This window comes from Sardina pilchardus, chromosome 9 (genome assembly GCF_963854185.1).
Source record: "Sardina pilchardus chromosome 9, fSarPil1.1, whole genome shotgun sequence".
NCBI classification, from domain to species: Eukaryota; Metazoa; Chordata; class Actinopteri; order Clupeiformes; family Clupeidae; genus Sardina; species Sardina pilchardus.
Genome location: NC_085002.1, coordinates 32,232,165 through 32,375,615, shown reverse-complemented (window position 1 = coordinate 32,375,615; position 143,451 = coordinate 32,232,165). Strand labels below are relative to the sequence as shown.

Sequence of the window (143,451 nt, the reverse complement as noted above, 5' to 3'; positions counted from 1 at the left end):
GTCTGTAGATACTAGTACATGTGCACGTGTGTACAGTATGTCAGGTTGTGAGTGGTGCCTGCATCATTATGTGTGTGTGTGTGTGTGTGTGTGTGTGTGTGTGTGTGTGTGTGTGTGTGTGTGTGTGTGTGTGTGTGTGTGTGTGTGTGTGTGTGTGTGTGTGTGTGTGTGTGTGTGTGTGTGTGTGTGTGTGTGTGTGTGTGTGTGTGTGTGTGTGTGGGGTAATGGTGAGGGTAGCGGGGGCCTGTGCTACTCTGAGTTGTGTGGAGCTAATGAACTCCAGTGAGAGTCAGCAGATCCCCACACGTCTCCCCACAGAGCAGCTGCCTCTGCCGCCGGGTCCGGCCCCGGTCTGGCCCACGTGCGGCACACACTCTGCTGCCATCTGGCTCGGGAGGGCGGCCCGCCCTGACGAGGAGACGGCTGCTCGGCGCGCCACAGGGGTGCGTCCAGTGTCAGGAGCACCGTGGGGGTTGTTTTGATCTCGTACGGGGAAGCAGACAGACAGACGCAGATATTTACAGCACAGGAGAGTGGCAGGATGGGGATGGAGTGATGATGGATCACGACGATGGAAAGAGAGAGAGACAGAGAGAGAGAGGGAGAGAGAGAGAGCGACGCTAAAAATATGAGATACGGGTGGTGGTGGTGGTGGAGGTGATGGTGGGTGGGGGGAGAGTTGGCAGGTGGTGTGGATGGAACTGTGCGGTGAGCAAGAAATGGAGAGGGAAATCACTCAATAAACATGAGTGTCACCTGCAGCTGAGGACAGCAGAGGATAAATATAATAGGATTGCTGCTCTATATAAAGCCTCCTTAGACAGGAAGTGTTCCCCTTGGAGACGGCAGTCTCTTAGGCCACTGCATCGTAAACTCCCCTACCTTCAGTTCACCTTCACTTTACCCCTGACAACCCCCCACCACCACCACCACCACCACCACCACCACCACCACTCCTGTTCCGAGGAGGGACTTCTCTACTCCCGCGTGGACTCCCATTAAGTTGTTATGGAGCATTGCACATGAAGGCCCACTGATGTGAGTGGAGGAGGCCTATCTGTGTAATCAGCCTCCAAACACTCTTTGATGTGTTTCCAAAGAGAATGGCTGATGACCCGGCGCTCCCCTGCGACGGGTCAGAGGAGTGCGGTAGCCACCCAGATGAGGGGTGGGCAGTGGGCAGGACTGGCTCTCTGGCTCACCTCTGCAGTGGCTACACCGAGGGAGAGAGGGAGAGATGTAGAGAGAAAGAGATAGAAAGAGGGAGAGAGAGAGAGAGAGAGAGGCACTGGAGCAGAAGGAAGGGGGATGTAAACAAGCTAGCCCCAGGGCGGCATGCTGTAGGAAAAGTTCACTGTTTGTAGGGTACTGTTGACACGTCATCTTCCTCCTCCTCCTCCTCCTCCCTCTCCCTGCTCTCTGTGTCTCCTCCCCACCCCCTTATGTCAACAGTCCCCCTTCCCTCTGTGGCCAGTAGGAGTGTTGCTGTTCCACACCCAACAGCCCCGGATCAGATCGATGTATGGAAGCAGGAAGCTCAACAAAAGAGGGAAGGAACTTGAGCTCCAAGGAAGAGGATGTTGATGGGGAGACGGGCGGAGAGAGCGCGGGACAGGCGGCCAGGAGAGAGTACAAGAGGGGAAATAATTCATCAAGCTGACAGCCATAAAATAGGCTTGTCATACAGGATCACAGGCTCATCATCCAGGCTTCTTAAAAGGCCATTACAGACAAAAAAAAACGGTACGGAGATGAACACTAATGTTCTCTGACTGTTGCATTGTAGGTCCACCGTTTTCATGACATTTCCTATATTTAATTTTGATGTAGCACACATTTGGAGTCTTAGCCATGATCTCCTGCGATTGCAGAGGGCTGGCCTGTTTTAGCGCTAGCGATGTCCTCCCACTGTCCGCTGGTCTGTGCAGGGGAGCCGGTGGAGTGTGGGATGTTCTAGGGTTGACTTGCGTGGCGGGCCTGTCTGTGGTAATGCATGTGTCTGCCTGTCCCCATTATTATGGATGGGCCGGCGGCGAGCTGCTCCATCAATCTCCCACTCCCCTTCACGCGCCGGGCCTGACATTAATTACGCTATCATCCTGGGTGGCAGTGACAGAGCGCCATGCCCACGCACGCAGGTGTGCCCCTATCGCACTCACACATCTACACACACACACACACACACACACACACACCACACACACACACACACACACACACACACACACACACAGATGCCTTTTGTGCCCTGTGGATGTGGATGACACAGCCACCTCTCTCTCTCCCCCTCTGTGGCAGCCCTGGCACATGAGGCGGTGTGTTGGGGGCAGCTTTGTCCCTGTGCTGTCAGGACAGAGTCGTGGGACAGAGAGGAGAGGAGAGAGGAGAGAGATAAATAACTCGTCATCCAGACCTGGGGCTGTGTCCTCTGCAGGTGAAAAGGTTCCCTTCCTCATCATGGGGCCCAGAGAGGGGTACAATTGCACACAGGTACGTGTTTGTGTGTGTGTGTGTGTGTGTACAGGTATGTGTGTGTGTGTTTGTCAGGTTGTTTGAAGCTCCCTGCTTTCTCATTAACAAGGACAGCCAGGTTACAGAACTCTGTATCTCATGAGCTCAGCCTGTGTGTGTGTGTGTGTGTGTGTGTGTCTGTGTGGCTGTGTGGCTGTTTGTTTATTTGTTTACAGTACTGGCTCCAGCTCTAACATCTGTTAGCCACCGGGCTGTCTCCCAGGACCTCTGAGAGGAAACTTTCTCTTCGTCAGGGTGCACATCTGCAACATCTGTTCCCAACTTTATGGTCTGTCAGGGCCTCTCAGACAGTATTTCATCTAAAACAATGCTCTTTCAACTTTGGTATGTCCTAGATTTGTGTGTGTGTGTGTGTTTCGGTGTGCACACATCTGGGTCTGTGTGTATGTGGGTCTCTGTGTGCGTACAGTATATATATGTGTGTGTGTGTGTGTGAGAGAAAGTTTCTGTGTGCATGTATATATGTATATGTTGTAAAATGTGTGAAGGAGACGTCCAGTGTGTATACGTCAGGGCTCATAACTCTTGAAGGTTGCTGGGGTGGTCTGGGTGCTGGCTGTCTGATTGATGGCCTCATCAGGTAATAGCCCCTGGCGGCTCTGGACCACTGGCCAGTGGGTTGAGGGTCAGGCCTCTGCCACAGCCGCCCCGCAGGGCCTCCACATGAATCACGGCAGGGCTCAGAGGGTGCGGACGCCAAGGTGCCCGTGCCCTGCGGGCACTCAGGACCAAGGCCATGGCACTATCTGTGAGTGGGCACAAGTCTTTGCTTGCAAATGGCTGCTGTGTGTCAGTGCAGAGAGGAAATGGAATGAGTCATTGCTGTGGTGCCCTGCAGATCTGTATTGGGAGGTTAAATGGAATCGGCGAAGGGAAGATGTGTGTTGGGGGGGGGGGGGGGGGGGTCTGAGTGGGTGGGTTATATCTTGGGAAGATGAGGAGAGTCCTCGAGGGTCTAGAGACACAACATGCACAGACCCAGCTCCCCCCCAGCACACTGGGAAAAACAGACAGATTGCTGGATGCTGACAAACACTTCATGGAATAAGTACAGCACAGTTGCAGTGGAAGCTGCCTGAATGTGGTGTGGGGGTGTGCATGTGTAGGCCCGGGAGCCTTATCTGTGTGTGTGTGTGTGTGTGTGTGTGTGTGTGTGTGTGTGTGTGTGTGTGTGTGTGTGTGCTGGAGGAGAGAAAGAGGATTTGCTTTCCCATACATTTCTCACTCTGATTAAAAACGAATGCCTTCCCTGCATACATTCACCTCTAATTAAAATCGTGGAATTAATTCAGCATTACATTTACTCTGCTGGTATCTCTTTGTCCTAATGTGCTTCAACACACACGACGCGTCCAAGAACAATGGCCACTGATGACCACTGGTATCGATGGATGGACGACCGCATAGAGCTCGCTCCCAGGAGTCTTTACAGTTCACACAGGCCACTGTCTGGGCCATCACTCTGGACATGCTTGTTTTGCGTTGGCCAGCTGTCCTCCGTGTAGTAGAGATGGGTGTGGGATTACCAGAAGATCAAACGGGACCTTCATTACCAGTCGTGTATACGACCATGCAACACCAGGGACTTTGCAGTGTTGTACATACCATAAGCCTGGTCAAAGTGAGAGATTACACTGGGCTTATAGCACTCAAGCATGACCTGTGGTCATTAGTAGGGGACAAAAGTGTCTGCCTTCTACAGACGGCATAATTAAGCAAAAGACTAGTTTAGTCTGAAGAAGTGAGCCTGTCAGTGTGCGTGTTTCTGGAATGTGCCCTGTCTGCCCCTCTGTCTCTGCGCTTTGGACTATAAAGGGCTTGTTTTTCTGGTGGACGGGGTATGTGTCGGCGTAATCCTGCCCTGGCTGTCAGGTGAAACTCGATAACAGAGACAACGAGACGCGGAACATGAAAAACTAGAAGAGTCTCCGGCTGATCTGGTTTCCGTCGACAGCTAATTAACGCTCACTAATGTGTCCCTGTCCACTGCGGCAGACCTGTCCAGCTTCTAAAGACGCGGGCGCGTGTCACTCGATGCCTGGGGTTCCTGCCCCAGGGCCTACCACTGACGTGAGCCCCGTGGCCTTCTCCCCTGAAACAGGAGACAGGCCTCATCTCCCCCCCATTAGATTAGGTGACCTGCCGGGATGTTTGCGACGCTTGTTTTTCGCGAGGGTCACAAACAAGATGACCGCCACAGTGGGTCAGTCCTCGTGTGCGTCTATTCATCCGTCCAGATCGAGTATCCCACAGCACTAATTGCTGAGTCTTCCAAATGCAGATATGGCCCCAACTCCTCTCTCAAGATCAGATGACTGTCCTGAATGTCTGAATGATTTTTCAAGGGTCAATACAAGACCGAGTAAGTGGATAATACCGCCAAAAGAGCACCAGTCTTGTAAATAGAACTGCAGCAAATGTAGAACAATACAGGAACAATGTTTGCTGCTCTCTTTTGATGTTTTTCCATGATTATGACTGAAATCAAATGAGAGTCAAGTCTGATTGACGGGGCACACTCCTAATGTGGCTTGGCTTGTTTGCAAGCTACCTCATGAGCTGTCAGGCTCTCTACAAAATGTAACGTGGCCTTTGGAAGTCCTAGTAATTGAGCCAAACAGTGCCAAACTCAAACTGAGTTATCTGTGCAGGGCCTGTCGCCCGGTGTAACCATGACAACGCCTCACTCCACTCCAGGTGGCGATAATAAGAAATCAGCAGTCTACCAGCAAGTCTATCACTCTCTTCAACACTTCCGCTCACTCTGTTGTTTCCCTTTTCTCTCACTCCCCCTCTTCCATACTTCCTCTCTTTTTCATCTCTGATTAGCCTCCACAGCCCTCAGTTGTTCTGTCTAAAGCGCACTTGGCTCTAGTTTTCCCCACTACAAGACTTCCTGTCATGCTTCTCTCTCTCTTTTATAACCGCTAGAACAAAAGCGTTTTAACAAGTGCTGAGCTCACTCTTTAGAAAAAAAAAAAAAAACTTGGATGTTGAGGAGTGGGAAGCAGAAACAGAACTGCCTGGAGTTTCAGAGCTGCCATCGAGTGCTGATGACCCTCTCCCACGGAAAATTACCCATTCATCCGGTGCAGCACGCAGTACTCCGCGGGTCATTCTCTTTACACTCTGTGGGTAGATACAATTTACCAGGCCGCCGGTTAAATCAGGCGTACTGAACTGCAGTATCATTACGCTGGCCAAAAACAGTTCCCTTTTGCATTCGCGTGCTGCCTTCCCCCTCTGGCTGATATCTCCATATCTGCCTGTCTATCGTTTGTCTCTCATTTCCCTTCGAAAACGTTGTTGTATAGTGTGTCCACACCGGTCCACCACCTCATTGCTCCCGCTCTGCTGTGTGAGGCACACAGATACAATGTCTTTGCTGTCTCTCTGCCTCGTCTCATACAAAACCACACAACAACAACAGCAGCTCAACCCCTGCACCATTCCCAGCCTTATTTCTTTATTTGATTCAGGAGGAAGCAAGGGAGGGCCGTCCACCCCCCTGCACCACCGTCGGACACTCAATAATTCATGGCAGGCAGATCAGAGAGGACCAGTGGAACCTCGGCTTTGTGGCTAAATCAGAGTGCCTTCCGCCTACCAGACGGCCTGAAATAGAAAAGGGGAAAAAAGGCTCTGGCGGATCCGTCTGAGCCGGCCGGCTGCTCCTGAGACAGACCACACACAGAGATCCGTCTGAGACGAGCACAGATCCAGTTTCCCCACCGGGCCCCCGTGAGCGCGTCCGACGTCCTGAGCGTGCTTTTATTCACACGCCATCCGTGGACGGTGGCCAGAGCGTCCGAGCGCCCCTGCCCAGTAATTGGTCAGCGGGACTGGGCGGCCCGTGGGCTGCGTGCTGCTCTGCGTCTGGGGAAGGGCTATATTTAAGGGCTCTATCTGCAGCTGAGATCAGCGGCCGGACACACGGCCAAACAAAAGCACAGCGGGCAGACATCTCTGGCAGCGGCACATCTGAGAGAGAGCTGCTCTATTTCTGCTCCGTGTGTCTGCGGCGCCTGAGGTCGTCAGGTTCACATTGACAGACGTGAGGAGCCGCATCTCTAAGAAGTGACCTATTTTTCCCATAACAATTTTCAATGAAAATTTGAAAAGCTGCTTTTTAAATAATTACCAGCCCTAGCACAACACAGGGAAGGATGAGACACCCTCGGATGGTGGACTGCTTTTTGGCAATTACCGACCCGGAGGGCTTTATAATGAAAACAAACAAAAATGCTCTTTCAAGTATTTCCCCAAAGTCCTCCAAGGGTTGTCTACGCTTTAAAAAAAGACGAGACGGATTCAAGCAGCATTACAATCTGACATTTACCAGAGAACAGTTTAGAGGGATATAACCTTTAAAAACATGTCCTGCATCCCGACTGAGAGAGCCGGAATAGACGGCTGTAGTCCACCATTCACAACACATGGCAGTAGTTCTTCTCTTGGATAACATTGATGAAAGTGTCAGGGGGAGACAGGGGGGGCAGAAGCAGGGTAGGAATGGGAGCGGCGCGATGTCAGTGTGGTGCTGCTCGAGCGCTGCAGATTTAGGGCCGTGGAGGGCAGCCCTGGATGTGCAGATTGGCCGTGCTGTGTGGACGCAGGCTGCAGCCTCAGCAGCTGGGTATCTGCTCAACCAACAGATGGCCTGTGGTGCCTCTTAAGAGAGGAGATTGTAGCCTAGGTGTTGGCATGAAAGCTCCCCTTCCCCGCCCACACACACAAATAACACCTCTCCCCGCACACACACACACACACACACACACAAACAAGCGCTCACAAGCAAGATGTCTCCCTTAATTAAAGCGGTAGTGTAAAAGAGGGATTAAACTAATCCAGTCATAAAGCTAATGTGTCACATTAGCACACACACAGCATTTGATCAGCAGATATGACAGCACAGACTCACATTCAGCCACCACTACATGTAATACTGCTACTATCGTCTCCCTATGCATTGCCTATCAAATCCTATAGGATCTGTGCTCATGAGTACTGTATGTCAGAGGTACGTCCAGCAGAGCTTCAGTGCCTGCATGTGATCATGAAGGCAGACAGGACTGCGTCCAAATGGACCAAAAGCAGCTGGGCCACCTCAGTAGTGCAGCAGCACACCAAGCACCACATGCAGCCCCACAGCCCCCCACAGCCCCACAGCCCCCCACAGCCCCCTCCAGCCCCCCACAGCCCCCTCCAGCCCCACAGCCCTGATGGTAAACAAGCCGCAAGAGCGCGGAGAGAAACCACTGACACGAGCAGTAATTAATAGCAGTGCATTATGGTTCCCTAGGAACAGGACATACTAGTTATGTATGCATTGCGCGCACACATACACACACACACACATACACACACACACACCCACATACACACACACACACACACACACACACACACACACACACACACACACACACACACACACACACACACCTACACCCCCCCCCCACACACACACACACCTACACATGCACCCACCCACACACACACACACATATACATGTACATGCTTACACGGTGCAGGCTCATACCAGCAAGACAGCAGCGCTTAGTTACTTTGGTGCATATTTTGAGGGTTGCCTTGGTGATTTGAAATTCCTCGACTCGCTCTGGTTTTTGACAGGAAAGGGAAGAGATGGTAAAGAGAGGCTGACGGGCTGAGCTGAGGAAATGACATCAGTCCGTTCCAGTGGGAAGGAGTCGGGGGTGGAACAGAAGCGAGGGATGCAGACTCATCTCTCTCTCTCTCTCTCTCCCTCTCTCTCTCTCTCTCTCCCTCTCTCTCTCTCTCTCTCTCTCTCTCGCTTGCTCGCTTGGTCTGCCCAGAGTTGCACCATCAATGTCTGGAAATACTGAGCCATCCCCTGCTGGCACTGGAGTCAGTGGAGGGGGAGTGTGGCTGGGCTCTTCCCCGAGTCCGTCTGCTGACTCCACCTATTCTCTAAATCTGGGAAACCCAGAGAAAAAGAACCAGCCAGCCTGAAGGATTCGGTTGCTCAGCTCTGAGTCAAGCTGTGGCCTGGATTGAATAATTAATTCTGGAGGTGTAAGGGAAAACCGAGGTGGAGTTGGAGGAAAGCACACTGAAATGCATGAACGAACGCACACACACACACACACACACACACACACACACTAATGCTTTTCTGTCAACTCATAATAACTGACAGCCCTCTGCATGCCATTCCACAGCAAGGGTATGAAGACAAGAAGAGACAGATAGAAATAAAGATTGAGAGAGAGAGAGTGTGAGTGAGTGAGTGAGGGAGAGAGAGACAGATAGAGAAAGATAGAGAGAGAGAGAGAGAGTAAGGGAGGACATGGCTGTGGTGTGCCCTAATATAAAGGGCTGTGGCCTGGCTTGCCTCAGGGAGGGAGAGTGGCAGTCGTCCATAAGCCATACGTCACAATCAGCTGTGTAAAGTGGAGGTGACACTAAGTGTAATTTGCAAGTGGAACGAAATCATCAATTACACAACGATGTGTGTAATGTGCTTGTCAGCCCAAAATATGCTCCAGCTGTTTACAACACAGGAACCGACAGATAGAGAGAAAGAGAGAGAGAGAGGGAGAGAGAGAGAGAGCTGCACTCATATCGGTGGAGATAGAGAGGAGTGCATTTACAGGAAATGCTACAGATATATTACAGTAAACATTTTTTACTCTTGTATTTAATCTCGACCTTTTGATCAGTGTTACAGTCAGCGGGCCGGTTGTGCGTTCAGGGTTTGCGTCAGAAGCCGTGTCCGTAAACAGGGAGGAGGAGGAGGAGGGGGGTGAGAGGGGCTTCCCTGCACTCCAGCCTCCTCCTCTCCTGTCCTCTCCTCTCCTCTCCTCTCTTCTCCTCTCCTCTCCTCTCCTCTCCTCTCCTCTCCTCTCCTCTCCTCTCCTCTCCTCTCTTCTCCTCTCCTCTCCTCTCCTCTCTCTATACGCGCTGCCTGCGCTACTCAGCCGAGGGGATGCCAAACAGATGTCGGTGTGAGGATGACACACAGCATACTGCCCACATCCATCCAGCGCTGTGCAAACAGCCAGTCACTCAGGCATGCTGCTCTGCTCTGCTCCGCTCTGCTCTGCTCTGCACAGCTCCTCTCTGGCCGGCCGGGCCTGGGCCATACATGGTCAGCCTGACCTGTCTGTGGCAGAGGGCCCCCTTCCCACGCCTTTCCCACAACCCCACTCTCCAAGCACAGACACAGACTCCTTCTTTCCGTCGCTCTCTCTCTCTCTCTCTCTCTCTCTCTCTCTCTCTCTCTCTCTCTCTTTTCGTCTCTCCTGCTCTCTCCCCCTCTCATTCTCTCTCTCGACCAGTCAGCTGCAGCGGCAGCTTTTAATGAAGTGGATCAATCAGCGGCCCTCGTGGTGATTTTTAATTTGCGCTGCTTATCTGTGTGCCTAACCCCCCTCCTCTAAGCCCTCCTCCAGGCTTACCACTCAGCCCAGTCCTCTGAGAGAGGGGGGGAGCAACAACAGAGACTGAGACTAATGTGATGTTAGCATTATTCCTGGAGCGCTTCTCCTTGGCTTGGCTGATATCGCAGGGCTAAATTGGCGTGGCAATGCAAGTGTGCAAGTGAAGACACATGACAAAGAGGCAAGAGGACACAAAAGTCCAAAAAGTTTCAATCAAAACGTAACAGTAAAAGGGGGAGAAAAGTCCACTGCCAGCCCCCTGAAGGCTAGCGCTGATCTGTCCAGCCACACAGACTACCCAGCGGTCAGCTCTTATGCCATCATGTGGGACACCCCCCAGCTCTGTGCAGAGGAAAAACAGCGCCCCGAGCACATCTCCCAACCTGTCCCTTCGGCTCTGACAGGAGCACGCTCCGGCGTTTTATGGAGCGCTATGAACAACAGCCTTCACTTATCTTCTTAACAACCTCCTGTTTTCCTTGCTGTTGCTAAGCACCCCTGACAAACTGCCTGCGACCTCCCTGTATCTTGTGCTTTGATAGGACAGTTGTTTCTGTTCGCGTACTTTAGCCAGCGCTACATGAAGTGCAGAGCCAGTGTTTTCCTTCCATATAGGGAGAAGTCTATACTGCTCGTACCATACGTCTGGAGTGATATGGAGGGAATGAGGACTTTTAGTGCTGCCGATCCTACGCTCAGACCAAGATTAGTAAACAAATCCGGTGGTCTTAATCCACGTACTACATTCAACACTTCCACACTGGAGTCGTCCAGATGTAATCGCGATCCTTGTCTCTTGATTCCTCCCGCCCTGCCTGGGCTCTCTAGTCTCCCACAGACGCCGTGTGAATAAATGAGCGTGGTCAAAAGGGCTGAGTAAGTCTGCGCTCCCAGTCTACAGTAGACTCTATTCTGCTGGGTGCACTTATTCTACGGAACTGCTCTCTGTGTGTGTGTGTGTGTGTGTGTCTGTGTGTGTGTGTGTGTGTGTGTGTGTGCGTGCTCAGTTCATCAGGCGCTGGGTGAGCTCTCCTCCCTGTGATGAGGCGAGGCACTTGCTCACCTCCCCTGGCGAGCGCGCACACAATCCCAGTCTTGATTAAGGCCCCTCCTGCTGACTCCCAGGTATTTATAGGCCTCAGGCATCTCCCAACGTTGGGAGGGAGGCTTGGCCACCAGCGCATACAGTATATATTTACACACGCATATGAAGCAGTGCACTGTGGGCTTGACAGACATCATAAGCTCATTGTGTTGAAGTATCAGGTGAGCGCGAGGGCTTTGGTGACTGAGCGCTTCCTATGGAACCCTGACAAGGCTCATTAATCAACCGACGAGAAGCTCGATCCACCTAACCTTTGCTCAGGGCCCCTGGACACAGATAAGGTCTCCAATTGAATTGCAGTGTGATTTGTCACCAGTGCAGCCCCCTGACACACACACACACATACACACACACACACACACACACACACACACACACACACACACACACACACACACACACACACACACACACACACACACACACACACACACACACACACACACACACACACACACACACACACACACACACACACACTCACACTCCCCCAATCAGGCAATCCTCTGAGGCCTTTGTTGGCTGCACTGACCCAGTCTCAGGGTTACGCCTCAGAAGCCGCGCACAGGCTAATGCAATGAGGACGGGGCTAGAGTTTCCCCGCAGATCACTAACCCTTTCAATTTAGCTCGCGCAGCTCAATTTACCTGCAGCGTGACCCACTTTATGGAGACCATCTCCCTCCCTCAACACTCCTCAGAGCCCACCGAACACCACATTCCAAAGGCCGCAAGGAGCACAGCAATGGATTCTGGGTAGTTTATGATACCATCACACAAGAAAAATCCAATTGATTCACGATTCCCTCCCTCTTGTATGCATAGCAAGACAGATGTCTGCAAAGGAGGTAATATGCTATATCTATCCATGAGTCTGCAGTGGAGAATTCCCATTGCATGATTATCCAGACGGATTAAAAGAGAGGAAGAGGAGACAGGAACAGGAATATCCTGAGTGTGGGTGGGCGCAGCGCAGCGCTGGCATGCAGATATGCAGGGAGATGAGAGGCGAGCAGGAGAGAGACCGTGGGAGAGAAAGAGAGGGAAGAGCGATGGATGAACAAAGGACGGAGAGGAGGGATTATTGGAGCAGGTCTATGGTGAAGATACCTGCTGGACCCTGGGGCTTTCTGCTCTCTTGGTCAATCTCTTTTCCCTCACCCCCCCCCCCCCACACACACACACTCACCTCACTCTCTCACTCTCTTTCTTTCTCTCGTGAGAAAGTGTCCATATCGACAGAGTGATGCTGGCCCACTTAATGTCCTCCCACATGGTCTTACAGAAGCCCTTTAACTCAGAACCAGTCCCAGCCAGCCCACCTCCTCCACCCCCCCGCCCCCCCCCCCCCCCCCCCCCCCTCCTGTGGAGAGCAGATGAAGGCTTTCAATCCATCACACATCTGCCCCAGAAGAGCCTGGGGACTGCAGGGGACCTAGGGCTGGGAATGCATCAGATATGCAGCGAGCTGCCTCCGTCTCCGTCTCCATCTCTATCTCCGGCTGGAGCTGACTGACTGCCTCTCCAATGCAGCCCCACTTACTGCAGCAGACACCCAGGGCACCACTGAAGGACGACGAGGGGAAAAAAGAGAAGAAGAGCATCACAACATTTGCCTCCGGCGGCCTCCCGGGGCACCACGGCCGGCTGCTCTTTAAATGACTCGAGCGGCGACGGGCTCCCGCCGAACCAGAATAGACCGAGAAGAAAAGACATTTTATGAGGCGAGCTGCCTATAAACGCCATTGCCTCTATTTCATTTGAACCGAATTGAACATCTAGTTGACAAGTGCTGCTATGGGCGGAGATTATTGCTGTGTGAAAACTCCTGCAATGGGAGAGTCAGCAGTGAAGAAGAGCTAAGAGATCATTATCTTTCATTAGGCAGGCAGATGGTTGTGTCCAGTGTGGTTACTCTGCTGCCCGCACTGAGCTTTGGTCTGTCTCTCAACACATGTGGTCTCACTGCTGACCAGAGGTCTATACCCAGGAGATCTAACTGACTCTTGACCATGGTCATTATCTGCTAACATTATCTGCTTACACTGCATGTCTTGGCCCCTCGTGTACAGTAGTTTCAAAAAGCATGCACAATCCTCTAAATGAAGAGCTTTTGTGATATAGAGATTTTACTTCTATTTTGAAACTCAAATGTAGATGGAAATATTTTCCCTGAGCTTGGTTTTAAATAGAAACTGTACCAGATACAACAGTGCTTGCAGTGACCTAGAAAAGTCGCTGTCTCCCGTTTCTTTTGTCGCCCTTTCTTTCTCTCGCTCTCTCTCTCACTCACACACACACACACACACACACACACACACACACACACACAAACAATTTCTCCCTTGTTATTTCACACAGACATACATTTTTAAAGCCCTGCATTGTTCGATTATGGGATGCTTCCTATTGTCACCTTTTTGGTGAGTGTAAAAAAAACAACTCCATCTGTGCCAGAGCAAGCACTGGCCACCCTGCTGATAGGCTCCACTTGGCTGCCTGCGGACCACAGACCTCGGTCCAGCCCGGTCCAGTCAGAGCCCCTCCAGCACACACAGCCCAGGCCAGGCCACCATCTGCACTTCCCTAATCAAAGGTCGCAGAGCAGCAGGCCAAAGCAAGCGCTGCAGTAATCAAGGCGAGAGCGAGCACATTACACTAGCCGCTAATTGCTGGAGCAGACCTGCGATGGGCTCAGGCTCCTCTAGGGGGGGTGTTCTAATGGCCGCCACTAACACATTTGCCAGTCTCTTAGGACTGGGCCGGCGCTAATAAACTACAGCAGAGAGCACAAGTGAGATTAAAGGGGCAGCTCACCCATTATCTACTGCACCTCACACCACTGGAACTCTATTTGGGCTCATTTGTGGACAACACAAAGGCAGCTACGCACTCAATCAGCACTTTTTTCCCTTTTCTATGCGAGTGGAAGGAACCATTTCTTTCTGGTCACTGACATTCTGTTGGATAACACACTGTACTGCACTGCTCAGCAAACCATACAGTAACTATTGATATGCAGATTTGTGGTGAATGGCAGAATGATCATATTTGTTAGGAAAGCCTACTAATGGACTGGCATCATGTCTGAGACACTTTATGCCAGTTATGTAATGCATCAGCCATATATTGTTGTTATGCAATTCTGTGGATTGGATTGTTCAGGAGGGTCAGTATGTGCCAAGGAGGACGCTTTTACTTCTTTTTTTTGCCATGTCATCTATTCCATTATTTCAAATCGCGCGTGTCTGTGAAATAAAATCACTCTCCCGCTCCCTGCTCTAGCAGACACGCGTTCCACCACAGCGGCGATGCAATACGCCACAGCGTGCTTCACATGAAAGGGTTCTCCACGTCTGCGCTGTGGCTTCAGCTCTGCATAATATATACTGTCTCTGTGAGTTAATGTGCTTCTCACTCTCCGTCCATCTCTCTCTCTCTCTCCCTCCCTCTCTCTCCCTCTCCCTCTAGTCTTAGTGCTTTCCCTGCCACAGGGCACTGAGGAAACTCAGAGCACTCCTCTGTGGAACGTCTCCTGCTTCTGCGTCTCCATGGCCACGGTTCTGTCGCAGCAATCAACAATGCCCCAAACTGTCGGGCTGGCTGTCTTCAGGGAGCGGGCAGCCTCCCTCCTCCTGTTCTCCTCTCTAGTTCCCAATCTCCCAGCGCCTCGCTCCCTTTCTTGTGCTCTTTAAGGTGTCACGCTGAAGACAGAAGCGAGCGTTGCGTCCGCAACGGAGACCATGCAGCCTTTTATATGCTATTTAGTTCTCGACTGACGCCCTACCTCAGGGAAATCATGTGATTGTGCAGCGGCTCAACGCTCGCCGTGATCAAAAGACTTGGCTCCTGTCAGTGCAAATCAGTGAAAGCATAACCTGGATGCGTCTCTTCCAAGTGTGTGTGTGTGTGTGTGTGTGTGTGTGTGCGTGCTCACGCACGTGTGTGTCTGCGTGGGAGACAATTTTAGACACCCCAGGGGAGAGTGTGTCACAACAAACACACACACACACACACACACACACACAGCCCGATGAAGCCTCTCAGGTAGAGAACCTTTCCAGTCCCGCCAGGCTCGCTGCGCTTCTCGTCACTGTCTCTTCCTAATTAGGACGAGCAGCACCAGTGTAATGTTTACCATGGCTCCCCTGCACTGCACTGCCTCCCCAAATAGCCCTGTGCACAAACAACAGGAGTCCCCCCTCCACCCACCCCACCCTACCCACCGCCTCCCAAACAACACACAGCAGCCACATCCACTGTCTAGTTCACGTGCACCAGTGTCTAGCACATGGTCTAGCACATGGACAGCGCTGAGCGAGGCTTCAGGGGCCGAGCCTTCTGTTCCGGGCGCTCGTCTATTTAGCGGAGGTCTCCTGTGGGCCTGGCTGCTAGGCTGTTTGGCTGGGGCTGGGGTGGGTGGGTTGGTGAGTGCACTCAGCGTGAATAGATGGCTCCTCAGAGGAGCTGTTCTGGCCTGGTGGGTGGGTGGGCGGGTGGGAGGCAACAATTGATTCAGAAATCCAGTTCAGCTCCCTCTCCGACTGATCCCCCCTCTCCGACTCGGCATCGCCTTGGAAACATGTGCCGCCTATCTCTATGGCAACGGCAGCTCCCGTCTCAGGGCTGTGTAGGTGAATGGGAAGTCAGCGGATCAATGGGACCCACACTCGGGCTCACCCCAACCCCACCTGCAGGGGCTCAGACCTGGGCAGTGGGTCTAAACTGACCTCTGTAGGAACCCTTCCCATAAACCCACATGAAAGACAAACACACACACACACAGACACGCACACATGCACTGATAGTCAATATCAGCATGAGAAAGCCTCACGATCATCCCTTAATTCCTCTGGCGGCATGGCTTAGCGATAGTCTCTCAAAAGCCTCATTCTCTCAGCAGTTTTATTTAGCTTCACACTAATTAACGACCATCTCTTGTTGTTGTTGTGTGTGTGTTTTTCCCTTCCCTGCATGTTGGGATCCATGTGCCTGTCCTCCCAATATACTGTACACTGCACATTAAAACACAACAGCACCGTTTCCAGCCAGCCTGCCTGCTCTCTCCCTCATTTGTCACGGGTGGCTGTGTGGTCCTCTCCCTCCGCTGCGCGCACGCACACACACACACACACACACACACACGCACACACACCGGCGGCCTCATACATAGTAATATGAGCTGGTCTCCTGTGGCCTGCTCCTGTTGGACTGCACTGGGCTTCGCTGGTGAAATGGCCACTGTTGTTTGCCCAGTGCTGCTGCCTCTGTTTGTCTAGCAGCACAGCCTAAAGAAAACCTCCCCCCATCTGGATGGCAACAGGGCTGTTGTTTTTCTTTTTTTTTCTGTCACCTTCCCGCCCAGCAACCCAGCCCATCTGCCTCTGTGGGAGTCTGCTGGGACTCGACAGCACCTGCAATATTGAGTGCAACCCAAAGCAAAAAAAAAAAAGAAGTCAAAGTTAATCATCCACTTCGGCTGCGGTTTCCTGAGACTAGTTTTAAATAGCTGCCGCAGTATTACTGTAATTTCATGCAAGATTCTTCTGACTGACTGATGACTGATCGATGTGAAGAGGCCTCCTCGGAACAGGAGGAGGTGCGCTCCCTGCTGCGTCTCCACCTGCTTGTGACTGCGCCTCCTGGCTGGCTCCTCTCTCTCCCCACAGCCTCGGCTGTCAATCAGGAGCAGACAGCCACGCCAGAGTACACATCTCACTTGCCCACTCACGCTCGCTTGTTTGGCGTTGAGGTTCCTCTGTTATGAACCGCCCTCACAGAATGAGAGGAATGTTAGCACTGCGTGCTCTCACTGCCAAACGCAAGGGGTGACAAAAGAGCATTCTTCAATGTCAAATGAATCCTTTAATCATTTTCTTGAAATAATAAAATAAAGATGAAAAGGGGCTGATTAGCACAAGCCGGAGTGCTCTGAATGCACGAGAGGCGCTAGGATAGCTCTCGGTCATCTTGGATCGTTTTGGACTTTCGGCCGCTCGTAGGCCCGCTGGGACACCCAAGCTTTCACGCGGCACGCCACTTGGCTTTGGCACCGCTCTGATTAAGCGATTCCACTCGCTGGTCATTGCTTTAGTTAATGCTTGAGTTACGACGGCGGCATGCAGGTAGACGACTCGGGGCGACATTAGCTCAAGTGATCTTTTATTCATCAAAGGCGTTGTTGACTGCTCGTGTGGAGAGCTCGCCGGCGCTGTTCCGCTGTATCCTCTTCCAGGTAATTACCTCTGGCAGCCTGGCAGCGCCGTGGCAGCGGCCATAAACCCTGGGCCAGGCCAGCGCTGCCACCGCGCTGTGTGTGTGTGTGTGTGTGTGTGTGTGTGTGTGTGAATTCAGGCCCTCAGAATGGAGTTAATGGAGCGGGGGAGCGGAGGCGATAGAGACGTCGCCAGCGTCGCCCGTCTCATGTGACCGCGCGCTCGCTCGGCCTCCGCTGCAAACCGCACACGCCGCGTGACCTTCAGCGGCCGAGGTGTCGGACTGAGAGTGGAGCGATGGAGCCCGCAGCGCCACCGTGGCGTCCGTTAACCCCCGACTGACCACTACTGCTGCCCACCACCACTGAGTGTGTGAGAGCGGCCTCGGATGGGGAGGGGGGCTTTCTTCATATCGCTGGCGTGTTGGCTTGACCGCTTGTCCTTGAGAGTTGGGTGGAAACTCTCTCTCAGAAGGATTAACCTCGGGACTGCAATCTCAGCAGACGGAGCTGTCCGATGGCCGACTGGTGGGCCTTTCAAAAGCCTCATCTGAGCTCCCTCACAAGAGGGGCTCTGTGACTCCATTGCCCTCCATAGGGCTCATTCTCAAGAGCACAAAGTGGCCATTGAGAATATTCTATGCTGCAGCGCTGGACAAAAGGAATGCACAGCGATGGAGTCTAGAGTCTGTCGTCAGTGGTGTGGGATGACCGCCATGAGAGGACAGGACAGAGCGGAGCGGACCGCTGGGTGTCCACTGTGGCCATGAATAATCCATGATGGCGGCTGTTGGTTTTGTTCCAGTGACACAGGGACAGATGACAAGTGGGTAACATTCCATGTGCTTTATGGAAACAAATCACTGAGAGCCTTGTTATGATGAGGGAGGCCGTTATAAACAAATCATTTCCATTCATATGCAGACAAACTCCTGTGGCCCTTCTGAACGATGTACATACGGTAGGTTGCCACTATCAGGCATATTTTTGAGACAGAACGATGACCACTGATGGAGGTCAATAGAGAGGCTGAGATGACCAGCGAGACATGGTGACTTTAGCCGCCCGTGGACATGATTTCAGGACTTCATGCGACTGGTCCAACATTAACTGGTGCTGAGATGAGGCCACTGCTCCACTCTTTCCAAACCCCACCGCTGCTGCTTTAAGGGCAGTTCAACACACAATGAGCCCATGCGTTCATCAATCTTCTCTGGCCCATTTTCAGGCGTGTTTTTCGGAGCCAGGTGAGCCGCCCCAGACAGCTTGTCAGAGAGTGAAGACGGAGTCCTAAGTGCCCTACTGGGTCCTGTCCCACTCTCCTGCCCTGCCCTGCCCTGGCCTGCAGCTGCGCTCGCTCGCTCGCTGGTGCGCTCCCATTGGCCGCTGGTGAGTGATGACTGCAGCTCCAGGTGTCAGCAGCGCGCTGGATAACGAGCAGGCGCCCTCCGAGTTCTCATGTTGCCCTCGCCATGAGTGACCTCCCACCCCTTAAACCAGCAACTTAAGGGACACACACACACACACACACTCTCTCACACACATACACACACACACGCAAACACCTGGGCCAGTGGTGGTGATTACTGCAATCTGCTGATTAGCGATGTTAGAGTAGAGTGAGTTCCACCTCCAACTTCTGTCAGGGTGCTCAACATGGAGTTGCCAGCCCAGCACACCCCGAACACAGACTGTAAATCCCAGACAGTGCTTGGGATGTCTGTCACATCGCTAGCAAGCGCCGAGTTTCAAACACCCTTTGCTCTGCAGGAAGCATGTGTCACTGACTCACTGACAGCATCTATCTGAGGTGTGCGCGCTTGCGCGAGCAAGATACAGCGAGAAAGTCAGCGAGAAAGAGAGAGAAGGAGAGAGAACGAGACAGGGAGAGAGAGAAAGATGGAGAGACAGGGAAACTTGAACAGCGAGGACGTATACGTGTGTGTGTGTGTGTGCATGTGTGAGTGTGTTGTGGAGGCGCTCGTGTGTGTGTGTGTGTGTGTGTGTGTGTGTGTGTGCCTAAGTCACGGAGGGCTGTTCAGGTGACAGGCTCATGCCCCGGTGGCTCGTGGGCTCCTGTAATTCAGCTCTATTTGCCTGAGCACTCCTCCCTTAAAAGTAATGAGCTTATGGAGATCACCTGTCTCCCTAGCAACACGCAGCACATGGAACAGGCTCGGCTGCCAGGGCCGCCCACTTCTGCATGAAATGGAACAGGTCAAGCAGCCCCAGGCAAACCGCTGGCTGTACACTGCGCCTGGCAACTCCACTCACTGTCCCTGCGGTCAAATTAGATTAACTTTGAAGCCAAACCAAGGTATTGATCATCATTACCTGTTTATACAGCATTTCCCACACACATTCTGGCTTTCTTGCACACATTAATAAAGGGAGATTTGTACTTAATCAAAAACCCTTAAAGATAGAAACATGAGGTGAAGGGTAAATAAATAACCGTTGTGGATCACAAATTCAACAACTATACAGCCAGGTCATGACTTGAGTTTTTAAATACCGTGACAGTAGGCAATAATAGCTGATATAACTAATAACTAATAACACTCAGTACAGGTAGACTAATTACTGTCAGTACAGGTAGAAAGGTCATTTGCTTATGACACTGGTGAGAATACCAATATTTACTTATTAATAAGTACAGTACATCTGATCCAGAAGAGGAAAAGGGCTAATGCTTTGAAGACTTGCTCAAGGACTGCATTGGGAATAGTTAGGTCTGTAACACAGCACCAGCATCAATGAGGGAAGTCATTTATAGAGCGCATGAAGTGAGTGGCCATTGGCCTTCTCTGTTCCTCTAGTCTGAAATATCACTCCACAGCTTTCCAGCATACTCTAGCATCTTCTAGCATACTCTAAGATAGAAAAAAAAATACAATGAATGTATGGAAATGTATTTTTTTCCACACGCAACTAAATGTCTTTCTTGGGAGAAATGCACATCAATTCTTCTCTTGGACAAAATGTGTCAAGGGACAGTGTGCTAAAAGTCTGTGAAAGCTTCTGATATATCTTTTCCCACTCTGGATTAAAGGGCCTTTGAAGCGTGGAAAGAAATCATTCAGGCTTAGCAAATGTGACACAAGGAGCAAATTCTGGCAGCATCACAAACAACTTAATCCTTATTTCAGTGCCCTACCGAGAGAGGAAGATTGGAAGTATCGACTAGTTGTTGATCTAACGGCAGTTTTTAGCAACTCCGGCCTACATACACCTATGCTTAGAAATACAATCAGTGTACCGATGCAATCAATAATATTAAAGACACCAGGCATGAATCATGACTTGACATTTTATATGTCTAAAATCAGATGTTCTGTGGTTTTACTCTTAGACAAATGAAACAAATAAATAAATTACTTTAATTACTTTGCTGATTAAAAGCTTTAGAATGACAATATAAAGAGAGTTTATTTTCAATGTGGCAGGTTTATATTTCCCCAGAGAGGATTGGGAAAGCTACATACTGTATTTACGTAGAGTTCACATAGGAAGCACACTGAATACCATTTGATCGAATAAATTATCTTTTCATTTCATTGTATGTTGCAATTCCAGATTAAAAAGTAATTTGGTTATGATGAATCAGCATGGGAAAGGACTAGATAGAGAGAATGTGTTCATGCAGGGTATAAAGGTGAGAGACTGACAGAAAGAAAGAGAGAGAGATAGAGTGAAAGAGAGAGAGAGAGAGAGAGAGAGAGAGAGAGAGAGAGAGAGAGAGGCACATCCTTCCCCTCCCTCCATCCATCTGCCAAATGAAGCGCTCCTCTCTGTGATATATGTGCATCGAATCAGTCTGGCAGAGGAAGCCGCAGTGTGCAGTAGATTTATTGCTATTGGAAAGGCACTTCAGCTACACAGCACACAGCTACATGCACATACAGCATGCACTGCGCACACACACACACACACACACACACACACACACACACACACACACACACACACACACACACACACACACACAGCGGTTTTCTCAGGGACTTGGGAGGCCAAAGGACACTTAGCTATAGTCTGACTCCCTGGTCAGTGGCTGTGTGGGACTCATATGGGGAGTTGTGGCCGCTGAGTGGACTGTGGGTCCAGCAGCAGGGGACGTGCCAGCGGGCCCAAGAGCAGCTGTGCTCATGCTCTCACATAACAGGCCCTCGTCCTTGCTCCACCCCACTGGCCCTACAGCTCACAGCGCTATTGCCATTGAGCTCTCCACCCCACTGGCCCTGCAGCTCACCACACTACTGCCATTGAGCTCTCCACCCCACTGGCCCTGCAGCTCACAGCGCTATTGCCATTGAGCTCTCCACCCCACTGGCCCTGCAGCTCACCACACTACTGCCATTGAGCTCTCCACTGGCAGCTCTAAATGACTGGGAAGTCACAGGGCGGTGGACAGAAATGATGTTCTCACTACAGATTTGCGGAAAGGTCTGATCACTTCCTCAACAGCTCGGCTTTGTTTTGAGTGTGGTGACAGCATGACTATGCACAGTTCCTAGGGTGCGTGCCACTGCTGACAGTTTTTTGGACATGGGTGGCTGATTGGTATTGATCTGATTGGCCGGGTGATCGGCTTAAGCCCGCGATTGGCAGCTGAGTGACAAGTGTTAGCACACTGCGGATAGGCTGAGAGGGTTAAGCATCGCTCCCGTCGCCTTGGTGACCATGTCTGAGCCAGCCATGCAGTGGTTTTAGATTCCAGCAGTTGACTTTGAGAGGACAGAGGCAGACTCAACTTATTTCTATTGTGGATTTGTTGCACCGAGAGTCTAAGATGTCTGTGAAATGTTAGCCCTGTCCTCCTGCTTGCGTATGTTTAGAAAGTCGGCAGGAGGTACTAGTGGTAGGTATGCGTGTGTCTGTTTGTGTATGTGTGTGTTTGTGTGCGTGAGAAAGTCTGTGTGTGCGTGTGTGTGTGTGTGTGTGTGTGAGTTTGTGTGTCTGTTTGTGTGTGTGTGTGTGTCTGTGTGTGTGTGTGTGTGTGTGAGAGAGAGAGAGATTATTATGCTGCTACGACGGATGAGTATGACACAGTATCCAAGAAGTGCTTGATCCCCTTTGTGGCGATGGACAATGTAAAATCAATGGCACTGACAGCCCTCTATAGTGTCACCTGAGTGTGCGCGTACTCACCAAAGTTTGTTTGTGTGCTGATGGCAGCACATTAGAGGACTACATGGCTGAGTGGGGTTTGTATTAGTCTAATGTAATGGCCCTGTGATCCCCGCCAATTGGAAGCAGCAGGTCTCCAAAGAAAAGAGCTGACGTCTCCATTCCTTGAGAGACGACCCAGTCTAGAGGCAGGGCTGCTGAGGGCGCTTTGCTCAGCCTGCTGGGATTTTGTTAAAAAAAAACAGTGTTTTTTGTCGAGATCTAACCGTAACATATGTCATGTAAAATGCATCATTTATAATTGATGGGTGCACAGTCTCAGATATTTGTTTGGGTTTCCAAGGGTGGCATATTTCTCATTGTTGAATAATTGAAGATGACCAGCATATTATCCTGGAGAACGCAGCGCTACAACTCCACGCCACTGAGCACAAGCTCGTGGCCGTGCACGGTGTACAAGGAGTAGGAGCAGGTCGTGTGATGGTGAAAAATCACCCCTTACCGAGATCCCTGCCTCCCTGGAATGTATTTTTGGGGAGGTGATAACTCTGGAGGGCCTGGGCGGGGGGACTGACATCTGGAGTTATGGATATGCCAGAGTGCACCTTCCCTTGCCAGGCATAAAGTCAAGCATTATTAATGTGCAATTAAAAATTCATTGGCGCTGAAATATGAATAGGATGGAATCTGTGTATGGGACAAACCTATTTTGGCGATGCCACCCTTCAATTAAGCACGGGAAAAACAAGCTGGCGGCCACCGTCAGCCTTTAAAACAAGCGGTGACACTTTTATTGTTCCTTTGCGCGATTATGCCGAGAAAACATGGCGCCGGGGCCCTATTAGTCACCTGAACGGCACGTCAGAGAGCTGTGGCGCTCTCCCATCATGGACCCTGCTGTCCTGCACCTCCCCTCCCCTCCTCACCCACCTCCCCATCTCCAGCCCTTAGAGCTGATGACACAAACCACCAGACGGTGGATCTATTCGGCGCACGCTGGCCGGGCTGTTCTTTTTTTCCACCGGGTGGGTGGTACTACCGAAGGAGATGTTCATCCTGTGGTTTTTTTTTCCCATCCCCGGAACAACAAACGGCCTCTAATTACACAGCGAGAGTGCTGATCGAATCACAAGTTCAGCTGGGATTCATGCAACCTCGAACAGCCCTTTGGCGCCAAGTAACACCCCGACAGATTGTGCCTGTGAGAGAATGTCTTGAGTCACACACAGGCTGTGTGGGGAAGGAGGAGAGAGAGAAAGAGAGAGCGATAGAGAGAGAGAGAGAGAGAGAGGGGGAGGGAGAGAGAGGAAAAGAGAGATATGGGAGACCATGTTTAAAATGACTTCAGGAGGAGAGAACATATGGCTGTGCACAGGAAGAACAAGAGTCTTGGTTACGTGCTGCTTTGGGTGAAACGTGCCGCTCGTGTTCCATGTAAAAGGCTGTGGAGCCTGAGGAGGACTGAGCCTCATCCATCACTGATGATAAATCTCATGCTCTCTCTCTCTCCCCCTCTCTCCCTCCCTCACTCGCTCATCTTGTCTTGTTTTTCTGCTTCTCTCTCTTCTGTTCTCTCTCACTCTTACTGTCAAACACTTCTGCTGGATACGTGTGTGTGTGTGTGTGTGTGTGTATGTGTGTGTGTGTGTGTGTGTCTTTTGCTATCTCTCTCTTTCCCTCTCTCTCTAGTCTCTAAGCCATGGCAATTGTACAAGCATTTGATTGCACTGAAGCTCATTGTCAAACATCTTGTGCCTTCTGATGGACCTCCCATTACTGTTAGGGCCTGTTACAGCTACTTGAATCTGCAGACACTCCAGCTCTCAATGGTCTCCCATTTCAGGCCACTCTGATGATTGTTTACTTTCGCAATTATTCCAAAGTCTGTAATGAGATCTCAGTTCATTAGGTGGCACCCTCTTCACTGCACCGTTGCACTCAGCCTACTCTAGAGTGCATCTTGCTTTTAACGGAATTGCATGGTGCTACGCAGCAGTTCAAATGTTGCCCTGTTTGTGAATCGCAACAACATTTTGTTGTTGCATACCCCTTTGATCAGTCCAACTCTTTAGCAGCTATGTGTTTTCAATAGAATTGGCCTGTCGATTTGCTCTGGTATGTGAAGGGCCATTCCAAATTCAGATGGCTTCTACACATCATAATAACCACAAACCTAAAAGCATAGCATTGGAATAAGATTGGGTTGGCCTGGTGATATACTGTATGTTTGCATAGAAAATTGCAGTTCTTCCTTAATCATTACCATCATTTATGCTTCTTGCAATGGGGATGTGCACATGGTGAGGGTGATTATCAGCAACTTTTAAAATAAAATCTACCACATGATGTGGGTTGTTTTATTTAATACTCTTAGGTATTGGTTCTGTTGCCCTCTCCATAGGCCTATAGGTTTGGGTCGCCATTATTCACATGAACCTCTCATTGGACAACCTATTGCAAGGCCACAACTGCCTCAACCTGAGTTGAATTGGCTCATGTACCAGATAGGCAATCCCCATCCAATTAAAGGGAGATGGCTGCGCCATGATCCTATGGAGACCAGTTTCAGTGTCAGAAAATAAACCCATTAACAAATGAAGGGCGTGATCTATGGGCCTCGGACAGAAATGGCTGTACCCTGTGTTTACCTTTGCTGCGAGTGATGAGCTCGGCTTCTCTAAGAGGTCCCAAAGTTTCCTCCTCTTCTCGGAGCAGCACGTGTTGTCGAATTCATCGCCCTCTCTGTCCCTCAAGGTCTCCGCCTCTCGCTTGAGCTCCTCGTTCATCTGTTCTTTTTTCTGATGGTACCGTGCTTGGCAGCAAGACTCCAGGTAGATTTCGTCAATCCCCCAAAAGTCTAGTTCCTGGCTAAAAGACAAAGCGCACATCTCCTCCATCATGTGCAACTTCCCCGTCCGATAAAAGTTCAGGATGGACGTGAAAGCTCCAGGGTGCCTGTCGAAGAAGTATTCGTTGTCATCCAGGCTATAGTCGTCGCATATTTCTATTATTGAATCGTGCGTGTTGCAGTCGCGCAATTTCCCTAGCCTCGTGCGGGGTAACCTGTCTAACGTTCTCCATAACACCTCGTGTAGGAGTCCTCCTACATTCAGTCTCACTCGACGGGAGGCTGCTTTGCTCCGGATGATTTCCACCGGCTCCGGCGGCAGTGAGGAGGTGGAGCGGGAGCCAGATTTATTCATTCTCACTTCAGTTCTGTACTTAAATGAGAATGATTTACGCTTGGGAGATTCTTCTCTGAGAAGACAACACCGACCAAGCTTCAGTGGCGCCTACATCTGGGTTTGTTGTCATCCATATTTGCACCTGCGGAACGAAAAGGAGAAAAGACCATAATTTACTCTTGATGACAGAGTGGATAGTGCATATTCATGTGACAAGCCATTGTCAGCGAACATCTCACCCGCATTAGTAGCCTAAATGGTTTATCCAATTAACTAGAGGCCAAAGAGATCTGCTGTAAGAAGCACAGCAGGTTTACCCTATTGACTAACTGAATGAGGAAGCAGTGGCATAAAACGGCTCTTGTGCCGAGCGCTGTCCAGTGAGACAGTGCTGAAACCACCTCTGTCTGTCCATCAGTCTCCCCTCTCACTGTCAAACGGTCCCTTCCATAAAGTTATTGAATGTCATTTGTCACTTGTTTGTGCATGTCACTTGCTTGGCATATTTGGCCATTCGATTTTGGTATTGAATTATTCTTTCATCTATCTACTCAATATCTCTGAAAGACACAATTAATCAAAAGTAAAGGCAGGTCTGCAATTAGCCTGCTAACGCAAAACGGCGAATTCGATAAACATAGCCATGATAATAAGTTACAGTTGTCACATGTTTCGTAGCCAAGTTTATTGTGTTAAAGGTATGAGTAGGCTATACCACGACTACCCGAGATGTGCAATAGCCCACTACCATTTTGCTTTTCTCTAGAATAGACTTTTGTGCTCACAACCATATTTTTGGGAACGTAGATTACATTATGTCTGACCCCCTGGAACCCATTAGACAAAAATCCTCTTTTAATATCTGCTAAATGATCAAAAAACAAAACTATTGAGACTTAAGCTACTGTCTATGTGCGCGTCAAAGAAAAAAATGCACTCTATTAATTCCCATAGGATCTCAATCAATAAGTGAAAGACATTGCTTACATTAACACTATTAAACTTATCATCGGCGTATTCATATACTTACATATCTTTCTTGTAAGATCCAGTCCAAACGGCGCCCAAATTGGTTTAAATAGACAAGCAGCCGCCTGTGGTTTTACTTGCTACACCCCTCTCCCTCTCTTAAATGGTGCCCCTCTCGTGATTAGCCTGCGTCTGAGGTTGGCATATTTCACCAGAGACGTGGAGTCGGTAGATTCTACTGTCCATTCCTGCCCGCTTTGGGTGGGGGAAGATCAACAAGTACGCAGAAAATCCACGCAATTTGCTTTACCTGATTTGGGCGACTGTGCCTGAGCGTGACAGCGACGCTCTAGCGCGGTTCTGCAGAACGAGATGATTTCGCGCTGCTCCACCAACTGGCTCTAGCATGCTGCCGACGCGTTAGTCCCTCCAGAACCCTATCAGAATTTAGGGGCTGGGCCGAAGCTGCGTAAAATCCTTCAGACCAGACCACCACCAGCCTGGTGTATTCTCTTTCATAGTGCCCTCGACTGTCTGTTGAGATTGAACCATCCAACCCCGCATTGTTGTGTCAGTGTTTTATTTGCCAAGAAAGGCATTTTCCCCAGACATTGACTGCATAAGTATTGTAAGGCACAACAGTGAGTAACTACAACACTACTGTGCATCATCCGAACATTCCCATTTCTCTGGCACAACAAAAACAATGCAAAACATCTGCGCAAAGCAGACATGGCAGACATGGCATGCCATTGCTGTGCCCTTTTAAAACTCCTGGCTGAGTTTATGTTGTGGAGTAGCATTGCGCAGTTGCCACTCTCTTAGTTTACATTGTGCGGCATCTGGAATAGGAGCTACGAGGTCAGGCAGTGAAAGCAACAACACAGGGCGAGCATGTGCAGACACTGACAGCACATAAGCTATGAAATACAGTCGCGCAGTCTGCACAGACTCCAATGCAACATTTCCCTTTAGAGGACATGATGCCTACACGGTATACACCTTAGTGTTACAATAGTAATCCGAGATGTAAAAGTCCAGCTTCAGAAAGTAAAGATCCTGCCATGTATTGGTTCTACCTGTGCGCTTAACACACGTGATTAACTGTAATTAACTGATCGACCTGGCTTAAGAGTTGTGCTAATTAGAATCAGCTGATTAAGTGAATGGTTGGAGCAAAAATGCTCTCTAATAGTAATAGAGTGCTCTCAGTCATACACATGCACCAATCTATTGCATCTGTTTTGCTGCTGGGGAAAGCAAAGGCCGACTTTCTAAGCAAAAGAAAGACATGACTCACTCAGCACAATTTTAAAATATTTGCTTTACTTAATAGAAAATTAAGTTAATATACATATCTACAAAGTTATAAAAAAGTGCAACTATACATTTTGAATTAATTGTAATTCAATATAAATATATATTTACTATTATGCATACTGTACAGATACATCATATAACTTATACATTATATATTTGTAAAATATGTCAAGTAATTGTATAGAAATATTACTTCATGAACAAAAAAACACTGATACAATAATAAATAATTAGCAATACATTATAAAATATATTCTCAAACTCTCTGTCTGTATCTGACGAACAAGTCTCCTTCAGGCTGCACCATTCCAAAGCCATAGCGACTGGGGTTCACTGCTGGCAACCCAGACTCTGGCTCACACAGCTCCACGTCCAGATGAGTCAGCACCAAGAAGACGAACCTAAGAGGAACGATGGAAACCAAGGGTCAGAATTGACAATTCCACATCCAGTGTTCAGACTATTTGGGAGGGCTCCTAACAGTATGGCAGGATGAAAGATAACAGACTAATGTTCTGTGTTGAGTGTTTCAAGTTCCTTCAGCAACAAAGAACATAATCAGTCTCTAAAGGCTGGTGATAACCAGGAGTTTAAGGTTTTGGGCAGGCTTAAAACATGGGATTAATGCTTTCTGTTATACTTGATTTGGAGAAATGTTTAGGTTAGCTTTAAAATGGAAATACTGACCCCTCCACCAACAGAGCAGACTCACGATTACACTCAAACCACACTCGGAGACCATCATGAGTAATGTCTTTCCAATTAGAGTGCGGAATTAGCTGTAATGATAGCAGTTATTTTCATAATGGCGAGACTAACCGCGAGATAAAATGTGTGCCATCTGAAGCTTAAGATGGAGACAAAAGAAAGGGAAGCCTGCGAGGGGCTAAAAATGGCCTCCGGTGCTTTAAATAGCCCTGACTCACATCTTCCAAGATGCAGGACTTGCATTGTCAGGGCTTAAGTTAGCGCTTTCCTGTCTGCTCTATATAGGATGACTGTATAGGTGATCTGTCTTTATGAGTGTGTGTGTGTGTGTGTGTGTGTGTGTGTCCACGAGGGATTCCCCGCATAAGCTCATGATAGGGTACTCACTGTCTAATGGCATCAATAGCGAAAGGCTTCCCCACACATGCGTTGCTGCCTGCTCCCCAGGGCATGGTGTAGTACTTCAGCCTCTGGCCACCTTTATAAAACACTCTTTTCGGAGTCCCATCTGCATTCAGGAATCTGTCGTACAGGAATTTCTGTAATGGGAAAAGAAGATCCAGTTGCTGGTTACAACTAATCATATTTTCCAGCATATTGTTCTATACACCAGGGGCGATGTCAAGACAGTAGTCCACCCTAATACAACTACTATTCCATGTTTTCTAGAAAGATTTAGGGTCTGGCTATCAGTAATGAACATGGCCCAACTTGAGGGGCGGCACCAATCATGCATTTGAAAATATCACTGCATGCAACTGGATAACACTACGGCCAATGTTTACTGGCTAATTCTGGACTTTGCCGCAATTGGATTGATTTCGACTTCGACGTTGCAGCACTGTGGTCATTTGTTTAGCTCGCCTCTGGCCCGCCTATATCAAATACACCGCAATGTGATTGGTGCAGGTTGGCTCCAAGGACATGGGTAATGAGCATCCTTACTGATTGTCAAAGTGACTCATTTTCAAATTGTGCTCTCGCAAGAACTCTGGCTTTCCAGGGTACAAACATGTGATTTCTGGTGGCAATCCTGAGGACACAACCGATAGCTCTGTCCTCCAACTACCTTCCCACGCTACTTAGCTGTGTTTCCATTGCCGTTGTCTGCTACCGCCCTACAGTAGGTTAAACCTTTCCATGTGTAATCTGGGGTGAATTTAAATACCTGTGTGGGCCTGTGTGTGTGTGTGTGTGTGTGTGTGTGTGTGTGTGTGTGTGTGTGTGTGTGTGTGTGTGTGTGTGTGTGTGCCTGTGTGACTGTGTGGAATCGAGAGAGCTAGAGAGACAAACAGAAAGAGAGAGACAGACAGAGTGCGCCACCCTTCTTTTACATAAGAAGGCAATCCACTTTACAGGCTTCTTCACCGGCATCCAACAGCCAGAAATACCATGGAGGTAGGCTGCAGGCAGACACAATAGGCTTTCAACACTTGAGCCTGTTTCAAATCTTTTATCAGAGCACATTAGGCAAGTACGACAGTGGCCTGACCTTAAGGACAGCTGAATAGTTTAGAGAGGTTGCAACTAATGCCGGAGACACAAAGGACATGTCCTTAGACATACAGTATATGACTGTCTACTGACTGATTATTGTTTTTCTTTTCAGATGAGAATTAGCGTATTTGACTCCGTCTAAAACATGTCATCAAACTTCATGCAAGCATTTGTGAATTGTTTGATGCCATGGCACAACTGTACTAAGCACATCCCCCTGTGTTGCAAATAATCAGAACCATCATTTAAGCAGCAGAATGAGAGTAGTCAGATTAGTTGGTATACCATGTCTCTCTGTCTTTCTTTCCTTTGAGTGTACATTCAGACTAACACCTATACGCCTATATTTATGATTTTATTTGTTATTATCTAGCAGTCATCAATACTCTCCACACCGGACCTGAAACACTTTGGATTACAATGGGGCTGTGTTGAGCCATGCAGGCCATGGACGGCGAGAGAGTTGGGACAAACCTCAGGCTCGTGGTAGATTTCAGGGTCCATCTGTGGGCTGATGAAGGGGAAGAGACACACGCGGTCGCCCTGCCTGAGGTCATACTCCTGTCCGTCGGCCATGCACAGCGTCTTGTTCTGCAGTACCTCTCTGGTGATGAAGGGGGCAGCAGTGAGCCGTAATGCCTCCTCGAGGGCGCTGTCTGGAGAGAGAAAGAGAGCCGGAGTTTGAGTTATGAAGGCACTACGAGGGAGGCACGCTGGAGATCATAGCAGAGGCGCAGTGACAGATTCACTGCAGATGATTTCTTATTGTTAGTCTGAACAAAGAGGGAGTACATCAGGCCAGGTCATGTGTCCAAATACAGTATATTCCACTGGTAAGGTGTAAATATTGATTAACCTGCACTTTTTCTCTCTCTCTCTATCTCTATGTGTGTGGGCATGTGCATGCTGAACATCTAGGCAAATGTATAAGAGATACACATAAGTTAGGTTTGATTGTAACGAGGCGTTACTGCAGTTGTCTGAATCTTAAGTGAGTTGTTCATTTGAAGCTATTGCCAGGCCTCCTCTGCCTAAGCTCATTACCACTGCTGAAAAAAAAATAAACAGTAAAGGAACAGTACAACCACTTTTGCTTTGAACAAAAAAGAAGATATCCCCACAGCACTTGTGTAACGTTGGTCTTACCAAACACAGGGGTTGGCTGTGTGGGGTCCAGTGCCGGGGCCTGTGCCGGGTCTGTGGTCAGTGAGCCCCTGCTGAACTCCGCCCTCACCGCTCTCATGGCCTCTGGACTACTCAGCAGGAACGCCAGGAGCCAGAACGCCGCCGGTCCCACGTTACCCTGGCAACAGATTGGCATTTACATGAACACATCGTACACACTATTGCGCTGTGTCATCTACCAAAACAATGTAAACAGTCCAATCACCTGCAGTAATCTGTAAAGCAATCACACCCACTGACTTCACATATTTGTTCACATCCATTCTGTAGAGCGTACTCTACGTGTTGGAGGGTGTATCACGTTTAAGGCGTGCGTCTATTTGCCATAGAGAAGAATGGTCAGAGATAAAGTATGCCCTAATCTAACATTAAAATAAACTCAGTACAGCCAACACTCCAAGTTCCAGTATCCAATCCCATTTTCGTCAAAGCCTACGTGCTCTTACAAGTGTCTCCTTCAGATCTGTTGACTGCATTACGGTGATTTATTTAGCCTTTAAGTAAATACGGAGCACTCTGAAGGGGGCGCACAGATAAATACTACAAAAGTATACAAGCTCCGGGCCATAGCAACATCAGCTTCCCTGTCACAGTATCCCACCTCCATAAACAGCTTTTGGAGAGTGGAATAAGGGACTGCACGTTAACATGACTTCATTTATAGCGATGTTAGCATTATTAGGTGTGACTGACCCCACTGGCTCACAGGAACACCTGTAAATCACAGAGTGGAGCCTCGGAGCGGAAGAATACCAGCACGCATGCAGTAGTGGTATGTGTCCTTAAAATGGCTCTAGCCCATACACATACAGTAATACACAACCGTGCTGTTTAGCTTAGCAAAGGAAGTGCTGAAGGGGTTTACTAAAAAAGGAGAACCAAAGGGGGGCATTCAGGAGCACTTTGTATAAAGACTAAAGGAGCTCACAAGAGTGCAGGAGTCCTGAGAGGACATGACATCAGCCTGCTGCAGTTTAATTAGACAGTGCTTGAGTCTTGTCCTGGGACACATGGCATGTCTTCATAAGAGATCACATTAAGGTAAGACAATGGAAAACTGCACTTCATTCAGTTCAGATGAAATGATACAGAAAAGGCTCAATCTAAAATTTTCCGCTATGTCACGTCACATATTTTTAAGTCACTCAGAAGTATCAAACTACCTCTCAAACTCTAACCGCAACCCACAGAACCCCATGTGGAATGCCTTTCAAATGTCACCACCGAGCTGCTTATCTCGTCTCCATCTGCACATTCCATGGACAGAACTGAGCTTAGTCATGTGGAGGTGAACACCTAATGATACTGTAGCAGGGACAACAGAGCCGGAGCTGCAATCACAGAAGTCCGAAACCGCAGCTTTATCTGGTCACCAACATCCGTTGTTTTGTCATGTTGCATTGCACTGAAGCACTGTGGCCAGCTGCCAGTGAAACTCTGGCGCACTCATGTGGTTGAGATGGGGAGAGCGTTTCTGCACCTAGTTTTGACGTAAAGAACCTATGGCTCGATCTATACAAATATACATCTGCAAGTGTGCAAGATTCTGCTGTCCCCTATCCTATACTTGATAAGTCTGGAGCTGTCAGAGTCAGCTTTGCATCAGCACAAACAGGGGACACAATGCCAGCCTGAGAGAGACAGACTGAACACATTGCTTCGTTTGGGCAGGTCCACCCATGGCTGCACAACATCTGATATGCTCCGGCCTCATTATTCTACAAGAACCTGCCACTTACATGGCATCGGAATCAACACAATGTTATTGTGGGAGTACGCCCACGTTCCCCTCGCAAATCAGATTAACACATTCTTTGCTTTGAGGGAACTCCCTGAGCGGTGAAAGCAGGACTAGCCCATATCAGGCCGTGGAGTCTCGAACCCATTAATGCGTCACCTGCCGAGAGCTCTGGTGACACGCGGCTGCTTGGCTTGGAGCGCGGCGTGTTGACGCTGGCCCGGGGCCCAGGTCCAGGCCCTCGCCTCGGAGGGCGTGGGGCCGCCACATTGCTGCGCATTGTCCGCCACCAGCAACAACAAGCGCTGCCATTTGGCTGCAGGCTCATTGTAGTGCGCGGTGATGGAGACGGAGGTGTCAGGGCTGGGGGTAAAAATAGCTCCTTATGCACACAACTCATGCAGGTGATGGAGAGGCAAGGACGGGCATGTGTGGAGGCATGGGCGTAGGACGAGCATGACAGCTGTGTGCGGGGGCGTACGATGACTGTTTGAGTACGTCTTGTCTGGATGTGTGTGTGTGTGTGTGTGTCTCACCTGCGTGGCCCACAGCTGGAGCAGCAGGGCTCTGGTCTGAGTGTGGGTGTCGGCGCCGCTCTCCTGCAGGTGCTGGAGGTAGTGTCGGAGCCACGGGCTGGAGCTCTCGCCGAGGCCCGCCGGACACAGCAGCTCCCACAGACGCTCACGCGTCCCACCGGCCACGCGCTTCTCCCCTGCACCACACACACACACACACACACACACACACACACACACACACACACACACACACACACACACACACACACACACACACACACACACACACACACACACACACACACACACACACACACACACACACACACACACACACACACACACACACACACACACACACACACACACCCAAACACAACAGAACACACAGTTCAGTCAGGAGCTCCCAGAGACAGAGAGAGAATAGGGACAGAGTGAGGGTGAAGGGAGAGGCGCCGGGGGAGGTTGAGAGAGAGACGCTGACTGACAGGTGAATTGTGTCACCTGAGAGGAAAAATGTCAGATAGATAAGACAGGCACTTGGAGTGGGTGGGAGGTGGGGTTAGCTCTTCACCTGGTAAACTTAGACACATTGAATTTGACAGAGAAACCGTGCAAGTGTATATGTGTGTGTGTGTGTGAGTGTGTCTATGTGTATGTGTATGTGTATGTGTATGTGTATGTGTATGTGTATGTGTATGTGTATGTGTATGTGTATGTGTATGTGTATGTGTGTTTGTGTTTGTGTTTGTGTTTGTGTGTGTGTGTGTGTGTGAGAGAGAGAGACGGAGAGAAATTGAGACAGACTCACTCGACTCAATAGACATTTAATTCCCCAGACACAGATGACGCACACGGAAGTTAGAGGGAGAATGTTTTGGGAAGCGAGTGAATCCCCATATGAAGGGAGGTGGAAGAGCAGAAGACCCAGGAGAGCCCAGGAGACTGCTAGGTTTGGATCATTGAAACAGCGCTGATGCAATGAGTTGACAGTTTCTTGTTGAGACAGGTGAGAGGTAACATAATAAAAGCTAGTGGATAGCCTGCCATGTAACACCAGTCTTGTTGACGTCACTATAGCAACAGCTATTTCACAAAGGAAAAAAAAACACTTTCTCTAGTGACATCATGGCTGATCTAATGATGACACGCCTTGGACGCAAGCTGGCAACATTTTTTTACATTATTTGTAAACGCTACATCACCCCGCCATTGTGATGTCAGAATGATTTAACTTCCCTCACACCCACCCATTAGTAAGCAGTGTGTTGTGAGACATAATCGATCTTTAATCAAATTCGTCTGTAAAATTACTTTACAATGAGATGATTCAGAAACAGATTCATTCATGAAGTCATACATACAAAGTCACTCGTAAACATTTCAGTGATTGGTGTTACTATGGCATCACTTGAACAAGACATTTTGGACTAGAACTCCTGCCTAACAGAGGCAATGTATTTGCATGAGGAGCTAGGCTCAAATTCTTATTTGAGAAACTGTATACATAAAAACACGGCAAACCTGAATTCAGAGTGGTCCGTGCCATTTTGGTCAGGAGGCCATCAAATGTGCGGTACTCTTTGTAGATGTGCTTGGCGTCTGTGCCGTTGTTGTTTTGCTCCCCTCCAAAAAGCGTAAGGTATCCTGCCCTGTGCACAAAGGCAAAAGAGACAGAGGGTGAGAATGAACATCCACTGTGCCTGAGGACTGCAGCTCACACAAGTTATCAAGATGATGGCTACCGGGAACCCCGATGGCTCTGTCCAGATAATGAAGATATCACAAACACAGGCGTGTCGTTACGCTTCTCATTGCCTTTGATGGTTTACGCTACCATCAAACACGGCCTGTGGTCAGTGGCAGAACATGTAGTCATAACGCACAGACATAAACCATTCATAAAGCACAGCAGAACTTATTGTACTATTCACAACAAACCAGGCACCAGAGTTAGTGGGTGTGGCCATCCACCATTGTCCCTCTGTGTTTGTGTGTATGCTTTTGTGTGTGTGTGTGTGTGTGTGTGTGTGTGTGTGTGTGTGTGTGTGTGTGTGTGTGTGTGTGTGTGTGTGTGTGTGTGTGTGTGTGTGTGTGTGTGTGTGTGTGTGTGTGCACCTGCGTGTGTGCCCGCCCATGTCATGACCTCACATGACGTGAAAACGAAATGGCTTTCCTGTTAACACTGCTCTTAGATGTCATGCCACATTCCTTTCCTCCTGCGGTTTATTTACAAACAGTGACTGATGGAAAAAGGTCCATGCCTAAATTGTTTATGGGTGGTTATTGCCTTCAAAAGGCTTTAGTCTAGATAACAGCGGAGAAACGCACCGAAATAAAAGACCATAGCAGAAGTTGAACAGCCCGTTCCTTTTCCAGTCCTTCTGGTTCTGGGGCATCTCGGATGTCAGCAGAGTCTGGAGGTTCCTCTGCATGGTGGCGTTCAGGCAAGTGAGATTCTTGCCCTGGAAGTGTCTGTGAACGCAAAAGGCCAAGGGGTCAGGGGATGGTGGAGCCTCCACAGACTTTATTAGCTTACACAAACCCACTCAAACACACTGATTTAGGTGACAGGCTGTAACCGGGGAGTCATTCCAGCACAGTTATTATCAAGCACAGGATTTACAGCTGTTGTGAAATTCTAAATATCACCTGGTTTCTCAAGTGACCTACAATGCTTCATGCTGCAAAGTTGCGCAACATGCTTTTTGATGTAAAGTGTACTTTTTATGTGCAAAATTACTCTCGAGTGTAACAGCAGTGAGTTATAGGCCTAATACAGAATATAGGCCTATATATATGTGTGTGTGTGTATACTGTATATATGTATATATATATATATATATATATATATATATATACACTGTATATACATACACTAAATACTATTTACTTTACGGTGTCTATCAAGGATGCTTTAAGATGCTATACAAGCTTTCTTTCAAATTACTTTCACAAATCACAAATATACAAATATCTCTGAACAGTGACCCTCATGATCACACTAGCACTGCATGAAAAAGAAAATCACATCCAAGAGGAGGACTAAAATATTACTACCTATCCATATGAAAAGTATAAGTGTAGAAGGAGTCATACTGCATGAAAAGGGTTGTAAAGGCCCTTTCCTACCATCAGTTTGGATTGACTCTTCCCTCCATCACCTATACACAGTTACCTTAAGGATAACTGGTCAGGTGCAAAGTTAACACAACGTTTGACATACTGCTTCATGATGGCTTTCTCCACTGAAGGCTTGTGGTTGGGGAGGCGCAGCTTAAAGATTCTGTCCATCAACACCTGGGCATAGCGGGAGAAGTCCAGAGAGGCAGAGTCCTGGAGGACAGCATCGTACGAGTGCGGGTCCAACAGCACAGTGACGTAGTGCCCTGCCACTCGCACCTGCAACAACACATCCATGGCACACGGAGGAAGGGAAGTTAGGACAGTGTCAACAGTCACACTGCCAATTTTAAGAGAGAACAGGATGACACTGCAGTCTTCTGTTACATTATATTCACGTCACATCATATGCCTAACACAAAATGAACAAATGAAAGAGGCAAATACATACAAACACTAAAAATGCAAGTGCTATAAGCCTACTTTGATCATATGATGTAATTCACACCCTTACTGTAAAAATGTCACCATGTTTCTTCTTCATGCGTGTTAAAAACTTAGCAGCATCTTTCCCAAATTCCAGGGCATGTCCCAACCATGGAATACAACCTTTATCTAGGGGGGGCTCTCTCTTTGACCTGCATGACACAAAGAATGAGATGATTGCCCGTTAACTTATTTTCAAAACTTCTGGAAAACCTTTCAACTGAGTTTGAGTTTGACATGACATATTGTTAGAATCAATCGATTCGGTGACAAAACGGCAATTACTGTAGCTGGAAAATGGGTAGTGTTTGTGGAAGGATGAGGCAGAGAAGCTAGACTTCCGATCTACTAAGGGACTTCTACCAGTGTTAGTCATGGTCGCGTCAGGGCTGAAGTAATGTCCTCTTCGTCAGTTTACAGAATGTCTAGGCTACTGTCTGCCTCCAACCATATGTGTTTTATTTCCAGACTCTATTCTGCACGTACGCGCGCACATACACGCAGAAACGCAAAGGCAAAACTTAAAAGCTCACTTAAACAGGCAACGACAAATTAATTTACACACATTCCAGTTTTGATTGTCAGATAAGTAGAAAGGATACTCTGGTTTATTAGTGTTTTTTTTGTGTGTGAATATGTTAGGCTAATTGTTTAATAGCCTAAGTCTATAAGCCTATAGCCTACATTTGTACATTTTAATAATTAGCGTAGCCTACAATTGAATAACATTAGGTTTAGGCTATTATTTTAAATTTCTATTAAAAAAAAAAAAAGAAATGTCACAATGACCTGCAAGTGTCTATAGACAAAAACAAGTTTGAAAAGAGTTGTCTGCTAGTAGGAAAAGAATAAATGAATAGCCAGAAAACGAACAGAAAGCAAAGCACTCCAACTCACCTTGATCGGGTTGAAAGTAAAAGAAAGAAGAGAATCCCATTTACGAGAAGCAGCACGGTCCAGATCATCGCGTTCACCGTAACAAATAAACCGCGCGTGGTAGTGAAGGCTGGCTTTGAGCGTCGCTTTATAAGTGGGGCAGCACAAGACCTACGTCATCGTCGAGGGATGCTCAGCAAGTATTAGTAAACACTTTGGCCACAATTGTATATTAAATATGGCTTAATTAAGACATGTTGTATCATGTTGAAATGATTGCTCTATTCCATCTATCTATCTTTAATGGACCGTTTCCACAAATCGACAAATGTCAAGTTTTATAATCTAGATCAATGTGTTGGGCTAAATTCAAGTTCAAAGCAAGTTCAAGTCCAACTGGCCTCGCGAGTGTTTTGTAACACTGAGGGAGTGAACGGGAAAATATATATTTTGTATATAGACCTATATATTTTTCCAGCAGTCATTGTTTACATATTGCACGTTTAGCCTACATTTGCCCTCCAACAAAAGTACAGTAATTTCCACTTGTCTTGACAGGTTTTCCCCCCAGATAAAAAGGGACCTAATGTAGCCTAGTCTATGACATTTCAAGAGCACTGGTGACTATAGAGGGTCAATTGTAGTAATAGGCTAAATACATTTTAGTTAGTACAGTTGTTTTCAGATTCTTTAAATGACCTGAGAATGTAAGAGCACCATTAGCCTATACACTGTCTACAAAAAATATTGCACAGTAGGCGGTTCCAACACAGTTATTCCAATGACATTACACATAGACAATGAAATTCAATCTCTTGAACAATGAACTTTATTTTAGCTTGAGCAATGAAAATACACAGTAGAAGTTTCCAGTCAATAAAATGAGCATTTATAAAGGAGTGCCAACTGTCACCACCAACAGTCAACAGAAATACTTTGTCACCCAGTGTCCATAAGAACAATGGAATGGAAGTGGTTTTAAAGAAATAATAATTAAAAAAAAAAAAAAAAAAAGTATAACAAACCCAAGAGACTTCAGTTGTGTACTCAAGCGCTTTTTTCCTGTTTGAGCTTGTGGTAAAGAAATATATAAAAGTATGCTGATGGTCAAGCCAAGAATAGACCAAACAAGACATTCAGCCAGACATTTTCAAACCCGATAAAAATCTTACAATGCTTTTTGTAACACCTGAAGCCCAATCACAATGATATCTCTGCTGTGGCTTACATTTGAACAGCTGTTTTCACTTTTCACTACAAACAATAGTGAAGTTATAGCACACAAAGACCAGAAAAATCCTTTTTGATGTGAGAGGGGGCTATACTCCAAGTACAGTATGGTATGGTATGCCAGGATCCTGAGAAAAGGAACTGACTCTTTAACTGAACTGTTACTAAGTACACAAACACTCATAAATCAACACACACTGGCAACTCAATAAACTTGCTTATTCTAGACTTTAAAATGCTTTTGAATAACTAGGGTGGGTTTCTGGTCACTGCTCCTCTTTGCTGTTGTTTGGCGCTTCAGGGGATTCCCGAGGGGGTCGGTTGTCTTCGGGTGTCGTGCCGAATTCTGAGGCTGTGCGTTTCAGGACGAACACTCCAGCATGGAGCCCACCCACATTAACCCAGACGGTGTGCACCTTCCTCCACAGCCCACCCATCCGGGATAAAGCCTGTCATGGGTGACACACAGCAGATTTCAGGGAAAGGTTTTAACTTTTCACTAACTCGGTTCCTTTTCTGTTGACATTTCCCCCACAGAGCCCATTCTGACCTACATTTTGTGTCACAGCTGAAAAGACTGAAGGTCTTTCTTTCCAAGTGAGTTGAAACTCTGTACTCTAAAGATAAGACTTCAAATCAACATACAGTATCAAAATCACGGTTTTTAACGGATATCGGACCGGTAGAGACAAGCCTTCTTTTGTGTTATTATTGATTCACCGACATGACTGCTCTGTTCCCAGCAGTAATTTTCAGACGTATTGTTGGAGGAGGAAATAAAAACAAAAACGTCATTGTGTGGTCACCGGAAATTGTCTCACCAAATTAGTAGGTGGGTCAGGGGGGTAATTTCAAGTATGAGGTTTAGTGACAAACCTGGGTAAGTTAACTCAGAGAAAGTGGTAACCCTCCTACAACAAAGCGCTCTAGCATTGTTTTGTCCGGAGAATGAAGCCATAAAGCTCTTCTATTAGGAGGTTTACCAATTACTCTGGGAATACCCACTTACTCTGGGAATACCGCATAGAACAACCCTGCCAACAACAACCACGACAACAACAACAACAACAGGATACAAATACTTTCTTACTTTTGTAAAACATTTCTTGTCTTGGGTCAGCAAAATGGCTTTCCCTGTCCCGGGTCTACACACGCGGGCCATCTCTCTGAGGCATGATGGGTAAAGGTCCCAGTTCTTCTTCCTTGACCCCATCCTGCAGTGAGTACAAACATGTCCTTAAAGAGTCATCACGTAACCAATGCCGTGTTCCAGCACTGAGCTAACTCACTAAACATACAGCGTGATTCAGGCATAAGTCAGCAGCTTATGTCGGAGTTGAGCTATGAAGCGGGCAGCTCTGGCCAAGCCACAGGAAAGTACCTCTTTCCAAATGGCATGTCAGTGACAATGATGTCCACGGAGTTGGTTCTCATGGGAAGATGGCACAAATCCCACTGCACAGTGTCCACAGGCAAACTCGGAATACTGTTCAGGTTCAGAAAAAAAAAAAAAAAAAAAAGTGATAGAAACAAATAAAAACCACGTATGCACACACGAATGAAATTAGATGACACTAGGGCTGGCTAAAACTAATAATTATTTTCTTCATTAATCGTTTAGCTGTTTAATCGGTAACATTTTAGAAAATAGTGTAAAAATGTTGATCAATGCATCATAAAGCCCCCCAAAAATGCCTTGCTTTGTCCACAGGCCAATATATTAAGTTTACTCTAATAGAAGAGTATAAATAAAGCTGAAAATATTCAAGTTTGAAAGGCCGCAATTAAAGAATTTTAAGGTATTTTCTCTCCTGGGGTGCGTTCCCCGAAAGCCTCGTAAGCCTAAGGTGGTCGTGAAGTCCCTCTTATGGACGTCTTAAGGTTTTCCGACTGTTTCCCGAAACCATCGTTACTTAAGAACATCGTGAGAACACTCGTAGATCTACGAGTGCTCCAGACTCCAGAATTCTCGTTACTGACTAAGAGCGTCTTAACGCATATGCCTCAGTGGAATCACCAGCAGGATATGCAGGGGGATTACAACTAAGAATATAATTACCCAACTTACATTACCATTTTTTATTGCATTGACTTGTGATTTTCATTTTTCAGATTTTAGCGTGCAAAATAGCATTCATTCAATGAACATAATGATGTGAAAAAAAGCAGACAAAAATAGGCTACACTTAACTCATGAGACGTTGCCAGAATAGCTTGCCATTATCTTTATAGCATTTGTGTAGGCTATCTTTTATTAGGTCTATGAGGTAAAAACAGAGGATGGAACATGTGGTTATATTGTAGTCTGTGCTGCGTCAAAATCTAAGCCTAGGCTATATGTTATTTACGCCTACATTTCTTCGACCTCTTTCTTCAAACGTCTGCTTAAGTGACACCTCAAAACATTATTGCACACCGTGCTCTCACAAGTACTAGCAAAGAACTGGCACGAACGATGTAAGACTAAGCAAGTGGGAGCCTAATATGTAACCTTCCAACAAACATAAAAACAGGGCAACAATCTAATACTAAATAATAATAACAATTATGTAGCCTATGCCTGTGTGTGGTATATAGCCTACTTGGGATGCTTACATGCAGATGTCAAAGGTTTTCTATTTTCGTATTGATGTTAATTAATGTATAGATCCGAAGTTCAGACGGTAGGCCTAGCTCTGATGTGATGTCACCTGACCATGCTATCACCATCAAATTAGGGGATATTTCAGAACTTGAACAGCTCCCCTTAAGTGCATCTTAAGAGCAGTGCACGCGCGTTCACGCTACGAGCATGTTCGGGAAACAGACGGAAAAACCGAACGAATGATCTTAAGATGAATCATAGAAAACCCTCGTAAGTGCGTGCGTGTATCCATCGCTATCGTGAAACACACCCCTGATAACTAATCTAACTGGTAACCAAAATAGTTGTAGATATATTGATTCACACATACAGTAAGCTTTCTTGATAGAATTTGTCAGGCTGCTGTGTGCCCTTGTGTGTATGGGAGTACATACAGTATACAGGAAATTATCCACTGTAAAGCTCACCTGCCGCCATCTTGTTTCTTCTTCTGAATGTGATTTATGTTATTGACAGTGCGACTGACAGCCATGTCATTATTGTCTCCCGCAATGAAAAAGGAATGCTGCCATTCAATGGATCCCTAAATAAGTGAAACATAATTTGACTTGGACCAGCTGGTAAGGGGGATCAAACTACAAATGATAAAAGAAAACATGGTAACAAGCTCACCTCCACTGGTATTGCTCCAGTTCCACACATTGGGTCGATAATGACGTCAGACACCTGGGGTTTACACAGCCTGTGTAGAGGCCACAGAAACCAAACATTTGAGGGCCATTTGGGGACGAGAGTGCAAACCACTCTAGTGCTTACATTTACCTTCTGGGAGGCTCTAAACTATGAGAAGTGTCATAACATAACATGTGTGCAGTGACGCCACTGGAGAGTAGGTGACCTGAGCATGCCATAGGCCAGTGTGGAGCGCAGGGTGGTGGGGCCAAAATGGGTGATGTTCCTCCTGTGGAGACTCTCCTCTGTAAGGGCGATACCTATCACCACCTCATTGTTGTGGATATTCAACAAGACCTGGGGTGAACCAAATCAGCAAACATGGACAAGGAATTAAGAAATACAAATATTAGAAATTCAAACAGACATGACAAACAATGGGCAATTGGGTCAACAAGCTAATACGAAATACAACTATGCACAATATGATCACAATGAGTAATGTGTGTGATGCCCTCTGACAGAAGTGTACACTGAGTAAAATGCTTTTCAACTGTCAGGTGAGACTAGATGAAACAAGCCAAACTATTCTGTGGAAACACCTTGGGAAAACTATCCTGTGGAAATATGTTGGCAAATCGTGGGAGTCTCCATGAGTCTCCAAGACAAACTCTGTTAGATAGGAAGGGCTCATTCTACTGCATGCATTTTATTTAACCTTGTGATATGTTGGATCACATTTCACTGCAGAGGATAACCGTGTTTGAAGGGCACGTGACTTAACGTAGGCTGATGAACTATTTTTACGACTTGATTAAAAACAAAGTCTGGAGGCATCGTTTTCGCAGTAGGAGCCTCCTGATGCAACATGCAATGCATTTCTACCATAGCAGGATTCTTCTACTTGGCTTAGGCTAAGAAGCGTTTGACCTGACCCGTCATCGAGGCCGCCCCGTCAGTGCAAACACCTACGCAAATATCCCAGCTAAAATCATGGTTCCTCAAGTACTAGTCTGTCACCCTGAACATCTCATCTCTAGTAGGTACTGTAGCATGGTTGTCCAGTTCATCCACATACCTCACATTAGGGATATGGCAAGGGCCACTGGATTTTTCCATTTCTTTTGCAGCATTTGGCCCTAGCATTTCTTCAACCATTTTCTGCAGGCTAGTAATACAGTGTGAGCGACTCTGTACTTATAGATTTAGCAAGCAACTCGGCAGCTAAAGAAATAGCCACAAGCGCGGTATCGGAACGACACCACAGCCCGTCCTGTAGGCCTATTATCGCCCTCTTACAGTACATGTGTCACTTGATATTAATTTCTGTACAAACTAAGATGGCGAATTCGTAAAGAAACACAAGCACCCCACCTTAAGTGTATCTAAATTAGCTATGTATCAAAAAAGTGCTGCAAATAAAACTTCAATTGATATAATTGCAATAAAATCCATTTTGAAATTGATATTACGGCTTTTTAAAAATTTCATTAAATGATCAAGCCTTGGACCATTACGCGGCACCCTTCCTAGGGACCCTGATTTGTCTGATTGCATGCAGGTGCCTGAATCAGACCGAAATGGAGGCAGCAGGAGAATGTTTGGCATCAGTTTGGATTATACAGTCAATCCATTTGTTTTGTTTTTTCCTTAAGACGCAAAAATATAAAAGAATAAAAGAATATAGAATAAAAGAATATACAAGTATTCAATTTACAATTGTCAACACTCTTAAAATCTCAGGAAAGGGTTGCCCAAGGGAAGTAAATACACATATCCATACCTATGAATTTGAAATTTACCTTACCATTGATATGTATGAATTTAAGAGAAATCCTTGCAGTCATACCTCCACGTCAAACTTGGTCATATCGGCCTTCCACTGGAAAAACTCCTGCACTGCCCCACCAAAGTCTCTGGCAGCATCATTGGACGTGAAACTGTGTTTATCACCTGCCCGGTTACAGGTGACCCGAAACTTGAGTGGCTTACTGGCCTCATCTTCTAGCTCCTCTTCCTCTTGGGCGCTTCCTCGGTCACCTTCTCCTTCCTCCCCATGAGGGGCATCTGGATCTGGCTGGACCTTCTCGGTTGTCGTGACTACTGCATCACCTTCACTCAAGGCAGGGACAGGAGCATCTTCTCCCTTGGCTGGCTTGGGTTTTGTGGCATTCCCTCCTCTCCGTCGTCCCCTGCGTTTCTTCAGTGAGTTGTTCATCCTCCAGACCTCCAAGGCGTTGGACCAGGGTAACTCTGATGCCAGCTGCTGAAGGTCAGACATGGCCTCCTCCTATCAAGGGAAGTCATAATAACCTTACCATCTTACCTAACACAACGAAAACGTATGTTTTTTTTGAGAAAAATTATGTATTTCCTACCTTTGAGTCTTTGAACTGGTAATTGTCAAACTCCTTGACAATAACAAAGAGGTTGTCCACCGACTTCAAATGATGCACCTATAAGCAATGTAATACATTCATTTTAGTCTTAGTTGCGACACACAGTGCTCTGAAGAGACTATCTTGAGAAGACTGTGTACCCACACAATGAATACCCACTCAGTTGTCCTATACAGGGGTCTTCAACCTTTTTCAACCCAGGGACCCCTTGGCTAAGAGACACCATGAGCATGGACCCCCACCCTGCCCCACCCTACATTTAGGCCTGATATTCATACAGCTCTGGAAAATGCACAATACTGCACAATCTCATCCTACAGTTGCTGAGTGACATTCCAATGAATTGGCGGTCATATTCAAATCTGAAGTGGTCTTTCCATTTTGAATATTACCATCAACTCATTTGAATGTCACTCCGCAAGTGTAGGGTGACGGAGCTTTCCAGAGCCGCATCTTATATTTGGAACTGTCATTGGAATTTAAATGACATGGGGCACATTCTCATAATCTACCCAGCTATTAGGCAAACTGAAATAAAACCATGACCATCTCTATGTATGGTAAAGGGTGTGTGATGATATGGGGCTATTTTCATTCTAAAGGCCAAGGGAACTTCATCAGGATGCATAGTATCCTGGATTCATGAAATAATTGGCCTTGAACAATAAAAATCTGCCTGCCTATATGGGAATTTGACATAAAGGTGTCTATACTTATGCCCCCTGTATTTTAAGGAAGAACATGTATTAATTTACGATACATTATTTATTTACCAAGAAATTTGGTGTCCTTAAAGGTTGGATTTAATTCCTTATTCCTCTTTTTAGTCAACTTCAGCATGGAGGTCTACGTTGCCCACAAAATTGCCCTGTATACAGCATCATCAGCTTTACTGTACAGTTAGCCATCACATTTTTTTTTTTTTTTTTTAAGTTTTGCACACTGAACAAAATTCATGTGTTTCGGTCTGTGCGAAGTTGCTGGATATTGGCAGGACCTGGGACACGCTGTTGTACACCCCGATCCAGAGCATCCTAAACATGCTCAATGGGTGACATGTCCAGTGAGTATGCTGGCCATGCCATGCATTGTCATGCTGTAACATGAGGTGATGGTCTTGGATGAACAGCACAACAATGGGCCCCAGGATCTCTTCAAATCGGCAATCTATCTTTCAATCTAATCGGCAATCTATCTTGCAATCGAATTACTGCATAAATATTTGAATAAATTATTAAATAAATATTGACAAATTGTTTTGAATAATACATTGAACACTATATTGCATTTTTGACCAACAGATTGGCATTAAAAATAAAAGATACATTGATAGATCCAATTAAGGATATGGCACAATCGATCCTCCATACTGGTCATGGTATCTCTGTGCATTCAAAGTGTCATCAGTAAAATGCACCTGTGTTCATTGTCCATAACATACACTTGCCCAAACCACAACCCCACCGCCACCATGGGACCTGGCAGCCAAGAAACACGTTTGCACGTTTGTAGCTGTACACAAAGTAGCCAGGACATTCCTGCTGACAGAATGTCAATTCATACGAAGTCGTTTGACTACCATGGATACCTGGAGGGCAAGAAACGCTGACAACAATGGCTAACGTTTGCATGTTCGTAGCTATACACAAAGTGATATTTGTTCCGTCATGTGATGTGAAGTCCTCATCTGAATGACCCTGCTTGCTGGCGAATTACAGCTTGATAAGTAGTTGAAAAACTTTTGTATAGTAAAACTAGAGGTGGGCATAGATTAATTTTGTTAATCTAGATTAATCTCACTGTAATCTTGAAATTAATCTAGATTAATCTAGATTAATTTTAGGTGCACCAGCGCAAAATTTAGATGCACCTACATTTTTCATTGCATCGCCTTTAACGCTAAAAGGTCCCCTTTTTATTGCTGTCCTTTCATATAATGATTTTTTAACAACAAAAAGTCTAGAAAAAGCTTGAAACACAATAAACGATTTTTTTTCTTTACAAAATTATTTATATAAGCCTATTCTACATACTGAAATGTCTGATATTCATGACGGCACACTTTATGCATATTGCAGCCTACTATATTACAACTCTGCCTCTTTAATTCAGCTGTCTGCTTGAAACCTCAAAATGTAAACAAAGCCTAGCATAGTTGGCTAGTTTATCATAGTTTACTAGTTGGACTGCTCAGTTTCCCCACGTGTGTTTACTTAAGTTTCAATGTGGGCTAATACTTTTTCTCCTTTCGAGTTTTGGAGTTGGAAAACATTGGTAGGCTATTGAGATCATCATCCAACTCATGCAAGAGTGACTTGAATGTAAGAGTTTTAATCAACTTTCTGCAGCAATGATGCTAACCGGAATTTATATTAATTTAGCTAACGTCTTCTATATGCATCATTGCTTTCACGATAGTGAATGTTTTATTTGGATTAAATGTGCATGTCGAGGGGCGGGTCGCGACTCGCGAGTGTCCATTGAGCGCGCACGGGAGAGTGAGGGAGAGGGAGAGAAAGCGGGCCAAGGAGAGGGGGTTACTTCTATTAGGAATGAGCGATCAGGTGCCATTCGGGAGGGGTCTGAGCTTATCGTCCATGTTGGGAGGATGTATCATTGGTTACTGTTTGGTAAAGTTGCACGCATAGTCTACAATGACAACTTGTGAAAGAAAACAGCCGAGCAGCGTCAGGTGCACCAGTGCGACCTAGACTTTTTTCAGGCGCACTCCTAAACATTGGCGTTCGCGCTAAGATATCAAGGTGAAAGTGATCATAGCTTGCGTGGTATTCATGGGTTTCATCAGGTCCCTTTCCACAGATGTATTAATCAAGCACCATGAAGTCTGCATTGATAATCAAGGTGCTTGATTTTATACACCTGTGGAAAGGGACCTGATGAAACCGAATAGACCCAGCTCCCAGCCCAACTTTGAGAATAGATTAACGCCGATATTTTTTTTATCGCCCGATAAGAGTTGCACGATAACGCAGCACGTTAACGCCGATAACGGCCCACCACTAAGTAAAACTAAGAACCTCCTGGCAAGATCCTTGATTAGTTCACTGGGTTTCAATGATGTCCTTGCCCGCCAGCCAGTAGTTGTGATGTCACAAACAAAGTATGAATTGCATGCTACCTCAAAACTTGCTACATCTGTGGCATTGTGCTGTGTGATGGAACTGCACATTTTAAAGTGGACTTTTATTGTGGCCAGCCTAAGGCACACCTGTGCAATAATTATGCTGTGTAATCAGCATCTTCATATGCCACACCTGTGAGGTGGATGGATTATATCGGCAAATGAGAAGTGCTCACTAACACCAATTTAGGCAGATCTGTCAACAATATTTCAAAGAAACAGGCCAGCGAGTGTAGTGGACAGGGAGTAGCCATCAGTGAGGTTGGCCACCAAGGCCATGTCATCCGCATAATTAAATAGCTTGAGTCCGTCGTTGCTGCAGGTGATCCCATTTGTATTGATGGAGAATAGGACAGGTGACAACACACAGCCCTGAGGCACTCCGGTATTTAAAATAGGGGTGGACAATTTGTCTTGTTACAGTGTCCAGAAGAGTCAGGATGGCATCCTCCAGACCTCCCTTTGATTCATAAGCAAACTGTAGTGGGTCCAAGCTCTCTTCATTTGGAGAGTGGGTACACACATCCAAGGAGGTTTGTCCACAGGTGCCAGACAAATGTGTGCCAGACAGTGGAACTGTGGTGGTCTGCACTGCAATTGCTCCAAAAATATGAACTTTATTACTTTCAAAACATAGCAACGTTTCAATCACCATGGATCTTGATCAGGCATCTAAGGCATCCAAGCTCTCTCCGACCATGGTGAGGAGTTCAACAAGTTCAAAAGACTACTATAACGCACCAAGGAAAACACAACTACATAATAGAGTAGGTTTATTATGGGTATGTGGTAGCATGTGGGTCTCATTCAGCTTCCACCATTGGGCAAGGCACTTAACCCCAAGACTTTCATGATGTGGTAGCGTAGTGGTTAAAGAGCTAGCATGCAGTAGCCTGAACAATTGTGGGTTCAATACCCGTTTTCTGCCGAATAGCTCCAAGGACAATGACCTTTGTATTATAACTGCCACATTTCAGTCACTTAGATTAGAAGCATCTGCTACATTAATACATGTTCTCACTATAAATGTACTGAATGGGAATCCACAGTAAAAAGAGGACTGTGATATTTGTATTATATTTACAAAGGGAATGCCACTGAATTTCTGGGAAGTTGAATTTGAAGAAAATAAAGTGTCATCCGACTTCAGTTCCTAATGGACTATATGCCATGGAAGGCTGTTTCAGCCAGCACATTTATCGGTGGCAAGTCGGTGGCATACAGTATAGGCAATTCATACGTAAAAATAAAATAGGCTTAGACTGATCTCTTTTGTTGTTTCAATAAAATCACAGTAGAAAGAAAGTCTTACTGTTGTCAGTGTCCACGGAGTGTCCTCAGCATATTTGCAAACAAATAAAAAATAAATAAATGCTGACAATGCTATGCAAATTACGGAATTTCTGAAAAAGAGCCATGGCACTGCCTTCCTGTCACCTATGTCTGCTCTGTCCCCATCCTCTCCTTAACAAAGAAGGTGAGTTGATCTGATTAGATGATGCCCTCAGACAAGGCGTGGATAACATTACAGCATTGCAACATACCACATGCACACGCACTAGTGACCTCAAAAGACAATTGATGGGCTAGGAGGGCAGCGCTACGTTAACAACATTTCTCAACAGTGGAAGTGAATAAGAAAAAGTTCCTTATCGCAACAAGGCACTGAATTTTCCCACAAATGCAGCCAGGGTTGTGCCTGGGTATTTTTCCGCTCTGCGTGCTTTAAGGCATGCTATTCATTGGATCGGTCATGACGCCACATGCTCGGGAGAAGATTCGGACACATCACATCTGTTGAACTCTAACTGGCATGGGGCAAAGGAAGTCTTGTTTCCTCTTGTCTGCAGCAGGGGAAAGAAGCACGACTAAACTCCACGGGCTTATTCAACAGCAGGTGCAATTTAGTAATGCGTACAATTCATGAAGATCACAGAACCCCACCAGTAGCTGGTAACACCCAGGGCAAAAAATGCACTTGGTCTTTAAGAGAATGTAAGCTTATATTTTCAGAACATGGGCAAACAGATGTGTTTTGACCAACAAAAAGTAAGGAAACTTGACTTTGGCCCATTTTATCTCCCCTTTAGTAATACCAACCAGTAAAGTGTTTCATATCATTTTTATCGTTGATTTGTCACCTTTACAATGAGGTATAGCTTGTAAGTATAGGGCAATCATGGAATGATCTATACAGCCAAATGTCTGAATAGTGGCAACCGAAAATGTGCCAAAATGGCCAGTAATAGGGTTCTGCTGCCAGACATCTCATTTTGGGCTTCAAGTGCTACCAGATGAGTTTAGATACCGGGATGAGAATCTGGAGCCAGTGGCAATTCCATATCTCCAGAATATGGGACCAAATGCCATCCTCCAGGATGACAACGCTCGCCCCCATAGAGATGGGATCATCAGAGAGTACCTCCAGAATTTGGGAGTGGAGAGGATGGAATGGCCTGCCGTGACATGAGTCCAGACCTCAAGCCAATTGAACACTTGTGGGATCAGCTTGGGCGTGCTGTACGTGCCAGAGTGACCAACAGAACCAGGTTGGCTGACTTAACAGATCCTTATCGAGGAATGGAATGCTATCCCACAGCAGAATGTAATCAGGTTGGTGACCAGCATGAGAAGAAGGTGCCAAGCTGTTGTGGCTGCATATGGATCCTCTACACGCTACTGAGGACCCTGACACTGAGTATAAAATTAACGAATGTATGCCTAACATGCTTTGTTTTTCTCATTTCTGTGGGAGAGTGCAATTGTCAATGCTTGAAGTAACAAAGGTGAATTCCAAAAGCATAACAGGCCATTTTGGCACATTTTTCGTTGGCACTACTTACACGTTTGCTTGTGTTGCTCATTCCATGGGAGCCCAATGCTTACAAGCTGTACCTCATTGTAAAGGTGACAAATAAACGATGAAAATGGCATAAAACACTTTAGTGATTGGTATTATTAAAGTGGAGATATGAAGAGTTTGATTCCAAAACGCTATATATCCATTTTTAAAAACATTAAAAAGTCATGTTATTTAATTGTGTATTTCAGGTAATATCAATAAAAATGCAGTTGTTTTGTTTTGATTGAGTAAAGATAAATCAACTTAACTTAAACCAATACAGTTCCACTGTAATTACTTGCAAAAAAAAATAAAATAAAAATATTTATGAAAATTCATTAAAATGGTGGATATAGCGTTTTGGAACCAAACTCTTCATATAATGGGCCAAAGTCAAGTTTCCTTACTTTTTGTGAGCGGTTTACATTACATTAATTAATTTAGCAGATGCTTTTTTTAAAATCCAAAGTGACTTCCATACAGTATGTCAATAATATTGTACTAGGCACGGGTCACTTGTACTGTGCTAGAGTGCTGTTCTCTCCTGTTCTTTTTCCACACTCACACTGCAGACTACAGTAATTCCCCATGTATTTGCATTGGGCATAAGCCGCAGGACAGTGTCTTATGAAAGTTAAAAGAAACAAACCTATAGTAATACCATATTAACTCACTGCCCCCATGTATTAACCCATAACTGAATACAATTAGCAAAATCAACTCTAAGTTGCAGCTAATAGTTGAGAAATTACGGTAAACTGTACCCAATCATGGTTGAGCTGCTGTGCTCTAGAATCTTAGCATAGGCATCGATCGCCGTGCCCAAGTCCACCTCCTCAAGCGGTCCCAGGGGAACAGATAACTGTACCATGCCCGGGTATGGGACAGAGCAAATCACACTGGTCAAATGAACCGGAGTTTAGAGGTCAAACATGCTTGGGTAGGCCTACTGTACAGATGGCATAATGTTAGTATGCCTTAAGTCTGTCAAAAGGTCATCAAAAAATAAAAAATTTGGCCTGGAAGATTCAATCTCTGTAGTGAAACATATGTTGTTGCATTGAGTTCTTACTCTGAGGTCCTGTAGTTTAATACAGTGAAACTTAGCTATTTGCTACTCATTTTACAAATGACAAATACCATTCTGTTCAATACATAAAACACTCCAGCAGTTTTATCTGCCAACCGATTAATAATAGGGGTGCTAGTGCAAAGTGCAACAACGACCCCTGCTGTCCAACAATAGATCAAATTGAGCTGCTAATATAAAGGAACTTTTTCAGAAAGGATTTAGTAGAATACGTCTACTTTAGTGCTGAGGCTATACACACAGACACACAGACACAGACACACACAAAATCCAGGTCTACGACAACAATTTATCAATTCATCAAATTGGTTATTAATGAAAACAAAACATGGTTTGCAGAATAGTGCCATGTCGTTTGTGTGGTAGGCTATGTTTCTTAACTTAACCTTCACTGAACAGCCTCTCATATGCGGCCAAACATCAGATGAACATTGACATCAGTGTTTGCATGACAAAACTTACCAAATGAAGTTTATCTGTAGGTATTTGGAAATATATCCTGCCTCGGTCTTTACTAATCCTTGCATCAGCTTCAATTTTCTCTCCAACCTCTTCTGCAGCAGTGTGTTCGAAACCAGTGGGAACTGTTGCACCAATGGTTACTGTAAAGATAGACAGCTCTCCGACATTCGGGATGTTTGCTTCAGTACAAAGATTTCCATCACTAGCCTCATTTGGTGTCGACATTGTCCTGGATAGCGAGAAGTGTGGACGTTAAAATACACGTTTAGTTCACAAGAAGAACGTAATAGTAATAACGTTTAGCCTACAGTTAGAGGATTACAGACTTCACTTGTAGCCTACCCTACGAATTGAGCCAATCTCAGTTTTGAACTAAGTACGTCGTCTAATTTGTGCTATTATGAACGAAAGTTGTTAAATTAACTGCAAATGTCTACACGCTTAGGCTAAGTTAACCCACGGTCCACAGCAGCGTAAGCTAACTTGATGTAAGCTATCTGCCTGTCATTACAGTGTAGCCTAAGTCCTTGCACATTAGATTCACAGAATTATTAAGTCAGTACCCTGCTTGAATGACGCGTAAATGAAGAAAGTGAATAAATAGTAGAGTCAACAGGCGACGCAAACGTATCAGTTCAACTCATTCCTTCATTCTACCGACAAAACCATGTGGTGACAGCATGCTAGAGACAGTGCAGAGACAAGAAGACGCACAGTGCATGTTGGCTTCCACATTGCATTCATTAAAAAGTCGTAGGTTATTTGTCGCATAGAGCTGAAAGGCCTAGCATTGTAGACATGTCAAGAGTCAAGACTGTTAATTGACCTACGTTTGAACAACCTGTGTGTTTAACAGGGGATTCTGCCACGATCAGAGTTTAGCCTACTGAGATCACCAATCTTGAAATATGGGATCTCTCTGCTGAACTGTCTAAAACTTCCGGGTTGTTGCGAAAGCCCACAAGGGATGTATTTTCTCTCCAGCTGATGGCGCTGTTGTGTTCAGTGAGAAGATTCTGCACTCAGCACCGATTGAATCTTTGTTAATGCAATGTAGCCTACACTGGCATGAATGTCTCTTCATGTTTGCAGTTATGCGAACAACAATAAAATAAATCTTTCAAGAATGTGATGTAATGTGACTGTAGAGCAAAAAAATTTTGTTTGTTGGGAATGTAGAAAACCAAAAAAAGGGGAAAAAATCAAATAGCCTGGTTCTGGCTGTGACAGAAATGCTGAGCCTACTGTGCACCATGAGATCCTGAATGATGTTACTTCTGTTGACGTTCCACGTAAACAAACAAAACACTACTTTCCAATGCAAGCTTTCTCACTGCCCCAACCCATATGCATGCTCATGCTCACTAACCCCCAACAACCCCTCCCCTAAACATCTTGTTGGTGTTTGGCTGAAATATGGTTGGTTGGTACACAGCCTGTGCCCTAGTATTGTTTGACGTTTACAGCCCCTGTTGTCTCCAGAGACCAGATTTTTTTCACAATGTATTCAGGGAGCTGGCAGCAAGCTGATCAAAGGGAGATGGCTATGATTTGAGACAAAAATGAAATTGCTCTTAAAACCATGCAAGATCTCATAGTGCACCTTTAAGATGCTATACTTCGTTGGTCCGATAAATGCCCTGTTGGAGCAATGGAAAATGAACAGGATTCCAGCATGCTTTAGAAATCCACTAGTCATTCTGCTGCCAACTCCTTGTAGACTGAAGGGTTAAAATGTCCTCATCGGCAACAATTTTATTCTTAACAGTGTTCCACTCCAACGGTTTTTGACAGTTATGCTATGCAGCGTGACTGCTCTGACAAAGCAAGGATGAGGCTGCTTGGATAGTGTGACTGGAGTTCTGAGGTCCAGATGGGATTGTTTGTTGGTCCCGGCTGGAAATGGGCCTAAGGCTTTGCCTGCAAAATCACCACCCATCATTTCCAGCCTGCAGAACTGTTGTTACTATGCACATAAACCGTTCATGAACAAGCCTTTTCCTATGTGCTCTGGTAGGGGTCGTCCCTATGTTCCCCGGTCGCAATACATACCAGGGAACATATAGGACCCTTTATGGGAAAGGTGAACATTGAACCCATTTAAAAATTTTAAAACAGTAGGCCTATCCTATGTTCCCCGGTCCCTTATACAAAATGGGAAACATAGACCTGGGGAACATAGGTACACTCCCTATACCACAGTTTTTTTCTGGAAAAAGATGTGGACTCTGAAAACAGGCAGGCAAACACCATAATGTTTTTGCATTGAACTTGCTGAATTTGCTTGACATGCTGCTGTACCAGAGGTGAGTCTTTGGTTAATCGCTTTCGTTAGGTTTGTAATTAAGGGAAACAGGGGTGCCTGCCAAAGAAAGTGAGCCCTCACTTGCAGGGTTGCCTTGAGGATGATGTTTCCATAGTCATTTCACTGATTACAGAACAAATCCTCTACATAAACACAGAGCCATAAAAGTGTCTGAGTTGCCATAATGTGCATTTGCATTTAATACTTATGTTCCAACATTTCATTATTCTAAGAGTCCTAAGGCTGCTTGTGTGTAAAAGGGGATGTCTCCTTATATTTTTCCCACTACTCTGTATATCGGCGATCCCTCATTCAACCAGCCTCCCTATCACAGGGAGTAAACCATCATCCTGCACCTTCCCCTCGTTGACTGATCATTGATGAGAGTAGAATGATGAAGAACCGTTGTCAAATTTGGGATTCCCTCATAGGTCTGTCTGGCCAAGAGCCCATTGAATCCCATTTCCAATGTCCATGTGAATACAATCGCTAATCCGGCATGTACCTATATTTCTTTGGATTTCAGTATACAACTGCATTTAAAACAGTTGTTTTACGAGATTGCTACACTTTTGAAACGATTTGTTAAGATTTTAATGCACCAATCAGTTTCATTGCACTGCTAGTTACGCCCATGCTGGAAGTCGTTAGACAGTGAACCTTTTCCAGACCCACTCTCAATTACAATTGAAAGGTATGCATGCTACCCAGACTAAAATGCAGGCCAAACTCTTGACAAAATGTTGGTGTGCCTTACAGGACTTGGGCCTGCTCAGTGCAAATTATGACATGTGACCGCTATTCATTAAATTGCAGAATGTTGATCCAGATCAAGTATCTTAGGACCTTTACAGTCTATTTTTGAAAATGTTCGACTACCACACAACTAGCTGTAGAAGTGATGGCAAATGAGAGGTGACTAAAAAGACTCGTATATTGGAGGGTATTTCAGCTAGTATTTCAGCAGAAAGGTGAATTAAAGGGCTGCCTATACTGCCAGGGTATTGGTGTCATGTTATATATTAAATACTATAGCTATTTGTATTATTATTATTATCATTATTATTATTTATTTATTATTATTTTTTTCTTGCCACATGATTTTGTTTCCCCTTGACTTGGAATACCATGGTTAAAAGTACCAAACTCATTCAGGTGGGCGTGGCCAGGCTAACTATACCCCTCTTTTTTCACTGGCTTTTGAAATCTATATCAGTTAAGACAAAGTCCAAGCCAGCATTGGGTGTTAGTGGTCCACCTTCTTTTCAGAGAAGCCAAAACTGTATAGACAATTGTTTCAGAGCAGCTGTCAGTCCCTGTACTGTGAACCTGAAGTCCAGCAGCATCTCTTATCCTTTTCATGTATTGCTTAGTGCACATTGAGAAACAACCTAAATAATATTTTACAACTCATTGATAATTTATAGGCTATTCAGCTCCAAGGTATAGCTATTTTGTGAGTCAAGTATTTGAGCTACTGCTAGACTTTGTTATTTTGCACTTTCTCAAAGCAGTAGTATCCACTGATGTCTAAAAGTTCAAGTACCCTTTGCTCTCCTGAACAGAAAGCCCTCTGGACCAAACAAACTCCCTTTGTGCACTTCATATTCAGTAATATCATATGGACTTATCATTTTCATAAAACTGTTAACTGTATTACAGTTTTTGCCCGTTGCTTGAACACTATAGACCCATGCTTAGACTAAAGTAACACAACTTGAAGTTTTGTTGCCATATCTCAAACACATGTACCTATACCTTAAACAAAAGTGCTGCTTTGCACTCTAGTTGCAATTCTGTAACACACTTACTCCTTTATGCAACACACTTGGTCCTGCATACTACTCTCTATGTCATACATAGACACTTCGTTCAAAAATGAAATCTCATAGTACCATTTGTTAAACACATGTATCCAAAATACAAAACACATCGGGTAATTGCAACCACTCAAATACACACCTGAACGCACTTACTTGCAAAACTGAACACCAATCAGCCATCTACAAAAAGCCCATTCGTTTAGCCATTGGAAATGGTGATGTGAACGGTATATTTCCCAGTGTTGTGTCATTGTTTCCTTGTGTGTAGAGTTTTGGCACAATGAGTGAAGTTTTTCTAAATGTATTCAAGCAAATATGTTTTATATAAAGTAGACTAGTGTATTCCTCCTGATTTGCAAGTGTATGCATATGATGCAAGTGTGTTTCATTTTGTCACCAGAGTTACATTTTGACAAAGGATTGTTGGGTTTTGATTGCAGAGTTTAGGTACTGATAGAAGAGTTTCAATTTGGCATACATGTGAAAGGTTTATTTCCTAGTGTTGTGTTATGTTCGCTAGTGTGTAGAGTTTTGGTATGGTGAGCGAAGTTTTGCAAAATGTGTTCAAGCAACGGGCAAAAACTGTAACTGTGGTGTAATGCCTATATGTTTGCCTTTGCTATCAAGTGATGGAGTTCCTTCTGTAACTTGCTTAAACACAGAATGAATACAAAATACCTTTTCATAGCATTGGTATCATAGCAGAACTATGTGGACAAAATGAACATTTGGAATGGAGTCATATGTTACACCTGCCGCCACCCCATAGGTCTATTCATGGAATGGTTTGCTATCTTTCACCTACTTCTTATCAACCAGTCTTGAATCTGATCTCAATTCAACATGTGAGCCTGATAATTGAGACATGATAAATTACCATTATTTGTGATGTATTAACACATCCTGAGGTTTTAACTGAGGCTTTTCTTTACCAAAAGATTATGAAAGCAAAACTTGAAATATCACAACAGGCCTAGACATAGTTAATTATCCAAAGAAATGTAGACTGGAAAGGTTTAGAGAAGAAATATGTGCTAACATTTGAGATAGAAAGTGTTCCTGTGTGAATTTTCTCAAAGGAAGTAGTAAAGTAGAGTTGTTGTATGTGTCAAACAGAGACATTCTTTTAACAGGCCCTGTCACATGCATAGCCTACCATCTTAAGTCAAACTAGCCAAATAAACCAAGTGATGCCTTTGGGACAAGTGCCTCATCGCCTTTTTGTGTTGGGATAACAGATCCTGCCTGACATGTCTAACAACATGTTCAATTGTTATCCGTTTAGAAAGACAGGATGCATGTATTTTGTGTCCAAACTACCACTTTGTTGGTCTAGTGTCTAATATTTTGCATGCTGTCCTACTGAAAAGATGTCAATTTCAGCAGGACAGACAGCAAGAGGACAGCCTCACAATAAAGAAAGCGATGAAGCATTCGCTGTTTGCTCAACAGATGGATGGTGCAGAATGACTTATACAGGTCTGTTCTTATGCTGTGCTATTGCTCATGAGGGAATCGAGGACTGCATAGAGAGACACAAAATGAGCTCCTCACTGCAAACCTCTCTTAAGTGAGCATGACCAGTCACACATGCTTTGGTTTATGCTGGATGAATCACTGGATGTAGCATTGCAAAAAATCAATACTGTGTATGCACAGAGGCTCAGTTCTCTTAAAATGTGAAAAGGAAAATCACTCTGGGGATGTGTAGTCTTTTGACTGTCCAACATTTAGACAGTGAATTTCCTATTTTCAGTCACTGGTTAGTTATCCCATGAGCACAAGAAGGCTGTTGCCACTTGACATAGAATCATTTAATTTAAGAGAGAATTATTATGATAAACCACAATCCATGATTCATTTCATTCTCAAAGTCCACCTTTTCAAGAGTCACTTTTACCCGTATAGAGAGAAACGAAAACAATGAGTCTCAACCTGAGTTCACTTAACCATGTCAAAAACAATACATGTGCCCCTACAGCTGAGGGCCAGATGTTAACCGTTAGAACCAAGTAGGTCAAGTTTATGCTGCAGGAAATATTTAAGATTTCTGGGAGAACTTGCTTGCACATCTTTACAGTTCAACGATACTGTGACATTTACATTTTTGGTACATTTTGGGCTTACAGTTTTAGACTTCAGTCATTATGTAAGCATAATGCATATTTCTTTTGATTGTTCAATTAGCATACTATTGACAAGACCAAAACTTGTCTGCTCATTCAGTGCACTGAATAAACTGTCTATCATTCTATGTCTAAGTTTGACATATTTTCTGGACTCAAGAAGCGAGTTTTGAAGGGACAGATATTCAGTTTCCGAGTGAAAGTGTAGAAACATGCTTAATAAGGTCGAACATGAGATGATCTGTGAATAGAATGAACACTAAAGCCCTAAAATGTAACCCTCTCTATCTGCAAGCTAAGGTTCCCATACTCAAATGTCAAGGGTCAAAAGTCAAGTTGTATCACACTATCCCACTCTTAATGCCTCTTATGTCGCACCATTTATTTCAGATTTGTTAATAATTGTGTGTGTGTGTGTGTGTGTGTGTGTGTGTGTTTGTGTGTGTGTGTGAGAGAGAGAGAGAGAGAGAGAGAGAGAGAGAGAAGGAGTAAGCACACCCCCCCCCCCCACACACACACACACACACATTTACAGATTTACATCTGAAAATCAGGCACCGACTTGAAACAACCAAATAATTCCCTTCTATGTCCCCTCCCTGGTGTTTTTGGCCCAGTATTTGAGCCTGTCCATCTACAGTCTGCCCTCCTGGCCACAGTGTCCAGTCCCCTGCTCCTCAGAAGAGCCCAGCAGTGGCTCTCTCTCCACTCCAGCACCTCCAAATGGAATACAGAGCGCGGCTGCTCACAATGGAGCTTTGTCACAGCAACAGTGAAGTCATAGTTTCCCAGGCTCTCCTCTGTGTGGCGCCTTGCGACGAGGGGGAGAGAGACGAGCCAGAGGAGGACTCTCCGAGGCATTTTGGGGGGGCAAACAAAAGAGAAAGAAACATTACTATGTGTTTTTAGGCACACAGCAACCCCTTTAACTGAACCCTCACAGTTGTAGCACCGCTGGCTGCCGTCACAGGTGAATTATGAATAACCACTAACAGCACCCCCCCCCCCCCCACACACACACAGTGCACCCCCACCATACTCCTCCACAGCCCTTTTCCTCATCAGTGATCATCAGACCTGGAGGGAGCTTCGGGTCTCCCTTTCACAACGATGCTGTCCTGCTTCCCAGGGCCAAGACGCATTTCAAATTCCTCAAGTGGAAGCACTCGTCAGCTGGCCTGCATGCTTGCTTTCATGAGAGGTGGACGGCCAGAAAAAAAGGATAAAGACCTCCAGACATCTCAAATGGAGGTAGTGAGAGACATACAGTGCAGGTATGGCTGTTAGTCATGTGTGAATTAGCTTGGGTTACATAAGACACACACAGAGAGAAACAGAGAGAGAGAGAGAGAGAGAGAGAGAGAGAGAGAGAGAGAGAGAGAATTCCCAGGGGTGCTCTAGTCTTGCAGGAAATTCTGCACACAGTGGGGTATATGAGCCTGTGGAATAACATCAGGCAAGAGAGGCGCCATGTCCTACCTCATATGACTTTATCTAAATATAATCACCCTTCAACCATTCACTTACCTTTGTTGTTCCCTGTCTATTTCATTCCATCACTATATTGTGAAATGTCATGTCTGTACATGCATGCCTGTGTGCTAATCAGGCCTAAATGTAAGCCTGTGGACTTAGTTATATTTAGGGTTGTGAATCACTTTAAGCTAGTATTTTGTCTATCACTTTTTAGATATCTTATTCTAGCTGGGCTTTTGACTAAAAACAAAGAATTTGGCAAGCGTCCTCCATAACAATGCTGTTTCTTTTTTCTTTTTTAATCATAAATCTCTTCTGAGTCCACCCTAAATATCCTGTCTCTGGATTAGTATGGATGTTTGGGGTCTCACATAGACTGCTGTCTATCTGTTTCAGACGCCCACTGACCAGTGGCTTATCAGATGCCAATGGGATGGCTGAACAGATCAGGCTTATGGGACTGAAGCAACACAGCCCCACAGACAGCTGACAGGAGCTGAGACTGGAAGCCTGAATGGCCATCTCCCACAATGCCTCTTGCTCTGAGTGTCACTGCACCTGATATTCACCAATGACATCAGCAGTTGTAGAGGTGGATAAAAATGGCTGTGGGATAAAAAATCAGCGTATGACAGCTGATAATCAGTTGTTGGTCACTTGTTAGCTCTTAAACCCCATGACTGAAAAGCTATTACAGTTTTTGCCCCTTGCTTGAACACATTTTGCAAAACTTTGCTCACTGTACCAAAACTCTACACAATAGTGAACATAACTCAACACTAGGAAATAAACCTTTCACATGTATGCCAAATTGAAACTCTTCTATCAGTACCTACATGTAAACTCTGCAATCAAAACCCAACAATCCTTTGTCAAAATGTAACTCTGGTGACAAAATGAAACACACTTGCATCATATGCATACACTTGCAAATCAGGAGGAATACACTAGTCTACTTTATATAAAACATATTTGCTTGAATACATTCAGAAAAACTTCACTCATTGTGCCAAAACTCTACACACAAGGAAACAATGACACAACACTGGGAAATATACCATTCACATCACCATTTCCAATGGCTAAACGAATGGGCTTTTTGTAGATGGCTGATTGGTGTTCAGTTTTGCAAGTAAGTGCGTTCAGGTGTGTATTTGAGTGGTTGCAATTACCTGATGTGTTTTGTATTTTGGATACATGTGTTTAACAAATGGTACTCTGAGATTTCATTTTTGACCAAAGTGTCTTAGTATGACATAGAGAGTAGTATGCAGGACCAAGTGTGTTGCATAAAGGAGTAAGTGTGTTGCAGAATTGCATCTAGAGTGCAAAGCAGCACTTTTGTTTAAGGTATAGGTATAGGTGTTTGAGATATGGCAACAAAACTTAAAGTTGTGTTACTTTAGTCTTAGCATGGGTCTATAGTGTTCAAGCAACGGGCAAAAACTGTAAGTGACCTTGAGCATGCCGCAGAACTGTTGATGTGCATACATTCAGTAGTGCAGTATGATAGTGCAGTCACAGAGAGCTTTTAATCTGACTTCAGCCTTAATGACCTGACAGTGCAGTGTACAATTCTAATCCATGTAGTGTTGTGTCAACTTGTGAATAGCATGATCTGTTACAGTAACTGTATGTTGTATGTTCAAAGAATACTCCAGAGATCAAGCAATGCCCTGGCTCTGTAAAATTAAGAACAAACAAATAGGCTCAGACCAAGACATACACGATTTCAGCTGATCAATACGTTGTTTCAGGGGTGTAACGTGATAGACTGTTGAACTCAACTCAACCACATTTCACCTGAATTGTAGGCTGCACCTTTAAGGTGGATATAAATATGCACATTGCTTGAAATGTGCACGTTTGTTGTTACCCAAAACCGACTCTTGCTCTATGCTGAAGAACATAATGTTCGAGAATTCATGTAAATTTCTGTACTACAGAGAATGCAAAAAAAGCTGAACTATACATAGCTCTCTCCCTCGACATACATTTCTAATGAGTTTAAGATTGCTATTCTTCTGCACAGTGCATGTGAGAAAATAGATCATAACACAGCCCCTTGCAGATATCACAATTTGACAGTTGACATCATGCAGAGAGAGATCTGAGGTTCAAACTCTGGATGTTAATACATACCAGCATTGCTGGAGGGGTGAAGTTGCCATGGCAATGTAGAGTAATAGGTTCATAGCCTACTCTGGCCATTTTAGTCTGTTAAAATAAACTACTTTCATTTGAAAGACTACAGTACTTTTGATGTCCTTTCTTTTAAGGTTGTGCATGGGGAAGGTGATGAAATATGACATATTAAGAATGTACAAACATCTGTCTTTACATGTAGTTTACAGGGTTTTAAATAATCATCTAATTATCAGTTTGCTTACTTGGATTATTTGAAATGTAGGCGAATATTTTTCAGAAGCCTTATAATATGTTATTCATCAGTGTGACACAAGCCATATTTGGCATTTGTAACAATAGAGTTTTCAATGCAAATTATTACAATGTATAGGCTATCTGAACATGTAGACTCATGTATTTTGCCACCATTTTGTTTATTATGAGGTCATTGGATAGCTGCACGCCTAATTGTTGGTTAGTTTATGTGTAGATGTGTGTGTGTGTGTGTGTGTGTGTGTGTGTGTGTGTGTGTGTTTGTGTGTCTCTGTGTGTGTGTGTGTGTGTGTGTGTGTGTGTGTGTGTGTGTGTGTGTGTGTGTGTGTGTGTGTGTTTGTGTGTGTGTGTGTGTGTGTGTGTGTGTGTGTGTGTGTGTGTGTGTGTGTGTGTGTGTGTGTGTGTGTCTATGCTGGCTGATTGGATTGGTTGAGGGAGGGGGTTCTACAATAGGAGGAGTCTCGTGCAACGCTTGAGTCGATTCAATTCTCAGCTCTGGATAAAATTTCAAAGTGGGTAGCTAATCTCAGATCGCCCAGTCACTGAATCTCACGCGCTGTTCCTGTTTAGTATATGGACACATACGAATTGCAATGAACGCACCCCTCGGAATGGACGCACGCGTAAAGTTTAGTCTTTTGATGCTGATTATTTCTTTGATTTAACCTGAAGATTTTGTGTTGTTTTTCCCTGGTTGACTTTTCGCGCTGGATGGCTATCACAAGAAAGGAAAAGCACCCGTTCCTCTCCGCTATAGCATAGCACTTTCTGCTCCAGGGAGTAACCATAAGCAAAGATCTATCAATGCAGGTGAGCGTGACGAGTCGTTCTTAGAACTGCAAATCCCTGTTAACTTGCGGCACTTTCGGGGAAGAAGACAGAATCAAAAGGGTCTTATAGGTATTGAACATAAGCTAGTAGCCCAAGACGCAGATACAAAGCACGGCAGAAGAGGAGAGAAAACACTGCAAGCTACTAGAGATCACTTTAAGGAGCTTTCGCCCCAAAGCCTCGACATCTCACTGGACCCTACTACATCCATACCTCAGGAAACATGTCATCTCAAACTAGATTCAAGAAGGACAAAGAAATAATCGGAGAATATGAGACACAAGTCAAAGGTGAGTGAGACTGCACATTGGCCACATCGTTGATGTTTTACGGGGCAGATTTCTTTTATTAGGTGTTCTCTCCGTGAGTCTGTGCAATGTACTAAAACCACGGGATTACTGTTGGAGTGAGTCACTTTCCTCGGATTCTCATGAAAAAATAAAACTTCAATTATGAACTCATTGTGGCAAATGCGTAACTGGAAACAGGTTGCTTGTTCGTCTCCGCTTTTGGTCACTTGGTTACATTATATGTTGTCATATCTTGGCCTGTTTGTTGTACACATGAAATGCATGGTCTAAATAAACTCCAGCCCTGCAAGGGTAGACTACAGTCATGTGCCTTGTTCTGTAATCAAATTACAAGATAACTTTGCCCAAGAAGCTAGATTCTACGGCTGTTCTATGCTCGGCGTAAAGGACCTAATGTTTGATACTCTTGGCAACACCCAGATTATACGCCTTGGTAGCAACTGCTCGTCATTGAGATGGACGAAAATGTTTCAGTTCCATTCAGCCGTAGATTGTAAGGCATTCACTACCGTTGTATGAATGGTCTGGTTTGATTTGGGTCATGCATTCGCAAGCTGGAGGGTGCACGCTTTGTTGCTGGGTAGAACGATCATTGTAATGTCATGCTCCGCACACAGATGGGTGGAACTCCGTTAATTGTTCTCCTTTGTTGACGTTTTACGCACCCCCAGTGCCCCCTCTGACACGCTGAAAAATGTATATTTGTCGCATCGGAATGGCGATCAGCGTAAACATGAAATGCACATCACATGGTCTGTTGCATGCAAAGGTCTTACCACTGCAGCGTCGTAATCAAATAGAAAAGAGGCTGCGGACCTTTGCGTTTTGTCCATGGGTACCGCAACACGACCTCCACCACTGGCCAGAACGCCCAAACATCAATTGAAAGCCTTGCGTATTTCTACCTTTATTTGTAGGCCATTGTGGAGGACTGCATGCCTCTTGATATTGCATATCGATGCTCGACACCTTGCTTGAGTGCACAGAACATGCAATAGGGATGTTATGCACTAGGAGTAGGCTATTTATGTCATGTGTTCCCGTGTAGGCTGTTTTAGCACTAGGTAATGCCTCAGTTGCTATGACCAGACCCTTTTCACATAGGTTAGAATGGATTCAGCTCTCACACGGTATCCGTGTATTTCAGGTCACGGCCTTCAAATTAATAAGTAGCTTAAAGGTGCTATGTTGCCAGACGGATATTACTATATATGACCTTTTCCAGTTTTTGAAGTGAACCAAAGAGTTCACCATTCATGAAGTCTTATTCAATTAATCAGTGTGTTCATCGACTGTCGGCAGGTATGCAGTGTCCAAAGTCTAGCATTGTCATGCTGTTATGGCACTTGGCTCAGGTATAGTTAATTTCTGATCTAGGCTATCAAAAATAGCAGTGTACAGTAGCTGTGGGAAGAGCTAGCCTTTTATGTGGACTGGCTTCCATAGAGCTTATCCTCAGTGCATAGAGCTTTGTGCTTCTCATAGTCTGCTATCTTGGATTATTCCTAGGGCTGGACTGGATGAGCGTTTTTCGGTCAAATTGATGGTAAATTGTTATTTATCCTAATCCCGTGAGGCTATTAGTCAAATACTACAGTACTGAATGACTTTCACAGGCAGGGAAACCCAGATTTGGCCATTATCAAGTATGTTAATCTCACGCTCAAAGCAATTTTTCCAAAATCATATATTATCAGGGGCATTTTTGATGTGTGTTAATTCCTAATAATGTCATATGCTTATACTACCATGTCCTTCATATCACCAACAAAAGTTATGGGAAGAATATCTAATTCATCATTACTGTCATCATCATATACCTCATCATTCAGCTTCTTACTTATGTAATGGGAGGGTGTCGAGAAGGCAGGAATGGCTTAGGTCGAGATAGAAAAAAAGCTGAGCTCTTTAAAAATGTTGTAAATAATGTAGGACATGAAAATGAATTATAGAGGGATGGAGATGGCTGAGCGCAGGCCAGGCTACAGAAGCGCGCAGAGGAAGCGCCAGGCCAACAGGGAGACTGAGAGCCATAAACGTCACAGTGGTTAACAGGGATGGGTTCAATGCCAGGGTGAGCTGAGGAGAACCCCCCCAGCAGCCCCTCCTGTACTCAGACAAGCACCTGCTCTGGGCCTCCTCACTCAGAGAGCAGGCCTGTCACTGCTACTGCTGCTGGAGCTTCCTATCCTCCAGTATAAATCTGAGCTGTGTTCTAGACCTCACTCCGATGCGTCTGGACTAAAACCCTCTACTTTATGGACATGGTTCAGTAGGGGGGTTTAAAATGGTCTTCTTGCATCTATAATCAAGAGTAGGTCTTGCGGAACAGTGGCTCATTAGTGGTTGGTTTGACAGTACAACTAGTGTTTGCGATCGAACATGTTCAGGAGACCTCCAGTGTTGTGCCACCCTATCTCCCTCCCTCATCCCACACACACCATGATCGGCGACCTCTACCCATTTTGAAATAGCTTTTTTGATGTCCTTCACCGTCACTGGGTGCCAGCGTGTCCCACGGCAGCCGTGCTCGATGGCTTGACTGCGAGGCCTTGTTGTGCGCTCAAGCGTCAGTGATCTAGTTTGTGTCTAGCTCTGCCACGGATGCGTCGCCCCTGTTTATTAAGTCAACATGCGAGAGACAAGGCCCCTGGAGTAGGGGGTAGGGGGCTTTGATGCTAATTCAGGGAGAACCGGGCTCATTGCTCATCCTTAGCCCTGGCGCGTGAGAAGCGTTGGGGTTTTCCAGACACAAACATGTGGGGCAGGGGGTAGTTTTTGACATTGAGAGGTGTTCCCTTTGTTGGCTCTACCCAACTAATGAGATGCAGCTTTAAATTGCACCTGTCATATTGTGAGTTATTGCTACTGGGTTGTGTGAATGCTCTAATGCCAGAGAGAAGGAGACAGAGAGAGCGAGAGAAGGAGATGGGGGCATCATTGGATTCTAAATGGATCTTTTGTAAAGCCAGTTGCTATGTTGCCATGCAGAGATAATTTTAGACAGCAGTGATGAATTGTGCCTTTCATTAAGCATGTAATGAAAGAACATTTAACCATACAGAATATGGCTAAATCAATCAGTCAGTATCACTGATAATCTCAGAGATTCTCTCCTGTGCAGCCATTGTTATTCCATTGGTTCTTCCTTGAACAGACAGTCTTTCCAGATGAACTCGTTTCTCCTCCTGTGACTTATCAGGTCTGCCCCAAGATGCCCTTTGATCTACTTGTAATTAAAGTGAAATATTTACCTCCAGGGCACATGGCCCACTTCATGAATTGTAGCTGCTCTGCCATGAACAGACAGACATAAACAGACTTCTTTCACTTAGAGATTTACATTTATTTATTTATGTTAGAGATCTGTCAGTCCAGGTTCTGGTTTCTGTTTAGACTAGACAAACATCATTCTAGTGTAGAAATGTGAGTGACATTGAATTGCCATTCAGTCAGTCATTCGTGGTATTGACTGATAAGCTAGTTGAAAAAAAAAAAGACCTAGTTTCGGTCAAAGTATTTTGGGCCTGCCATCTTAAACAAGTTTCAAACAGGTCGGTCAGGGTGTTCATTTGTCACAAGACTTGCTTTGTCTGTCCGTAACAAACAACGCCTGCCCGTCCTCTCCTGGAGGAAATCCAGATAAGATGATTGATTTACGATCCCGGTCGCTCAGCACCCCTGTTCTCCTTGATGTTATCGCTGCCCTCTAGAGATTTCATCACTCCAGTTTGACTCCCACATCCACTTTGTGAACAAGGACAGTCCTCTACGATTGACGCTCCGCTTGTGCCCTAACATCCTCCATTACCTCCCCTGCACCTTTTTGATGGAAGCATGTTTTATTTATTTTTCTGAATAGTCCCAAGAATCAGAGAAGTTAAGGTTTTAGGAAAGAAGATGGAACTCTGTCACCTGTGTTTCCACCTGCTCCTGAGCTACGTATATACGTGTGGCTTCACTAAAGCATTGGGCCAGATGGCGCATTCTGGCTCTACATGATGGCCAAAGAATGTGAAAGATGTACCAGTGCAGGCCGACTCCAGCAGTGTCCTGTGATTCATGACCTGCGCACACTGTGTGTGTGTGTGTGTGTGTGTGTGTGTGTGTGTGTGTGTGTGTGTGTGTGTGTGTGTGTGTGTGTGTGTGTGTGTGTGTGTGTGTGTGTGTGTGTGTGTGTGTGTGTGTGTGTGTGTGTGTGTGTGTGAGAGAGAGACCAGCATGTGGGAAGCCGAGTCGTTGCCTGAGTGCCCACTGTTTCCCAGGGTTACAGTAGGAGCTGTGAACAAGGGGCTCTTCTCTTGCGCCATACATTTTCTGCTTGTTCTGGATCTGTGCTTTGCATGTGAAAGAGAGAGAAATGTGCAAGCCAAGTGTGTCATGTGGCAGCTTGGTTTGTGTGTGTGAGTTTTGAGACCTGTGAATAAAAATGTTTGGGGAACTCTACTTGTCTCCCAGCTCTGTTTGTTTTTAAGTGGAAAGTGGTCTGGGAAAAAAGGGTGAAAGAGGGAGAGCGAAAGAAAAATGAAAGTAGATGTGAGATCTTGCCAGCTGCCCTGCAGGTTTTGTCTGCTTGTGTGTTTCTATGGTTATTTCTAACTATGTTTTATTGTTGCTCAGCCCTTCTAACAAAATGGATTTGATATCCCAGATTTATGTTTACATATTTTGATATCTGGATACCAATAAGTGTTTTCAATTTTTAAGATGATGAATTATAAATAGCAGAGCACAATGTGGAATTATTTACAAAAGCTGCACAGATTATTGATTTATTATCAGGGGTGTTTAGTTTGGCGTCACAACAGTCTTCTAAAGAGTTCCATTTTCTCCTGAGAACTTTGCTCTCATAAAAGGCCTACACCACTCTACTTGTTTGACTGGGGCAGAATTACATTCGGGAGACTCCAAGGCATTGTGGAGAGACTGTGTGTGAAAGTGTCCCACATTTATATTTTGACTCTTGTAAAAATTCTGTAACTAGAGCAAAACACTGCCTCCATCATGTTGTGTTTCAGATAGTTGGATAAAGAGAGGAAAGAGCAATTGAGAGAGCGAGAGGCCCTGCATGGCCTTGCTGTGGTCCTTTGCGCGTATGGCTAAGCTTCTTGGCCGAGTGCACCATTTGCATCTCAATAGAGACCCTCCATACAGATGAGAGCTGGAACTTGCGGTTAGAAAAAAAAAGAGCGACAGCTTTTGAATTGGACCCTGTTAGGCCCTCCAACCCCCTTCCCACAATCCCCCATATGGGGAAAATCAGGCTGCCAGAGCAGAGAAGCCTCACGGTGAAGAGGAGCACTTCCTGCCTGTCCTCTTCTTCAGAAGCATGTGTTTGACATGACTTGAGTGAGGACTGGAATGACCTTTTGAGTAATGTGGAGAGAAATGTGGAGCTGCTTGCTCTGTTTTTGGCTGTTGTCACGTCTGAGATTAAAGTCTTATGTTGAGCTCAGTGCAGTCTTCCATGTTATCACAGCTCTGGTTTGGTGTGCTGAGGATGGAGCTCTGTATGGAGAGAGTAGCATGTTAGCCAATGCTATTCTTTTAGGTGGAAAATAACAAGGAGCTAACAAATCCTTGAGATCACAAAATATTAGTAACTGTTGCAATAAGAATGGTGTGCATTGGTACTGTGACTGATTTTAGTAGTTGCAATAGTATACGTTGGAGGTGTGCTGGATTCCCCTGCTCCCCCTAATTCTGTCTATTGGGGAGACCTGAGGTCAGACTACCCCTTCTTCTGACAAGGTTAACTGACCCACATACTGTAGTCACATACTGTAATACCTTTGACATGGCATGCAGAGGAGGTACAAAAATGATAGCACAAGTGCCATCCTTTTTTAATGTGTGGGTGCCCCATGCCATCCCTTGTAAGATGCTACCCTGGGTATCTGCCCATGTTGCCCATACCAAGAGCCACCACTGCCTACAATGCATACATTTGCTTGATTTCACACAGGCAGGCTGGGTGATATCCATTTTGATTTGCTGAGGAGAAAATGGGAAATGAGGATGGCAATTTTTGATATGATCTAATCAAATCAAATTGGGTATATGTAGTTATAAAAAGTAAACACACCATACTGTAATTAATCAATAGTTCCGTTCAACTAAAAAATGGTTCTTACAACTGCAAAAAAATACTCACGCGCACCTTTTTGCATATGGAAGCATCTAAGTTACAAACAGCGCTCTGTAAAAGCATAATGACTCAACTACTGTCAGTATTGTGATATGAAAAATTCTTACCATATAAAATGATCTGACATATGATATGCAATCATGGCACAGCCCTAGAGCGCGCGCGCACACACACACACACACACAAATGCACACGCACACGCACACACACAGACACACACACAATGGCAAGCTCATGCACACAATTGTAATCTTATGCCCGTGTTCATCCGTTTAAGCGGAGAGCCAAGTGCCTGTGCCTCTTTTCTAGATTGGCTGGAGACGGAGTGGGGCTGCAGCGCGGAGCGTTGGGAGCCGGCCGCTGCACGGCGCGCTGGGTTCCCCTCCGCCTCCTAATCCGTCTAAAGCGCTCCTCTGTTATGCTGCCTGGCCATATGGTGGGGCTCACATGGCTCGCTTGTCTTTTTCAAAGCTTGTTTTTTTTTATTAGATTTGTCTGTTAGTTATCTCCGGGCGGCTGGCCTCTCCTTGGCCCGCTCCACCCCTACCCCCACCCCAGCGAGAGGCCAGGGGAGAGAGGGAGAGAGAGGAGGAGAGAGGGAGAGAGGGGGAGAGAGGGGGAGAGGGGGAGAGAGGGAGGGAGAGAGGGAGAGAGGGAGAGAGGGAGAGAGGGAGAGAGGGAGAGAGAGAGAGAGAGAGAGGTGGAGAGAGGGAGAGAGGGAGAGAGGGAGAGAGGGGGAGAGAGGGAGAGAGAGCAGGTTGCCTGTCCTGGGCTGTTGGCTGCCTTCCCTGGCAACCACTGCAGCTTTAAATCTGACCCTTTGTGATTAGTGGGGGGTTCAGCGCGAGCCCCTCTCATCCCCTCCATGGCTTTATGTCTGTATGATGACTGTGAAGCTTTAACAAGCAGGGGGCCGGGCCGGTTGGGGGAAAAAAATGTCTGAAAGTAAAGGCTGCTTGTTTCATCTGAAATCGATGGCACGTTGCAGCTTTGATGCTCTAGTTTAGCTCTGCAGTTATTTCTTTGGGCCATTTAGCAGTAAACTTTTAATGTCAGGGATTTAATCTCAAGCTAATGGTTCTCATTGCTATCTCTCTCTCTCTCTCTCTCTCTCTCTCTCTTTCAGTCTGTGGTAATGTGATAAAAGGTGATCCATGTAACGTTTCAAGGTGTGTTGCCTCAGAGCGGCATCATGCTGTTTGGCAGTCCCCGGCGTGCCCGTGTGCCGTGTGCGTGTCTGTGCTTGAGTGGAGAATGCGGCTGCTGCGTCTGTGCGCTCGCAGTGCTACCTGCCTGTGTGTGTAATTATTACTGAGCCACTCGGTGCGGGCTCAAGATCTGCTTGCTGTGACTGCAGCACCCCACCCCACCCCACCTCACCCCACCTCACCTCACGGCACTCCAGCACCACCACCGCAACACATCACACCCCTCCATCATCACCACTTCCTGTCCTGAGCCGGTTTCCGTCCTGCTGAGTAACACGTAAGGTCATATCTCTTCCTGTAATCTTCTGCAGCGTGTGTGTCTTCACACATTGAGGCCTCATCTCCCCACCGCACTTGTGGCACAGCGCAGGTGCAAGTGTGTGTGTGTGTGTTGGTGTGTGTGTGTGTGTGTGTATGTCGGTGCGAGTTGGTGTGAGAGCCTGTGGTTGTCAGCACGTTTACAGCCTGTTAACTTCCTACAGGGTCACCCTCAGAGTGCAACAGATGTGACAGAGTCCGGAAGAGGGGTGAGATTAGCATCTCAGCACCTGAAATATCCCCCCTGTGTAGCTGCGCCATCACTAGTGATGCAGGCTGGCACTGCAGAGGGAAGAGAGTCTGATCTTTACCAAGGATTTAGTCATGACTGGATAAGCGTCCGTTATGAGAGTGTGTGTGTGTGTGTGTGTGTGAGTCTTTTACTCCAGTGACAGCCTTCATGCCAACACCAACCCAGTGGTGTGTCAGCTCAGCAGCTGTCAAGGACGTCATGTGTAAGTCACCTCACTGTCAAGGCCGAGTCGGGGACCAACGAGGATTCATAAGTCAAATGCTGAACACTGCATTGCATTGAAATTGCAAGTCACTAAAGACAGGACTAGTCCACTGATGTGTGTACTTGGATTAAGGTAAGAGTCGTACATTTCAGATAAGAGATTTGATAAAAATCTGATCTTATGAATTTACTATATCATAATACTCGTCATGTGAAAATGTCAGGAATAGGCTACCTCTCCGCAAGACCATGGGATGTTGAGCGCCAACTAAGACTGAAATCTCAGTAGGCTATTAAGAGTTTGGCCGTTAATGTCTATTCTTTTGATTGCTTCATTTAGTGATCATGCAGAAAGAGGATGAATCCCTCAGGACTGCAGTCTGTTCTGCATTTTCCCCGATCTCGGCTGTTTCAGCAAGACTGGACGAGTCTGTGATTTATGAAACCCCAAAAGCAGGCGACATCTCTGAGAGGGTGTTGGCACTGCCAATTTGAAAGCTATTCAATAGCAGCCCGGAGCTGCTGCCAAACAGCCGAGCGGCGCAGGCCAGCGGTCAGACCCATCGAGGGGACTGCAGCCCTGAGCCCAAAAGACCCATTTGGCCTTGATGCCCACAAAATTGATAATTGAATGTTCTAGGCCCCTGGTGCCCGGTCCCTTTTCCAAAGGAGAGTGTGCTGACTTACTTGTGCTTTTACTCTTCACTTAACTTTTGGCATGGAAACACAGATAGATGCACGCATATGCATTTGTGCTTCAAATACATCTTCAGAATATCAATTCTGACAAATGTTGCCATGGTAGGAGCATAACATGGTCTTTAACCAGGAAATGGAAGGCAAATAGAAAAGCATAAATGCCACAATGCCAGCTACAGTAGATGCATTACTGTGTTCAGCATGTGACATGCACAGGGCAGACACACTCGACTCTGCTAAGGTCCTACCCACTGTGGATAAGGTCGTTTTGTTCACACCTGTGTTCCATTCATGTGGACCCAGGCATGTGTTATGTTTTTGTTCGCTAGGGAGTCAGGGATAGCAGTGTGGCTACCACATTGACTGCTTTGCAGGGATGCAAAAGATCCATAACATTGGACAAAAAAAGTTCAAATTCATCGAAAAACTGCCACAAATGTTCCTAACACAATGTAGCAGAACTCTGGGAGAAAGAAAAACAATTGTCCCCGTTGGAGGGCCGGGGGCTGGATGATGCCGTGCTTTTTATACAACATTCGCTGCCTTGCCAAAGAGTTTCCATGGCTAGCGCAGCAGGCCCACTAGCAGGATCCATGATGATTTAAGGCCAGAGTCACTGAAATGCCCAGGAGCAGGCTGAGTTATGACAGCGTCAGGCTAACTGGGCATGAAGAATGGGCAGACAGCACAGCAGACTCACACCTCCCTATGTCAGAGGAATGTCAGGGGGACAAAAAGTTTGGAGGGTTGACCAGTGCTAACTTCACATTCCCCAGAATCGTTATTGTTGCATGAAGGCAAACAGTAGCTGTTCTCCTTATGAAAATAGCAATTAGCGATCACTGGAATTTGTGGAGGGAAGAACTGGGTTAAGACGGTCCGAATTACTTTCTTGTTGTCTCACAGCTGTTGCTACAGAAACAGACAAGAGTATCAGTCTGTGGGATAAGCTTGGGTTTGGATATTAGGCAGTTGTCTGTGGCCCCTGGGGTTGCTTTTGGGCTGGGTTGCATGGGTTAAGTAAACAAGAGGGGAAATGAAAGCAAGAATTAGCCAGATGAGCTAAGCCATCTGCTTTTGTTCGGAGTCAAGTCTCTGTGATGTTGATAATAACGCCCCAACTATGAGGAGCAGCCTCTATTTTTAACACTGCGTACAGTGGAATGTGTGAGTCAGGCTAGCCCGTGCAAAGACCGGTTTTTATTAATTGGCTGGCTTTTGAAGTAGAACTCTGCCACCGAGTGAGGGAGTAATCGAGGCACTGCCTCTCTTCTCCGCTCTCCATTGTTCTGCTATAGGCTTCCGCAGCCAAAGCACTGCTGCACTGCAGTGTTCAGGGCTAACCGCTAAACGCTCTCCGTCCCCCGTGCAGCTCCAGCACACCTTGTTAGCCGGTGTCCCCTCATGTCAGGGCCCAAGCACAACCACCTGACGCTCCCCCTCCAGCGCCCAGGCGGCCCCTCTGCTGTGTGGCCACCGTACGCCCAGGCTTCCAGTAAGAGCCAAGGCCCCTGTCCCTGGATACACTGTGCTGTCTTCGCTCCAGGCTTAACAGCCATTCTTGGCTGGAGGGAATTCTTGTGAATAATTGATGGTGCTATTAAGGATTATTTTCCATAACAAGTAGGGGGAATGAGAAACCTTCTCGAGAGAGAGAGGGAGCTTGGTTCGTGTTGGTGTTTTTTTGACGAGGGAGGGGAATTCTGCCTTTTTCTGTTCTTTTTTCCTTGGCTCGGTCACAAAGTGTTACTCCTTGTACCATTTTGCCTTTTGTCTCCCCGCGTCCCACAGTGCATTTGCTTCAAAGAGGGAGTGCCTTTGGTGCATGTGTGCTGGTGGAGGGATCGCTCTCTTTCCAAGTGATGAGAAGCTTTTGGCTCAAACAGCTCAGGGAGCAGACGGACAGGGAGGATTCTGGGAAGAAAAGTCAGGGCCCACGCTTTTGAAAACCAGCCACTCGCTCACTGACAGGACTGCTTTCTCTAATCAATATCCATCAACATTTGAACCATATCAACACAGTAGAATAGGGCATTTCATGCCATGACATTACATTTGTTTTTCTGCCCGGGTGTGTCATGCCATTTTGCAGGGTAATTCTAGATGGAATATAATACAATACGATAAGCATATTTAAATGACTCCATCTCGCCCATTCTCCATTTTGTGGAGGATTATCAGGGTGGGGTGTGAAATGCAGGTAGAAATGATCAGAGCTGCTGTAGGAGACAGTCTGAAGTACTCTACTGTCAAGCTGCCATGCTCAGGTTTGCTGGGAGAAGAGCAGAAACCTGTTTTATTTATAGCTTCTGTGTCGATGTTTATTTCATATCAGCAGCTCCGTTAAAAAAAAAAATCCAGAGCGCAGAAAAGCAGATCAAGTCCTGTTATGACAAAGGCAGTGTGACGATGCTGATGCATCCTGCTCCACTGTGCCACATAGCCTGCAACAAAAGTGTGTGTCTGCATCTGTGGAACTGTGCTACTGTGTGTGAGTGTGAGTGTGTGCATATTGAAATGGTGGGAGGGCTGTGTGTGTATGTCATGTCAGCGTGCGTGAGTGTGTATGCTCTTCCCATCCCCCCCTGCTCTCCTCTGCTCCCTCAGCATGTCTCTGTGGATCAGCTCCTCAGAGAGCGAGCCTTGCGCTGCAGTCAGTGGCGGGTTGCCGGGGCGACGCCGTGCAGTCAGGCTAATTCCTGCGCTCGCCGTCCCCTCGTCTTCCCAGCACTCCGCGCCGGCTCCCGGGTTTCGGCCGCGTGATTGACGGCTGGCCCCCCGATTGGGCGTGTCTCCAGAGCCGGGGCCTTGGGTTGCTCGGAGCAACGGGCTCATGTAACACGCTGATGACAGTCTGGCGAGATGGGAGGGGGAGAGAAATCAATGCCCTGGCTATCATGGCTCTTCCTGAGCAGACAGAGACTTGGAGTAAACAACAACACAATACTGCCCGGTCCCCTCAGAGCAATCAGACCAAACCCTTTGTGTTTTGCTCTGTCCCTCTGTCCAGAAGTGTGATAAAAATGCACGTCCCATATAGGGTAATTCTATTGGAATAAAGGGAGCAGTCAGAGCTGGGGCTGGACAACAGTAGGGAATGTCATGCTCAAGCCAGGCTGCTGGGCAGTACAATGAAAGTTTCCATTTCACCAGAGGCTCCATTGACTTAATTAGCTTTGGAGATTCTGGCATAGACTGGGTTACAGAGGAATGAATGGTGATTGTTGTTTTTTTTTTTCTGGGACAAAGCGTGTCAGTTTTGTAAACAGGGCTTTGTTAACAAGGACGGGCTGTCAGATCAGCCAAGACAGAACAGAAAACATCGGACTGGTTGTCGTAGCCTGTGCCTTCAGTTGCATTTCCGACAGCTGTTGATCACGGACTGTAGCTTGTCATCACAACTGAAAATAAAAAGTGCATTTTGCGCTGCTGTTTTTCATCCATGCCCTTCGTTTTAATATCTGTGGCAAAGAGGGAAACAGGCGGTAAACGTGATCAGAGCTCGTCAGCCAGCCAAGAACACAGCAGGGCCCTCTTCATGTCGCTTCACGCCAAGACACTGCAGCAATTCACCTTTGAGGATTTTCAGCTTTTTATGGTTTTGGTTGGAAGCACCATATCATGTTTGATTTATGTATTTCTCTTGAGTTAAGTCTTTAAATTCATAAGGTGCATGCCTGAGTTGAAAGCCACTGTTCTTGTTGTTTTGTGATGTGAAGTTAGTGCGTCTTACCATCTTAGAAATATGAATCCGCTTTATAGTGCCCCACAGATCATTATGTGAAAATGGGAGCACAAGAGTGGAGCTAGTCATCCTGAAAATGGAGCCTGTAGTGAACAAATCAGGAGCTGATGGCAGGGCGAAACCTTATATATCTGTGGGGAGACGGAGGGAGGGAGAAAGAGGGAGAGAAATGGAGGAACAAGGAGAGAGGTGGGGAGAGAGAGAGAAACGGAGATGATGATGCAGAGAGGGGATAATGTATCTTGCGAGAGAAAAAAAAAGATCTAAAAAGCTGACCGTGGTGTGCTGTGCAATAAACGCAATCAATAGTGGAGCCCGCGCCATGTGCCTCGGTCAGCTTTCTCCTCCAGGATCAAACTTCCCAGCAGCCATCAAGTGCCTGCCCTCACTTCTAACAGGAACTTCAGAGGCCGGCGGCCGGCCTGCTCCTACTACTGTAGCAAAAGTGCCACTCTGGCCGCTCATTTGGCCCGAGGTGCCCTGACACACAGCAGCCAGCAGAGTGGCATCAGGGTCTAATGCGCCCACACTGTAAGAGCGCCGCACCAGAGCACCAGAGCGCCAGAGCGCCAGCCGGCAGCCCCAAGTCCAAATGTTGATGCTGGGTTGTGGATTAGGCGCTGGGGATTTGGCTGGGAGGCAGGAGCTTCTTTGTCTCCCCGCTGAGGCTAGGAGAGGTGTGTATGTGTGTTATCACATGCTGGCAATGGAGGCCTGGAGCTAGTGTCACCAAACGGCCTAATTCCTCCTGATTCTATTTATCTTTCTCTCGTTGCCCCCCAGACATTTGAAGTAAAATTTGGGGGAAAAAGATTTAATGAGCCGGGAGCCTTTCCAGACTATGCTGCTGAAGATGGGTGTTCAGTCATCTGCATTTTCATTGCATTTTCCTCTGAAGACGAGTCTCCCCCTCATTTCATAGTGTGTAACTGGCAGAGAATCAGCCACTTGGCCCGTGTACTAAATCTGGTTTACATTCATTCATGAGACGCCTCCCTGCATCTTGATTCTAGGTTCCTGTGCCATTTTCAAAACAAATCCCTCACGCTAGCCTGCATCACGTGAGCCTTGAGGAGGAGCATTAGCCGCTCGCGCTAGTCGGCGCTCTGTGCGGCACTGTGCTGTTAAAGGCTTCGCTGGGCTCTGAAATGATTATACACTGCAGGTCAAATGGGCCGTGTTTACTGTCACTCATCAGCGCCTGAAATGGCCTCCGTAATGAGGCGTCCCTCTGACCGCCGGTGGGGACCCTGGCCGCTGGACCGGGGGCCGTGTGGCGGTGAGCCGCCGCTGACCTTCTCCTCGCCCGCGCGGCGCACGGCACGAGCACTAGCAGGAGGACGAGCGCCAGGCAGACGTCTCAAAAACTGACACGAGATCAGAGGGAGATGGGAAAGAGGAGCTCCCTAGTGCTGACCGCCGCTTTTTTTCCCCCCTTTTCTATTTTCTGCCTTTCCTTTTTCTCGCTGGCGGCTGCTCTGTTGTAGTCTCAACATATCCATTTACGTGTCCAGTAGTCCTGGCGAAGTCGGAGAGACGCTTAGGCGGGAGGTATGAACGGACGACCAGCTTTAATTAACCGTTGTTTTGATGTCCAAGACCACGGTTGGGATACTCTGACCTGTTGGTTTAGCGGTGGTCCTCTCGTTAGACGCCAGTCCCATTCAGATGACGCGCATCAAACTGTGCTGACTGCTGAGTGCTTGATGTTACTGCTACAGCTTGTGCTTGAAGTGACAATTTCTCAGAAGATGTCCTTGCTTTCAGCTTTCGATTAACTCCATCATTTTGTCTTCATCTCCTCTCTTCCCCTCTCTCTCTCTCTCTCTCTCTCTCTGTCTGTCTATCTCTTCTCCCTTTGCTTTAGAGATTTGGCGCATCCTGCTTCGTGCTCAGGTAGCGAAGTGGAGGTTAACTCATTCTGTTTCAAGTTAATTGCCTGCAGGAGTCCTCATGGAGGCTTGAGATGTGCCGCGCCACCGTGGGTACTTGGCCAGTCAGGGGGTCGAGGACGGGCTCCTTATCAGCGATTCATCTTTTAACATGATTAGGCAGATTTCCATCTCATAACCACGGCCTGCTTCGCCAGCATCTCTAAAGTTGAAGCCGTGAACATCGCGCTCCGGCGTGACTTCACAAATTGAAAAGGCTGGGGGGAAAAAAATGGGATTTTCTGTGTAATAGAATAATGTAGCATAATGCAGAAGCATTCACTCGGAGTAGGAAATGGAAACCATATGAAAGAGAGACGGCTCCTGTCTTTCAGCTCTTGTCTCCTATTCTGTTTTTCAGAGGAGAAAAGGATGGATGGTCTCGTGAATTCTCCTCTGTTCTGGAGGCCATCTTGTGTAGTCAATTATATGCACATGCTGAATATAGACACGGAGCCCGCTCAAACAATGCTCTCCCTTGTACTGTACGGTGACGTTCTCCAGCTGTGGACGTCCTCCTAGTGCAAGGGGTGGGGGCGGGGGGGGGGGGGGGAGACCACAGAGGAGGGTAAAAACCATCTCTGATTAAGTGAGATTTATGGCTGTGGGGAACGGCTCAGAGGCCTGGACAAGTTCAGTCCCGGGACCTGAGCTCTGCTTGGGAGCCTCTTTCTCAAGCCCCCGTTCACGCTAGCGCATGGCTGCTTTTACTGCCCAAATCACCACAACACCCAGCAGCTGCGCTGATATCCCCTCGGGCTGTGTCAAAGGTCGGAGCTCTCCCTACATCCTGGCATTGTTCTCAGAGCTCCTCTGCCATTTTGGGTGGGGTATAGTCCAACAGACGGCAGTGGTGGCCTTCTGTGGAAGTAAATAATGGTGTCGAGCAGGTGTTGGGACCCATAAGGGCGCGAGGGCACTCGCAATGATGTATCCTCTCAAGGTCACACGCAAGTGTCTCCTCTTATCTCGGGCCCTCAGTCTGCCAAGTGACTGGGAACAAAAGCATGTAGTCTCTGATGAGTGGAGATAGCGGTTATCACCATGTCGCAGAGCGGAGAACATTCTGGCCACTAATAGGTGTGCACCAATTCCTGCCAACCACATCGTCATATTCACATCTGTAATTAGTCATTGGATAATGACTGTGTGTAGTCGTAAATTCTGCTGGCAGATAATAATGAATTAGAGTTTGTGGTATTGACAGCAGCTCAAAGACAATGTGAGAGAATCTGTGTTGGCCTTTCCAGTTTGGTATGTTTTCCTTCCTTGTTCACCGGTGTCGGAAGTGTATCTTTCAACGACTTGTGCGGCGCTTCTGTCGATGAGGAGGAATGGCATTTGATAAATGTCACCTGACATCAATCACTCTCATTTCAGCCTCTTCTCCTTCAGCGTTTCCTCTGGAACAAAGAAATGGGATTCAAAGACCCTTTTGTCCCGTCGGTGCCAAATGCTGAAGGACACATTGTCATGCCACACGTCTAACATCTATGCAGGAAGTTGTCTCAGCAAGAATATGGGAGACAAAGAGTCCATTACCATCCTACTGTTTCCTGGTAACACTGCGGCCACATGCCCTGCTGATGGCCCTGCTGCCCTATGACGTTGGAGAGCGGAAAGAATGCTGCACGCATACCGTCATACAGTGTGACACACACACACATACATGCACAGTGTACACACACACACACACACACACACAGTTACTCCAACAAACACTTAATTAAGTGCATCACAGAAAAACCTGCGCTGTAGCCCCAGCTAGACGTTTACGAATGAGCGAGTGCTTGTTGATTGATGCCCAGCCATAAAGCTCCAGCTGCCTGTGCACAGATGCATAGCGAGGGCCGGGCCAGGAGGCTTTCAGTGCCGCCGCAAGCCATCACTCCCCCATCCATCCCTCCATCCATCCCTCCATCCATCCCTCCATCCATCCATCCATCCATCCATCCATCCATCCATCCCTCCATCCATCCACTCTCCTCACATGTCTCTGTGCTCTCCTGACGCAAGACTTCATGGACAAGGAACAGTTCTCGTGTAAGGATTTCAGACGCAAATGCTGCAGCGTTGCCGATGAATCTGTGGACTAAACGCTGGATCATCATCATGAGCAGATCTGTTTGTTTACCCTCAGCTCAGGCGCTAACGACATGTTTGTCATGAGATCAGGCCTGTGTGTTGCTTGTGCTTAGCGATATTTCTAAAATTGGTTGAGTGGAAGTGTTGAGTTGAAGCTGTAAAGATAGTGGTGTGCTGCGGGCAAATGGACTACGATGTCATTCCCACTACAGTAGTTTGGGAGGTTATTGTATTTAGTCATTACATGAACTCTCCTCACTTCCTTCCTCTCCTCCCCCTCTCTAGTCTTTTGCGCTGCTCAACCCCCCTCTTCCTCCTCTGTTCTGGAGTGCTGTTTTTGACATGTGACGCGTGTCGCTGGTGCTGTTGGACATTGGTGGAGGGGCACTGCTGCACACGCAGTGCTCGGATCCCACAGGGAGAGTCTTTATCCTGGTCGCCCAGCCTCCCCCACCCCTCCCCTCTCCACAGCCCCTCTTTGTGTCCTGGAGCCAGGCTTCTCTCTCTCTCTGCCTGCCTGCCTGCAGAGGCTGCTGTGGTGTGAGCAGGGGGCCTACCCCACTAAAGGGGGGAGCCAAACAGGGGACGCTGTAGCAGAGTGCAGGGCGTGCTGTATGTACGTAATTGCTATACTCCAGCAGCGTTTGTGGGGTGGGGGGTGAGTTTTTTTGGGGGTGATGGTGGGGGGGAATCATACCCTTTAATTTAGCATTTAGGCTCACGTCTAATTAGCACAGCTCTTGTTTATTTTTGGCTGCGCTATTACGGCACACCCTGCTGCTGTCCCCAGCCCCTGTGCTGGTGCTGCTGCTGGTGGTGCTGCTGGTGCTGGTGGTGCTGGTGGTGGTGAGCCCCCCTGCATGAGAATGTGGCGTGTGGAGGAAGACGCGCTCACGCCTTTGTGTGATCGGGCGCTCCGAGTGCCTCAATCGCATAGCCGCCACTCACGAGCCGTTGTGTGCGTAGCGCTGCGTAGCGCTGTGTTGTGTTGTGGTGTGGTGAGCAGAATGGATTTGCGCTGCCCTGCTCCTTGCTCTGTCTTCTGTTCATTATTGAACAGCTTGTCAAAAAGTCCATTAAAGATGCCTTTTGGAAAGAGCGTCAGGGCTCCAGTCTTCCTGTGAAATCTCCCCCTTGTTAGTCGGCGCGCTCTTCTCTTCTGCGGTATTGAGAGTGGCTCAGCATTGTCAGGGCGCTGGCGGCCAGGGCACTCTGCTAGCTTGTCATACTCGCGCGGCGGAGTGGCTGCGGGCGCCGACTTCAAATGAAGTACTGAAGAGAAGCCTTGAATGGAATTCGGAGTGGGCTTGCTTCTGAATAATTCTGAGGTTGCTGGCGCTCGTGCTCTTGGTGAGACGGAGGCACACTTTCAGCGTGCATGACCTATTTTCTCCCCCCCTCAAACCCGCCTGTCACAGCTCTGCTGCTGCTGCTGCTGCTTCTCGAAGGAGGAATCTTTCCTTTTTTTGAAGAGAGTAACTGACAAAACAAACAAAGCAAAACAAAAAAAACCCAGTTCAGCCTGCCATTCACGCAAAACAGTGTCAGGTTTTTTTTCTGGGGCGTTCCTCCTGGCAACCTCCGTTTTTCACCCAGAGCATGCTGGGAAGGAGAGCGGGTGAGCGAGCGGAGATGAGAGAAAAGAAAGGCGCGAGAACTAGGAAAGGAGGAATGAGAACCAGCCGCCGCCGGCCTGGGAACCGAGGCTTGGCTCTCTTTGGGTAGAGTGTGGAATGCTCCAGAGCAGGGGATCACCAGGCTGTGCCCATGGCCGCCCCCCCCCCCCCCCCCCTCCTTGAATATGTGAGGTGTCTTTGCACTGGCCCGCATGGGCCTCAGCCACATGGGCCTTCCTGCCAAAAGAGAGAGAGAGAAGAGAGAAGAGAGAGAGAGAGAAGAGAGGCCCTTGTTTCTGAAGTGAAGGGCTGGGATAGGTGGTTAACCAGAGATTGTAGTGCACTGCTCAGGGCATGGGGCAGCCAGGGCAACGTCAGGGAATGGAAAAAGCGCCTCCTACATAACATCACGGGTTTTCGTTCCTCCAGCCCAAATATCTGGTTCATTCTCCCTCCCTCTACGCTCTCGGAGAGTCTGTATTTATCCATGGGCCGTGGTTGGTTGACCAAAATACACACTAAAGAGCATGTCAACACACAATGTGATCCCCCCTCTGTCGTGGCTTTGGTGCACTGTTAGAAGGCTGACTGATTTATCGAGCTCTATGGGAGACCAGAGGAGGCTTTTTTTTCTCCCACTTTTGCTGATTTTTGTTGTGGGTTTTTCGATTTTTTTTCTCTCTCTCTCTCTCTCAATCTGTTTTGTTAATTAGAAGATGAAACACTGAATGGGAAACTCTTAAAATGCGTTGTAGGTGTTAAGACTAGCTAAGACTTTGGCATGTTTTGCGCCCCGTTGGCGTGTAATCTGCTAGACAGCGAGATGCCCCCTGCTGTAACGAGCCCAGCTGTTGAGTCTCTGCTGGTCCTGATAAGTAGCTGGAGGTGCGAGGAGAGAGAGAGAGAGATAGAGAAAGATGGAGAGGAGAAAGAGAGAGAGAGAGGGAGAGAGGGAGAGGCGCCACGTCTCAGAGGAGAGGAACGGCACACTTTCAATCCCGCTCAGCACGCCTCTTCACGTCGACTGTCATCTCGTCTCGCGGGGATTCCACCTGGGCGCGCACACTACATCTAACCTCGGCTAAGAGCACTTGAGCAGAAAATAAAGGAATGTGCTCTCCTCTTGGCACCTTTGATGTGGCATTAAAGGGCCTTTGATACCTCTTGTGAAAAAGTCAGAGTGCCAACTTATTAAATATACAGTCTACACTAGCAGCATGAGTTTTTTTCCCCTGCTTGTTATCCCTCCCACTTTATTGTCAGATAGGAGCACTGTGCATTAGGTTGTGACATGTTTCTTTTTAAAATGTAATTTGTGAATACAGGTCTGTTTTTAAGAGGGCACTAGCAGCTGAAACTGGGCCAAGGAGGTATTGCTTTGTAAAATAGGCCATTCTTTGTTTCCAGAGGTGTGTGTGTGTGTGTGTGTGTGTGTGTGTGTGTGTGTGTGTGTGTGTGTGTGTGTGTGTGTGTGTGTGTGTGTGTGTGTGTGTGTGTGTGTGTGTGTGTGTGTGTGTGTGTGTGTGTGTGTGTGTGTGTGTGTGTGTGTGTGTATGTGTGTGTGTGTGTGTGTGTGTGTGTGTGTGTGTGTGTGTGTGTGTGTGTGTGCACAAAGCAGGAAGACTCCAGTTCCCACCTAAGTGAGTGCACATTTGGCTCCAATAAGTGTGGTGTGTGTGTAATATTAGGCTGGTCCTTTTGTCAGGTCCACATCAGCAGGGGAGAGGACACTGGAGCTCTCAATGGCAATGGCAGCACCAATCACAATTAGGAAACCCTATCCAATATCCTGCAAATGGCCTTATGCTCATCAGAATATGGCCCTGAGATCATACAATGGGTTATGGGGGCCTTCAGTATGGAATAGACTAGTTAAGTTCCTCCTGATTTCTTCTTAAGAAGTTAATTACCCTTAATTGTCTCCTAATGATTAACCCCAGACGTAGTAGTTTAGGGCTGTATTTAGATTGTCATTGTTTTCAGTGATTTAAATGTGGGTAATTCAGGGGTCAGGGTTAATTAAGTGGAAAAATCAGTGGTTTGGTCTGAACATGCACAAATCGGCTTAATTTCTCCCCCCGAATAGAGCGACAGTACTTGTGTAAAATGAAGGGGTTTGTTTTGTAGTTGCTTATAGCCAGCCGTAGCAGGTGAAGCTTTGGTTCACGTTGCTTCTCTTCGCTGTTTGCAGCGGTGGGAAGGGATCCACAGGGTGCTCAGTCCAGCTCAGTCCAGCTCAGTCCAGCCCAGCGTTCTGCCGTCCGCCAGCCTCTCAGCTCATTGAGAAACAGCACAGCGCTGTATGCCGAGAGTAGCCTGCAGGTAGAAGAGCACAAAAAAGTGATCCTAGTCAGCAAGCTGAATAGAAATGTGTCAGAGAGCAAATAAAAAGCCAGGCCGAGGCGCAGAGCAAATAGTCCCTTTTCTGCTCTCTATGGTGGGGAGCGTTGGCAGCAGCGACGCTATATTTGCAGCCTTGCTGAGCTGGGGAACCTGTGACATCTCCTATTTCTCACTTATTAGGCGTGCAGGTGAGAATGCCAGGGAGCCTTTCTGAGGCTGTGAAAAAGAGTGGCCCAGTTTGGAAGTGCAGCAAATCCACAAGTGTTAATGAGATCTCACTGCTCTGATAAGATGGAAGCCATGATAATGGACCCATAGCATATCTCATTTGGCCATTAAGCAAGAAAAGTAATTGCCTCATAATGGACTCCCATTTTATGCCTTTGTCTTGCTTTTTATCGGCCCTAATCCGCTCTTGCTGTGGGGAAAGGTAGGCTCCGCTGGCTGTGTGCTTATCTGAAGAGGAGTGCTAGCAGGAACAGATGTCCTCTGCTTTTAGTCCTTTCTCTGGGGAACGTGGATGGGCAAAGTATCATTTCCTCTGATCCTGAGAATCAATATGGCCGCTTCGCAGAGGGACCAGACAGATCTGCAGCGTGCTCCGCTGCCTCTCAAAGGCTGTTGAGTTCTGTTTGCCTTGCTAGACTGAGCGTGTTGTACACTCATAAGGGGCCAGCGCCTCAGTCCAGCCCTGAGAGAACGGGACCGTGTTTGTTTGGTCCTGTTGAGTTTTCATGCACATACCAACTAACTAACTAACTAACTAACTAACTAACTAACTAACTAGTAGAATATCATCTCACGTCAATCAGTGAGTTGGATGCCCTATTGAAGTTGTACACAGGTGTTTTGTAGGGTTGTAGTTCTGTTTTTTTATTTTTGCTTCTTGAAAAACAATTTGAGTGAATGAATCCGAGAGATGCTGGTAGGTTTGGCGTAATTGTTGTTTTGACATGTCTTGTTATGCAACTGTCTCAAAGCAGTGTGGCACCTGCACTTACCTGGCTCACCCACACGCTCCTCTTCTCTCCTGTTGTGTGTGCCGTGTGCAGAGATCCGGAACCAGCTGGTGGAGCAGTTCAAGTGTCTGGAGGGCCAGTCGGACGCGCGCATCCAGCTGCTCCAGGACCTGCAGGAGTTCTTCCGCCGCAAGGCCGAGATCCAGCTGGAGTACTCACGCAGCCTGGAGAAGCTCGCCGAGCGCTTCTCCTCCAAGATCCGCAGCTCCCGCGAGCACCAGCAGTTCAAGTGAGCTCCCCCCGTTTGTCTACATGCACACACACACACACACACACACACACACACACTCCTCTTTTTCAGCACATGTCGAAACAGTTGGGATCTGTTTTCATCCAAGGCAGCCAGCGAGCGAGGCAGAGTTCAATTAAAAGATACAGCTGCTGAGAGGGCATATGGGTGTCATCATAACACAGTGATTTGAATACCACAAGACAGTGCGTCTAATAATTAATTGTGCCTAATTTTTATGAGATCACTGTTGGGAGTAAGAAAAAGCCAACTGACTCCCATGAGGGTTAAGTTAGTGATAATAATTCCATATGCTACAAACCATAATTAAGCCAAAAGTAGTCAATCAACGAGAATATATCCGAAGTAAAATGCATCATTACTGAGGAGCCCATGGTTGCAACACTGAGCGGCCATCTTAGGGGCCAAACTGCATTAGTGATGGGGAATGTCGGCAGGCAGCCGCGTGTGAAGGTGCGGAAAGTTGAGCTGAGTTTGCAGACAAGTGTGTGGGTGGCGGAGATGAGACTGTGTGTGTGTGTGTGTGTGTCTGTGTTGTCTGTGTTGTCTGAGTGTGTGTGAGTGTGTGTGAGTGTGAGTGTGTGTGAGTGTGTGTGAGTGTGTGTGAGTGTGTGTGAGTGTGTGAGTGTGTGAGTGTGTGAGCCACCTTGCTCATGTTGGTGTGCATAACAGCATAACAGTTTTTGTGTGGGAGTAGAAGTGAGCTGTGCATGTTTACAGATTCTCATTTAACGCGGTGTGCTCCTCATGACTAATTATTTGTGTGGCTTTGAAATTCTGTGTGTTTTTTTTCTCTCTTGAGGGTGCGTGGCTGCGAGGGAGTGTACACACATGGATGTTGTCATGTATATCGGCCTGCACGGTCGTTTGAGAGCTCAGGCTTGTGCTTTAGAACACCATACGTCTTCTCTTCGCAGCAACACCCTGCGGAGTCCTAGCGAGCCGTCTCTCTTCATTTGCAGCACGTGTAGTTGATGAATGGAGCCTCGCGTAGTCTGGTCTGCGTGTTGCGCACCACAGAACAACACAACCAGCTAGTCAATAAAGCTCAGCGGTGCCTCCTTGCTAACACTGCAGTTTGGCCACAGACCAGTGGAGGTGCGCGCGGGGTCCAGTGGAGCGTGGCCAGGTGGCTATCGGGAGCGCGAGCTCCGGCGCGGGGCCGGCCCGAGATAAATGAGCCGCGGGCGACGCCATGCTGGATCAATGGGCAGCGCTCAGTGGCCACGGCGTGCCAGCTCACTGCGCTCCCAGCAGCAGGAGCAGCTGCGGCCTCTTCGCCAACTGCAGCCCTGCAGCCCTGCGCCTCTGTAGCTAGATTATGCTAACCTAGCCTTGTGTGCTAATGTGCTACATGGCACTCTATCATACGCTCACTCAGAACATGTCTGCATGGCAATCCAATGGGCCCGCCACTTCACTAACACAGTGGCATGGTGTACTGATAGTGGGATGGTATAGTTTTAATGAAAAGGCCACACAGCTGACCATAGAGTTTAGTGTGCTGGTCAAGACTGACTGCAGCATGGCGGAGGAGAGGAGTTGGAACAAAGAGGCAGGAGACCATCGGTCACTGAGGCTGAGGAGCGCGGCGCAGCCGAGCGGAGAGTGACCGTGGCAGCCAGTGTGCTCTGCTCACCGAGGCCCGGCCGTGCGAGTGAGCGAGCGAGCAGCGGGATTGGCTGGGGTAATTAAGGCCAGCTGTTGGAGTGGAGACGGTCTGCTTGACTGCAGCAGCCCCCTGGGTCTGCCCCGGCCCGTAGCCATGCCGACAAGCTGGAGCTCTTGCTGTTGCATGTCCTTTGTTTAGCTCTCTCTTTCCCTCACTCGCTTTCTCTCTCTCTCTCTCTCTCTCTCTCTCTCACACACACTCAGAGTCTCACTCTGTATCCAGCTCTGTTGTTGTGTCTCTTTCTTTTAACATTTCTTCCCTTCTCTTCTCATCTCTTTTATATGCATTCTTTGTTCATGTTGACATTTTCTCTCTCTCTCTCTCTCTTTCTCTCTGTCTGTGAGTTTCTCTTGTGCGTCTGCATCTTTTCTCTGGATGTCTCCTTCATTCCTCTCAGAGACGTGTGTTTGGGATGTGTTGCCTCTTCATCCTCTTTGGGAGAAGGACATTTACTTATCTGCAGACACGCCTGGACCCTGGCCCTCTTGACCCCTGAGAAAGGACATCTGTGTCTGGACAGTGTCTTTCCCGGGCTCCGCGAGCCTCGTATAAATATCAGCGCCGAGCAGTCCGCCTGTCGTCTGAAGCTGAGCTGAGCTGAGCTGAGCTGAGCTACATATTGAGAGAGCAGCAGACATTTTGTGAGCTCTGGAGTCTCAGTTAGCGGTCTGCCACAATGGCTATCGGCATTCTGATAGCAATGAGGTGTGACACTTTGATTATGAGCAGGTCTCTCTCCATGAGGAACTGAGCTGACATCTTTTAAACACTATTAGCACCACCCAATGAGACAGCATAAACGTCTGGCCACTTACGCGTGACAGAACCTCCAGCTAAAGACTTGGAGCCTATAAATAAAGTCTTTAGCCAATTCGCCAGTACTGTTCTCTCTGCGGCCATCAGATTTTACAGCTAAATATTTAATTCCTACAGTTTTAGTTTGAATATACCTTACTGTAAACACCATTCATAAGCATGTTTGGACCACATAGTGGGCACTGTTCTTGATGGATAGGGGTTCCTACATCTGATGATGAACACAACTCCAACTCCCATCACTGCTCAGTGCTTATGAGACAGTACTGCCTGTAGGCTGGGACCAGTCTTTGCCCTTTGCAGTATTGCACTCTGTGCACAGACACAGGAGGCTCTGTGTGTCAGATTCAAGCTTTAAGTTCTAGTTGAAAATGAATTTCATTATTGTATATTAGTATGCTAACAAGTCCATGCAAAATTCCACCGTCAGAGCGCACTGCTACACCTTAGCACCTTAATTATGGAGCCATTTGAAAAAAGAGCCATGAGTATTTGAAAGGATTGTGTGCATTTCCCTTAGAATTGTAACCTGCTCAAGTGAGATATGAGGGTGTGTGTGTGAGTTTGTTTGTGTGAGAATGAATGTGTTTTCTAGGGGGCAGTGGGTCATTTAAGCTTCCTCACTATCTCATTGAAGCAGGCTCTTCCAGCTTGTCTGTACAGCAGGAGTACACACACACACACACACACACACACACACACACACACACACACACACACACACACACACACACACACACACAGTCTCACACACACACACACACACACGCACACTCTTCTTTTGGTGTTCTTATCGTCATTCATTTGCCAGACATCTCATCTGTCCATTGTCCCTGCAAACCATAATCTGGCCAGCAGGGAATGCTTCACAAGCTTGGAACACGTCACACACACACACACACACACACACACACACACACACACACACACACAGACAGACAGTGTTGTTGAACAACACAGACAGAAGTTGCTGCATTCATAAATGTTTTCGTTGTGTAAGTGTTAGCTAATCAGTAATTATTATTGCAGAATGAATGGTTATAGTAATTAGCACTAATGCACACTGTACGCAGTGTCTCTTGCAACATTATTAGTCAGGATGCAGCGCAGCAGGCAGCCTTCTTCAGATGTGCCCTTCAGGTGCTGCAGTTCTGTTTGAAGGATTACAAATGCAGATATTATGGATTTGAACATCAAATACCGGAGGTTATGTTTTTGTTTTGTTTGAGAACAGGATTGCGCTAGAATGCTAGAGTGCTAGATATATAAGGCACTTTGGACAAGTGTCTGCTAAATATAATGTAAAGAACTAACCAGCTTATTTTCATAAAACTTGGCTAGGTGGAGCATTGGCCAAGGAAGAACTATTATATTCTGGAGTGGATCAGATGAACTTTCTTTAACTAGAGGAGCATTGATAATCACAGAGCTCTGCCAGGGCCAATGTGCCTTATCGTTCAGTGTTAACCATCAGTTTATGCATATGGACATGGACCCCCTCATAATTCCTAGCAGAACTCGTACGTTCATTCCTTCCAGGCGAGTTGAAGCAATTTTGTAATGTATGTACGGTCCTAATGGCTGTGATTCTGTCCTGCACTCTGAGATATGCTCTCCATTACATGGCACACTCCATGCTCCATTCTGTGTTGTTTTTGCCCCGAATATCAGAGATGGCTCTCACAGTGCTCAAGAGACTAAAGCGAGGGAACTTGATGAAATGCAGTCTTGCTACTTCCATCTCTCTCTCTCTCTCTCTCTCTCTCTCTCTCTCTCTCTCTCTCTCTCTTTCTGTGTCTCTTAAAGTAAGGATGATCCTCCCACCTGAAGGTTCATTCAGTGGCTGCCAAGTCCCTGCTCCTCCTCCCCCAAGCCTGGCTGCTGTGGGCCCTCAGTGCGGTGGTGCAGCCTGGCTGTCTGGTCTCAGCCCAGTCCCTGCAGAGCCACTCCTCTGGACCAACCCTCCTGTCACAAGCAGCTCTTTTAGCTTATCCACTCCTAGCCAGGACATGTAGCTTGAGCTAGCTGAATTTGTCTTGTATTCCAACATTGCAAAAGCAAATGGACACACACACACACACACACACACACACACACACACACACACACACACACACACACACACACACCTCCCAACATGCTTTGTTCATAATCCAACAAGGTTAGTACCACCACTATCACCATCTCACTGCTACCAAACCACCCAGCCTATGGTGTGATTTTGTGGTGCTTGTGTGCGTGTGTGTGTGTGTGTGTGTGTGTCTGGTGGTGCCAATCCCTCCTCTCCTCCCCACCACACTCTTGGTCTGGCCCAGCAGGTCTGCAGCTGGTTGCGATCAAATGTTGGCAGCAGTGGAGCTCTGAAATAAAAAGGGGGTCTGCTGAAAGATGTGCAAATGACTGCTGCAGTGCGCGAGCATTGAGTGTGCCGCTTGAAAGCGAGGAAATGCATTTGAACTGCTCAAGCTGCCGGCGTTCGTTTGGGTCTCTACCCCCCCACCCCCACCCCCCCCACCGCCTGCGTCTTTGATATTCCGTTTGATTCAGTCCCCTTCAGATAAGCCGGTGCCAACCACCACTGAGTGGATTAAAGGTTTTTTCTCTTTTTTTTGTAAGTAAAGCAGCATCTCTGCTAATGCAGGCTTTTCATTTAAGAAGCTGTCGGGAGCCTGTGTGTGATTGCGAGGTTTTGTTGCATATTTATTTATTTGATTTTCTGCGATTGCACCAGCCATGTTAGGTTATTGCCAGTCCTAACATTGGTTGCCAAGGTGCAGCAGAGCTACATTCACCCTGTTGCACACGCAGCCCCGCGCGTGGAGCTCTGAAAACCTCTCAATATGGATTCATTCAGCCTTGTAGGAAAAAGGATTAGGTGTCTTTTGAGTCCACACACACACACACACACACACACACACACACCAACAACAACACACACACTTCTATTCCCTCACACTCGCACATTCAGAAGCCCAGTGCTGTTTCTTCTCTGAGGAGCCCTTTAAAGTCCCACGGAGGAGCAAAGCGAGCTGGAGAGGCTAGATTAGAAGGAGTGCATTTCTGACAGATGAGACAAGAGCAGAGTGATCCTCCCCTCCTCAACCCTCACCCCCCCAGGCCAGGCCACCAGGGAGGGCCGTGGGGACAGAGCCCCCCCCCCCGGCTCCCTCCTAACGATGGCCCAGTGAGTGAGGGCGGCGGTCCCCAACTCCTGTGAAATCTGACCTCCTCCCCAGAGACCGAGACGCACACTCACCTGCAGCAGCAGCCGGCTCAAGGCCAGAGAGGAAGACCAGCCATGTCTCTCAGTCACTCTCTCTCTTCTTTCTTTCTTTCTTTCTTTCTTTCTCTCTCTCTCTCTGTCTCTCATTCTCTCTCTCTCTCTGCTCTCTCTTTGTCTCTGTCTCTGTCTCTGTCTCTGTCTCTGTCTCTGTCTCTGTCTCTGTCTCTGTCTCTGTCTCTCTCTCTCTCTGTCTCTCTCTCTCTTTCTCTTTCTCTCTCTGCTCTCTCTTTGTCTACACTGTGCACTCCCATCCTCCTGGTGACATTGGCCACCCTGATCAATAGTTTGTGTTGCAGCAGCAGTAAGCAGTGCACAGACTCCATGTAGGCCACAGTCCAGAGATGCCTTTCAACAAGGCGTTGGCCTATTAGAAGCCTCCGCTCATCTCTTGTTCAGAGGAAACTCAACCCTTTGCACTTGGCACTAATGAGGACAGCGGCTGAAAATCTAGAGCTCATGTTCTTTTTATATCCTTCTTTTTTTTTGAGGATTTGAACACATTTATGTGAGGGAAGACCGGAGCCTTTTGACACCCTCCACCGCTCTCATCACAGAAAGCGTGGAGCGCTCCGTGTTGTGTGTTGGGCCTCAGACACCAGTCTTAGTCCGTGCCTTGCTGATGTGCGAGGAGTCTGAACTGTACTAGCAAAAGGAAAACTGCGTAAACACATTGAAAGTCAAAGCCCGGTCTCCCTGCTCCGAGAGGGCAGTTGTGGGTGGCGTGTGTGCACTGCGGGGCCTCCAGGAGCGGAGCGGCCGGAGCGAGAGCTGCAGGAGACTGGCCTCGGGGCCCCGGGGCCTCGGTCACGCAGCACAGCTGACTTTATTTGAATAAGCGGGACGAGTGTTTATTTTCCGTGGGATTACACCGCTAAGAGCTGTGTGGTCAGCGCTCGTGGAGACGGGGAGCTCAGCAGGAGGAAGGCTGACCCATTCACGTTGTCTGTTACATGTCAGGCTAGCAGTGAGGCGAGGACTTTAAGCACGACTGTTTGTAATCCCGTCATGCTTAAGACTGCCATTTTGGCATTGCAGTCTTCTGAAAGGGATTTATGGCCAGAGATGTTTTTTTTTCTTTTTCCTGTTTTGTTTTTAAACAAAATACAATAATATAATTACAGCAAAATGATGTGTCTTTTTTTATCCAGGCTTGTATAATGTGTGGAGGCCTACATGCATGATGTATTGCAATGAGGAGAATCATCTGCAGGAGGCCACTGGTGGAGGGTGTTTACAATGGATTCTGAACAGTTTCCTCATTCTAATTCCTCTCCTTTTCATGAGAATAAAATAACCTTGCTGTATAGAGAGAATAGAAGAAAGTCAAACCACACAATTCAATTACAGCATAGGCGTATTTTCATATTCCCAATTCGACGGAGAAATATAATCCCCTCCTTTGATCTCCAATGCCCTTTCAGGGTGAAAAAAAGTTGTGAAATTGAGCAAGAGAGTAATAAAGGACATGAGAGGGTTGTCAGCTCTCAATTCTTTATTTCTCAACCAAGCCTCCCGTTTTACTCTCTCTCTCTCCTCTCTCTCTCTCCCTCTCCCTCTCCCTCTCTCTCTCTCTCTCTCTGTCCCTTTTTCTTTCTTTCATTGGCCTAATCTGTTTCTGGGCCTGGTGGCCGGGGGCCGTGTAGTGACTATGACCTATTTCCAGAGAGCTGCACACTCTGAAAGGAGACATTTGCCTTACAGTCAATCTAGCCGTTTCGAAGGCACAGATTCATCTGAGCAGAATAACATTCTCCTCTCCTCTCCTCTCCTCTCCTCTCCTCTCCTCTCCTCTCCTCTCCTCTCCTCTCCTCTCCTCTCCTCTCCTCTCCAGGCCTGTTTGCATCTCTGTGGAGACTCATTCACTTCTTTACTTCTCGTCCTTCAGAATGGAGAGGCCAAAGTGTGACAAATCTCCCTGAAATCATCTGGTCTTTTTTCCCTCTCCACTTCCCTCTCTGATCTCTCTATCTTTTCTTCTTTCCTTTTTCTCCCTCTCTCTCTCCCTCTCTCTATCTGTCTCGAGACGATCCCTCTCCATTTCTTCTTAAATGGAAGTGAAATGGCACCATAGGTCAGCAGGGGCTAATCTTGACAGCAGTGACTCCTATCTCAGGAAGGGCTTGTGTGCCTGCCAGCCCTCTCCGCTGCACACAGCCCAGTGCGCTGGAGCCAAGAGGCTGCTGGGCGTCTCCTCCTCCTCCACCACCACCACCACCCCTCTCCATCCGCCCTCCACCCTGCAGCGCTGCATGAGGCGTGGCCACTGAGTGCCGGTCTGCTCTGGTCTGATGTAGCGATGACTGGCCGTCAGCGCGTCAGGCATATGTCTTTGTTTGTGTGTTTGCGTGTGTGTGTGTCTGCGTTGGGGTTTAGAGAGGATTAGAGTGGTCCTAATAAGGAGCTCAGTGCTGGAGCCGGCTGATATGAGCTTCATTAAAGGTGATTAGCCGTGCGGAAGCCCCACCCGAAGGAGGGATGACTGGGGAGTGGTGGTGGGGGTGAGTGGAGGGTGGGGGTGGGGGTGGTGGTGGTTGGTTGTGGTGATGTGGAGGAGCTTTGATGTCCTCCTCACGTTCCCTCGACTTCCACTGGCCTTCATCTCCATCTGAAATCTCATCAGCATCCTTCGTAGCCTGACACCCCGGCCGCTCCCTCGACTCCGTGCCTCCGTGTCTCTCTGTCTCTCGGGCTCCGTGATTGACGCGTGTCGAGATGTCGAGATGGGATTCAGACGAGAGGGGGGAGAGAGGGGCGGCGGCGGCCGACGGTGAAAGCCTGGAAAGCTGATTAGCCTCAAGCCGAGACGCTCCCCCTTCAGGGGTCATTACGGCCACCGGCGTCAAGGAATTAAGCAATCAATGGAGTGAGTGGTGTCAAAGCGTGGGGCGGGCGGGGAGGGGGCGCTGGCCGTATGCTGCCCACCATCAGCAGCATGGCGGTGAGACCCTGTGTCCACACGCACCCTCCCCTGCCCCGTTTGAGTAGGCAGCAGTGGGCTGGCATCTTGCCAACTTCCCTTTTGCCGAGTAGTGTACTTCAAAGGGCTGAAAACGATCCAGTCTGACAAAAATCCACTCTCCGATGTAACTATAATGAGACGACCTGTGTATGTCACTGTGTAAAACATCCCTGGGCTGTAAAATAACATATTTACCTCTTTTCCTTCTGCTATCGGTCGCTGCAAGCTGCCCAGAGGCACTCCAACACTTCTAACGTGGTCCCTCTGAACCCTGTTGTGTTTCAGGAAGGACCAGCACCTGCTGTCCTCTGTCAACTGCTGGTACTTGGTCCTGAATCAGACGCGGCGGGAGAGCCGGGACCATGCCACCCTCAACGACATCTACATCAACAACGTCATCGTGCGCCTGTCCCAGATCTCCGAGGACGTCATCCGGCTCTTCAAGAAGGTCAGTGGGCTCTGTGTGGAGAGATGGTGACCGTCTCCGCTCTTTGTCTAAATGTCAAGGCCATCTTTAGCGTAACAGGAGCACATAATGATGTGTTTGTTTCAAAGCGTTTGTTCATCAAGGCGTAGATTTTGCAGGCTTACAAACATGGTATGCCTGAGAACTGTGCTGAGTTTGTTGGGCTTTGACTTCCCAGTCTTTCACTGTGCAGTGCAGTGAGTATGGGTTATTGGGCTGTTGGGAAGAATGAAGTCATTGTTGAGATGCGAGTCTGCCTGGATGTGTTCTCATGGTGATCAAGTTGCTTTTGGCGCTTGGCACCAGCCATCCCGCTTTGAAATGTGGTGGAAAAGTTGTGTGATTCTGTGTGAGTGTCTGTGAGAGATGTATAACTTTGTGAGTGTGTGTGTGTGTGTGTGTGTGTGTGTGTGTGTGTGTGTGTGTGTGTGTGTGTGTGTGTGTGTGTGTGTGTGTGTGTGTGTGTGTGTGTGTGTGTGTGTGTGTGTGTGTGTGTGTGTGTGTGTGTGTGTGTGTGTGTGTGTGTGTGTGTGTGTGTGTGTGTGTGTGTGTGTGTGTGTGTGTGTGTGTGTGTGTGTGTGTGTGTGTGTGTGTGTGTGTGTGTGTGTGTGCGTGCGTGCGTGCGTGCGTGCGGAGAGGGTCTGCTACTTCTGCTGCTGTAGGGTGCCCCTCTGTCCTGTCCAGGCCTACCCCCACCCCCACCCCCACCCCCACCCCCACCCAGGCCCGGTGTGCTGTGTTTGGAGCTCTGTCAGCACATAGCGGAGATGGCTGAGGTCTAAGCCAAACACAGGCGCCGTGTTTTCACCTGGCGCTGCTTCCTGGAGGTGAGGCTCTGCCTGCCACCCCGCGTCTCGCGCTGTCGCAGCCAGCCCGCCCAGAGTCCCCGGCCAGCCAATCACGGGCCACGGGAGCCGCCGGGCGGCCGGGGCCGAGGCGTCGCTCTTCAGACGTTGTCAGAGAAATATGTCCTGGGCCCACTTCCCTCCTGCTGCAGGAAATTAATCAGCTCTTAATTGCATTCCTGTCTTTCATTTAGCGGAAATAAATAAATAAATAAGCACATTCCACAGCAAACGAGTGGAAAGGTGCATCAAATGGAGCCCTCTCATATTTGCATCCAACTGTGGATGTGGTGGGGAGAGTGTTGCATATCTCAACCCCTGCTGGAAGAGACCCAGGCACCAACACTGGTGCAGTTCTTTTCTCCCGCTGCACTGGGAGTATGGAGCGCACATAGCGTGTCTCAGGCCTGCTGCGCAGCAGGAGGTAGTTCAGCCCCTGGCAAGAGCTGCACCTCCCCACCGCACCGCACGGCCTCTAAAGTGCTCCGGCTTGTTTGGCTGGTATGGTAATGATGGTCTCTTGACCCGTGGGAAAAATGCCTCTTTTACGAGTATGTCTCTGATAGCGGGATCAATCTGTCCCTGTTCAAAGCGCCAGTCAGGCACCCAAAGCGCTGTTTGTGAGGGTTGAGCCCTTCATTCTCCCTCCTGCTTCGCCCATACTGCCATTTCCTGCCTATTTACCGAGGTTTAGACAGTGATTTAGCAAAATGTGCTCAGCTATGAGGTTAATACACAGGGCGGACTATATCTTTGTTTATGTGTGCACCACTGCTGTGGCATTTACTGAAGCAGTTCTCTGTAGGTTTTATCACTCGATGAGTGATGTGGGCTATATAGTATTTTCCAAGTGAGTATTCTGAATGTGCTAATGGAATTATGCCAGTGCTATAAGGACTTAAGCGTGAGTGACCCCTATTAGGCGCTGGGCTGGGTTTGTTGGTCTGAGACCTCGTGGGGACAGTCATGGTCATTACCGTTACTCTGTGTGGGTATCAGATTGTTGTTTGATGATTTACTCCTTTAGCACACCCACTTATGAGAAAACAAGACACATATTTGTCATATGCCGCTGTCATATGCTGCTCTTTCCTTCGTGAAATACCCTATCTTCCAAGTCATATAGAGCATAGAGAGTATACGCTATGTCTACGTGACTACGCTAGCATATTGTAATTATTGCTGCAGCAAACCACATTTTCCCTTTTGCTTGCATCTTCTTTCCAGAGGATGGTTTGTAGGGTTAGGTTAAATTGATTTTTTAATATCACTGAGATATTTCATATTACACATAGTCAAAGACAACTGGATGGTAATATCTAGTTTCCCTTCCAATCCAACACATCTGCTTGCGGGCCAGATTTATCTTTGACACACCTGCTGTAGACTAGAAATGGAAGGTTGTTTTTATGACACAGTAATGTAATATTTAGTAAACCGCAGTTTATTCACATAGAACACTGTCGTGCAGTTTCGACACTATTTGTCTTCTACTCAATACAATGTGGTACCTGTGGTCGACTGAGGTGTTTCAGCAAACTCATTTAGTATAGTAGAGACAGAAATGTCCTTTTCATTGCTTTATATTTCAGTAAGGCCACAATACTTAAGACATGTTCCATATGAGAGGAACAGAGCTGAGTGCTCTGCTAGCATTATATATCTCTCTTGCTAGCTCTTGCATCAGGGCTGTCCTCCCCCTCCTCTCGTTCTCTCATTTTCTCTCTCTCTCTCTCCCCCCCTCTCTCGTTCTCTCATTCTCTCTCTCTCCCTCCCCCTCTCTCTCTCTCTCTCTCTCTCTCTCTCTCCTGTCCTCATCCCTGTAGGCTGAGTCCACCCCTTTGCTCTCCACAGTGCATTTGACAACGCGGCCAGCCGACCATACAAATGCCATACGCTCGCTGTGACCCCCTTTTCCAAAGGCTCCAGACTTATCTCATCCCAGAATGATTTCATTTGATATTTCATTGAACTTTAGACATCAGTGGCTCCTACCACTGTGTTTTTTAAAGACGGGAATGAGCGCACACAGGGGGCACGGAGATCAGAGAGACACAGTGGTTCCAGGCCTCACTATTGCGTTGGGCTTTCATGCTGGGAATGGGTGGTGCTGCTGCACATATCAAGGGAGAAGAGGCAGCTCCCCACAGACACCCCCAAATGAGCCTCGACGCATGATGCAACCACTGGAAGTGCTGGATGCGGGAATATACCTTAGGTGTCAGTGGGTTCCGTGTGTGTGTGTGTGTGTGTGTGTGTGTGTGTGTGTGGAGATAATCTCTGATCCATAAACATTGCTCAGAGCCCAGACTGGAAGCAGTGCTGTGGGGGCCGTATTGATCGGGCCATATTAAGCTCCATTATGATTTATGTACAGAGAGAGCCTCGGTGGGAGCACAGGGTGTAATACATCTGTGTTGATGGCAGCAGGGGAGGGGGCCGAACGCACTGCTGTAAATGGAGCCTGCCTAGGAGGGGCTCTTTAGGAGATGGAGGGAGGGAGAGAGAGCGAGAGAGAGAGAGAGAAAGAGAGAAAGAGAGCGCGAGAGAGAGAGAGAGAGAGAGAGAGAGAGAGAGAGCGAGAGAGGAAAAAAGAAAGAGAGGGAGACATTTGGTGGTGGGAGTGCAAAGCATCCTGTGAAATATTCTCTGTGGGCCGCACGAGCCATTAGCACTGAGTGAGCGTGAGTGGGGCGATCTCTGAAGCGGGGCGGCAAACGGCCGCTCTGTCACGGAGCGGATCTCTCTTCACACTCACGCGCCGCCCGCCACTCCTCCTATCAGCGGCCATGCTGTGGCCAGCCACTCATCTCCGTCCCCGTCGCTGTGTCCAGACAGCAGGCTAAACGGACGCCACTGGCCACCTGATGGCAGGACAATGAGCTTGATTTTTCTCTTGTGTAATGTTTCATCCATTTGGTGTGTGTGTGTCTGTGTGTCTGTGTGTCTGTGTGTCTGTGTGTCTGTGTGTCTGTGTGTCTGTGTCTGTGTCTGTGTGTGTGCACATGCTCATTAGTTTGTTTATTTAGTTTTTTTAGCACTTTCCGGAAGGCACAAGTTCTCTGTACATGCCACCTTCCCACGACGTGCTGTTTGTCTTACATGCGCTACAGTTTCACCAGGGTGTCTTGTTCTCACATCTTTGCTCACAGCCCTCCAGGTGTCTGTGTGTGTGTGTGTGTGTGTGTGTGTGTGTGTGTGTGTGTGTGTGTGTGTGTGTGTGTGTGTGTGTGTGTGTGAGAGAGAGAGAATGTGTGTGTGTGTGAGAGAGAGTGTGTGTGTGTGCCCTACCTGTGTGGGAGGTGTGAACAGTGCACTTGTCCTTCCTCTCGACTCTCTCAGCTGAGAGACAGAAGAGTGCTGAAGTTGGTTTGTGCAGCTCCACCCGCCCGTGTGTCAGAAGCTAGCTGTGCTGCTGCAGTCCCAGGTCTGCTTGGTGCTGATCCAGTCAGGGCCTCCAGCAGCGCTCCACCAGACGCCTCATGCTTTGTGTTCTGCATCCTACTGTACGTGTCTGCAGAGAAGGCGCAGAAAGCGGCTCCTTCGCCCCCGCAGCCGCGCCAGGTTGCCAGGCGAGGGAGGGAGGGAGGGAGGGTGTTGTCAGTCAGAACCGAGCAGATGTGTGCTGCTGTAATGAGAGGATTGACATTTAGTCAAAGCGCCGCCGCTAAACATAGAGACCCCGATAATGACAGGAAAGGAGGAGTGGAGCAGGGCTGGGGGGGGGCTTGATGGGGGCTTGATGGGGTATAAACTCAAACATGAAACGTGAAACCACTCTCACACACACACACACACACACACACGTCACACACGCACACACACACACACACACACACACACACACACACATACAGAGCTGCTGAGAAGGCAGCAAGGTGAAGAGGAGAGCTAAAATAGCGCCTGTGCTGTGGTTTCCTCATGCGTGGTGTTAATATAGCTCATCTGGAGCCCATGCTGAATGTGGAGGTGTCAGCCCTCTCTAGCTGCACAGTAGCGTAGTGGCTCCTCCTGTGCTCACGAGATCTCACATAACACACGTATACATTTACTCTTTGTTTTGTTCTGTTTCTAGAGTAAAGATATCGGAATCCAGATGCACGAGGAGCTGGTGAAGGTGACCAACGAACTCTACACTGTGAGTATAAGATTTCTTCTCCTTTTTATTTTCTGTTTTCCAAAGTGGTGTCCTTGTGTATGTGTCAATATGTGGCATAGCATATACTCTACGTGCTCTGAATGGATTTCAGCTGTCTGTTCCTCCATTTTATGTAGACAGACATGGGTGGAGGCCTAATTTCACATTTGATCATTATTCTCTCCATAATATATCCACTCTCTTATCTCTTATCTCTCATCTCTCATCTTAGCTCTCTCTCTCTCTCTCTCTCTCTCTCTCTCTCTCTCTCTCTCTCTCCCTTTCTCCTGCACTTCACCCCCTTCATCTCCACGTGTGCAGCTTTTTCTGCATGCTAGCAATTAAAACAGGAGATCCAGTCCAGCTGTGTGAATGTCATCACGTCATGTGTTATAAATATGGCAACACAAGGAGAGCAGGGAGGAGAAAGCGTGAGCTGGAACAGTGTAGTGCAGAGGAGGGACACCACCCTCTTCTCCTCTCCTCCTCTCTTCTCCTCTCTCCTCCTCCTCCTCTCTTGCTCTCTCTGTGGGGGAAGTAGCAGACAGAGGAGCTCTACTGTTGCCCGTGCTGCTGCTGGTGGTGATGATAATGGTGATGAAGAGTCCACTGCTGCCTGCTCTGGTGATTGAGTGGAGGCTTGCAGCTGCCTCACAGAGAGCTGATCTCAGCTCAAATCACTTCCACATTGAGGGGAGAGGCTTTGCCAGCAGCCTGCTCTGTCCTAGGGCTCCTCATCCCTTTCTCTCTCCCTCCCTCCCTATTTATGTGGTTAGAACATCAGCCCTCACTCTATCTTCCAGGCCCCGATTCAAATGAAACTCTCTGCCAGGATTTATCCCTCCATCCAGAAGTGAAAGGCAAATTATGCTCAATAGCTTCTCTCCCCCACCCTACTTGTCTTGTTTTCTTCCTCCTTTCTGCTGCTCCTGTCTTTCCCCTCTCCCTCCCTCCCTCCCTCCCTCCCTCTCTTTCTTTCTTTCTCTCTTTCTCTCTCTTTCTCTCCCTCTCTCTCTCTCTCTGGCTGGGAGAGTTGTGCTGTGAAGGAGACTGTGTACCCGGGTCCTGGATGAACTCCAGGCAACTTCAGCACTCCTGTCTCCCCCCCGAGGAGAGCAGACTGAGATTACTTATTCATCCCGTGTCAGAGGAGACAGGCTATCAAAGCGGACCTGGCCCCAGTGCCTGCAGCTCACGCGGGCCATCCAGCTGTCCAGTCAAGGGAGCTTTGAACAGGTGGCCACTCCAGTATGCAGAATTAGATTCTGGCCATTAAATGAAGGCACATCTGAGAGTCAGCCAAGAATGGAAAAAAAGGTGAAATGAAATGCATTTCTTTGAAGTCAGGGCCGAGTCCAGAGTCACCCTGCACAGTGTGCAGGCACTCACTCTGAAAAGACGGCGTGCAGTTCTAGCTCTCAGACTTATCATCCAGTTGGAAAGAAACAAATCTGGATGACATTAGCAGAATTCCGCTGTGTGTGTCAGCAGTCTTGAGCTGGGATTGCGTAATGGCTGGAGAAAGCATGGCGGCCAGTGAGAGCCAAGGCCAGCTCCACTCCTCTGCTCTGCAGGCTTGGTCACTGTCAGAGGGCTATCCCTGAGAGGGCGCTGGACAAATGGCTCAACATCCGTCAGCGTGGCCTCACTGACAGACATGAGAACCAAGGCACTCCGCTGGCTACTGAGGTCTGTCTGGGGAGCGGTCAACTGACTCCTGGAGACGCAGACCATTGGCCCGTGGCTCACGCTGTACATATAGGGTCTGACCAGACAGTGAGAAAGCATTAATCCTGTGGAGTCCGAGTGGCTGAGGGCTCTGAGAGCGGAAGGTAAACAGTGCACTTGATCCCTAATCCATACGGGACCTCTAGTGCAGCACGCTCCATCTGGCCCCGGGCCCCCCACTAGCTGCACTCAGAGCTGATGTTTATGAATGAAGCTGCGCTAGTGCCCACTCCTCCTCCCCCCAGGTGACCACACCTCTGCTCCGTGGCCACCACACACTCCCGCGGGAGCGTCGGAGGCAGCCGTGTGCCTTTCAAGGTCGGGGGCGGATGAGCGCGAGTCTGCTCGTTTCTGGAGGAGAGCGGATGGCTGTCGTCTCCCCCCCCCATCCACTTCCTGCCTGGCTGGCCTGACTGCTGGCTTGCGTGGGTATTTGTGGAGTGTGTGATGGCCGCGGCAGGTTTTATTTTCTGTGCGGATAAAGGCAGCCGTCTCCTCCAGCTCCTCTCTCATTCCCCCTGCAGAGCACACGCAGCAGATAGAACTAATCCAGCGCACTGTCATATTGGACGTGTCCTGCTGCTAAATACACTGACAGCAGGAAATGGAGACGTGTACAGTATGTAGGAAGGCATAGATTGTGCTTATGCTGATGAAAGTTTCTTGTGTAAGGTTTGGAGTATAGACTTTAAAAGAGGTAGAGATTGAGCATGTCTAATCTGAGCTGTTGCAGGCATGTATGAGGAAGCTATGCTCTGTGCATGTTCTGGGTTCATAGTTCCAATGTGTTTGTTGTGCTCAGTAGAGCGAGCACTCTGAGTGGCCTTGGAAATGCAATTGCACAAATGCGCTGCATTGATTCAATAATGAAAATTAAAAGTATTACCTGCATCCATTTGCTTGTTTTGATATACGGCTGCTATTGATTGGAGGTGCAGGGCCCCTCTTACCCTGAGGGCTGTGGAGCTGTGGAGAGAATATGAAATGAGGAATATGGAAGCTCAACACACCCTTTTGCATTTCCTCTGCTGAAAAAAGCACAGTCGCAGAGCCGATTACTCACCTGACTATAAGAAACGGGCCTAGAGCACGCCGCATTTTCATTTGCTCGCTTTGGGGAACCAGGAGCTGTTTTTATAATGAATTTGCAGCCCACACTGCCGCTTGTACTTGTGTTGCAACACATTATAAAAATGTGCCATTCATTCAACCCCTGGCTTTTAAATAGCCACTGCGGCATGATTCTGGCTCCTCTCTAACCGCCTGGAAAAAAAAAACACAAAAAAAGCAGCCATGTTTTTTTGGCCGGGGACCTTTTTGCTGACAGCCATTGAAACACAACTGTGTCACCAGAGTGTGATGATGCTCAGTCGCCCGGGTTTTTGCACAATTCTTACCGATCAGCCCAGAGGTTGGAAACGGAGAGAAAAGCAGGGCGTTTGGGAGAGGGCTTGTGCAGCACTGGTGTGTCTGGTTTCATTACAGACCTCCGCACTCATTAACTGTAGGCCTGCGAGGCATGGACAGGTCCTCTCAGTTAAAGCACACGTCCTGGTGGGGTGCCAGTGGTCACTATCCATCCACTGACCCTTGTGTGTGGACTAGAGTCTGGCCAATTAGGGCTGGGATGTAAACAAACACCCCGTCATGTGTTCCCTGGAGCTTAATCCTGAATCTCGTTATCACAAGCCTCTAATTGGCCACGTGAACGAGCCTCCTCTGCAGTTCTAATCAGGCAGCGGCAGAGGCTACTATGGGGCCAGATGTGCCATTTTGCGTGTTGAGGCGAGCGCTCTTTTAAAGGTGTAGCGGCTGTCACAGCTGTCGTATCCGGGGGAGCGTCTCGGCTGCGCCACAGTGGTGGGGTCTTAAAGGCTAACAGCTTGAAGCTGTCGCCATGAGAAGCCTCCCGCCTCCCGCTCCCCACCCTGCTCCTTTTAAGCGCATTGTTTCACTGGAGGGCTCTCAGGCGAGTATGCCAAGGCTGTCTGTAAAATCTAGGAAGAAAAATGTAGCTCACTTGGCTGGTTTGAACGACAGCAGAGTCTGACTTTGTTAGTCCGCTCTCAATCTGTCACGTGTTGAAAGCGCAGACATTTACGACATTTCCATACAGTGTGAGCTTTCATTAAAAGGTTTTTGATGTTCAAAGGAGGTGATGCAGAAACTCTATCTTGATGCAAGTAACTGTAGCACTCTGCCCAGGATAGGCTTGCCTTGAGCGTGGCAACATAGCCTTTGCATGTATGTTTGTTTGTGTGTGTCCCAGGGGTGAGGAATGTATGCCTATTTGGCAGAGCAGAATGCTTTGAAGTGGGCCGTTTCTAGGTTAATAGCTTGGCCTGCTGGCTGCCGCGGTCCTCAGCTGAGGCGCCGGCGTGCGGGGATCCCCCCTTTAAAGATGCGCCCGCATCTGGGCCGCCTTAACGAGCCTCCGCGTCCGTCTGGCCGGAGGGGTGGACGCGGGACGGGACGCCCCTGTGTGGTCCTGTCTGTGGTCCTGTCTGAGCAGGAGCTCTCTCTCTCTCTCTCTCTCTCTCTCTCTCTCTCTCTCTCTCTCTCTCTCTCTCTCTCTCTCTCATTAGTCCTAGAGAAGGGCCCAGTGTGTCTGGTGTGCAGTGAGATGCTCTTCTATCCCAGGGCATCAGGGGAGACGTGCTCTCACTGGGTTTGAGCTGCTGCTGCTGGAGCCGCAGTCTGGGAGGAGGATCATAGAGGAGAGAGAGGAAAGTGTAGGGCCAACCATACGTTAGCCTTGACACACACACACACCGATACACACACACACGCACACACACAGATACATACACACACACACACACACACACACACACAAACACACACACACAGATACATAAACACACATGCACACACACACACACACACACACACACACACACACACACACTCACACAGATACATAAACACACACACACACACACACACACACACACACACACACACACACACACACACATACACACATACAGAGGGAGAGCGCAGCGGGAACCTCTCCAAACATTAGGTGATGAACAATCCCTTCTCCTCACAGAGGGAGTATAAACAGGGAGTGGGGGTGGATATGGTGGTGGGGGGCTGTGTGTCTGTGTGTGTCTGTGTGTGTCTGTGTGTGTCTCTGTGTGTGTGTGTGTGTCTGTGTGTCTGTGTGCGTGTGCCAAGTCTGCCCCAGATGAGTGGCGCATGGATCCCCCCTCCTGCTTCCTCTGGCAGCTTGATTCAGTCTCTGAAAACATCATGTGACTGGCATCTGCACTGTGTGTTGGAGACGGGATCTGCTGGAGTGCTGTGGGGGGGGGGGGGGGGGGGGCACATATGCTTTTCACGATCATGTTTGTCTGCGTCTTGTGACAGTATATGGCTTTCGTTACACTTTGCATGCGACAATAAAGACAAAATGTCAAAATGGCGTTATTGGTTGTTTTAGTGTGTTTCTCAGGCACATAATGACAAGCTTCAGGGTTCTGCTGGTTAGGCCACAGTGAGCCAAACACCCTCTGGGTGTTCGCTTGATTTTGATCTCTCTTTCTACTGAAGGAGACGCGTGTTAGTGCTGTTCTGTGAGTTCCATTGGGATCACGCAGGAAAAACACACATGCGCTGCGTGTATTTGTATTGAGTTTGTATGGCTCTGGGTTTCATATGCGTGTACAACCATCTGCCAAGAGAATAAAGTGCAAGCGGGCACAGGAGAGGGCATGGCCTTGGCACTGGAGAGGGTGAGCAGCCGGACTTTGGCTGTCGTCCCTCCTGTGCCCCTCTCTGGCAGCCGGTCCGTCCCCGCTCTCCTCTCCTCTCTTTCCTCTCCTCCTCCTCTCCTCCTCTCCTCTCCTCCCCTCTCTTCTCCTCCCCTCTCCTCTGCTCCCCTGCATGCATATTCATGCTGGTCTCCTGACTGCAGAGCTGTGCTGGGAATACTGATGGCTTCCTGTCGCAGGAGCTTGTGCAGACGGGCGTGGGCTGGGCCCAGAGTACCAGGGGGATGTCAGCACTAGATGTGCCTGGTGCCCTACAGGCCTGGCTCTGGGGGAAATGCCTCAATGAATGCAGAGCCACAGCACGCGTGTTTGCTCAGGGCACACTCATAAATCAGCAGTGCTCATTACCCATCTCTCATTTGACCTTTCGCTCCAGTTCGCCGTCATGCATTTGGGTGTGTCTTGTGTTGGTTCCCATGCTGACTCTCTTCTCTTTTTTTTGTGTGTGTGTGTGTGTGTGTGTCTGTGTGTGTGTGTGCGTGCGCACGCACGTGTGTGCCTGTCTCTGTCCCCGTGTGTGTGTGCGCTGCAGGTGATGAAGACGTATCACATGTACCACACGGAGAGCCTGAGCGCCGAGAGCAAGCTGAAGGAGGCCGAGAAGCAGGAGGAGAAGCAGTTCAGCAAGTCGGGCGAGCTCAACGTCAACCTGCTGCGCCACGAGGACCGCCCCCAGCGCCGCAGCTCCGTGCGCAAGATCGAGAAGATGAAGGAGAAGGTGAGCGAGCGGCCAGCCTCGCGTCTGCTAGCACTGCGTCCGTCAGCACTGCTGACGCTAGGGCCACTGAGGCGTGCCCCCCTGCAATATTCCCTTCATTTCCGCCTCCTGCAGTATCTCCACACACACACACACACACACACACACACACACACACACACACACACACACACACACACACGCACACACGCACACAGCAGAATCGGTGGCGGCACCAGGATTTTTCATTGCTGTAGCTAAGCTGTTGCTGGGCCTGTTAAAAATGCCTTTGAATGGAAGGTAATCCTAGGCCTATACAGCTGCAAGCGGGGACATTTAAAAAGGCATTATGCTCCTGACAAGATGAATACGACCACAAACTCAATAACCATAACCGGATCCTTCACTTCTTATCTATTCAGATTTCACAACACCCAGCACTGCAGCCATCCCATCATTTCAAGACCTTAAGTTAGCATAGCCTATAGGTGACTATAGTGTTGAATTTAAAAACAAATAAAATGACCCCAACACTATCATTCTATCTATCATTTAAAAACAAATTCTGGTAGCCTTGGTGTTGCTTAGGTGTTGCTAAGCCCAAATCTTGGTGTTGCTTAGCAACATCAAGCAACACCCTAGTGCCGTCTCTGACCAGAATCTTATTGCAGACCCCGTCAGGGGTACAGTATTGCAGAGCAAGGAGGCCTTTGCAGTGGCTTAGCTCCTACTGTAGCTCTCCCCCGGCGTCTGATCGTGTTTATTTACTGCTCTCCCAGAAGGCCAATGGGCTGGAGCTGATCAGGTCTGATTAGCCTCAGTGGAAACAGCCTTGTGGAAGTCATGAGCCATGAGTTCAGATTCTGTGCTGGGAGAGCGGGGATGTGACCGAGGCCGAGTTCAAATGAGGCACTGAGGTACGCCGCTGTGAGGATCCTCAGACTTGACCACCCCCACTCCCCCCCCCCCCCCCCCCCCCCCAGGAGCCGGAAGGCATCCCTGCGCTCCGACCAGCCAGCCTAGCAGACCAGAGCACCATTTCCAGGTCACTGACCCCGGCCGGGGTGATCTCCGGCGCCCCTCACTGACTCTAATTCCTGTGAGGCGCTGGGCCTGGGTGGCGTGGTGTGGCGTGGCGTGGAGAGTGCCACCCGAGCTGATGGATCCGGCTGCCCTGTGTGCCTGAGACGCTGGTGTGGGTTTATCCTCCGGAGGCAAACGGGTGTGTTTTTCCCCTCCATCTGGGCTGCATTGTGCTGCTCATGCAAATGAGCTGGTTGTTAGGGCAGCGCAGTGCTGGAGGGAGCAGCCAGCCGGAGGCACGGCCCTCTTCCTCAGGCATGCAGTGAGCACGCTCAGAAGCTGGCAGCCCAAACTGCACAGGCCCACACTATTTATATCACTGGAGCTATGGATGCTCTCTCTGTCTCTCTACCATCCCTCTTCTCTCTCTTTCTCTCTCTCTCTGTCTCTCTACCATCCCTCTTCTCTCTCTTTCTCTCTCTCTGTCTCTCCTCTACCATCCCTCTTCTCTCTCTTTCTCTCTCTCTGTCTCCTCTACCATCCCTTCTCTCTCTCTCTGCCTCCTCTACCATCCCTCCTCTCTCTCTCCCTCTCTCTCTGTCTCCTCTACCATCCCTCTTTCCCCCCTCTCTCTCTCTCTCTCTCTGTGTGTTTGTCTTGCTATCTCTCTGACTCCTTTTACTGCATGACCTGATTCTGCAAGCTTGCAGACTGCGCTCCAGTGCTACCTGCGCTGGGCATTTAAGAGTCTAGCATGGGGCCCCATAAAATAAATCCCTTCGGTCCCGTTCCTTTATCTAGCTAGTTTTATGACAAATCTGTGGGCTCATGATTTCTCTTTGGTATTTCCAGAACTGCACTGAATTCAGTTCTGTCACTTCGGCTGATTTGTGTTTGATGCTGAGATGGAGACTGATTTCATGTTTGCGTTTGTGCTTTGGCTCGCTGTATATTTTCTGTCAGTTCGTTATGGATTGGCCTGGCAGAATGCTTTATCTTTTGCATGGAAACAGTTGACAGATTTGACTTACAGTTGTGTTTGTTGAAATATGGAAGACGTCCCATCTGGAGTCCACTAGCAGAGAGGAGTCATGTTAGCCTGAGCACGCCTGTGCTCCCCCCCTCACCCCTGCAGAGTACACGCCAGCTGAGGCCATCCAAAAAGACAGAGAGTGAAATAATCAAGCAAAACAAATAGCCTTGGAGCTCCAAACCTAATGAATGACAGCGTCCCAAAAGCATTTGCACGTGTGTGTCTGTGTGTGTGCTGCGCGTGCAGGCAAACGGACTAAAGTTCAGCTGAGGGCCTGTGTTGTTGTTTTTTTAGTCTTCTTTCTCGTGCACAAGTCACAGTGCCTGTTTAACCACATTTCGGAGCTTGGCCCGGTCCCAACATCTATCCAGAAGCATGAACGGAGTGGACTGGCCTAAACAGCTGGTCATTCTCAGCATGTGTGTGTGTGTGTGTGTGTGTGTGTGCCCGTAGCTTGATAATGCACTCTGAATGCAGTGTCTGCAAAGTGTTCAGTAGTGAGACCACCCCTCTGCTGACTGCAGTGCTCCTTCTTGACCTTTGCAGAGTCCCCACATGTCCTACGGCTTCAGTTATGCTGTTCATCCCACTGGGAGAACTCCACACTTGCCCTCCATCCAGTCTTGGGAGCTAGAACATGCCGGCTCATAGTTGCTCTCTGTAGTGCATTGCATTAGCGTCACTGTGGCTCCTCGTGTAGGTGACTGGTCTGTTTGTTGACGTGTCCCTTGTCTGTCCGTTCTTCTCCTCCAGAGGCAGGCCAAGTACTATGAGAACAAGCTCAAGTGCACCAAGGCACGCAACGACTACCTGCTGAACCTGGCGGCCACCAACGCCGTGGTGGCCAAGTACTACATCCACGACGTCTCCGACATGATCGATGTGAGTACACAGACGGCCTGCTGGGCTTTTACTCTTCGTTTACTCTATCTGTTTATTTGTTCATTAGTTATTTGTTTATTTGGGGTGGTTTTTAAGTCAGTTGGGATTCTGAAGTTTAAACGTGGCGACAGTGTGGCTCTGCTCCCTCCCATCTGTTTTTAGGACGCAGTGTGTACTGACCTCTCCGGCGCTGCGCTTCACGACTCCCAGGGTTGGGTCCCTACACCTTGGAAAAGCTTCGGGTCATTTTTTTTTTCCGAGTCCCATCTGCTGAGCTCTGTAGCGGCTCGTCAGCGGGGCGCCAGGAAAAACAGGCGCTGACAGTGAACTAGTGCTCTGGCTGGGGGTGCTGGAGCAGGCCGGGGGGGCCCGCGCTCCCGCCGCTTCCTGACTCCGGCAGGCCGAGGGAGGCGGGGAGGGGAGGGGAGGGGAGGAAGCGTGGACCCTGGTGGAGCTGCACACACGCACGCGCCCGCGCGCCCTCACTGGATGCGCCAGGATATTTGTTCTGACATGCTCTTCTCTTGCACTGACCCCGCGGCCCACAGCTGGTTCAGCTTTCCGCTCCCATGTTGTTTTTGATGTGCAGGGGATGTGAACTGGAGGAGGAGAGGTCCTATGGAGGGAGGGAGGGAGGGAGGGAGGCCATGAGGTTGGGCTTTTATGATGGTCCAAAGAGCATGCCAACATTAACTTGGGCTATGTGGAATTACCTTTGGTCACGTTGGTGAGTTTGCTTTGAAAACCACTAATGGCAGTCTTGTGCAGACAGACCCCTGTGGTTAAATGGTCTCACCCAGCTCCTTCCTGCTCTCTGCAGCTTTATAGGTGTCCATTTGCTGAGCTGAATGCTCGTCTCGGGCTCGTGTGCACACATGACAGCAGAGCAGTATAGGAAGAGAAGACCACAGGCACCACCACCACAGCCTGGAGGGAAAGAGACGGTTAAGGCAGCCCGACCCCCTATAGCTCTGTATGGGGTGCTGTGAGTTCACGTGTGGAAGCCTATATGATCCTCACTCAGTGAGACTCCACTTACCTCAGATGCTGCAGTCCTGAGACATCTGAGATTGGACACTCTCACGGTTGCCGCTTCTCTTTTTTGTGTGTTGCGGTGGACTCTTGAGGCGCTCGTGTTCATTGGCCACGCCAGTCCGCATGAGCCGAGCGGATGGCCAGAGCGATTGTGAGCGCCACTTCCTGTGTGTCAGAGCCAGGCATTCACTGCCAGCCAGACGCTGAGCAGGCCGGCTGCGGAGCTTTTCATCCGCACGCCATGCCAGGCACTCCTCCAGAGCGCCGAACGAGGACAAAAACAGTCGGCCCGCAAAAATCATTGATTTCAGATGCTTGGATCGCTCGTTGTATTAGCGATTTCCCTCCAAAGTGTCTGGATTTTCCCCCATCGCTCGTCAATCCGTTCTTGTCATAGTGGGGAGATTCCTCTAGCCAAACTTCACTCCGATATTTACTGTACGTGCGCCTTGTGTATTCAGGTGCTAATCTGTTATGCTAATAACACCTCCCCTCGTCCTCCCCCTCCTGGTGGAACTGCGGCGCTCCTGGGAGTGCTGGGCTCTTGACAGCAGCTGCTAACAATCTGCTCAGTAAAACGCACACATCCTCCCCTCCGGCTCGCCAAGTGCCCAGCCCCTGCACTGCACTGCACTGCGCTGGAGGATCCACGTGTGGCGTCACGCGCATTACAGCGCGCTGACCTGACTCTTGCTCTGGGGGGTTGGGAGTCGTTTTTCCTCCTCCTCCATGTTAACCCACAGACTGGGAGCGTAACTGGAGCCGCGTGTTCATTAGGGACGTTTAAGTGATTCACACAAGTCGGATTTGCCTCTGGCACGTTAGGAAGTTGAACCTGGAGCGTTGCTAAATGAGGTTAGTTTTTGATGCGGCTCCACGCTTTAACTAATTATGCCAGGATTCCCTGCTGTGCTTGCGCTTCTAATTTTGTGTTTATATGTAGCGTTATATCATATTTTGCACCAGGCTTTTACATATTAATTTGCCCAAATTTGGCGACTGTTTCATGTCTCTATCTCCAGCATCACAGGAGTGCCCCTCTCTGCCTTCATCATCAGCTAAGCCCTAGCAGAGCTGTGTTGCATTTTTAAAGCCTTGATTTCTTTTTGCGGAGAGAAATCGCTTAAGCTTGAATAAATTAAAGGGGCACTTTAGCTGGGGAGTGCTCTAACATTTACCTTTTCTTGTGTAACGGGTGAAGGCGAAAGTCAATAATGGTTCTGTTCTTCCTCTCTTCACACTTCTTCTCTCCCTGCCCTGTCCCTCCTCTGTCCAGTGCTGTGACCTGGGCTACCACGCCAGTCTGGCCCGCACCTTACGGACGTACCTGTCAGCGGAGTACAGTCTGGAGACGTCCAGGCATGAAGGGCTGGACGTCATCGAGAACGCCGTGGACAACCTGGACCCTCGCAGTGACAAGCACAAGCTGATGGACATGCACAACCAAGTGTTCTGCCCGCCCATGCGCTTCGAGTACCTGCCCCACATGGGGGACGAGGTGAGACCCCGTCGTGTCCGTCCCCTTCTGGTGTCCGTCATGTCCAGTTCAGTCCCCTACTGTGACTGCCCTCTGGTGCAGCTTCTCTTTCTCTCTGTAAAGCTCTGAGCATCAGCACCATGAGACTGGATGTCTTTAAGGGGGGCAGGCTAAAAGAGATCATGTCATGTCAGTGCTAATGCCTTACAATACTATCCTGTATTATAGTGAATAGAGTAATGAATGAACAGTTGATTGTTGCCTGACTGTGTGTGTGTGTGTGTGTGTGTGTGTGCGTGTGCGTGTGCGTGTGCGTGTGCGTGTGCGTGTGCGTGTGCGTGTGCGTGTGCGTGTGTGTGTGTGTGTGTGTGTGTGTGTGTGTGTGTGTGTGTGTGTGTGTGTGTGTGTGTGTGTGTCTCTGTGGTCTCAGGTGTGCCAGGTGAGTGCCCAGCAGCCTGTGCAGACGGAGCTGCTGATGCGCTACCACCAGCTGCAGTCCCGCCTGGCCACGCTCAAGATCGAGAACGAGGAGGTAAGCGCTCCACTCCACGTGTGCCCCGCCCCGCCCCGCCCCGCGCCGCGCCCGCACGCTGCTCCGTTCCCTCCCTCGTCTCTCCTCCTGCTAATTCGGGAACGGAGGCTCTCTTTTCCGCCGGATCGCAGCTGCGCTCATTTCAATTTCAATTTGCAGGCCGTGTGCCCTGGGAGCTTTTAAGAGTGTATATTTAGCGTTTGGCCATTTGCTCAAGAGCGGGGGTGTTTTTTCTGGAGGTGAGTCAGTGCTCTCAGGTAATCAGGAGGCGACGCCCACCCAGTCACGGCACCGGGCCGCAGCCAAAGTGTGTGGCTGAGTGGCTGAGTATGTGTATGCAGGCTGCACGGGCGGCCGTAATGACCCCTGTCTGTCTGTATTGATGACTGTGTCTCGTCCTTATCATCCGGCCTCTCATAAGTGGCCGGTAATGGACAACTAGTGTCACGGCGAGAATGAGGCCCATTCATCACCTTGTGCTGTGAATGGGACCACATGCTGTCTCCCACGCAGCCATGCGGGCCCTAATAGACTGGCCCTACTGTAGCGCAGGGCTCGCCGCTGCGCAGGGCCTTCAGCCCAACACCAGATTCTCTTGAACGTTCTCCCAGAAAGGCTGTTTAGATAGATAGCAAGCAGCCTTATGCCCCATTGTCAGCATGGCCAACTCCAATAATGGTGTGCTTGCGGATTGTAAAGCCGTCTGACACGATTGATATAAATCAAATGGGATTTGATAAGGGTAGACTTCCTTCCTCTCTTAAGGGTTCAACAACGCTAACAATGCTCTGCAGACCTTAGAAGCCCTCCACTGAAACAACAGTGGAAAAATTGTGTAATATTTCTGTATACTCAGAGTTTATGCTTAAACTAGTTACAAAGTAAGGCATCTGTTAATTGCCATCAGTAATGTTGAGATAATGACGGCATATCAATCTCATACTGAATTTAACGCACTACTCCCTTTGCCTGTGTCAGGTGCGGAAGACCCTGGATGCCACCATGCAGACCCTGCAGGACATGCTGACCGTCGAGGACTTTGACGTGTCCGACGCCTTCCAGCACAGCCGCTCCACCGAGTCCATCAAGTCTGTGGCGTCTGAGACCTACATGAGCAAAGTCAACGTGGCTAAGAGGAGGGCCAACCAGCAGGAGACCGAGGTCTTCTACTTCACTGTGAGTCACGGCTCTCTCCCTCTCGCCTGTAGCTCTCCCTAGCCTCAGATAGAACATTCTGGTAAAACCTTCACAGCCCAGCATGGCCGTCTGTAAATACTGAATGGCTGTAGCTAACAGCAGATTATACTGTCTGTATGCTCTAACAGCCCTAGCTTTCCACCATTTCCCATGAGCTACAACATTGTTCTACTCCCTTTAAAGCTCCGTCTACCCCTAGCGTAGTTTACTTCTCTTAGCTTTTCATCAGTTTCCATGACTCCATACTTAAAGATGCAGCCAACTACACCTCAGCAGTCTAGCTTTCCACAGCTACATGGCTGTGTCTCAAGAAGACTTTTTACACCCTTGCGTATTTCCACACTTGATGGCTAATTGCTTACATTCGTTGTCTTGGTTTTCCATTCGTTTCCATGGCTTTGCTGTAGCTAGCCGCCCGTAGCCCTGTGCCTCTCTTTAGTGATTCAAGAGCTGTGGTCTGCCGTACGGTCGTCTCATCTGTCAGAGCTGTCAGCACCCCCCCATCATCACGCAAACTCACCCAAAACACTCATGACATGCTCCATGCTCGTGAAAATCATATGGAGATTAAATCCTGCGTGGAACAGATTGAATTTGGGGCCGTGCGGCGCGGAGCCGAGCGGGGGGTGAAGTGCGCTCCCAGGCGGACGCCAAGGGCCCGCCGCCGCCCGGCCTGCACTGCTCCCGTCAGATCGCATTAGCCGCGCTAACCTGCTGACGCCTTCATCCCTCTGCCCCGCAGAAATTCAAGGAGTACCTGAATGGCAGCAACCTCATCATCAAGCTACAGGCCAAGCACGACCTGCTGAAGAGCACCCTGGGAGAAGGTGAGCACACACACACACACACACACACACACATTCACACACACACGGACACACACACACACACACACACGGACACACACACACTCACCCTCTCTAACTCAATGTTTGCCATTTAATGTGAAGCGTGACTGAGCTGCTGATCGGTCACCTCTAATTAGCCTCCCAAGGGTCCCGTCTGAAGGAGGCTTTCTAATGAAACCGTGCGCTTGCGTGCCATGGGCTGTGTTCTAATGCAGAGCAGTGGCCACTCAGGGCCCTCAGCCCTCGGGACAGGGCAACACCTTCAGTGACCATGTGAGGGAAGCAGCCCAGTGGAAGTGCAGCAGGAGGTGAGGCCAGTGGGGGTGACCGGAGCTGCTGGGCCGGTCAGTCTCCGTGTCTCCAGCTCAGTTTTGTGAGGTGCTAATGGAGACGCGTCTCTCTCCGCTGCCCAGCGCTGGCCACGCGGGTGTTGAGGGGGGGCAGGATGTGTCAGTGTGTTTGCCAGGAGCGGTTTACGCCCAATCAATCAGCGTGGCACTCCACGGGGTCATTTTGGGCAGCTGCTCCCGGACGGGGACCCAATCTAATGGAGTGGCTATGAGGGAGGCTCCAGCTGAGGCTAGCCACGCCTACACCCCCACCCCCGCCCCCGCCCCCACGTCCCACCACCTTCAGCCCAGACACCCCTGCTGGGGCGGAGTCGCCGGGATGGAGTATGGTCTGAACGTACAGTATGTGTGTGTGTGTGTGTGTGTGTGTGTGTGTGTGTGAGATCTCCTCAGGTCTCTGCACATGGGTTTCCACCAGCAAGACACATATGGTGGTTCCATGTGTTGGCCACCGTCTAAATTATTCACATGAATTGATCATAAATGCATTCTGTTAATGAAGTCAGCTGTTTGCAGTCCGTCTAGCTCATGGTGGGCGTGGTGGATGAACTTGGCTGAGGTAGACCCCACCTGCCCTCCACTGGGAGCTCAACACCATTAGAGGAGGCCGGTGAAAGATTATGCAAACACTGGAAATGCAGAAATCCCCCACATGCACTTTAATTAGTGAAGTATAATACGTTCATTTGAAATAATTCTGTTATTTCCCATGCAAATAGCTTGGTTACCAAAGTGACTGTATTAAGTCATGGCTGGATCTACGTTGTGAATAAAGCTGAGGTGAATTTGCGCACATGTTGTAGGAAGCGGAGTCGCTGTGGACTCAGACTCTTGCTGTAGAACACTTTGATGATTTGAGAGCATATGATTCGCATAAAAACGCCTCCCCTTGCAATATCTGTGTTCACAGTTCATTGGCTTCGGTGCACGAAATGTTTTATCGGCGACGTTGAGCAGGAGAAGAGGAGACGAGGGCTCTCTGCAGGTGCAGAAATGTAATTTTGGGGTTGGTCGGGCAGCTGGCCGATTGAGGCCATCACTCACGGAGATGACTGGCAGGAAATGCACTGTTGTTTTCTCCCATGAATGCTCCTGAGACCTCCTAGGCCTTCTTCCTGCACTGCAAGCACATATTGAAAAATTGTGTAATCATGCCTCTCCCCTTTTTTCATTAAACCATGTTTACCAGCACTCTTGTACTGTGTACAAGGCAGTGGAGGTGCAGTATCAGATTATGGATCAGCGAGGCGGAAATTATATATATTTTTTCCCCCCGTACCAGCATATGATTCTCGTATTGATTTTGTATTGGTTTTGAGATGCTGTATTAGATGCAGTTTTTCTCGAGGGCATTCTTTATGATGGGTCTTTAGCTATGGAGAATCACTGCTGTTTTAGTGCACAACATGACCATGACTTTTGACTTGGAGTGTTTGAGAGAAAGACAGAGATGGATGGAGACACACTAAGCATGTGTACTGTATGTGACCGAATACATGCGTCAGAAAGACTTCACACATCAAGGAGGTGCTGGAGCCCGCCATCACCGCTTGTGATATTGTGAGTTGGTGTTTCCTGGCAGTCCAGCCCAGTGCTCTCAGATGGGAAGGGCTCGGGACAAAGAGCTCAGTGAGCCGGCACAGACATCGCTCAGTGTCACCGCTGAAATGACCCCCCACCCACCCGATCGCCCCCTTCCCCTCTCCTCTCCTCTCCTCTCCTCCCCCATCTCCCTACCATGGCCCTCCAGTCTGCCCCCCCCTGCCCCCCCCACGCACCCACACACCCTCCCTAGCCAGTCCCCTAACGCCCAGCCCTCCTTTCTTCCCATCAGAGAGAGCAGCCTTGCACCCCACTGGCTCTCGGGGAGGTTTCTACGGAGACCGCTGAAAGCCTTTGTCTCAAGAATGGTGTTGTGGCTCAAGCTATTCATCTCCCCTCAATGGCCGAGGGGATTCTCCTCAGAGCCATGCTGGGCTTCCACTGAGGCTTTTGAAGAGACACAGCAAAGGCAAAAATGCATGAGATGCCAATATTTGATAACATTTCACTCATGTTCATTATCTCTCTCTTTCTCCCTCCCTCCCTCCCCCTCTCTCTTTCTCTCTTTCTCTCGTAGGAGAAAGGGCTGAATGTGGAACTACGAGGTAAGCCACATTGACAGAACTGGGAAACAAGAGATTCTCGGTCCTCACTCCTCGGTTCTATTGATGTATTGTTAATTCTCCAAAATGCATGTAAAGCCATTTAACACACAACTTGTCGAAAGGATTTTGAGAGATTAATGAGAAAAGCCTGCTCAGGAAAGTTCAAGCACTTGACCGCGAAAGTAATGTTTACTTCAGACCACAACTACGAAAACATTGCTCACTGGCCCAACTGCTTCTCTTCTCGTAAATGTTTACATTTGATTGTTTGTTTACTGAGATTGAGAGTTTTCAGCTCAATATGCTGCTAGACGTGTCATCTTCACGTTAGTCAGCAGTAGCCACAGATGAAAACATTTTATTCCGCTCCATTAACTCTCGGTGACAGTTAGGAAAACAAGGCAGACTGGCATCAAAATGGGCAGACAGAAAATCAGTGGCGCGAGGAGCTGGTGAAGCTGAGGTCAACCAGGAACCATCAGTGAGCTGTCACTGCCAGACCCCCCCCCCCCCCCCCCCCCCCCCCAACACACACCCCTCTCTGCCAACCCCCCACCCCCATCCCCACGCCCAGTGCAGTGTGGGTAGTTCAGGGCTACCCCGGCTGTAAGCAGAAGCAGTGAGCACATTCCCAGCCTTGTTTTAAGAGCTGGCTGGACACGAGCATCTGGACCCACATAAATCTGGTAACACATTAAGAGAGATACTGCAGCTCAATTTTATGGTCTCTGAGTTTCTGTCGGGCAGATCTAATAAAGACCTCCGTTCCCCCCCACTGAAGCCTTAGGACATGCAAAAATATGGCCTGGATCACAGGTTAGCTTTTTTGTGGTCACTGGAGGACATCATTACCTGTTATGTCTGTTTAACGCTGCAGTGATATACTGTATGCCTCGCACACAGCTTCCACTTACGTCCATGCAGTCAAGGCGAACAGGAGAGACCTCAGCTGTGTTCATAACCTTCTACAAACACAGATAATGTAATGTAATATTTCTGTCCTGCTCTGCCCAGTGACCAGTCTGCGGGCAGTGGGTCCGTGTTGGGGAGGGGCGGAGAGGGCCGACGGAGACGGAGGGCCAGATGCAGGGGTCCGGCAGGAACTGAGCACTCCGCCGCACATGCTAGGGGTTAATTATGGGTCAGATCCATCAGGGACGTCATAACAGCCCTCTCCAGTGCAACGCTGTTTATTTCCTTTAGAAAAACGTCTCATTAATGACCACATCCTCTGCCCAAATGCATTACCTTTTAAATAAACAAGAAAAGGAGGGTGCTTACACAGAGAAGGCCGGCTAATGCAGGATCAGCTTTCATTCATATGTGCGCTGTGTTGTACATGGTCATTGGAACTGTTGTTCTTGTGTGTGTGTGTGTGTGTGTGTGTGTGTGTGTGTGTGTGTACATATATGTGTGTGTGTGTGTGTGTGTGTGTGTGTGTGTCACATTCATCATTTCCCTAGGCCCCCAACCCTCCCCCCTAAGCCACAGAAACTACGAAAGCCTAGACCACGCTCCGTCTATAACCATAAGCTGTTTAACGGCAATATGGAGACCTTCATCAAGGTACTCGCTGTGCTGTCCGAATGGGCTCCCCCTAGAGGGCCGGAGGCCAACTAGCAACCTTTGACCTCTGAGCCGCCCCTTCACCTTCCTCAAATGTCCCCCACTCCCATCACTTCTCTCTCACGGCTCTGGAGGTGCAGACTACCCGGGTGTCAGCTTGCATGCTGCCTCTCTCATACAAGTCATCAGTGCACACTTTAAAAGGTTCCCCAAACAGTTAGTGATGACATTAGTGTCTAGTGCATTACATTAGTCTTGTAGGAATTGAATTTGTCTAACACATCTTACACTAACGTAGCCCCATTGGCACTTAAGATAGCCCAGGTAAGATGGATGCTGATGGGCTAGTGAGGCGGGCACATGTGAACGGCACCCTCAGCTCTGCACCTCCAGCCAGCCCAGTGCCACCTGCAGCACGCCTCCACAGTGGGCATCCTCCGCTGTCTGCTCCTCTCTCTAACTGTTTGTGGTTCTCTGCTTCCCTTCTTCTGCTCCTCCTTGCTGCCGATGCTTTCTCTACCAGGGGAAGAAGGAATGCCCGTACCCGCAACCAGGTACTACCAGCCAGGGTGGGGAGGGAGAGACACTATAGGCAGACACATAGGGGATGGGCTCTGTTATCACTTTTAGCACACAGTTTGATTTCTTCTTCCCCTCACCACTGGTACTAATGAGAGTGTGAACGGCCTTTTTCTCTCTTGCCAGATAGCACGCTTCAGTAGGGGACCATGAATAATGATGCTGCCTTAATGCGCTCTGGTTTCTGTAATGACTCCGCTGTGTAATTCATATAAAGCCTTCTCACTCACTGCTATCGCTTAATACTCTGGTGTGGTGTGGAGGTGACTGATAACAACTTAATGCTTTGCTCTGCTTTACTAAACAATGTGCCTGAGCTGATCTCTTTACTGTGATAATGGACTCTGTGGGATTGACATGGAGACCATGGAACTATTCCTGGCAAGCTCTGCTGAGTGAAGATGTAATTATGGGCTTGGTCACTTACTGGACATGGACATGTTTTCCTTTCAGGATTCTGGTCAACCCATTCCATTGGTTGTCGAGAGCTGCATCCGCTACATCAACCTATACGGTAATTCATTCTTTCACTTATTTGTTCTTGTCTTGTGAAGACTTGGAAATATATCTTGAATGTCATTCAAAATGATTGTTGCAGTTTAGTTAACTGTTTATATTGAGATCAGTTGTGGAATGTGTGGAGCGATATGCTATGACAAATAGTGACAAATTAATCAGGCATCAGTGTGGCTAGTCTAAATGCGTAGTCATCTGTTGCCATGGCTCTGTAGCGCCGAGGTTTGATCTTCCTGAGGGGCTTGGTGTGAAACTCATCCCTCCAACAGATGGCTTTTATGGGAATGCCTCTGTAATGTGTTCCAGACACTGGGTTGCCAGTGTGTAAATATTTAGCTGTGCCTGCGCTATGTGCACTTCTTAGCATTTTCTATGGGTTTTTCCTCACTCTCTCTCTCTAGCATCTAGCTGAACATCAGACTCACATGAAGCTGCTGTAATCAAATAAATGATTTTACATTTAGCCACTAGAGCAGAACATCCATTTTATATTTGTGTCTTTGTATCGAAGTTTAAATGGAGGGAAAAATGCAACAGATCTACAGACCACATTTCTTCAGTAGGGGCTTCAGCTGTAGTGTTGTTTCATTTAGACCATTGCTTTGGTCTTCTCTACCTTCATATGTGATTTCATTCATGTGAGCCCCCAGGCTTTTGTACTTCCACCCACAGCCCCGGCTCTAATGAAAGTCCAGAACCTGATTAGGAGCGCTCTAACAAAGACCATATGAGTCCAGCAGATGGGGGGTGGAGGACTTAACTGAAAAAGGGGGAAAATGGAGTCTCTTTATGGCCAGATTACACACTCTCTGTTCACTGCTGTGCCTTTTGTGTTGGCTTTCATGTACCGAGGCATTCTGCTGTCAGCGTAATGGCAGCTTTTTTTCTGACCAGAGGATCATGTTTCTCTGCTTTCAGGCTTGCAGCAACAAGGCATATTCCGAGTCCCAGGATCTCAGGTCGAAGTCAATGATATTAAGAATTCATTTGAGAGAGGTCAGTAGTGTGTGTGTGTGTGTGTGACATTCAGTATATTGTTCTTTTGTTTTCCTACCTCAGGGAGAAAAAACATATATCCTCAAATGTCAAAAAAGATTGTTGAATTGGTTGTTTTAGACATCTTGTTTTAGCCTGTCTCTTGTCAAATGTAAACCACACGTCCTGGCCTAGCCGTTCCTAATGGTGTTTACAGATCTGCGCTCGTAACAATCATTAGGACCACCAGCTGAAAGACCTCGCCTAACTCAGTCCACATGTTGCCACATTCTCAGGTGAGGACCCCCTGATCGACGACCAGAACGACCACGACATCAACTCTGTGGCTGGGGTGTTGAAGCTGTACTTCAGGGGCCTGGAGAACCCCCTCTTCCCCAAGGAGCGCTTCCTGGACCTGATCTCCACCGTCAGTAAGTCATGACCGTGTGTGTGTGTGTGTGTGTGTGGGGGGGGGGGGGGGGGGGGGGAGCCAGGTGCACACAGGCAGGCCACTGGCCTGGAGTCAGTGGAGTTTCTGCTCCCAGGCCCATCTGGCCCAGCTCTTATCGGGGGCTCCAGATGGAGGGAGGCTGACGGAGGGTGATGGAGCGCTGCATCACTGGCTGCCTCCAGCCCCTGCTGAGCAAATAGAACCGCCAGCTTCCGGAGGGAGAGAACTTGTGACTCCCGGCTAATGAAGAACGATCCACCCGGCTCTCGGGTGAGACACGCGGCCTAAAAAAGGGAATGCTCATGGGGACCGTGCCCCAGTTCTCCTACAGTACGTCTCCAACGTGGCACCGCCCTCCTCTCTGGCCTTTGCCACAGGTTAGCGGCGCGAGCTATTAGCAGCGCCCCCTGTGGAGTGGGGCTAAAGGGAGCTGCAGCAGATCAGGCCTGCTGGGGGCACCCCTCGCTGGGCTCCAGGGGTCAGGGGAGGTGGAGAGGAGAGGAGAGGCGGAGAGGCTTTGGCTCCGCTCCTGCAGGATCTGGCTTCACTTGAGCCGTGCCCCAGCGCTGAGATGTGTATCACACGCCACCGCAGCTTTACAGGACATGAGGAGAAGGGCTTTTTAGGGGGGGGGGGGGAGAGTGTGGAGGGCGCCACATGGAAACAATCGCCACGCCACGGCTCTCTGCCCATGATTTAATAGAGAGGTGACTGTGGCGGTGGGACGGGGGCCACATCAGGGGGTTTGTCGGCACTCAGGTCTGTGAAAGAGGTTCTAGCCCCTTCCAGCCCAGCGACCATGACCTCAGTCTCTCTCTCTCCGTCTCTCCCCCTTCACCCTCCGTCTCTCCTGTGATTGGAGAATGCTGATGAAACTCCCGAGTGCTTTTGACAAACCATAACTAATGGCACCTCGTGAGGCTGGTTTGTATTGGAACAATGTGTAGGTCTTGGGGAAGATGTAAGGCTTTTGATAGAGGCTGCCGTGAATCAAATTTTGCTATGATAATTCTTCATTTCACTTCACTACATTGTGGTAACAATAGTGTCCAGTTTCAGACAGGGAATATTTTTGTTGTTGTTGTTCATTTTATATACTTCGGCCTCCTTTTCTGATGGGTGTCTGATGTGTTTTCATGCTAATATTTCCAAGATGGAGCACAGCTCAGTCATTTGTGACGGTATAGTGAATTGTCTTGCTAACCCTCACGTTTCTCTGTGTTCCAGAGCTGGAGTCCTCGGCTGAAAGAGCTCATCACATTCAGCAGATCATCGTGACTCTTCCTCGCACCATCATCATCGTCATGAGATACCTGTTCGCATTCCTCAATCAGTGAGTGTGGAGAGCCTGCATTTGTGCCACAACCCCCAGCATGGCACCCCTTTGATTTTAACGATCCAGAAGCTAACAGACTGTATGTGTGTGTGTGTGTGTGTGTGTGTGTGTGTGTGTGTGTGTGTGTGTGTGTGGAAGTGTGTATGTGTGTGCACGCTACCCGCAAACTCTCATGCCAGCAGGGTTCTTTGCTCTGAAATGATTAGCTTGCCATAGTTGTCAGGATCTGGCTAGAGACGGTAAAAAACAACATGCCTGTTGTCTAGTAAATCAGAATGGGCTCGGAAATCACGGCAAGCGCTCGCAGCCAGAGACATTCATTTACAAAGAGTCGTGGAATGGCCCCACTGTTCACATCCAATTTATTACGCCGTCTGTCAGCCCCACTTTAGACGTTATTTATGAGTGCTGAAACTCATCTCTCTCTGAAGTAATATACCTGTCCTATTTTATTGGACTGTTATTGATGCCACCATTGCCCAGGTCCCCTTTAGAACAAAGAAGTTGATTTCATAGCTAGAGTTTTTACTCTTATGCTTTTATTTTTTAAACTCAAACTCCCTCTTCTCCCTTCTCCTCCCTTCACCCTTCACTACAGGAATGTGTACCTTTGCCAGAAGCAGGGCTTTATAACTCTCTCTCTCTCTCTCTCTCTCTCTCTCTCTCTCTCAGTGGGTCAGCAGGCTTTAGCGTTTGATTATGTTTTTTCTTCGTGTATGGAGGAGTTATGGGTGCAGGGCTGAGCTGAGCGCAGGATGCTGTGCACATGATGAATGGGAGGGCTTAATGCGGATATGGTAAACACAGGCCTGCTGAACTTACATGTGTTAGCAGGATTTCCTGATTTGGGGGATGTGGAGCGATATACTCTGGCCCGGTGGAGACGGCAGTAGGTTGTCGGCTTACAGGGAAACACCAGCCCAAACTTTGCGATGTCACGAGCAGATATTACTTATCTTAAGATTATGCTCACTGGCTTTGGGAACATGTTTTCACAGTGTGTTTTGAGTTACTCCACACAGTCTGCTTTTACAGAGACCAGTAAGGGGAGCTGTTAAGGTCTTTTGCACAGAGGGTGTGGTTCTAGTCTGCTGGGATTAAACACCGTCCTTTTCTCCTCTGTCCCCCCCCCCCCCCCCCCTCCAGCCTGTCCCAGTACAGTGACGAGAACATGATGGACCCCTACAACCTGGCCATCTGCTTCGGCCCCACCCTCATGCCCATCCCGGACGGCCAGGACCCCGTGGCGTGCCAGGCCCAGGTCAACGAGGTCATCAAGACCATCATCATGCACACCGAGATCATCTTCCCCAGCCCGCGCGAGCTGGACGGTCCACTCTACGAGAAGTGCATGACGGGAGGAGAGGAGTACTGGTGAGCAGGGCGCAGGCTGTTGCGTGGCAACACGGAGCAAAGACACCACATGCAGCGCAATGGCGCTTTTAGATCTGGCAGCAGCTTCTGGTGCCTTATATGGGCGTTGTTAGAGGCAGTTTGTAGATATATAACCTCTGGTACCTTTAGCACCTAATTAATAGAGATGCAGTGTAGCTGGTTTGTCAGTAATTGTAAGCATTATCGTCATTATTGGGGCCGTTTGGCCTTGTATTTCCTTACTGAGGATGTTTTTGGCTCTCCCTGTGTCTCTGCAGTGATAGCCCCCACAGTGAACCGGGGACCATCGATGAGGCAGACAACGGCACTGAGCCCCACACCAGTGATGATGGTGAGTGGAGCGACCTCCCCACATGTTTCCAATACTGGGAGTGTTTTTTTCCTCTGTGAATGTTTATGTCTGGGGAAGAGAGAGCAGACGCACTGGAGAACAACAGTCAGGCATCAAGCCATTTTGAACACAACCCCTCATGATAATTCAAGCTAGCATTACATTGAAAAAAACCTCTCGGTGCTGTTTTCTATTTCTCTCCATCTGTTCTCTCCTTTCCTTCCCAGCCATGTTTGCAGTTCTGCTGATAAGAACTTTGCTTAAAAAAAGAGAACGATCTTTTGGACGGCTCGGCAGTTAGAGGCCGTGTCTGTGAACCTCCGCCGTGCCGTGGCCGTTCCCTCACCCCTCTCCCTCGCTTGGCAGCGCCACCCAGCTCTGCTGCAGTGACCACCGCGCCCGGGCACCGTGTCATTCTGATCCGACGCAGCAGTCAGCACTTTGGCCGCGGGTCGCCCGGCGCCTTTGATATATGGGCGATATAATTCACCAAATGAGCCGCTCAGTTAAGGCAATGACTCTGAGCAACTCGTGTGATTTACGCCACGGCTGTGGCCCGCGCGTACACACACTCTGCAGACTATGATAAACATCGGCGCGGCGTGACGGGGCTTTAGCGCTGACTGCGGCGGATATGCCACACCGGTAAGCAGCGAATGACACGGAGCTGTCTCGGCGCGTGTTTCGAGATGTGCATGGGTGGTTCTGCGGTTCAGGATGGATGGGCGGTTTTTGTGCGGGGCCGCGGCTGATGTTTGGGGCTGCTTACTGGGCTGGAGGAGCGCTCGCTCGTCTCGTCTTGTCTGGCCAGATGGTTCTCCCGACAGCACTGGCTGACCTTATTCACGGGCAGATAATGAGGAAGATTCCTGATGGGTTGTGACAGCCCAGGCCTTGCAAAGGGTCTCGTCTAGCAAGAGCCCAGAAACACATTGGTGGCCACTCTTTCTCTCTCTCTCTCTCTCTTACTCTTGTTCTCTTGCTCTCTCTCGCTCTCTTTCTCTCTCTCGATCTCACTCTCTCTCATTCTCTCTCTCTCACACACACACTCCCTCTCACTCTCCCTCCCTCTCTCTCTCTCTCTCTGGCATTGTCTCCACCCTTTCACCAGCCTTCTTTAGTTTATTTTTTCTAAGAGCATTTTCTCCCAGACTCCCTGCCTGTCCTGTTCTTTGTGTGAAGGCGGTGTAGTGCGGTGCAGTGAGTCCAGCCTGAGAGCTCTCCCTCTTTGTGGCTCTGGTTCCCGTGTCCTCGCCACTCTCTGACCGACTAATTGAGCTCGTCCCCCCCCCTCCAAATGAGCGTTAGCGTGGCGATCCCATCTCTTCTGCGGTCACTCGGCCCTGAAGTGACCCTCTCTTGCCAGTGCCTGTGAGGGTGAGGAGAAAATGGGCTGCGCGCTCTCTTCCCGGTGACTGCTGGGTCACTAATTTGGGCCGACACTGTTCCCTACTCGCTGGGACCCAAGTTGGGCAGGAGGCCTGTCTCAGCCCCGGCGCTGGGGGGCCTGTGGAGAGTCCCCTGCCCTGTAATGGGAGCTCTCGCAGGGGGAAGGAGTCCGGTCACGTGGCCTTGACTGTCCTGGCTCTCTGCTCCGAGGTGTTGCCACAGCAACAGCACCACTCTCTGACACAGAAATGAAAGAATCACATGGCTGATTTATGCGCCTGACTCTTGTGCACATCTCAACCCAGCACTAGAATAGCCAGTGATGAGGCCCATTATGGCTCTCCTATTGAATCTCTTCTTTCCACAGATGTGTGTTATTACAGGATGTGATGATGCAGCATGTATGTGTAACCACTGGTGATGTTTGAGTGGCCAGTCTAGAATTGTGAGTGGTGTGCTCTATAAGCAGGCTTCTCCTCTGTAGATGGGGCGTGTGACATGCTGTATGTCTGTGGGATATTCTCTCCATCTACGTCTGCTCTTCTCTCTCCTCTGCTCTCTGTCTATCCTCCCTTTTGCCTGTCTATGTGAGAGCGCCGCGCCGTAATTTCACCCCCGGATGGAGCTCTTAATGACATTGATTGGGCTCAGTGGTGGCCATGGAGATATCCCGCTGGTAGACGATTTAGGCCGTCCATCTAATTAACCCAGACTGACCCCTGCCGTCTGACTGATTGGGAGACGCTGGGGCGTGGCTGCGTCTGTGGCCCCCGGCCCTCCAGGCACCGGTCAGAGGGGCCCGCTGGACCTGCTGAGGTCCCGGTGCTGCTGGCCCGGCGTCCTGCTGGCTGATCTGAGGAGCGGACTGCTCAGGCAACGAGCGGCGTTTGTGTTTAGTCCTCCCCCACCACCACTCTCCGCATGCAGCCTTTGATTTGATGCTTTGAGTTGTTTTGGCATCAGCTGTGATGCTTCCTATTACTGGGTCACATTACCCGCTCTTTGTGTGACAATGATGATGTGAACCCCCAGGGAAGGTGTGTGCGTGTGTGTGTGTGTGCGCATGGCTGACTGTACCTTCTCTCTGCTGCTGCCAGCCTGCCAGACGTGCACCCTCTGGCGCTGCTCCCTCTGTGCCCCTGGGGGAGTGAGGACAGGAGCCCCTGGGGTGGCGGCCAGCCAGCGGCCCCCACTGACCCCAGGCCTGTGGTGGCGTCCTGCGCTCTCCCCTGGTGGATGAGCTGCAGATGGAGCCGTGTGTCCTCACATGTAAACACGGGCCACTCATTCACTGTGCAGGCAGCTGTGAGAGCCGCTGAATACATCCTCCACTCTCTTTGTGAAAGGAGGTGAAGAGCGAGGGAGCGGGAGAGGGGGAGAGGGAGAGAGAGGGACAGAGAGAGAGAGAGAGAGAGAGAGATGGATAGGCTTCTTTATACTCTTTCATGACAGACGCGCAAGGACCTCTCAAGATGACAATCATGCAGAAAGCCTTTTCACTGCCCACCTGATTGCTTTGGTACTGTATGCATTCAGAGGTCTCCTCCGTGTCGTCGTCCTCTTCTTAAGGGTCTTGCTACTGTTTAGGTCAATGCACTGCTCTGATCTATTCAAACACATGTCTTTTAACACACACACGCTTCTATACACACACTTCTTGTCCCAATGTGCTTGAAACTAGGCGGTAGCGCTGTATTTGTTAAAGACTTTACACACGCGCGCGCGCACACACGTATCCACGATATTCCGCAGCCAACAATGGGGGTCGCCATGACACCAAGACGGTTTTCTATTTCCGCCGAAGCTGCATTGTATCTGTTTTAACGTGACGGTTTACGGTGCTTAACATATCATAACGCATATAAAAGTCAACTTTTCTATTTTATATCGGTTATATGTGATGCAGTATATACATGCTGAGGGCAGAATTGTCAACATTTCGAAAGAAATCTAAGTTGAGGCATAGCCTAGTTTGCTATGGAGAACGCACATGTTAACAGAATGAACGGAAGTTGAAAACAGTATCGTAACCATCGCAACGATACATATTTCCGGGTTAAGGAAAGAGGTGAATACACAAATGCATTCCTAAATGGTGTATGGCATCATTACCATCTTAACCACTTCAATAAGCATAACACTCCCAGCTGTGTAAGTACAGTAGCCTGTATCTGGTTCAGCACTTATTGGAAGAGCCAGAGCCAGAGGAGACCAGCAGACCAGGCTGGCATTGGAGCCGCTCACTGAAAACAGACATCCTCATAAAACACAATGTCACAATTAATATTGCCCTCTCTCTCTCTCTCTCTCTCTTTTTCTCTCTCTCTCTCTCTCTCTCTCTCTCTCTCTTTCTCTCTCTCTGACACCTTTTCTGTCACGTGCAGAAGTGGAGCAGATCGAAGCCATTGCCAAGTTTGACTACTCGGGCCGCACCCCGCGGGAGCTGTCCTTCAAGAAGGGGGCGTCTCTGCTGCTGTACCACCGCGCGTCCGAGGACTGGTGGGAGGGCCGGCACAACGGCGTGGACGGCCTCATCCCACACCAGTACATCGTGGTGCAGGACCTGTGAGTGAAGCCTCATGGCCATATTGGGACCACTTGCCAGTCGAATGCATAGACAGTAAAAGAATGTTGCCGTTCTGCAACAATGGAACTGGAACACCGCGGCGGCCATATTGGGACCACTCGGGACAGTTCCATTGGCTTCATTGTTGATGGGGCGGCAACAATGGGATAGTCTATCCAGCTATTCTTCATAGATCAGGGGTGCCCGACCGTCTCCGTCTCCCGTCTGACTGAGCCCTGTTGCAGCATACCAGCAGTCTTATCTTCTCCATTATGCACAAGGGCGTTAGCATGGCTTCTACACCCTCAACACCGTACCGTAGGTTCACGTCGCTCCCACGGGAGCACGCCGGATGCGTAATAAGTGTGAGAGTTCAGCGCGGGCTTTAGATAAGAGGGCCTCGGTGCAAGTGAATTAATGCGGATTAGAATGTAAACACCGTCAACAACGTCAACAGGACGGAGACAAATACATCAGCTGGTTGGACAGCTGACCTTCTCCATCCTCCACATTAGCGGCGTGGCAGGCCAGCAGCGCAGGGGCGGGGCGTGGGGCTCTGTGTCGCTAGGCGAGCGCAGGAGCGGGCTTAAGTACCTCGGCACACAACCTTGATCTGATCGCCCCCGCTGCTCATCAGGCCCGTCCGTAATGAGGCCCTCCTAAACGCCGCCATGCATAATTCATGGCTGCTCCACTGACTGATCTTGGCCTAATTCTCTGCTGTGTATTTGCATACCATGCAGCCCATTAATGTGTCCCACTGCAATTGGCCCAGGCTCAGCTTCAGAAGTGTGCTGTTGGCAGCTGTGAATTGGTGTCACACGTACACTGGTAATCTAGGTTCTCTGTCTCTGTGTGTGTGTGTGTGTGTGTGTGTCTCTCTCTCTCTCTGTGTGTGTGTGTATCGGGGCATATCTGATCAAGCAAGATCATCAGTGGCATAAATTAAGTCAAAAGTAGAACCAAGGCAAATGACTCTTTCCATGATTTGATTTCACATCCTACATACAGATGTCTCTGATATTAATTACTGCTAGAATTGAAGTAGTGGCTTCTTGATGAATGAGTTGATATGCTAGGTGAGTCACAGACACAGGTCTCCGCATAATTGCTCCTAATGGAGGAATGAAAGAGACAGAAAATGGATTATTTGAGCCTCTCCATGTCTGACAGATAGCGCTGATGTGACTTCTGTCAGATTGAGACATTGTGTGGCCCTAGACAGGACATTAAAAGGCCCAGGGGCTCAGCTGGGATTCTATCTGAAGGCCAAATTAGGTAATAAACCTCAAATTGGAATCCATGGCTCAATTGATTTGCTGCATTTGGGGAGGGGGCATTAGTAGCCTGCCCAGTGGCATCTCTGGTGCTTCTCCTCCAGTCCTGTTTTCTTTGTTTGACTGTTTGTTTGTTTGTGTCTCACAGAGATGATGCGTTCTCAGACAACCTGAGTCAGAAGGCTGACAGTGAGGCCAGCAGTGGGCCACTGTTGGATGACAAGAGTTCGTCCAAAAATGACCTGCAGTCTCCCTGCGAGCATAACCCAGAGTACCCCTTCGGCGGCGTTATGGGACGGTGAGTTTTCTGTGCTGCTTTCGGAGATGTTTTTTAGATATACTGACCGCTACGCAGCGGTAGGGATGTGGGCAGACATTTTAGTTTCGTTGTTGTCACCATGCTGTGCTCTACTGACTGTTCTTCTGACCTGCAGGGTGCGGCTGCGCTCGGACGGGGCAGCGATACCTCGCCGCCGTAGTGGTGAGACCCACAGTCCCCCGAGGGGCACGGACACGCCCCCGCGCGCCGCCGCCTGTCCCAGCAGCCCCCACAAGGTGGCGGTGAGCCGCGGGCGCATCGAGAGCCCGGAGAAGAGGCGTCTGGGCACGTTCGGCAGCGCCGGCAGCATCAACTACCCGGACAGGAAGACCTACCCGGAGGGTCACCCGCTCAGACCCGTCCCTGGGGCCACACGCCACAGCAGCCTGGGAGACCACAAGTCCCTGGAAGCCGAAGCCTTGGCTGAGGTAACTACCACCCACACACACTCCCTCACACACCGCACAACATCCAGATTTCTCCTCACACAGTGATATTTGAGGTGTGTTCAGCTCCGTTCACAAGAAGTTTGTTTGGGTCAGACTCCGCTCTGCCCAGAGGCGCTGAGGTCAGTCCCCGTCTCTCCCATTCTCTCTGATTCCATTCTCTCTGAAACCACTTTGATTCCTTTTCTATCTCATGTTCTAACTGTACACTGTTCCAGCATTGCCTCTTAGGATGGGTGAAGTACAAAGGTTGCTCTGCTTCAAGTATTAATGTGGGGATTAAATCATGCATGGAGTAGAAGTTTGCCCAGGTACGGTACATTCACAAGGGAAACAAAAAGCCCTCGGAGACTCACTCTGTGGCAGCTGGTGCTGCTGTATTACTCTGGGAGGTAATCGGCCATCAGTGAATGGATCTGTGCGGTACTTCTCACTCTCTCTCTGTCCTCAACAGAGCCCAGGACCCCATTAATGCATCCGGATATGTCTGGGCCCAGGCTGATGTGCTCATTCCTCCCGGCCCCACCCAGCTATCATAATAAAAGCAATGACACAGAGGGCCAAATGGTCTTTGCAATAATAGCGCTCGTTGTCATCTCTGTTGGCTAATGTACTCTGGTGACGACGTGCTGTAAAGAGGTGGCAGAGTTATGACCACACAAACAACCCACTGAGGACTCTATTCTCACTATGGCACACATTTATGTTCAAACTAACCACTAAAAATGGATGATTTAAGTCCCGATTGCTGCATCATAATATATGTGCGCGGGTTTGTTGTGTGATTATATATTTGTGTTGCCCATCTGTCATCAGATAGCTTTATCTGGATGTCTTGATCCCAAAGGCTTGAGCATTTGCTTAGTAGTTGGTTGGTCAGTGGAGTTGCCGTGAGTGGGCATGCCGGTGATCGTTTGACCAGAGTCAGGAGCCCCTTTGTGAAGTCTGAGGGCTGTCTGTGGTGCTGGGTAAATGTCACTGGGGAAAGAAGAGAAGAACATTTTCAAAGCAGAAATTTGAGGCACCAAATACCATTAGATGGTCTGGCAAAATCACCTCAACCTTTAAAGCTTTTAACTCTTCTGTAGGCTGACAGGAACAGTCAGTTTGGGTTGGAAATGTATTTATTTTTTTCTTCAGAAATATAAAGATATTTTGTAATCCTCAGAATCCATGTGTAGAAATGTTTGAGGTTTTGGTCTGTTTTGCCCAAGAGCTCAAATGTGGTATCCTAAATGCCCAAGCATTTGACCATAATGATCCAGTAATGGCACCATCTTAATGAAACACTCTGGAGCATCTTCTTTGAAGAGTCCTTCATTAGCACTGCAGTAAACACTTCATTAGCGCACTAGGTAGCGATGGCCGTGGCAAACCAGTCATAAATATTGCTTCTAAATATGCTGAAGGATCCCTCAAAAGTGTTTGGTGTACAGTACGTGACCCCTGTTTTCGAGATCTCTTATTGAATGCTTCTCTTTTCAGTCTGTCATGTGTGTGTACTCACAGGATATCGAGAAGACCATGAACACGGCGCTGCACGAGCTGCGCGAGCTGGAGCGCCAGAACACGGCCAAGCAGGCGCCGGACGTGGTGCTGGACACGCTGGAGCCGCTCAAGAACCCGGCCAGCTCGGAGCCGGGCAGCCCGCTGCACACCATCGTGATCCGCGACCCGGACGCCGCCATGCGCCGCAGCTGCAGCGGCTCCAGCAGCGAGATGATGACCACCTTCAAGCCGGCGCTGTCCGCCCGCCTGGCCGGCTCCCAGCTGCGCCCGCCGCCCATGAGGCCCCAGCGCCCCGCGCCGCCACAGCAGCCGCACCACCACCACCACCACCACCACCACCAGCAGCAGGGCCAGGGCCAGGGCCAGCCGGGACCCGGCCACCGCTCCAGCAGCTCCAGCTCCTCCGGGGTGGGCAGCCCCGCCGTCACCCCCACCGAGAAGATCTTCCCCAACAGCAGCGCCAATGCTAACGCTAACGCTAACACGGCCGCCGCTAATGATAAGTCGGGCACTATGTAGTGGCCAGACTGGTGTAGGGGGTCTGTCCATGTCCTGGAGGCCTGGCGAACGGCTGCCGCACCTGGCCACCGGGAGCCTGGTGCTGTTCCTCTGACAGAGGGAAGAATGAAATTGCAAAAGGAAGCAGAAAGAGTTCTTGGTCCTCTGTCGGTTTCTCAAAGTTATAATTAGCCCTTCTCTCCCTCTCTCCACTCAAATTCTCCTCCTTCTGAAGGTGAACATGGGTTGCCATGGTGACCAACCCTGTGGAGAAGCTGAAAAATTCTCACATTCTAACAGAGATTCATGAAGCACAGGTGAAACACAATAGAGGTGGAAAAAAGACATGCCTTTTTTCTTTTTCCTACCCTCCTTTAGACACCTTTCATTTTACCTCAGAAATAATTCCATTAATAAATTCCGCATATTTGGCTAGGTCCCATTCCTCTAGACCTTCTGTTGACTGTTTATAGAGCAATATATTGTTGGCATTAGTATTTTTTTCTCCTGCACTGGTTATCCAGAGATCTCTCTCCATGACGGGGGGACAAATGATCTCCCCCTGGTTTGAAGGGAAGTTTTAAGGCACTCTTGCTCTCCTAAACTGGATTCTAAATGCACATTTAGACCACCAGACTTCTCAAAGACTGTGACCAAAACGGCATCTTGCCTTTGAGCTGTACCTGTACATAGAGACTTCCTGTACTTGAAATTGTAATGCCTTTTGTTTGTAGTATAAGGGATGTTCAACTAAGTAATTACAATACATAGCCAAGTTGTAAACATAATGTATGAGATGCAGAAAACTGAAACCATATACCAACTAATTGTAAGAAACCTGTGGTATAAAATTAATTGTGTAGTTTAACTTGTATATACAGTAACTCCTGAGTAGATTTTTTTAAGTGTTAATCTTGTATAGTCTAAGACAGACCAGGCAAGGACATGACAATGGGATTTTTCCCATAGAGCAGGCAAACAACCCACCACCGCGCAACCAGCAAACCATAGATGGAAAAACAATTCCCGATCTGTTTTCTCCCCCATTTCTGCATGAATGGGCCACAGAAACTGATTTGGAATGGAGCTCATCCCACACGTTCTGCATCGCATTTCAGAGTATTCAGTAATGCATTTACCACTAATGCAAACGCACACATACTGTACACACACGCGCACACACACACACACACACACACACACACACACACACACACACACACACATGCACTGTTCATCATGTACAGTTTCATTGAAAAAGGTTCATGACATTTGTCTTCTTTCAACATTGTTATCGTCTAATATCATCAAAATTGGAATCCCACTCTTTTCTTGGACAGTGTAACAGACTTTTAGAAGTGACCAACACTAGACTATTCATTCATGTGATGAAGCAATGCTAGATCTGGGCCTGTATTCACAAAGAATCTTAAATGTAGCTCATAGCTGGCGCATTTAGGAGAAACTCCTAAAAGTAACTTGTCAATCTTAACTTTAGGACAACATTTTGTGCTGAAAGTAGCACATACATCTGTGGGCGTTTAGAAGTGGTCCAGAGAACTCCTTACTCCATAAGACCAATTCCCAACAGATTTGAAATCAGCAGTTTACATCAGTCCCCGTCAGTGTTTTGAAGTGTCCACATCACATTGTTTTGCTCATGCAAAGTCACGCACACGAGATCTGAATCCCAAGGGAATAACTGTAGCAGGGAATAACTTGAAAGGGATGGAGTAATGCTGCCAGCAGCAACTAAAATCATTATCACAATGTAAACAAATGTATTGTTTATCAAATTCAATTAGGCTACTTCCTCTCTATGCAAATGTATCGTCATACAGATGCATTTTATAAACTTTACAAAGACACTGTGCCAATTCATTGAGTATTCCATCACTGTGTCACTGTAGCCTTATCTTAGGAGCTATCTGTTTTAATACTAAACATTGGTCTCTAGCTTTGTGAATAGGTTTTAAGAGAAGACAACAACTTCTCTTAACAACTACTTAACAACTTCAGTTGAAACTTCAGTGATCAGTTGAAATGCTTTGTGAATACGGGCCCTGGTCTTCAGCCAAGAGTAGGCTATTTCAACAGAATCATGTGAACAAAGGCACAAGTGAGGACCTGCCTTCTCCAACCCAGAGGATTACTCACTGCGGCTCCATCTTAATATGCTCTCTGTCTTGGAAAGCACAGGATTGCAGCCTTACTCAGTTACTCACTCACCCAGTCACTCACACACTCACTCATTCTGTAAACAAGGATCGGTATGATAGAGATACACTTCTCTCATGGGCTTGCCTCATGCCTTGTATGTGTGTGTGTGTGTGTGTGTATGTATGTGTGTGGGTGTGTGTCACTAGTGTGAACTCTCATCCAGTGAGCTGATCGTTATGGATCGGAGAGCTCACACAGTGCCTGGCCCCCTGGTGAGGAGGTTCTTCTGGGCCTTTTTTTTTCAGAAGGGAAGGCCTGACCCCCATTCTGCCATAGCCTCTTTCACATGGCCCCAATCTGTCATCCTAGCTTCTTCTCAGAGGAAACGGGTGCCCGTTTATGCCTACTGAAGGGATAGAGAGAAATACTCACTCATGTACGAAATATTTGCTTGATTGACCCAGATATGCAATCAGATGGACTCCAATGAGATCTTTGGACAAGGTCCCTGCCTTGCACCTAATTTAGCATGTCGCATTCGGGCGGCTTCACAGAAGCCTCTTGCTTGTTGGGGTCTCAGCCTGTATCACCACTTACAGTACGATGCTGGAAAAATATACAGTTTTGTTTACTTTTGAAATGTGATGAAGCGGAAAGCCTTGCTTCAGCAGATCTGAGCACAGTCCTTGTTAGTTTGTGGGGTTTTCTTTTGCAGTGTCACACATTAGCTGACGTTCACGTCCCTGTGTCATTCCTCATCTCATAATCACTGAATTAAATGAAAAACAGGAATCAGGTGGAAAAAACTAGCTGTCCAATGCCATTCCTGCTGCTAGCATGTTGAATAGACACCAAGGCATCCCTGTAGTTGCTGTAGTCTCTGCTGATAACTCGCTTTGACAATACAAACATACTCATAACCTGCATGGTCACTATAGAGGAGAAATGTCTCTGTGCAAACAATTGCCAATTTTAGTAGCACTAATTTGTGGTCCTTTATTCTTAAAAACGCACAAGCACATGAGTATTTTTTTTTTCTTTCACAGAGAGAGGCATGTTCAGACCTAATATTTCAATGATATCCTGGCTAATGATGTCTAGGCCCTTGATGGATCCAGATCTAGCAAAAACAAGAGGGCCCGGTTAAATCTCAAAAGCACGTTTCCTCTTTATTTTTTGGACTGGTCTACATTTGGGTTCTCTGTGAAAGGAAAAAAAACCTTTCTTTTCTTTTTTTGTAAAGTCACAGTCTTGCTGAGGATTGCCAAGCCTATGTAGTCATCCTTGAGGCTGTGATCATGTGGCTACTGCCCTCTGGTGGCTTGGAAGATAATCAATGGTGGGGGAGTATTGAAACATGGCATGGCAGTGCAGACTGGTATTTGAGCGCCCCCTGCAGGTCACTGCAGGTACTAGTCCCATGAGCGTCAGTTCCATGTGGCATACAAGGCAGGCTCTTTGGGGACATTTCTCAGGAGGAAGCCACATTAGGTCAGTCTTTTTTTTTTCTTCTTCTTTTTGTTTAAATCTTTTGAATATTTTTTATCATTCCTGTTTTTTTCAAACACACTTTACATCATTGCATGTGTGAAATGTTTCCTCCATTAACAAGGTTGCACATTCCCAAAAGAAAAGCACAGGCTTGAGCCATCAACATATTCCAGCTGTGTCATGCACTAGCATATTTGCTTTCACCATCTAGACATTTACAAGTGCCTTTGGTGCACATCATTCTTTGATTACAGACTTGAACCATTTTTGGTGAAGTGATATGTTTTCTTTCATTATCGTACATGCCTCTATAATGATTAAGTGCATTCCCAAACTAACTGTTACATCAGAGACCGCCCTCTGTTTGAACTCTGTATGAAGTAAGATATTTTAATAGCCTAAAACCTTGCCTGTGCTGTCAACAAAGTTAGAGTTATTTTATGATTTTTTTATATTTTAGGATTTTTTGTAGGGATCATGTCAGAAGGCCCTTGGTGAAATCCTGCCGTCTCATGCGGATGTAATCGCTCTCAGCGTCTCATCTCTCCATTTCTGCCTCTTAAGACCTCGGACTGTGTCACAGTGGAGCTTTGCAATCCTTAGCAGTATGCTTATTCTACCTAGTGAATGCATTGCAGTATTAAAGGTTTGGTGAGCCTGTTTGAGGATATTGTCACTTGCACGGTTACAAACAGCACTCGACACACCCCTACTATGGTGCTTGAGGAAATAGGTCTCATATCTGTCTTAGGTTTTGAGTTTAGGAATGTATGCTAACACAGGTTGTATTGTATGTTTGCTAACATGCCAAGCTCTTTCTTTTTTGATTTCTGAGCTCAACACTCACATGACCAAACTGGCTGGCTGTCTGTGGCATAGGTTGTGAATCTCTGTCATACTCTTTTGCCCTTTCGTGTCAAGTGAACCTGTCTGTGAAATGAGTGTCTGAGTGGTTGAATTCCCTGTGATGTAAATGTACACCATGCCACTGTTTGGATGTGAAGAATCCTGATGTTTAAATAAATACAAATTACTTTTTTGCCCTCCATTGAAGGTGACATGAGCTTGTGTCTTCCTGTTGTTTATACCAATCTGCATGTTCAGTGTGATGGCCTGCACATGATGGTATTGACCAAATGGCCGACTGATGAAAGAATTGAGATTTGACCTTGCACTAAGACCCTGACCTTTCAAGAAATACTAAGCCAATACACTTTTGTCACATTCAGCAGATAACTTCTCACGATGGACTAGCCTGTTCTGTGTACACCCTGAAAAAGTGTAGTGTGCCTACTCTGTCCTGGCTCTTTCACCTGAAATTAAACACTGTGGGTGCGAGTTTGACCGTGTAGGTTGCTGACCGTGCGTGCATGGGCACTGTGGCCAGAGTGAAGTCAGACGCACGGAGTGGGCAAGGCCAGGCTTAATAAGAGAGATAGATCAGAATCTACAGTAACACTGCTGCATGTGATTGGGTTATTCAGTTTTACTTCACCAGAGAGGTCTCGTCCAGAGTCCCTTGATGTAGCGCTGACCGTATCAGTGGCAAACTGGGGCCCAGGGTGTGAAATGAAACCCCTCACACAACACTACTGCAGCCAATCTCACACAGACGACATTATTTGGCACCTATAAAACTATGAGGTATGGAGCCCAGAAGGTGTCATTGCAAAAGATTTTTGTGTACGTATATCTAGAGAATGTGTGCTCCTTTTACTAAATTGTGGTCTCATTTTACTACAACCCTAAATCAGAAAAAGTTAGGACGTTGCGTAAAATGGATATTGTTACAATCTGCAAATCGCGTAAACTCATTTAGCTGCAAAAAGGATGCAGACAACATATCAAATGTTGAAAATGACATACAGTACAGTGGGAATAATAAGTATTTGAACCCATGCTAAAGTTGGCTAAAAAAAGGAATATAAAATACATTTTTGACAATTGATCTTAATGTCTTAATAAAAAAAAGAGTAAAAATCAAACCGCTAAGGACACTAATTCTGTTTGTGATTGAAGAATGTGTCGTAAATAAATAAATGTTCTTCCTTAAAAGGACACTTCACCGATTAGCATTAAGCTTTGTATCTTTAGAAAACCAGTCATGTTTTTGAATGGTCGTGCATCATTCCCTCAGTTTGCCTTGAGATGGGAGAAATACGGATTTCAATGTTGGACTTCCTGCTTTCAATGATGTAAAAATCGTCATTTTACATCATTGAAAGCAGGAAGTCTTATTCATGGGTTTCATTGAAATCCGTATTTCTCCCATCTCAAGGCAAACTGAGGGTTTTCTAAAAATACAAAGCTTAATGCTAATCTGTGAAGTGTCCCTTTAAATACAGGGGCATAAGTATTTGACCCCTATGTTAAGTTAGGAGCGGGAGGATTTTTTATATGTTCTTATTTCTAAAGGCCAGCTATTTCCTGGAGCCAGGATATTATGCAGGATATTATGCTTTGGAATTAAAACAGCCCCACATTACATATCACATACTGTACCCTTCACCTTCACCTGTATTTAAGGAAGAACATTTATTCATTTACATGTATGATACATTCTTCAATCACAAAGGAAATTGGTAAAAGATGATTTTATATTCCTATTTTTAGTCAATATTAGCTTGGGTTCAAATACTTATTCTCCCCACTGCATATGACTATTTCAAAATATGTGTTCATTTAGAATTTGTTACCAGCAACACGTTGGGACAGGGCCAAGAAAATGCTGAAAAGGTTTGTAATGACAAAGAAAACTTTTACAACAAATTAGGGTAACTGGCAACATGTTATTGGGTATGAAAAATAGCATCCCAAAGGCAGAGTCTCTTAGAAGTAAAGATGTACAGATATTTATCACTCTGAGCAAACCTATGTGGACTAATGATGAGGCATAATAATTATAATGCTTTTTAACATGAAATTGCGAAGTATTTGGGGAGTCAATAGAGTTTGTCATCTAGAACATATCATTAAAAATATTCAGAAAATCCAGAGAAATCTTTGCAAACGAGGGACAGAGCTGAAAAACAATATTGGATGGCTGTGGTCTTTTGCACCTCAGATGACACTGCATTAACATTTTTTTTTTCTAAATGAAAATCATAGTAAAGGTAAACCTCTGACATTGTCTATGAGCACAGTTTCACAAATGCTCGTGACTTTACCCTGCAAAAGGACCATTTTTATTTAGACGTGGACTTGAGCTGGTTTGAAATAGACTGAGGAAAAAAGGACTTGTGGTGAGATCCATCAACATTTGCCATTCTTTTTGGAATCAGGCTAAAGAGATCTATGGCAATGTGGAGGTGCATTTGTGCAGCATGGGCATCTTGCACATCTGCCCAGGGATAATCAATTCTGAATTATGTATACAGGTTTTGAGCAACATTATCCAGGCAATTCGGGGAAGACCTTGAATATTTGAAGAAAACACTGCCAAAATGTATTATGCACATATTTAAACAGCGTTTCTAGAGGAGGAATCCTTAAGCCAAAATGGCCTGTCTGCAGTTCAGACCTGTCAAATTAGGTGCATAATGGAATGAAAAACTTGATTAAAGGTATACTATGCAGGATTGGCGATTTCAGCGCCGGTTTCGCTTTCACTTTTCATTTTCGCTCGTTTTATGCTTGCATATTTCTCTGCAGAGCTTCCCCTACAGCTTTAGTGTGTATATTTGACAAAACTCCTCAATTGGTCAGTCTGCCGTGCCTTTTCATGAGACTTTACATGACACTTCCTGGAGTAGAGCATGGGTGCGTGCCCGGTGTCTCCTGAAGTTGCAAGTGTGGTTTTACCGCTACAGACCACTAGAGCGGCCAAAAAACACACCGTTCGACCGGTAATGACTCATTTAATCATATATAACAGTATATGGAACGAATTGATTAACTGAAAAACGTTGCATAGTATACCTTTAAGAATGCAACACGTTGAGCAACTGAAACCCTGCATCAGGCAGGACACTCTAGCAACTGGTCTCCTCATTTCCTAAACATTTACACAATGTTGCTAAATGAAGAGGTGAAGCAGCACAGAGGTAAACATGCCTCGGTCTCAACCTTTTTTAAAAAAAACATTTGCCATCAAATTCAAAGTGAATTACTGTATATTTACTGTGATATAGCATTTTCATTTATTGGACAGTATGTTGTCTGTTAACTTTTTGTAGCTGTTTACGAGATTTGCATAGATCACTGTTTTTAATTGTATTTTAGGCTACACAATGTCCCAATGGGCATGATTTAGTAAAATGTGTAGAATAGAACCAAGATTAACCTGTTAGCAAACTGGATTTTTTTCCTGCAGGTCCATGGAAAGGATCCCATTGATGCCTGTTTCCAAACTTGCAATTTTACTACCACTCCTTTCCAGACAGAGTGCATTCAAATGTGCAGATTAGTCTGAGTTCACTATCAATGTCTTTTAAAACAACCCACTTGGTAGTCTTACTATTATCGTCATAAAAATCTGTCTTGCAATTATTGAGATTATGTCCTAGGGTGATGATTGCTAAAATGTCGACGTGGTGATCCAATTCACTGACAAAAGAATCCAGAAAAGAAAAGAGGTGATCAATCACAATCCATTTAACTGACAAAGAGAATCCAGAGATAACATTGCAGTGTTCCAAAATAAAAATGAAAGATAAGACAACCAAAATAAGAACAGGAGCTGGAATGGTAGTCAATGGTAGCATTAGAACATGAACGTATCTGGTTATGTGTAGTATGTAAACTCACATACACAAAGCTAACGCCATGTCAGAGGAATGCCTTTTCAAAAACAATCAATCACAAGATATTTGTGGCCACCAACCAAAGTGCCAGATTTTGGAAACACCCTCTGCAGTTCCACTGATGGCCAGATGATGGAGCACCTGCAGCATGGAACAAGCCGAGGCCAGGTATGGGGATACTCATTTTCACCTGTGAACTTAGGCAGTCGACTCTTCTCCTCAGGAAACAGACATGATTTAAAATATAGTCACGTTCGCATAATGGTCAGCATGTTTATTTGGAAGGAAGTGAAAGTAGATGCAGATATGAAAAAGGAAAAAAACTGGAAATACGCAAAATGATACCTTTAAGACCATTGCACAGGTAAACAGGCCCATTCTTACCAAAAATGTGATCTCAAATTATATGTTGATAATTGGGGCATTTCAATCTCATTTATGCACAACCTAGCATCTTTTTGCATTAAAAGGGGATATGCCATCCCACTAAACATTAGCCATAATGTTTTGTTCTTAGATGTAAAAAGTGGACCCGTTAGTATAAAGCCCCCAAACTGGCATCAGAGCATCCTGAGAAGAATGGAGAAACTGAGCAGTGCCAGCTCCTGATGCTGCAGCAGAGCGCAGGTGAGGGGCCAGGTGAGGGGGCAGTTGAGGGGGCAGGTGAGGGGGCAGGTGAGGGGCAGGTGAGGGGGCAGTTGAGGGGGCAGGTGAGAGCCTGGGTGTGGGAGCTGGGAGTGACGGACAAGGGAGTGGGTCAGGCACAGCACGCAGGACTGTCTTTTCATCGTGTGGATTTCAAGTGCTCCCTCTCTACCCCAGGAGTCTGCTGTTGGAGGCACCCATCAAAGCACTTGACAGTCAGGGGAGAGAGGCAATCTCCTCTGAAGTAATACGTCTTCATTATTACTTACACACCATTAAAAATGTGCAGTTTAAGGGAAATAAAATAAGTGTCACTACAGGTTGGGGTGATTTTGCAGACTAGCAATCAGCTTTGAGTTGCCTATGTGGCTCCTCACAGTGCCAGAAAGGCAGCGTCTCATCCCGATTGTGTCCGCGCACGCACGTCCACCGCAGACTGCAAATCACCATGGCACAGCAACTCTCGGGTGGGCAGCATTTAGAATCCAGATGGCAGAAAACGGGGAAGTTAAATCCAGATCACGTCCCTCCCGCAGCCCCTCCCCAGAGACAGCTCTGTCATGCAGACCACTGCCAAATCAGATCGTGTTTAACCTGCAAAAGATGGGCCACCTCTCCAGGTTGGAGGCGCATGGCTCCCATGGCACCATGTTGGTGACAACGTGCACTTTAATATGCAATGTTTTATTGGGACTCCGTGTCATATTGTAATGAACCACAAAAGGAGGACCAGATTGCACTCTTCCCCCTGTTGGTGGTTTCATTACATTTCATTTATTTTCTGCTTTTTACCACTAATATTTCATTTGGGAGGATTCTATCGAATTCATTTTACTTTTCCTCTGATGTAATCTAAAGTTGGTCTGCAAGTCTATTACCCTCCCTCATACAAAGCTTGTGTATCATTTCCATCATAACCTGACCACAGGACCAAGCTTAGCTAAACTATATAAAAGTCACTTCACTTCACCTTACTCAACAGCTGTTTCAGTAACCTTAGTATGAAATGATATATATATTTATATGTGTGAAGGTTATAAGGTTAATAAGGTAATAAGGTTAGGCTACTTATTATTTCTATATTATGTTGAGAATGAATTAAGCTATTTGAAACATTTATGCCAGGAGTCAAGTCCTTGCTCACACGTTCACTCATACACACACACACACACACACACACACACACACACACACTCTCTCTCTCTCTCTCTCTCTCTCACACACACACACACACACACACACACACATTCTTAACGCCTTTCTTCCAATATGACACCCAGGAATGCTAAAAACAGGCCAACAAAATCTGGAATCACTTGTAACAGGAGGTTGCATAAGAAATCTCCGTAGACCCAATTTGGCCTTTTCTTTTAGCAGACAAATTAGGGGACAAATTAAAGGACCCTATAATTATGCATAATTTCTTAGCTCTATGTCAGAGCAGGAACATTATTCTAAATTCTCCCCTCAACATCCTCTACCTCATCTAGTTCATATTTGCTTGATTGGGAGAAAACAAACGTCTCAGTGATTTGTTGTGTAACGGCAAGACCTGGGGGAAAATATACCCGTGCAGAAGCATAATTCAAAAGTCATTCAGCACATATACTGTATAGGTTAGACACAACTAAGACAGTTCAAAACAAACCAGGTTTCAAAACATTTTTTTTTTTATGCTACAACCCTTCACTGAATGATTCAGTTCTTCTAGTTTAATGATCTCCTTTCTTGGGTTGCATGAAATAATCTGATTGTTGACAGCAGTTGCTGACCTAGCAGTATTTCTGTAAGACAATAACAACAGAGAAAGCTCATCCATTGTGCCAGACCCTGAGAGAGAGCTACGTAGACTGTGGATTTAAGACATCTTTTTTTGAAGGCAGACAAAATGTGAAAAGCTATTTCTTTCTCTTTCCCTTCCTCATCTTTCCTTTTCTTTCATCAGATTGACCTTTCTACTTCGTGGCATGAACTCTTTAGCGTCATCCTTGATCTTTTGTGTCTCTCCTCTCAGTCATTCAGCCTCAGACATTATTCAGAGCTCAGGCTGGCAGGGCAGCTGGCAAGGGACTTTAGCGGCCCGCTCACCTCGCTGTTTCTGTCTGAGGCATCGACACCCAACAGGGCTTTACTGTGTTTGCTCCAGGAACTTTAGACGCCACATGCTCAAAGTAATAAGGCCCCCGACTCTGCCTCGGTGGTGTTTGTATATTTAAACTGTGTTAATAATGCCATGTTATGCTTGGGTTATTTGGTGCTTTATCAGAGCACAGAGAATCAGAGCTACAACAGCTGTGTCTGAGACAGAGAGAGAGAGAGAGAGAGAGAGAAAAAAAAGACAATTCCAGCCTGCAGCGACATCTTGTATTTATATTTCCACAGCCAAGGTCTCCTGAGTGAGAATACACAAGACATCGCATGATTTGTTTGTTTTTCTTCTGCTTCCCGAATTGGTCTCACATTCCGCCAGCGCCGTTTCTCAATTTGTTTATTTTTCTCTCCTCGGATTGACAGTCGAATGTCAGCCACTTATTTGTCTGTATGCGGGAGAGCTGGTTGTCCTGTAACCTCTGCAGCTCACTCTGGTGTGCTGGTGAGCGGCGGGATTAGGGCGTGTTTGTGTCCCCGTGTTGTTCCACAGCAAGGCCACGGTGCCCTGGAGCCCTGGAGGAGACCCGCCGCTCCCCAGTGTGTGCTCAACGGCTGCTGAGAAGCACATACACAAACACTCATCCACTCCACCACCCACACACACACACACATGGAACCCCCCCCCCCCCACACACACACACACGCACATGGACATAAACACCCACCCACACACACACACACAC

At 47.7% G+C, this 143,451-nt stretch overlaps 4 protein-coding genes across 8 annotated transcripts in view; 1 reads left to right on the top strand and 3 right to left on the bottom strand.

The window, feature by feature from the left end:
* LOC134092708 (potassium voltage-gated channel subfamily B member 1-like) overlaps nt 1–25,608 on the bottom strand; it is a 32,725-nt gene extending 7,117 nt beyond the window's left edge. The window contains exon 1 of the mRNA XM_062545736.1: nt 25,054–25,608. Within this exon, the coding sequence (XP_062401720.1) occupies nt 25,054–25,608 (555 nt within the window). The remainder of the gene's footprint in view (nt 1–25,053) is intronic.
* Nucleotides 25,609–27,865: 2,257 nt separating this feature from the next.
* On the bottom strand, nt 27,866–38,120 carry LOC134092329 (prostacyclin synthase-like). The gene is made up of 10 exons (XM_062545132.1): nt 38,032–38,120; nt 37,163–37,286; nt 36,752–36,927; nt 35,857–36,000; nt 35,050–35,177; nt 33,544–33,719; nt 31,231–31,387; nt 30,559–30,740; nt 28,975–29,126; nt 27,866–28,280 (listed from the first exon to the last, which is right to left on the bottom strand). The coding sequence occupies exons 1-10, from the start codon at nt 38,097–38,099 to the stop codon at nt 28,136–28,138; spliced, it is 1,452 nt and encodes a 483-aa protein (XP_062401116.1). The 5' UTR covers nt 38,100–38,120; the 3' UTR covers nt 27,866–28,135.
* Nucleotides 38,121–38,816: 696 nt separating this feature from the next.
* thumpd3 (THUMP domain containing 3) lies at nt 38,817–53,343 on the bottom strand. 2 transcript variants are annotated; one of them, XM_062544783.1, is made up of 10 exons: nt 53,262–53,343; nt 52,432–52,660; nt 44,875–44,952; nt 44,346–44,786; nt 42,723–42,853; nt 42,497–42,566; nt 42,292–42,407; nt 40,622–40,726; nt 40,331–40,454; nt 38,817–39,689 (listed from the first exon to the last, which is right to left on the bottom strand). In XM_062544783.1, exons 2-10 carry the CDS (start codon nt 52,654–52,656, stop codon nt 39,507–39,509), a joined length of 1,473 nt encoding a protein of 490 aa, XP_062400767.1. In that variant the 5' UTR covers nt 52,657–52,660; nt 53,262–53,343; the 3' UTR covers nt 38,817–39,506. The 2 variants fall into 2 exon arrangements, with proteins under 2 accessions (XP_062400767.1, XP_062400766.1); XM_062544782.1 differs by lacking the exon at nt 53,262–53,343 and adding an exon at nt 52,995–53,106.
* Nucleotides 53,344–63,092: 9,749 nt separating this feature from the next.
* Nucleotides 63,093–136,293, top strand: srgap3 (SLIT-ROBO Rho GTPase activating protein 3). 4 transcript variants are annotated; one of them, XM_062544773.1, is made up of 22 exons: nt 63,093–63,682; nt 85,306–85,501; nt 94,538–94,700; nt 99,639–99,701; nt 105,738–105,923; nt 108,712–108,840; nt 111,152–111,373; nt 111,783–111,884; nt 112,863–113,060; nt 113,824–113,908; nt 116,399–116,426; nt 118,516–118,546; nt 119,025–119,085; nt 120,006–120,083; nt 120,359–120,493; nt 121,741–121,846; nt 122,996–123,223; nt 123,502–123,575; nt 127,349–127,529; nt 128,956–129,105; nt 129,242–129,554; nt 131,082–136,293. In XM_062544773.1, the coding sequence occupies exons 1-22, from the start codon at nt 63,616–63,618 to the stop codon at nt 131,598–131,600; spliced, it is 3,315 nt and encodes a 1,104-aa protein (XP_062400757.1). In that variant the 5' UTR covers nt 63,093–63,615; the 3' UTR covers nt 131,601–136,293. The 4 variants fall into 4 exon arrangements, with proteins under 4 accessions (XP_062400757.1, XP_062400756.1, XP_062400755.1 ...); XM_062544772.1 differs by having other exon boundaries at nt 131,058–136,293; XM_062544771.1 differs by lacking the exon at nt 118,516–118,546 and adding an exon at nt 117,890–117,992.
* The last annotated feature ends 7,158 nt before the right edge of the window (nt 136,294–143,451 follow it).

Excerpts from the sequence above, each read along its gene's own strand:
- thumpd3 (XM_062544783.1), bottom strand. The coding sequence starts at position 52,656 with ATGTCGACACCAAATGAGGCTAGTGATGGAAATCTTTGTACTGAAGCA. Across the intron at positions 44,953-52,431 it reads CTACAGATAAACTTCATTTG|GTGCATCATTTGAAGTCGGT; the intron begins GTAAGTTTTGTC and ends CATTGCTTATAG. Across the intron at positions 42,567-42,722 it reads CTGGCCTATGGCATGCTCAG|GCTGTGTAAACCCCAGGTGT; the intron begins GTCACCTACTCT and ends GCCTCTACACAG.
- LOC134092329 (XM_062545132.1), bottom strand. The coding sequence starts at position 38,099 with ATGATCTGGACCGTGCTGCTTCTCGTAAATGGGATTCTCTTCTTTCTT. Across the intron at positions 29,127-30,558 it reads AAATCTACCACGAGCCTGAG|AAATTCCTGTACGACAGATT; the intron begins GTTTGTCCCAAC and ends TTCCCATTACAG. Across the intron at positions 28,281-28,974 it reads GCTATTGATGCCATTAGACA|GTTCGTCTTCTTGGTGCTGA; the intron begins GTGAGTACCCTA and ends CGTTCCTCTTAG.
- srgap3 (XM_062544770.1), top strand. The coding sequence starts at position 63,616 with ATGTCATCTCAAACTAGATTCAAGAAGGACAAAGAAATAATCGGAGAA. Across the intron at positions 94,701-99,638 it reads TCATCCGGCTCTTCAAGAAG|AGTAAAGATATCGGAATCCA; the intron begins GTCAGTGGGCTC and ends TTCTGTTTCTAG. Across the intron at positions 120,494-121,740 it reads GGACCTGATCTCCACCGTCA|AGCTGGAGTCCTCGGCTGAA; the intron begins GTAAGTCATGAC and ends TCTGTGTTCCAG.